The 140,595-nt window shown below is 38.0% G+C and overlaps 14 protein-coding genes, 5 long non-coding RNA genes and 2 pseudogenes across 26 annotated transcripts; 12 read left to right on the top strand and 9 right to left on the bottom strand.

Annotated features, from left to right (window-relative positions):
* The first annotated feature begins 7,649 nt into the window (after positions 1–7,649).
* Positions 7,650–12,506, top strand: LOC126596919 (ATP sulfurylase 1, chloroplastic-like). The gene is made up of 5 exons (XM_050263620.1): positions 7,650–8,430; positions 10,971–11,376; positions 11,512–11,772; positions 11,853–11,939; positions 12,070–12,506. Exons 1-5 carry the CDS (start codon positions 7,925–7,927, stop codon positions 12,205–12,207), a joined length of 1,398 nt encoding a protein of 465 aa, XP_050119577.1. The 5' UTR covers positions 7,650–7,924; the 3' UTR covers positions 12,208–12,506.
* Positions 12,507–13,395: 889 nt separating this feature from the next.
* On the bottom strand, positions 13,396–16,417 carry LOC126596918 (putative calcium-transporting ATPase 13, plasma membrane-type; annotated as a pseudogene).
* A 779-nt stretch (positions 16,418–17,196) lies between these two features.
* Positions 17,197–18,071, top strand: LOC126596920 (uncharacterized; annotated as a pseudogene).
* An 8,393-nt stretch (positions 18,072–26,464) lies between these two features.
* Positions 26,465–31,002, top strand: LOC126597390 (uncharacterized). 2 transcript variants are annotated; one of them, XR_007614236.1, is made up of 4 exons: positions 26,465–27,182; positions 28,159–28,246; positions 28,327–28,414; positions 30,720–31,002. It is a non-coding gene; the product is annotated as an uncharacterized LOC126597390 (long non-coding RNA). The 2 variants fall into 2 exon arrangements; XR_007614235.1 differs by lacking the exon at positions 30,720–31,002 and having other exon boundaries at positions 28,327–29,142.
* Positions 30,292–35,366, bottom strand: LOC126597387 (uncharacterized). 3 transcript variants are annotated; one of them, XM_050264185.1, is made up of 6 exons: positions 35,302–35,366; positions 35,018–35,098; positions 33,300–33,388; positions 32,755–32,869; positions 31,491–31,583; positions 30,292–30,446 (listed from the first exon to the last, which is right to left on the bottom strand). In XM_050264185.1, exons 2-6 carry the CDS (start codon positions 35,062–35,064, stop codon positions 30,401–30,403), a joined length of 390 nt encoding a protein of 129 aa, XP_050120142.1. In that variant the 5' UTR covers positions 35,065–35,098; positions 35,302–35,366; the 3' UTR covers positions 30,292–30,400. The 3 variants fall into 3 exon arrangements, 1 of the variants encoding a protein (XP_050120142.1); XR_007614231.1 differs by lacking the exons at positions 30,292–30,446; positions 31,491–31,583; positions 32,755–32,869; positions 35,302–35,366 and adding exons at positions 33,941–34,029; positions 34,753–34,792 and having other exon boundaries at positions 35,018–35,164; XR_007614230.1 differs by lacking the exons at positions 30,292–30,446; positions 31,491–31,583; positions 32,755–32,869; positions 35,302–35,366 and adding exons at positions 33,941–34,029; positions 34,753–34,792 and having other exon boundaries at positions 33,300–33,374; positions 35,018–35,160.
* On the top strand, positions 32,241–32,558 carry LOC126597392 (uncharacterized). Its single transcript, XR_007614238.1, has 2 exons — positions 32,241–32,286; positions 32,453–32,558. It is a non-coding gene; the product is annotated as an uncharacterized LOC126597392 (long non-coding RNA).
* A 49-nt stretch (positions 35,367–35,415) lies between the features above and the next one.
* LOC126597391 (uncharacterized) lies at positions 35,416–35,961 on the bottom strand. Its single transcript, XR_007614237.1, has 4 exons — positions 35,810–35,961; positions 35,665–35,725; positions 35,528–35,553; positions 35,416–35,445 (listed from the first exon to the last, which is right to left on the bottom strand). It is a non-coding gene; the product is annotated as an uncharacterized LOC126597391 (long non-coding RNA).
* Positions 35,962–47,090: 11,129 nt separating this feature from the next.
* LOC126597379 (uncharacterized) lies at positions 47,091–50,429 on the top strand. 2 transcript variants are annotated; one of them, XM_050264174.1, is made up of 5 exons: positions 47,091–47,206; positions 47,305–47,365; positions 47,451–47,642; positions 47,714–47,920; positions 48,132–50,429. In XM_050264174.1, the coding sequence occupies exons 2-5, from the start codon at positions 47,320–47,322 to the stop codon at positions 50,003–50,005; spliced, it is 2,319 nt and encodes a 772-aa protein (XP_050120131.1). In that variant the 5' UTR covers positions 47,091–47,206; positions 47,305–47,319; the 3' UTR covers positions 50,006–50,429. The 2 variants fall into 2 exon arrangements, with proteins under 2 accessions (XP_050120131.1, XP_050120132.1); XM_050264175.1 differs by having other exon boundaries at positions 47,136–47,169.
* A 1,240-nt stretch (positions 50,430–51,669) lies between these two features.
* Positions 51,670–54,184, bottom strand: LOC126597386 (calmodulin-like protein 11). 2 transcript variants are annotated; one of them, XM_050264184.1, is made up of 4 exons: positions 54,047–54,184; positions 53,675–53,832; positions 53,466–53,546; positions 51,670–52,045 (listed from the first exon to the last, which is right to left on the bottom strand). In XM_050264184.1, exons 1-4 carry the CDS (start codon positions 54,120–54,122, stop codon positions 51,908–51,910), a joined length of 453 nt encoding a protein of 150 aa, XP_050120141.1. In that variant the 5' UTR covers positions 54,123–54,184; the 3' UTR covers positions 51,670–51,907. The 2 variants fall into 2 exon arrangements, with proteins under 2 accessions (XP_050120141.1, XP_050120140.1); XM_050264183.1 differs by having other exon boundaries at positions 54,014–54,184.
* A 4,221-nt stretch (positions 54,185–58,405) lies between these two features.
* On the bottom strand, positions 58,406–69,505 carry LOC126597382 (2-methyl-6-phytyl-1,4-hydroquinone methyltransferase, chloroplastic-like). Its single transcript, XM_050264178.1, has 3 exons — positions 68,609–69,505; positions 67,824–68,130; positions 58,406–58,804 (listed from the first exon to the last, which is right to left on the bottom strand). The coding sequence occupies exons 1-3, from the start codon at positions 69,181–69,183 to the stop codon at positions 58,649–58,651; spliced, it is 1,038 nt and encodes a 345-aa protein (XP_050120135.1). The 5' UTR covers positions 69,184–69,505; the 3' UTR covers positions 58,406–58,648.
* On the top strand, positions 59,391–60,640 carry LOC126597384 (uncharacterized). Its single transcript, XM_050264181.1, has 2 exons — positions 59,391–60,259; positions 60,298–60,640. Exons 1-2 carry the CDS (start codon positions 59,497–59,499, stop codon positions 60,333–60,335), a joined length of 801 nt encoding a protein of 266 aa, XP_050120138.1. The 5' UTR covers positions 59,391–59,496; the 3' UTR covers positions 60,336–60,640.
* Positions 61,648–67,094, top strand: LOC126597383 (uncharacterized). Its single transcript, XM_050264180.1, has 2 exons — positions 61,648–62,475; positions 66,918–67,094. The coding sequence occupies exons 1-2, from the start codon at positions 61,681–61,683 to the stop codon at positions 66,996–66,998; spliced, it is 876 nt and encodes a 291-aa protein (XP_050120137.1). The 5' UTR covers positions 61,648–61,680; the 3' UTR covers positions 66,999–67,094.
* A 926-nt stretch (positions 69,506–70,431) lies between the features above and the next one.
* On the top strand, positions 70,432–73,059 carry LOC126597389 (uncharacterized). 3 transcript variants are annotated; one of them, XR_007614233.1, is made up of 5 exons: positions 70,432–70,962; positions 71,200–71,284; positions 71,712–71,826; positions 72,414–72,509; positions 72,734–73,059. It is a non-coding gene; the product is annotated as an uncharacterized LOC126597389 (long non-coding RNA). The 3 variants fall into 3 exon arrangements; XR_007614234.1 differs by lacking the exon at positions 72,734–73,059 and having other exon boundaries at positions 70,432–71,008; positions 72,414–72,716; XR_007614232.1 differs by lacking the exon at positions 72,734–73,059 and having other exon boundaries at positions 70,433–70,962; positions 72,414–72,716.
* On the bottom strand, positions 73,040–75,853 carry LOC126597381 (uncharacterized). The gene is made up of 4 exons (XM_050264177.1): positions 75,100–75,853; positions 74,215–74,870; positions 73,760–73,950; positions 73,040–73,562 (listed from the first exon to the last, which is right to left on the bottom strand). Exons 1-4 carry the CDS (start codon positions 75,605–75,607, stop codon positions 73,187–73,189), a joined length of 1,731 nt encoding a protein of 576 aa, XP_050120134.1. The 5' UTR covers positions 75,608–75,853; the 3' UTR covers positions 73,040–73,186.
* Positions 75,854–79,588: 3,735 nt separating this feature from the next.
* On the bottom strand, positions 79,589–80,098 carry LOC126595300 (proline-rich receptor-like protein kinase PERK2). The gene has a single exon (XM_050261637.1). The coding sequence runs from the start codon at positions 80,096–80,098 to the stop codon at positions 79,589–79,591; it is 510 nt and encodes a 169-aa protein (XP_050117594.1).
* Positions 80,099–81,980: 1,882 nt separating this feature from the next.
* LOC126597388 (guanine nucleotide-binding protein subunit gamma 2-like) lies at positions 81,981–85,600 on the top strand. Its single transcript, XM_050264188.1, has 4 exons — positions 81,981–82,559; positions 84,988–85,040; positions 85,127–85,171; positions 85,251–85,600. The coding sequence occupies exons 1-4, from the start codon at positions 82,425–82,427 to the stop codon at positions 85,333–85,335; spliced, it is 318 nt and encodes a 105-aa protein (XP_050120145.1). The 5' UTR covers positions 81,981–82,424; the 3' UTR covers positions 85,336–85,600.
* Positions 85,559–89,776, bottom strand: LOC126597385 (uncharacterized). The gene is made up of 3 exons (XM_050264182.1): positions 89,493–89,776; positions 89,030–89,254; positions 85,559–86,165 (listed from the first exon to the last, which is right to left on the bottom strand). The coding sequence occupies exons 2-3, from the start codon at positions 89,219–89,221 to the stop codon at positions 85,806–85,808; spliced, it is 552 nt and encodes a 183-aa protein (XP_050120139.1). The 5' UTR covers positions 89,222–89,254; positions 89,493–89,776; the 3' UTR covers positions 85,559–85,805.
* Positions 89,777–98,533: 8,757 nt separating this feature from the next.
* Positions 98,534–103,242, top strand: LOC126597380 (pyruvate kinase isozyme A, chloroplastic). The gene is made up of 6 exons (XM_050264176.1): positions 98,534–99,228; positions 99,359–99,447; positions 99,551–99,746; positions 100,898–101,019; positions 101,426–101,904; positions 102,587–103,242. Exons 1-6 carry the CDS (start codon positions 98,662–98,664, stop codon positions 102,886–102,888), a joined length of 1,755 nt encoding a protein of 584 aa, XP_050120133.1. The 5' UTR covers positions 98,534–98,661; the 3' UTR covers positions 102,889–103,242.
* Positions 103,243–116,487: 13,245 nt separating this feature from the next.
* LOC126597451 (uncharacterized) lies at positions 116,488–117,350 on the top strand. Its single transcript, XR_007614257.1, has 2 exons — positions 116,488–116,847; positions 116,943–117,350. It is a non-coding gene; the product is annotated as an uncharacterized LOC126597451 (long non-coding RNA).
* An 11,757-nt stretch (positions 117,351–129,107) lies between these two features.
* Positions 129,108–131,425, top strand: LOC126597501 (uncharacterized). The gene is made up of 3 exons (XM_050264292.1): positions 129,108–130,142; positions 130,286–130,475; positions 130,587–131,425. The coding sequence occupies exons 1-3, from the start codon at positions 129,681–129,683 to the stop codon at positions 131,159–131,161; spliced, it is 1,227 nt and encodes a 408-aa protein (XP_050120249.1). The 5' UTR covers positions 129,108–129,680; the 3' UTR covers positions 131,162–131,425.
* A 5,591-nt stretch (positions 131,426–137,016) lies between these two features.
* On the bottom strand, positions 137,017–138,822 carry LOC126595301 (uncharacterized). The gene is made up of 3 exons (XM_050261638.1): positions 138,465–138,822; positions 138,032–138,370; positions 137,017–137,028 (listed from the first exon to the last, which is right to left on the bottom strand). The coding sequence occupies exons 1-3, from the start codon at positions 138,768–138,770 to the stop codon at positions 137,017–137,019; spliced, it is 657 nt and encodes a 218-aa protein (XP_050117595.1). The 5' UTR covers positions 138,771–138,822.
* Between the last annotated feature and the right edge of the window lie 1,773 nt (positions 138,823–140,595).

Here is a 140,595-nt window from a genome sequence, read left to right on the forward strand (position 1 = left end):
CAAGCAATCCAGGTCGACCTCGATTCGCTCGCGAAACGTAGGGTATTTCGACCTATCATTCCTACACCACCACACGTGAAGCCTGTTGGCTACAAGTGTGTTTTCATGAGGAAGCGTAATGAGAAGAATGAACTAGTGCGATATAAAGCACGCATCATAGTGCAAGGCTTCTCTCAGCGCCCTGGGATTGATTATGATGATACATATTCCCCCGTAATGGACATTATAACGTTCCGCTACCTAATCAGTTTGGTAGTTTCCAAAAAACTGAATATGCAACTTATGGAGTGGTAACCGTGTATCTCTATGGGGATTTAGATACAAAAATATACATGAAAGTTCCAAAAGGACTTCCATTGACTGGTTCAATTAGGTTGAGGAGGTCACTCTACGGATTGAAACAATCCAGGCGAATGTGGTATAACCGTATGAGTGAATATTTGACAAGTCAGGGTTATGTGAACAACGAACTATGCCCATGCGTGTTCATAAAGAAGTCACATTTCAGATATCGTTGCAGTTTATGTCGATGACATGAATCTCATTGGGACTCCTGCAGAGCTTGGGGAAATTACTGCACACTTGAAATCGGAATTTGAGATGAGGGATCTTGGGAAAACTCGGTATTGCCTCGGCCTAGAGATCGAGCATTGTTCGGATGGAATCCTAATACATCAATCAAACTACACCTAAAAGGTGTTGCGTCATTTTAATGAGGATAAAGCGAAGCCTTCAAGTACACCCATGGTCGTTCCGACTCTAGATGCTAAACGATATCCCTTTTGTCCAAAGGAGGATGAGGAAGAGATTTTGGAACTCGAAGTTTCTTACCTAAGTGCAATTGGGGCTTTATTGTACTTGGCTCAGTGCACTAGACCTGACATCTCATTCATTGTGAATCTATTGGCTTGATACAGCAATGTGCCCACACGCAGGCACTAGAATGGTGTTAAAGACATTTTTCGCTACCTTAAGGGTACTACAGATTTGGGTTTCTTCTATACCTGTGAATCTCCAAGTGTTGCCGTCCCCTATGGTACTCGGATTGATTCTCGCTTTGTTGGTTACACAGATGCTGGATATTTGTTTGACTCACATAGAGCACGTTCTCAAACGGGTTATGTCTTTACGGTTGGAGACACCGTTATATCTTGGAGGTCTACCAAGCAAACGCTAGTTTCAACTTCGTTTAACCATGCTGAGATTCTCGCCCTACATGAAGCATCACGTGAGTGTTTTTGGCTAAGAGAAGTTATAGGACACATTCGAAGCACTAGTGGTCTTACATCAGTCGTTGACCTTCCAACGACCATCTTTGAAGACAATGCTGCATGTATCGAGCAGTTGAAGAAGGGATACATCTAGGGAGACAACACAAAGCATATAGCGCCGAAGTTTTTTACTCACACCAGAAGCTGCAGCATCAGAACATTAAAGTCAAGCAAATCCATTCCTAGGACAACCTGGCCGATCTCTTTACCAAGTCGTTGCCCAAGTCTACATTTTAGAAGCTTGTCCAAGGAATCGGTATGTGTAAATTATCTGAGTTGAATCGCTTGTAGTTCTCTTATTTAGAAGTTATGTCTAACTCAGGGGGAGTATCTAGAAGCATACTCACATGATCTTAATGTACTCTTTTTCCTAAGATTAGGAGCATTTTTCCCACTGGGTTTTTGCTACCTAACGAGGTTTTAATGAGGCACCCATCCTGGGATGATCATACTCCGTTGAGTTCACTACCTTCATCCAGTTTGACGCTCGTTTTTGGACATTATGCATACTTCTTACTTTTCTCCTTCGTCTATAAGTTTTCCCCATGCCTTGAGTTTTACCATAGCGAGGTTCATTCTCTCTAAACCTAGATCGTTCAATCAAATAGACCTACAACAAAAATGACACTTAAGCTGCCAAATTTTAATTTTATGTTTAAAATTTAACATCCCTTTTAAAGATGGTGTAAGTGTGACAGCCCGTCCCTGATTTTAAGAGTTTTTAAAGTTTTAATACAGGATTTTACAAAAATGCCCTTTGAGGTACGCACATTATTCGAGGTTAATCGTCATGTTGTGCCATCTAAGATTTGTTTTCTTGACATATCCTCGTAGTACTCGTCGCTATGGAAGCGTGGGCGCAGACGGTTCGTGATTTGGAGTTATAATGAAAAAAAATTTCAAGTTTGAAGTTTGGGCATTTTATGAATTTTATTATAAAAATTTGGTGTGCCATTTGGATGGCCCAGATTAAAGGAAAGCTGATATGGATGGCTCGGATGTAAGGAAAAGAAAATAAAAAAAAAAGATGAAAGAAGATTTTGTATGTGTATGTATGTGTGTGTGACTGGTGAAAAAGAAAAAGTAAGGAGCGGGTTGGGCAAAACTGCCCAACCAAAGAAGAGGCAGGAGCTCCGGGACAGACCAGGGAGAGAGACTGGCGAATGGGGAGAAGAGAGAAAGGAGACCGGCCAATCGGAATAGAGAAAATAGGAAAGGAGAGAGGGCGAGAAGCGGAGGAGAGAAGGAAGAAAACGGGTCTTCACCCGCGCCCGTTTCGACCCGCGGCACCCACACCCAAATTTCAACGTTTTTCACCCATTTTTCCGATGCATTGAGCCAAAAAACCACTCCCAATCATCTTATATACCTTCCCTCTATCATTTCCATATCAAATTTGAGGAGATTAGGTGTGAGTTTGGATGAAAATACCCACGGGTGCCGCGAGCTTCATGTTCAAAATTCTCCTATGTTTGAAGCAAATTCTTCCAATTGCCACCGCCCATAGCTTCCTCTTGAGGCCTAGAGCAAAGTCCAAGCATTGGTTGGGACGGCGGAATTGATTTGAGGACGAATTGGAACTCACCCATTTCTAGGGTACTTCACAGGTTTGATGGAATTGGAGCCTTTCCAAGCCAAATTGGCCTTGACCACAGGTATGAAGTTTACTCTACTCATTGAGATCTTCATTTCCGTAAATTTTGTTAATTTTTGGAAATAGTTGGATTTTTCCGGCGAGCCGGGGCGGCCGACCGCCACCCACGGCGACGCGTGCGGCGACACGTGGCCAGTGGACCGCCAATGTTATTTTTAAGCTATATTTGATGTCCTAAGTTCAGTTTTGATAGTGGATTAACGTTGGTTGTTCAATTGGACTTAATGTCGATATGATTCATGGTTAGGCCAAAAGGTGAATCGACGATCCAACCGTCGGATCGTCACCAAACTTTGACATATAGTAGTACGTAATATTTGAGGATTATAGAAACTTACGGATCGGGAATCTGATTTATGGATCTTTCAGAATTGGAGTTGTAAGTTCATAATATAGAATGTTAACCGTCACTTAGTTTTGGCAATTGACAGAGATCCAACCGTTGGATGGTAATGAAATTTTAGGATGTTGTCCTAGAGGTATATTGTAGATCTCTGGAAGTTTCAGATCGGAAATCTGAGTTGCAGATCTTCCGGATCAATCTACGTAGTGACGTGTTTTATATAAGTTATATTCTATCGATATGATTTCTGAGGCATGTCTTGATGATTATTCTAGGCACCGATCATCATGAGGCCTTGATGTGTTATGCTAGGGAGTTGTAGGGCGAACTCCAGGTGAGTGGGCAGTTTTGCTTTCCGTATATATATCTATATAAATGAGATTTCTTCCCAAAAAATCAATTTAAGTGAAATGCGATATGAAATGCCATGCAAAATATATGCCTATTTATTTATGCATTAGTAATTGCATATATGCATGATTGGTGCTATGGACGCACAGGTAAGTGTCAGGTAAGTTCATAAATTTAATTATGTAATTGTTAAGTTGATATGATGGAAAGCTCATAAACCTGCACTAGGGTGATTGTGATTTGGTAGAGATGATTCAGGCCTGTACATATATAGTCACCCCCGCACCATACGCTCACAATTGGATCCAATTTAGGTGCCCAGTCGTACAGACCATTAGAGGTGGTTTCGATTCGTAGGTGACTAGCGATTTATCGCATAGCTATCAGGGGAGGATAGTGTGAGCATAACTATATTCATCTAGTCGTACAGACCTTTCCAGGGGTTCCGACTCGTGTGCAGTGTAGTGCCGTACATGTCAATTGCAATGACTCCGACTAGATTGATTGATGAGAGTGATTATGAGCTATAGTTCAGTCGTACAGGCCACTATAGGTGGATCCGGTTGACATATTATTTTTCATGAGCTATTTATATGTTTTGTTGGGATATTTTGGCATGGCATATAATTCACATACCACTACTTCTAAGCTTGGTTTTGAGATAAGTATACGTATTTGTTGACCCTAGAAACTACAAAGCCTACGTGGCGCGCAAGCCGAGTAGTTAATGAGCTAACTACGTCCTTCGGTGAATGCGAGGCGTGCCAACTCGTCGGCCGAGCTCGGCCGAGGAGTAAATTTGTTGATGTTGCGTTGGGTCGCGCTACTGACTTCTGCGTCTTGCGATTGCGGCCGAGAAAGGAACACGTCTCGGCCTCTTGGGCTCTCGAACCTGAAGACAAGGTTACTATTCTTACGAAGTTCAATATCAAATTCGGCTTTCAATGTGCCGAATGTAATAACTGTAACACCTCACTTCGCCGAGAAGGCTGATGAGATGACCTCGACCAATAAGGATTTAGAAACCCTTCTCGACCGAGACTTGGATAGGTAATCAATCGTTCTCGCCGCAGTGCTGTTGATGCCAACGGAAGATACTGCGAGACCGACTGACTCTACGGTGACAGAGCTATCTATGCCGACTTAAGATATCACCGGTTGCTTCCACAGTGCTGTTGATGCCAACGAAAGATGTGTCAGCGAAAAAGGAAAAAGGAAAAAGAAAAATCACAAGTTGTGAGAGTTTGCGCAGGGCAATTTTGTATTGATTTTGTGGGGGTCCTTTTTATGCTGCACAACCTCATGTATTTATAGTGAAGGTTAAACCCCACCGCTTGGCGCAGCTTGATACTCATGAAGAGTCCTATTTGAATTATACCTTGTGGAATTGCATCCGAACTGTGCGCTGCACTATCCTTTAGCCGAAGATCTCTAAGACAAACTAAAGCATATCCTTCAGCATAAGCCATACTACCACCGTGGACTTTTAGCCCATTTAAACCACCACCTTCGCATGTTAATCTCTGACGCATATACCAAAATGTTTATCCATATTTTAAATACATAATAATCACTTTGCAGCAGACTAAGCAACCAAATTGATCCCACCCACACATTTATACGCGGATCAACTTGGATTCATACGCCAAACATCCAGATCAACTCGAATTGTGCCACCATATTCCCAGCTTGGAGATACATATCTCATCTTTCATAATAAATTATTATTAAAAGATAGTTATGATAAAGATCATAACATTATCCTTAAATAATAACAAAATGATCTTTTTACCTTTCCATCTGACGGTTGGGAGCTATGCCCACTTAACGGCCTTGATTGCACGGGCCGATGATGTAAAATCGGGTCCAAACAGTATTACATATTTCTGGGAAAGTGTACGGGTCTTACAGCGAGGGGTTAGTGTTTTGGCAATGTGATGATTTTTTGAAAAACTTTGTTTTACTAACCCACTCAACTTTGTTTTGCGTCCCTCCAGGTTCAAGATAACAGAGCTTTGGTGGCCTCGAGGAATCCAACGGTGTTCTGACAGAATTCACAAAAGTAGGACTCACCCTCGGGTGTTACATCTTAGTAATTGTATCTTTAAAGCTTCTGAACTGTGTAAATGGTTACGTCACTCTCATGTGACGGCCAGCATGCCCTCCTTCGAGACGGGGTGTGTCAGTAAGAAATTAAAAATTGAATAAAATAGGTAGACAACAAAACCCTAATATCATATCATTAATATGCCTTTGAATCTTGACATTGACTGTATATTTATTCAAACCGCATAAGCTAGGTACTATGCATACATTTAAGGAAAAGGATCATCGCTGGATCCTTTTTCTAGGGATCCTAAGGATCCCATGATTTTATCTGTTTATTGTATATTGTGAGGTCAGTTTTTGTTAAGTACTATTTATATTTAATTTAAAATTTTAAATGTTGAAATGATTTCTGGCCGCACAATGTACAATAAACGATCATGATCACATGATCCCTAAAATCCCAAGGAAAATGATCCTGAAATAAGTTGTATAATAAATGAAGATAAAAGATACGAGAGAAATTATGAAGTAGTGAAGAGTCCTATTTTAAGAGAATTTCTTTAACATTTCTCAAGTTACACACCCAATGTCAAAATGTCATTAGAGGCATTTTAGGCATCCGAAAATACAGATTGGGTGAAATCAAATTAATTAATAAATTTTCGTAGTTAGAGCCTAGTCATTGAGTTTTTGTTAGGAAAAAGAGAAATTATAATGAGATTATTTTAAAGTGGGACTCTCTATAAACTATCTGTCATCTCATAATAACATTTATTTTTTCTTTCACATACTCTTATTAAATTTTTATTAATAAATTTATTTAATTTATTTGATCCGACAATAAAAAATTAAATGAGTGTGCAAAGAGTAAAATGGATATGTAGCAGTACCCTACAATTAAGATTGATTATCCTATGGAGATTAGGGATGACAATGGGGTGGATCAGGTTCGGATGTGCCATCCCCATACCTGAACCCGTTTATTTTCCTCGAACCCGAAACCGTAGAATCCCCGAACAGGTTTTCCCCATAACCGAACCCATTGGGCAATAGATTTTCTATCGGGCAACAGTTTTTCCCATTATAATATTTTTTATTATTAATTAAATAGCAAATTTTAAATAAAAAATTAAATAAATTACTGATACAATGCACATACAACATATATTAAATAAGATTAAATACTAAATAGTGTTATTAATACAATTGATACAAACAATGCATGTGATAAATATTGTTAAAAACGAGATTAATACTATTAATAATTGATAAGAATATAATTTATATTATTAATGATTATTGATAACTCTCTTCTCTATATAATAAATATTGATATTTTTTTATTAATTCAAAACAGTTCAATTTCGGGTATGAGTTCGAGAAGGATATCCCAATAACCATAACCAAATCTAAAATCGAAAAATTTATCCGACGGTTACCCATAATCATAAAATACCCGAAATTTAATCCTCAAAACAGAACCATTCGTATTAATTACCTACAGGGAACAAATTTGACGGATCAAGTTGCCATCCCTAATAGAGATTGAGTAATTTGACTCTTTTCTTGCTCAAATGAGGATTGTCATATACGGTCATATTATTTAATTCCTTTAATAACAAAAATTAGTAATAAAAATATTATTTAATAGTTGCCTCTCTTGGAGCAATGTACGCTCCACTTGTTACTATTATTAAAGCACCTCACCCCACCGGCAGTTTCCATACGAGTCCAAAACTGCAAAAGCAATAACGACGGAAAAATTAAAATGGAATCAACAAAATACCCCCAAATGCAAAAAGGGGTCCAGGTTCATCAATTACTAAACGGATTAGGATTCTCTCTCCTTTTCTTTTTATATTCTTTTATTTCCTTCTCTTATATTTTTTATTTTATTTTATAAAAAATTTAATATAAACTATTAACACAATTTAACCGTAACAATTTAAATAAAAAAAAGGAGAAAATCCTACTCCCCGCTGAACACCAAGATTTTGTACCTACACTCCCTATAAAATTAAGCCCCAAATCATGCTTTCCCACTCAAATCGCACCAACCTGAATTTGATATCCTGCTTCCTCTTGGTCCCTACCTGTCAAATTACACTTTTGATTCTTTCATTTTTTAATCCCACCAAATAATTCTCCATTATTATCAACTTAATTATAAACTCCTAACCAAAATCTGCTCCTTTGAAGCACCCAGAGAGCCAGAAATTAAAAACAGAGGCCTTTGGACCTTGGTCACCTCCTTCAATGGCGTCCATGGCCACCCTTTTCGTCAACACCCCCTACCACTCTCACTCTTTCCCCAAGCCGTCATCTGCCCATTTCGCCCCCGTCCTCAAGCTCTCAACCCATCTCGGGTCCAAGCCCAGGAACCGCCAAAGGCTCCGAATTTCAAACGGCTTGATCGAGCCGGACGGCGGGAAGCTGGCGGAGCTCTTCGTCGAGGAGTCGAAGAAAGGCGAGACGAAGAAAAAGGCGGCGGCGCTGCCGAGGATCAAGCTTTCAAGGATCGACCTCCAATGGGTTCACGTGATCAGCGAAGGCTGGTCGAGCCCTCTCCGCGGATTCATGAGAGAATCCGAGTTCCTCCAAACTCTTCATTTCAATTCGCTCCGACTCGATGACGGGTCGGTCGTGAATATGTCGGTGCCGATAGTCCTCGCCATCGACGACGCGCAGAAACGCCGTATCGGCCAGTCGACCCGGGTCGCGCTCGTCAACTCGGATGATAATCTGATCGCTATTTTGAAGGAGTAAGATGCTCTTCTATTTTCTTTTCACAGCTTTGCGTTTTCTTATATTTTATAAGGAATTGTTAATGACACTTTAAAAGTTTTATTTTGTACTGAAAATACACAGGAGGAGTGTAATGAAATTTTTGAAACTTTTGAAGGACGAATAACAGCTACCATATTGTTTTTTTTTAATGAATACGGGATAAGTTAAGTCTTGTACTGAGTTATTAATAATGTAGCTTAAATTTGTATTTATCGAGAATTTAACTTAAGATCATTAAATCATAAGAAAAAATCTTAAGATCGATTCTCGTCAAAATCAAGTTAGAATTACATTGTTACTAAATTCATTGTAAGGCGAAAATCACATCCTCTTAATATTATTTGTTAAAAAGAATTTATAAAAAAAAACATGTTTTGATGGTAAATATGAATTTTTGTCGGCCACTACAAACATACAAAATACCCATGTTAGATTTATGTAACGCTCTCCCAACCCCCCCCCTCACTAACCCACCCCACATTAGGGGTGGGTTCAAAAAACCGAAAACCGAACCAAATCGAACCGAATCAAATTAATTAAATTAATTTTTTTATTTAATTATTTGTTTTGGGTATTATTTTCTAAACCCAATTTGTAAATTAAAATGTGCTAAACCTAATGTGTTTCCAAACTTTAAGATCAAAATATTTAAAAAATGCCTATAAAAACTCTAAACCGTAACCTATTATTTCTCCCCATGTAAGGTTCCGGAACCAAACCTTCTCCTGAAGTACCTACATCCATCTCTATAGCACTGTCTACTTCTGCCCCAGTTTTCTTTTCCAAATCTACTCTCATATAACATGTAACAGAATCCATAAACATTTATTTCAGGTAGATTGCTTGCGTAATTTGTGATGGAAAAAAATCCAACACTAAATAAATCCAGCATTATTGTTTTTCCAAAAAAAAAAATAAAAAATCCAACACACACTAAATAAATCCAGCATTACTTTTACTAATCAAGTTGTCAACAAGCAATTAAAAGCAAACAACCCTGATCTTTGAACAACATCATACAATTTAACTTTTCTAAGTCATTTGTACGATTTTTGTGTTGTGAGGTTGTTAGTTTGGACTTTGGAAGACTTGATTGATGATTTTAGTTCAACTTTAAATGTTTATTTTCATTGTCTTTTATTCTAGTTAGAATGATTATGTTATGATTGTGTTGGAGATGTTAAAATTTTAAATTTCAATGTTTTTCATTTTTTGAAACAAAACAAAAAACCGAAATCGAACAGAAAAAAAACCGAACAAAAAAAAAACCGAAAAAAAATGAACCGAACCGATTTGAACCGAACCCACCCCTACCCCCATCACCACGCCCACGCTCCAACCCACCGCACAAAAAACCAATAAAAACTTTATCCAAATGGCAATAAAAACTTTATTAATTGGTTTAAATTTTGTTTAAAAATCTAAATAATTGTATTATTACACTTAGTGTATCTAATTGTGTTCTCAATACACTAAAAAATCTCTCATCCAAATGGTCTATGTGGTCTCCTATCGCATCTCACGTGATGAGAAAGACGATTTGTGGATGTTAGAAGTTGGATTCTTTTGAGTGAGCCCTAACGACATAGTAACTTATTCTCCCACTTTTGATATTAAACCTAATAGCTAGCGACCGTGCATTTTTGAACATTTTGAGTTACACTTGATTGAGCGGTAGGAATATTATGAAATCTTTTCTCTTGTCATTCAAGCTCGACATATGTCTAAAGAACAATTGGGGAATAATTGAAATTGAAAGCTTTGCTTTAATCTTTTATTGCTCAAATGATGGTTGTTTCTTAATCGTACACACTTCAGTAAATATTAGATCATCATATATTTACTGATGCAGTGCATTTGATCGTGTTATACTTTAAGCATTTGAATTAAATTTGTTGTCTCTTCGTACCTTATATATGTATATTTTATTTATTTATTGGGACCTAGAATTGGCTAGGGAGATGTGTTTCGTTAGTTTGTCGTAACATCCGATGAAGTTTAGGAAAATCCTGACATGGTATTTTTGTGGTGTTTACTCGGTCTCATTTGTTATTGTTTTCCCTGTTTGGTCTTATGGCCGTTCTATATTTATACTCCTCCTTCCTTAAAATATCTGTTAACACGTTACCTAAGTTTTCATTGCAACTTTTATCCCCACCATCGTGGCATTATACCATTGGGTTCTACAACATTGTTGCGATTTCCTTGCAATGATGTGGTTTGCATGTCGTATTTTTCTGGCCTATTACTGGTTGTATATGTATATCTATGTCATCATGTGATGCATACCATGTCGTGGAACACAGTGTGATAATGCTGTGGTGGTAGGGGGGAAGTTGGGAGGTGTAGTACTCTACTTTCTCGTTTATGTGTCTGACGATAAAACCTGAGTATGCGAACATGTTCTGCTCCTTTTGGATTCAAATTGTAGTTACTGTATGAAAATTGTACATCTTATCCCATGACTTACCATGGTTTCTAATACCTCGCTATTTTATTTATTTGGTCATATCAGTATTGAGATCTTTAAGCACCATAAAGAAGAACGTATTGCCCGCACTTGGGGAACAACTGCCCCTGGTTTGCCTTATGTTGATCAAGCCATAACCAATGCTGGAAACTGGCTGATTGGAGGTGACCTGGAGGTTCTAGAACCTATAAAGTACAACGATGGCCTTGATCGCTTCCGATTGTCTCCTGCACAACTCCGTGATGAATTTACAAAGCGCAATGCTGATGCTGTATTTGCGTTTCAGCTGCGAAATCCTGTTCACAATGGACATGCTTTGCTGATGACCGATACCCGTCGTCGGCTTCTTGAGATGGGATACAAGAACCCCATTCTCTTGCTTCATCCATTGGGAGGCTATACAAAGGCAGATGATGTTCCACTTAGTTGGCGAATGAAACAACATGAGAAGGTATAGAAACTTTTTGCTTGTTGAAAGCCCAAACTAAATTGCGTGCACTGATGCTGGAACCGATACATGTTGTGTAGAACTGCCTGTCCTTGGCCAAAAACTGATTCTGTTTGATATCATCTAATGTTCCCTCAGGTTCTTGAGGATGGTGTTCTTGATCCTGAGACGACTGTGGTTTCCATATTCCCCTCTCCCATGCACTATGCTGGCCCAACTGAGGTGCAGTGGCACGCAAAGGCTAGGATTAATGCAGGTGCTAACTTTTACATTGTTGGTCGGGACCCTGCAGGGATGGATCATCCAACAGAGAAGAGAGATCTGTATGATGCCGATCATGGCAAGAAAGTATTGAGTATGGCACCTGGACTGGAGAGACTTAACATCCTTCCCTTCAAGGTATATAAATTATTTGGCTGTGATACTTCTTGTCCTTCTTCTATGATATCTTTCGTCATCGTTAAGTTATTCCCTTGCAGGTTGCTGCTTATGATAAAACTCAAGGTAAAATGGCATTTTTTGATCCCTCAAGGCCTCAGGACTTCCTTTTCATATCCGGCACAAAGGTACATGTCCTTTTAATGTTATATCAAACAAGTTTCCTTACTGTTATAGCCAACCATTCAAAGTAGTATTTAAAGAAAAACACGTTGCGTTTTTGTTTTATCTCAAACAAGCTGCAAATTACTATGACAGATGCGAACGCTTGCAAGGAACAAAGAGAACCCTCCCGAAGGATTCATGTGCCCTAATGGCTGGAAGGTGCTTGTCGACTACTATGATAGTTTGGTTCCTGCGGACAACGACAAAGTCCCAGAAGCAGTTCCAGCTTAGATGGAGCTGATGCATCATATTGTACTTGCACTATTTGTTTGGGAGGTAGCTAATTTAGTCTCTTCTGTGCAATCAAGATTACTTGATCGCTAATTAGTCTCCTTTGTGTGATCAAGATTTTCCTAAGATTCTCTCACCAGTTTCTAATAAAACCATGTGAGGCATTGGTGCAGAGAAACGATGTTCGCCTCGACTGTAATTAACGCCCCGAAATTGCATCTTGCATCGCTGCATTTGTGCATGGCCGCGGTGCATTGTATCATACTGTGGTTTTCTTCTATAGAACATAGATTTTGCTATGCCTTTAATTTTGTCAAAACTTTCCTCTATTGTATGCACTGGCTATGATTTAAGGTGTTGAATCCAAAAGAAAAGCATGATCAAATCTAAATTTCTTGGATTACAGATTGAGTTCTGAACATTTTTAGATGTGAGAACTGTTGTGATTGGCTCATAGTTTGAGTTGGCAACAATTTTGATAGTTTAGCTTTATGTGCTACAGGGAAATGGTTGTAGCAAAGTGTTGTCTTTGTGTTTGTTTGCACGTAAATATGTATGCTTTCTATGCATGAAAAAGGTCTTCTTTATGTTTTCCATTTGCATTCTTCACATGAAGGTGGCGTGTGGAATGATAAAGGAAAAGCAAGGTTTGCTTTTTACTTTGGAGACATAATCATCATGGAAGCCTTAATAGCTGGGGGATGAAAATGATGGCCTTTATTTAAATGCAAGGAATTGCTTGCATTGGATATAAAAGGAATGCTTTCCGAGTGTGAAGAAAAGAGGAGTGCATCCGGAAAACACAGAGGGAAAAGAAAATAGAGTGAGAGTGAGAAACTCTTGGGGAGAGTGAGGCTCTTGGAAAAATTCTGTGAGTGTACAAGAGATTGGGGTTTGGGTTATGTCAATTTAACTCATGTATATTTTGTATTAGTTATTCTCATAGTGAAGAGCAATATCTCTCCGGGGACGTAGGCAGGTTTTTGCCGAACCTCGTAATTCTCTTGGTGTCTTTATTTCTTGTATTTTAAATTGTTCAACTGTGGGTTTATAAGTTGGTGAGATAACAGGCCAAAGCACAACAAGAACTAGCATTCATTCTACACACATACCATCAGCGCAGCTCTTCCGCCTCTGACTATGCCACAACAATCCCGCGCCACCCATCCAAAATATTACACACTGAATTTTATTTGACTGCTCCATAATATTACACACTGAATTCTATATTACTCGAATTTCGGGGTGGGGGCTGGTTTGAACTTGGGTGCAATGCTACGGGGACTTTGCCTCGGCCAGCTGCTCTAACTCACGTTTGCTATCCCTCTTCCATAGCCGAATATTGGCTTAGCAGGAACTGGTATGAACTTGAAAACCCAACAAATTGGCCAAGATATGGCTGCAATGCCAAAGCATGCACCCCATTGTCCCCAACTTAACCGCTCTGTATTTGCAAACTTGTTCAGAAGTTCCACCATAACCACCTGAAATGCAATTGTTACGACGACGATGCCCCAAAACAGCCTGTTACGCTGACTCCCTTTGAAGACATTGATCCTTTCCATATCTCTTGAATTAAACTCATTAAACACTTGGCAAAGCACAAATATATTGAAGATCAATGTGTTGTTTACCTTCTCACTAACACCAAATATTGATCTGCCCTTGAACTGCAAGATCAAGAGCACAACTATCTGGAACAAAGCTTGGGTTAGAAGGTTCCTCCACATGATGTTGGTGATCACAGGATCCGTCTGACCCACGGGTGGTTTTTCCATGAGCTCTTTGGTTGGCTTATCGGTGGCGAGAGCCAGAGCAGCCATTGTGTCCATAATCAAATTCACCCACAGCAACTGGACCGCTGTTAAAGGTACTTCGCCAGCCGAGGCAGCTGTCACAAAGTTGACCACAAAGTTGCAACATTTATTGTCAGCTGGAATTGAACGAACTTTTGGATGTTGGCATAAACTCCTCTTCCCCATCTTAAAACAGTCACCAAAGTTGCAAAATTGTCATCTAAAATGACAATATCTGAGCTCTCCTTGGCCACTTCCGTTCCCTGAATCCCCATCGAGAGTCCTATGTCCGCTTCTTTCAGTGCGGGTGCATCATTCGTGCCATCACCTGTCACAGCTACTACATTGCCTTTCTGTTTCAAGCACTGCACCATCAGAAGCTTATCAAATGGCGAAGACCTTGCCATCACGTGAATTCCATCAACTTTCTGCATTCTTTGCTCCGACGTGTAGTTGCGAAATTCTACGCCTTCTACCACTACTTCCTTGGCTTCCTGGTCAGGCCGCAGTATCCCGCACTCGCTAGCTATTGCTTTAGCGGTGAAAACATTGTCACCAGTGATCATTTTCACCTGCACCCCAGCTAACTGGCAAGCTTCTACTTCTTCCCTCACTCCTGGCCGACATGGATCCTTTAGACCTACCAATCCTAAGAGGATCAAGCTACTTTCTTCGAGCTTTTCGTCTAAGAGGATCGAGCTACTTTCTTCAAGCTTTTCATACTTCTTTTCGTCATTAATGTGCTTATCCTGAACTTGTTTGTGTGCAAAAGCAATGCATCGGAGACTGCTTGCTGCCATGCCTTGAATAATCTCCTCAAACTTCAACCTTTCATCATCATTCAGATTTTTCATGACACCAGACGCATCGTAGTAACTCGAGCATATTTCTAGTATCATTTCTGCAGCTACTTTCCAATGCACATGGGTAGTATTGTTCGCCTTCCTTCTCATCAAAACCCCACTTCGTTTCTTATGGGAATTGAAGACTTCAACATGTTGAATGACACATTGCTTCTTCAATTCCTCCATGTCCATCTGCAGCTCCAGAGTAGCCCATGAAAGAATGGCTTTTTCAGTAGGACTGCCCGAAAACTCAAATCCCGATCCTGAACTAGGCCTATAAACACTACCAGTTGTGTTAAACGCTACTCCTTCTCGAATTAAATCGAGAAGATAATGAGAAATTGATGAATAACCAACATCATCTTCCACAGATTCCTGTCCAAGCCAAAACTTTGTAACCTTCATCTCGTTGAGTGTCAATGTGCCCGTCTTGTCTGTACAAATCACGGTGGCACGTCCCATAGTTTCGCAAGCAGAGAGCCTCCTTACCAATGCTTGGTCCGCCATCATCTTCTTCATCGAATAAGCGAGAGTCAGAGTGACAGCCAACGGGAAGCCTTCAGGAATTGCAATCACAACAACAATAACCGCAACTGCGACCATGTCCACCACAGCATTCATCGTATCTCCAATCTTCGTCTTGCTGCCCTCAAACTTACCAAATTCACTCTTGTTCTTCGTGTTGCCTGTGAAGTAACGCGCTAGCAAGACCACGAAAACTATGAATGCAACACCCAAGCCAATCTTTGCCATCAGCGGGGTTAGTTTACTTAGCCGCGCTTGTAATGGCGTCTGCTGATCACTGGTGTCACGGCTGATCAAGCTCATCATTTCGCCCCACGTCGAGTTCATGCCGACTGAAGCCACAAGAAATTCACCATGTCCATCGACCGCCTTGGTTCCTGAAAACAAGAACGGATTCTGGCCGCCATTAACTTCCACATGCTCACTCTCCCCCGTCATGCTTGATTCGTCCACGCGCAAAGAATGTCCGCGCAAGAACAATCCATCAGCAGGAACTTGATCTCCAATCTTCAAGAACACAACATCTCCAACAACAATATCAAAGTTTGAAATCTGTCACCGCCTCCCGCCTCTCACAATATCAATTGGAATGTCCTCACTTGCTTTGGACAACTTCCGGAACTGCTTGCTCTGCCTGTAGTCACTAAAGGCGGATATAGCCACGATAAGAAAAACCGCGACAGAGATGCTTCCCCCGTCATACCATCCATTTTTTAGTCCATGCTGCTTTATGCCGAATCCAAGTGAGAGCGCGGCGCAACCTAAGAGGATGACAATGGTAAGATCCTTAGAAGCTTGCCATAAAAAATGGAAGAGGCTTTTTGAAGGTGGCTTCTTGTAAGTGTTTGAACCAAACACTTCCAGCCGGCGAGCAATATTGTCACCATCATCATCGATGCCACGCTCAGTGTCGGTTTGAAGAGCCGATACAACGCCATCGATGCCTTCGAGCTCTTGAAGAAGGTGTAGGTTTTTCTCCTTGATGAGTTGAGTGAGGCATTTGTTATCAATTTTGAAGTCATTGTTGAGGTGACAAAGTTCCATTGGAAGCTAAGGGCAAAGTATGATTGGTTGTGACAGAATCAACTATTGAGAGTGTTATATATAGGGGTGGTTTGGGAGTGAGGTGCTTAAAAAAAAAACACCCATGAAAAAAAGCGATGGTTTTAAGTGTTTGGTAAACTGAAAAAAAATGGCTTATTTTGGAAGCTGCTGTGAGAATAAGCTGAAATCAAAGGAAAAAGCTGAAGCTGCTTGCAACTTTGGAAAACTGGCTTTTTTTTCAAAGCACACGGAGCTACAATGCTCCTTTAATGAAAAGATCCACTATCAGACTGCTTTTTTTTCCAAAAGCACTTTTACAAAAAAATCTGAATCCGCTTATGTACAACCTAATTTTAAATCTGAATCCGCTTAGTGTAAGTGTCAATTATAGATAATTAATTTATATTCCAATATTGACCCAAAAATAAAAGTTATATTCCAATAGGCACTACTACTGCTTTATTTTATTTTTTATTCTCAGCCTAAGTGTCAATTAGAGATAATAAGTTTATATTCCACTAGTGCTTTATTTTTTGTTATTTTATTTTTAGCGTAAATGTCATTAGAGAAACAAATTTATGAGTAAATTATATAAAATTACCATAATTATTGATCGAACCAAAATTTCATGTCTCATGTTTTAAACATTGCAATATCATAACTCAACTTACGTTAAATTTTATGTTAATTTAATTGTTAAGTGATGACTTGGCAGATGCGGGGCCCACACATTTGTCAACTGGAATAAAAAATTAATTTTATTTAACCATTAAAATTAATTAAAAAACCTTTCTCATCAAGACCGTCTGTTTTCTCGATCGATTCTCGTCCCTCCGATTACTCTTGAGAACCGACGAGATGATGAAGAAAGAAGAAGAAATAAACAGGGCCTCAAGGCTCTCTCCTCCACACACTGCCGCATGCAGACCTACGCCCTCGTCTGGGTTGACTCCGCCCATAAGATACACTACCGGGTCGAGAAGGTCGGCGGCGAGAACCCGACGTGGAACGATCGGTTCCTCTTCAAGGTCCCGTCCAGATTTCTCCCAAGCAAGACCTCCAAGGTCTCCGTCCAATCTACGCCGTGGGCTGTTTCAGCGATCACCTCGTCGGCACCGTTCGATTTCTAATCAACGACTTTCTCGACGTCGCGTCCAAGGTTCCGTCGTTTACAGATATCCAGATTCGGAGACCTTTTGGAAGATTCCAAGACGTGTTGAAGGTGGCTGCGATGGTGATCGACGGTTCCTATTTGGCTTCGGCGGTGATAGAGCTTTCTGCGGTCGGGTACCGTGACCTGATGGGAAAATGATAGAGCTTCTGGCGCTGGCTACGCGACAACATGATGAGCGAATCGAAGGATTACTCCGGCGATTTGAAGGAGAACTCTTGCACTGAGTCGCTGGAGAACTCGGACGTCGGCGGTGGTGAAGTTTGTCGAGAGACTCCATGGATTGAGAGAGAATTAGGGATTTGTAAAACTCTGCAACGAAGGTGAGAGAAGGAGAAGGGATGGAGGAGGAAGAGAACTAAGAAACAGGGGAAAGAGAAACGGTGTCGTAGAGGAGAGGGGTTCTTTTTTTAATTAACTTTTACTTTTTCCAAAAACAAAAAAATCTTGGTTTATTAATAATTAATTAATTTTTTATTTCAATTGGCAAATGAGTGGGTTCCACATATGCCACGTCATCACTTAACAATCAAATTAACAGTTAACGGAGATCTAACATTACAATGAAATCATAAGTCGAAATCATAAGTTGAGGTATAATATTGCAATGTTTAAAACATGAGATACGAAATTATGGTTCGACCCATAGTTAAGGTAGTTTTGTGTAATTCACCCTTATTATTCTAATAGCCTTTATGCACATGCTTACATAGATGCAAGGGGCTATGCCCTCCAAACCAACTAAGGGAAGTCGTGTTGTTCTAGGATAACACCAAACCAATTAGAACCAACTCAAACTAACTCACATGAAATATATCAAATGGAATGCAAGAAAAAAAAAATATAAAAGACATCAAGATTTTAACGAGGTTCTTCTAAACTGAAACATTCTCGGAGCAGTAGGAGCTTATCCAATAACCCATTATCAACTAAATTGAAGTTTACAAAGTGTTGACAATCTCACAACCCAATACACTCCATAACTCTCACACATCAAATAAACAAATAAATAAGAAAATATAATGAATAATTTACTGTCTATACATAACTCAAAGCTATTACGATGAGCACTTTCTTCTTCTCTTCAAGGTGGGGCTGCGACACTCCTTTTTTTTCTTTCTCTGTTGCTCTAAAACAAGGGCAGCAGTTGCCGCCAATTAAAACCTGATTTCTTCATCAGAAAAATATCCATTGGAAGTTGCATGAGAAATTGCTTGAACTTGGCAACGTTGGCGCTATTTTTGACAGTATCTCAATTATAACTTCATACATTATTTTTAAAATATTTTAATTTTATTGCAATCTCACACATTCGTTCATTGACGGTTAAACAATTACGTGATATATATAAAATTCACATGTTTTGCTCACATAGCAAATAAAAATAATTAAATATTAAAACCAAAACAAAATTAAAAATTACAAGGAGCCAACCCACTTCTTCCCAGAGAGAGAAGGCATCCAATCAACCCACTTGCAACCTCTCTCGATCTCTCTCCAATTTCCTACTCATCACCTTCTTCGACCTTCTCTCTCACCTAACTTATAATACAGAAATACCTATCTACTTTTGATCCCCACAACCCAGACCAAATTGAACTTAATACACCTCCTGTAAAACCCTGGGAGACACGAGATTGAGACAGTCACACGTCATGATCTCTCTCCAAATGTTGCTCCGATCTACTACCTCCTAACGTGGAATTCTCTGATAAATCACCTCTGATGCCATTTTTGGCAACATCACTTACTTCTCGTTGAGCGCCATAATCTGCTTGGCGTCTAGTTTTGGATACCCCATTTCAGTGATATGAGCGTGGATAAACTGAAGGCTCGGAAAACCCCTTTGATTGAAACCAAATAAAAAACCCAATTGATTGAACCAAATAAAAACCCTCATTTGATTGAAACCAACTAAAAAAACCATTTGGTTGAAACCAAATAAAAAACCCCCTTCGCATTCACTTGTATACAAATCAAACAACCAAAATCAAAAACCCCATTTCATTGAAACCTAACAAAAGAAAAAAAGAACAAAAATTTGAAAAATACAACCCAGATCAAGAACAATGGCGAAAATGATCAGTGGGTTTTATGGTTATGGAAATATGAAATAAAATGATCAGTGGGTTTTATGGTTATGGAAATATGAAATAGCTAGTACCATGACCATCCGTACGGCCCTTAGTTCTTCCATGGAGCTTAAGGCTGGTTTGTTATTGCTGTACTTTGAAAAAAAACTGCTTCTGCTGTGCTGTGAGAATAAGCAGCTGTGAAATAAAGCAGTAGAGTGTTTAGTAAACTTTTTTGTAAAAGTGCTTTTGAAAAGAAAAAAAAGCAGTATTATAGTGTGTAGTAAACTTTTATGTAAAACAGATGTGAAAAAAATTCGGTTTTTCAAAGCTAGGTTTTGCAGCTTCCTGTTTTTGGCTTTCTTCACCTAAAACTATTAAAAAAAGATGAAGTTGAATGTTTACCAAACACAAAAAAGCTGCCAGCTTTTTTCTATACCAGCTTTTTTAAGAATTACCTCAGTACCAAACCAGGGCTTAGACTGGTCGATTTGGTAGAACATCCGACTTTCATCTGCTCGATAGCATTTGCAAAATATCGAAAGGAAACAAGCACATCAAATAAAATATAAAATAAACTAAAACAGAAATTATCAGAAGAAGAAGGAAGACGAAGAGACGAAGAGATGAAGATATGGTGTTCGAATCTCGCCATGCGTCACGAATTAGATGATTGGCACAATTCGACATTTTAATTATTATGGGCGCTACTTGCCACCCAAACCAACTGAGGGAAGTCGCATCTATCCCATTTTAAGCACCTGTAATGTCATTACAAATATAGAATGTAAAAGGACCTCGTCATGTGTCACGAATTAGATGGCAAGTACAATTCGACATTTTTATTATGACGAGCGCTACTTGTCACCCAAACCAACTGAGGGAAGTTGCATCCGCCAATCGCAAGCACCTACATTGTCATTATGAATATAGAATGTGGAAAAATCTCGCCATGCGTTACAAATTAGATGGCAAGTACAATTAAGCATTTTTATTATTACGGAGACTACTTGCCAACCAAACCAACTTAGGGAAGTCACATTCGTCCAATCACAAGCACCTCATTATAGATATAGAATCTAGAAGAATCTTGTCATGCCTCACAAATTAGATGGCAAGCACAATTCGGTATTTTTATTATTACGGGCTCTACTTATCACTGAAACCAACTGTGAAGTTTATTTTTACTCCAAATGGTTAAATATAAATTTTATATCAGCCGTCTGGGGTAGGCTTATCAAATCAAAGCTTGGAAATTTTGTTTAGGGAGCTGCTGTGTTTCCTTTTTATTTTTTTTATTTTTATTTTTAGTGTAAGTGTCAATTATTGATAATTAAGTTTATATTCCAATAGGTTCTATTGCTTTATTTTATTTTTTTATTCTTAACGTAAGTGTCAATTAGAGATAATAACTTTATATTCTTTATTTTTGTTATTTTATTCTTAGTGTAAGTGTCATTAGAGAAATATATTTATATTCTACTAGTCTTTATGCACACATTAACACAGATGCAAGGGGCTATGCCACCCAAACCAACTGAGGTAAGTCGCATCCATCTCATCGTATGTCATTATAGATATAAAACCTCGCCATGCGTCACAAATTAGATGACAAGCACAATTCGACATATCTATTATTACGGGCGCTACTTGCCACCCAAACCAACTGAGGGAAGTCGCATTCGTCCCATCGTAAGCACCTACAATATCATTATAGATGTAGAATCTCGCCATGCATCACGAATTTGATGATTGACACAATTCGACATTTTTATCATTACGGGCGCTACTTGCCACCCAAACCAACCGAGGGAAGTCGCATTTGTTCCATTGCAAGCACCTATAATGTCATTATAGATATATAATGTAGAAGAATCTCGCCATGCGTCACGAATTAGATGGCAGGTACAATTCGGCATTTTTATTATGACGGGAGCTACTTGCCACTCAAATCAACTGAGGGAAGTTGCATCTGCCAATCATAAGCAATTACAATGTCATTATAAATATAGAATGTAGATGAACCTCGCCATGCATCACGAATTAGATGGCAGGTACTATTAAGCATTTTTATTATTACGGGGCTACTTGCCACCCAAATCAACTGAGGGAAGTTGCATTCATCCAATCACAAGCACCTCATTGTAGATATCGAATGTAGAAGAATCTCGTCATACGTCACAAATTAGATGACAGAAATAATTAGACATTTTTATTATTACGGGAGCTACTTGTCACTGAAACCAACTGAAGTTTCTTTTTGCTCCAAATGGTTAAATATAAATTTTACATTAGCCGTCCGAGGTAAGCTTATATAATCAAAACTTGGAAATTTTGTTTAGGGAGTTGTTGTGCTTCCTTTATATTTTGTTTTTAGTTTTTAGTGTAAGTGTCAATTAGAGATAATTAAGTTTATATTCCAATAGGCACTACTACTTTATTTTATTTTTTTATTCTTAGCGTAAGTGTCAATTAGAGATAATAAATTTATATTCCACTAGTGCTTTATCTTTGTTATTTTATTTTTAGCGTAAGTGTCATTAGAGAAATAAATTTATATTCTACTAGTCTTTATGCACAAGCTAACACGTATGCAAGGGGCTATGCCGCCCAAACCAACCGAGGGAAGTCGCATCCATCCCATCGCATGTCATTATAGATATAGAATCTCGCCATGCATCACAAATTAGATGACAAGCACAATTCGACATATGTATTATTACGGGTGCTACTTGCCACCCACACTGGCGAAGCTACATAGGGGCAAGGAGGGGCAGCCACCCCTCCGGTCAGCGGAAATCGCCATGAAAGCGAGAATTCGGCCCCTCCGATCTTCTGAACATGCTGAAATTTGGGAGCGCTGCGCTGCTGAGTTTTAATTTTATTGATGTGGTCTTCTTTTAGAAACGCACTACCAGCGCACCATTTTAATTCTCTTCCATCTCTCTCATTTGTTTAGACTATAGAAATACAAAAGGTTGATGTTTGTTATTGTTCTTTTTCAATCATTGTTATTACTTCTAGTATTTAAAATTATAATACAAAAGATTGATGTTTGTTATTGTTTTTTCTCTATTCTTGTTATTATTTCTAGTATTTAAAATTATTGTATATTTTGTTCTTTAATTCTTGAGAAATGATGATTTTGAGAACTTGATTCAAATATACAAAACTTTTGTGAGGAAAATGATATTAGTGTTCTTATTATGTGAGAGATGTTTTTGCTTTTATTGAGAGAGATGTTTATATTGCAATAGATGTACAACAATTGTGTGATAGTTTGATTTTTATATTGACATGCTTTTATTGATAATGAGCCTATTATGCGACCGTTTCAGGACATGAAGCATTGCCGGCAACAATTGTAAGTTGTTTGTATTGATAAATTATTAACGACATTAATATTGTCTATTCTCTAAAAGAATTTGATTGCCTACATTTTTTTTGGAATCTATTATGCTTTTAAATTTCGCCCCTCCCCTCGAAAATTCCTGACTTCGCCACTAGCCACCCAAACCAACTGAGAGAAGTTGCAACCGTCCCATCACAAGCACCTACAATGTCGTTATAGATATAGAATCTCGCCATGTGTAACGAATTAGATGATTGGCACAATTCGACATTTTTATTATTACGGGCGCTACTTGCCACCCAAACCAACTAAGGGAAGTCGCATCTATCCCATTGCAAGCACCTGTAATGTCATTATAGATATAAAATGTAGAAGAATCTTGCCATGCATCACGAATTAGATGGTAGGCACAATTCGACATTTTTATTATGAGGGCGCTACTTGCCACCCGAACCAACTGAGGGAAGTTGCATCCGCCAATCGCAAGCACCTACAATGTCATTATAAATATAGAATGTAGAAGTATCTCGCCAAGGGTCACGAGTTAGATGGCAGGTACAATTAAGCATTTTTTTTTATTACGGGGGCTACTCGCCACGCAAACCAACTGAGGGAAGTCGGATTCGTCCAATCACAAGCACCTCATTGTAGACAAAACAATGTAGAAGAATCTCGTCATGCGTTACGAATTAGATGACAGGCACAATTCGACATTTTTATTATTACGGGCGCTACCTGCCATTGAAACCAACTGAAGTTTCTTTTTGCTCCAAATGGTTAGATATAAATTTTACATCAGCCGTCCGAGGTAAGCTTATCTAATCAAAGCTTGGAAATTTTGTTTAGGAAGTTGTTGGGCTTCCTTTTTACTTTATATTTTCTTTTTTGTGTAAGTGTCAATTAGAGATAATTAAGTTTATATTCCAATAGGCACTACTGCTTTATTTTTGTTATTTTATTTTTAGCGTAAGTGTCATTATAGAAATAAATTTATATTCTACTAGTCTTTATGCACAAGCTAACACAGATGCAAGGGCTATGCCGCCCAAACCAATTGAAGGAAGTCGCATCCGTCCCATCACATGTCATTATAGATATAGAATCTCGCCACGGGTCACAAATTATATGACAAGCACAATTCGACATATGTATTATTACGGGTGCTACTTCCACCCAAACCAATTGATGGAAATCGTATCCGTCCCATCGCAAGCACCTACAATGTTATTATAGATATAGAATCTCACCATGCATCACGAATTAGATGACTGGCACAATTCGACATTTGTATTATTATGGGCGCTACTTGCCACCCAAACCAATTGAGGGAAGTCGCATTTGTCCCATTGCAAGCACGTGTAATGTCATTATAGATATAGAATGTAGCAGAATCTCGCCATGCATCATGAATTAGATGCCAGGCACAATTCAACATTTTTATTATGACAAGCGTTACTTGCCACCCAAAAACACTGAGGGAAGTTGCATTCACAAATCGCAAGCACCTACAATGTCATTATAAATATAGAATGTAGAAGAATCTCGCCATGCGTTATGAATTAGATTGCAGGCCCAATTTTGCATTTTTATTATTACGGGTGCGAGTTGCCATTGAAACCAATTGAAGGAAGTCGCATCCGTGCCATCGCAAGCACCTACAATGTCATTATAGATGTAGAATGTTGAAGAATCTTGCCATGCGTCACAAATTAGATGGCAAACATAATTCGACAATTTTATTATTACGGGCGTTACTTGCCCCTACATATGCTATTTTGAATCACACATTATGCATGACTTACAAAAACATTCTTCGTCAAATATGTGACATCCCACATCGCCCAGATGAGTGATCCTTAAATGTATATTCCCATCCCTATCTAGCATGAGACCTTTTGGGAACTCACTGGCTTCGGGTTCCATAGGAACTCCGAAGTTAAGCGATAATGAGGCCAGAGCACTTCCAGGATGGGTGATCCACTGGGAAGTTGCTCGTGAGTTCCCAAAAACAAAACCGCAAGGGAATGGTAAGCTCAAAGCGGACAATATTGTGCTATGGTGGTGGAACGGGCCCGGGATGTGGTGGACCCGGGCTGGGATGTGACAAATGGTATCAGAGCCAATCCCTGGCTGGAAGTGTGTCAACAAGGACATTGGGCCCCTAAGGGGGGTGGATTGTGACATCCCACGTCGCTCAGGGGAGTGATCCTTAAATCTATATTCACATCCCTACCTAGCACAAAGCCTTTTGGGAGCTCACTGGTTTCGAGTTTCGTAGGAACTCCGAAGTTAAGCGAGAAGGAGGCCAGAACACTCCCATGATGGGTGATCCACTGGGAAGTTGCTCGTGAGTTCCCAAAAACAAAACCGTGAGGGAATGGTAAGCCCAAAGCGGACAATATCGTGTTACGGTGGTGGAATGGGCCCGAGATGTGGTGGACCCAGGCCGGGATGTGACAAAATATGTATATGCATTTGTATTTGCATATTTTTGTTAAAAGGTTGAACCAGATACATAGTAAGGTATTAAATTTTCTAATTCCACATACATTATTTCTCTTTACTAACATCTATGTGTACGTGAAAAGCCTTTTCTTATCACACGTGTCATGTTTGACATGCATACTTTCGCTTGTTTTTGTTACACTTTTGTCCTTAGAACTGTTCTAGTACATAGCCTATTTTGACCTTTTCTCAAACATTGATTTTGGCTTTCTTTTCCTATCACACATTGCATATGTTTTCATTTTTCACTAGCCTCCTCGCGCACAATCACGCGCATGTAAGAAGCCTTTTTTAATTGCGGACGCTCGTGCCTCTTAAAATGTGTTATCTTAATTTTTTTAATATTCATTAAAAGTTGTTGAGAAATTGCTAGAACTTGACGCTATTATTGAAATTAGCGAACTTTAACAAAAAAACTTTCGATACTGTTCGATTTAACGAAAAATCATATTTTTACACTAAAAAGTTTATCCTGATACTATTCATTTTACCCTTTATTTTGTTATTTTCGTTAAAACTCAAAATTTTCAAGTCCTTTTTATTAGTATTCCTTTTAAATTATGGGGTGTGCTATCCACACACTCTATTTTACTTTTCACACACATCTTGATAATTTTTGTCCGTTGATCTTCTTCAATTCATCCGATCCGACGATCGAAAATTAAAAAGATGTGTGAGAAGTAAAATAAGGTGTGGATATCACATCTCTAAATCATCTAAAGGAATGGTGATTGGTGCCCACTCAAACAGGTCGACCTTATGCTTATTATAGCAAAAGGATCTGTTTTGAGATTGCCCTTGCTTTTATTTTTTATTTGTATTTCTTGAAGCAATTGTAGTCAAAAGTAGTCTAAAATAGTCAAAAGTACTTTATGGTTTTTTATGACCGGTGCTTTATGCAAAGAGAAATGTTAAGAAACTCTCAAAAATAAAATTCTTTATGAAATTTCTGGGTTTCAGGAGAGTTTGATATTTTTTTTAGACAAAAACATTTGATTTTTGGTTGATTTGGTTTCATGTTTGTGATTCATGTCTCTCTCTGACATTTCCAGTTGACTCCTAGGTGTTAGAAATTTGAAAGAGAGTGGGTGAAAGAGTGGATTTTAATTTTATTTTTTTACCATTTTAATTTAAGAAATCATAATTTAATTATGAGAACATAATCTAGTTATGAAAACATACACTAATCAAACATAAAATTTCAAGAACTAATGTATCCAAATATGTTGAAAAGAATCACTTCTTCTTTTTTCTTTTTTTCTTTTTCAATTTTATATATTTTCTCAACAACCAAACAACACATCTTAAATTTATTTATTATGTTGTACATTTTGGAGAAGGATATAAAGATATCTTTGCAAGGGCAGTACTTTGCCCCACCGTTTGCTTAGAGGGATCCACGGCTGCATCACAAGGGTGGGTTTTGCTTCTCGGCCTCAAATGCTCGAATGTCGACGGAAGCATAGCGGAGAAATTCAGTTCCTCATCGAATGGCAGCGGAAGCATGGCGGAGAATTTCAATGAAAGATGATGAAGATTATGTCAACTCCAGCGTCAGTCCTGGAATTTCGTTCTTCTCAATGGCAACAACTAAGGCTAAAGCCTGAAGCCAAACCAAAACCAAAAGAAATTGAAGAGAGTTCTGAACCTCTTCTCAAATACAAGGTAATTAAAACTATAAAACTTTTCTTTTTTATGAACACCAATCACAGCTTTCACATGTTTATAACATCTTTTAATTCTGACTAAAATTTGAAATTATAAATCCTTATAATTGAAGTGCAAATGATATGAAGCTCCTGAGCGAATGATTACAGTTTTGTAAAATTTATTGTATTTTAGAATCAAATTCGCAAATCATGGTCCCACATTAAATAATACGTGTTTTTGTTTGGTTTTGGTATATTCGAGGCGAGAGTGAATTTGATGGATTCATGATCAGTAACAACCCTCAGGGAGGACATCTTCCCGATTACGCTTCACGTCCCCCAATTGTTTTGAAGCTGGAAGATGGGACCGAGACTCTCCTCCCCTCACAATATTAGAAGGAAATGGTCAAAAATGACTTTTTTCTTAGTTTTGGGACTAAAGTAGGACAAACCAATCATGTACAAGCCATCTACACCATACACAAAAGCAAAATAACGAAATTACCAACATATAAAATGTAAAACTTCACAGGTGATGACGTTTTTAAGCTCTGGGTTTTTTTATTGGCTCAAATCTGTGAGCATATCATATGCATGTCACATACATGTCATGTGTGCATATCGTGTACATACAGGTAAGTTCGACGGCAAAACTGGGCTCTTTCCCTTCACTTCCTATCTTCACTCCCATCCTACTACTACTCCTCCCCCTCCTCCTCCACCACCACCCTCTGAATCAACATCCCATATGAATTGATCTTTAAGGGAACAAATGACGTCTTCAAAGAAGAAACCATATGGATTCACAATTTTATGAAGAGAAGGGAAGACTGAGAGAGAGGGAGGAAGAGAGAGAGAGAGAGAGAGAGAGAGAGGAGCAAAACCCACATAGGTTGATCTGTATAAGAACCTATAAACTGAGGTGCAGTGGCACGCAAAGGCTAGGATTAATGCAGGCGCTAACTTTTACATTGTTGGTCGGGAACCTGCAGGGATGGGCCATCCAACAGAGAAGAGAGATCTGTATGATGCCGATCATGGCAAGAAAGTATTAAGTGACTTAACATCCTTCCCTTCAAGGTATATAAATTATTTGGCTGTGATATATCTTGTCCTTCTTCTATGATATCTTTCGTCATCGTTAAGTTATTCCCTTGCAGGTTGCTGCTTATGATAAAACTCTAAGGTAAAATGGCATTTTTTGATCCCTCAAGGCCTCATGACTTCTTTTTCATATCCGGCACAAAGGTATATGTCCTTTTAATGTTACTAGTAAAAATGCCCACGCATTGTTGCGGGACTTGAATGCATCAGCCTTAACCACATGAATTAAGACATTTAACTTGAAGAAAAAAAATTCAACATAATCAAGAACGAATAAAAGGGATAGATAAGTAAAAGGAGTCGGTAAGATAAGTAGTTCGGCTTTTATATACATTCAACCGAGCTGATTACAAAAATGTACAGTTGCAAAAAAAAATACTCTGTGTTCTTGAGAAACATAAGTAACATACATTTAACACTTATATTGCCCTTCAAGTTAAGATGGCAAAATATATGTCCTACAGACCAGGCACGTGTTTTAACAGCTAAACAAAAAAGCAAAAAAAGTGTGTTGTTCTTGTTTCAGCAGCTAATCTTTCAAGCACTAATGTTTAAAGCAAAAAAGATGCAGGATGCCTGTTTCCATAAGTTACAGAAGAAACAGAACGAAGATGTAGTCCACACATATTTTGCCCCTATAATAAAGGTGGCAAAATATGTGTCCTGCAGGCCAGGCACCTGTTTAAGCAGTTAACAAAAAACATAAAAACTGTTCCGTTGTCGTTTCAGCAAGTAAGTTTTCAAGCACACATTTTCAAAGGCAAAAACATGGAGAGCGGCTTTATTACAGCTAATAAAACATAACAATCAACAAACTAAAGCTTTAAGCAGCTAAATAAAGCACAATTGGGTTTAACCTTGGGAATTAGGAATTAGGAATTAGGATAAGGGCCTAAATGTCAAACAAATTATAAGTATTGTATAAAAGGGTTAAGATAAGGGCCTAAATGTATTATAGCATGTTGCATAGATATGAAAAAACTATTTATATAGAACATGCACAAATTATTTATATAAAGTATATGGTAGTAGTTTATAGCTTAGCTATGTACACTGATATATACATATTAAGAGATGCCCAAAATATAGTTGCTCCTATTTTACCAATGTACTTCCACTTTGAGTTCGAAGGCTGAGATGGATCGTGTGTTATCTTACGTTGCTTTTACGTGTTGGCACATTTGGAAGAGTAGATGCAATTTCCTTTTTCAAAATATTTCTATTAACCCAAGGAATGTGATTGCTGCCATTGACACCTCTGTCCGTGCTTTCCGTGAAGCTTCCAGAACCACGGTTATTAGACCTCCCATGCCCACCCCAGCTGCTCAGGTGCCAGCTCGGTGGTGTCTACCACCTCCTCCTTTCGTTAAGCTCAATGTCGATGCAAGTTGGGAGCAGGGCACAAGTTCGGGCTTCTCGGGGGTTGTTGCTAGGGACTCTGCTGGAACCTTTATTGCGGCTATGAGAGGTTGCATTGCTGCTCATTCTGCGGCAGTGGCAGAGGCGATTGCGATCCGTCACGGCTGTGAGTTGGGTGTGGCTATGGGTTTTAATTTGGTTGTGATTGAGTCTGATTCAAAGGATTCTATTTCTTGCCTTATGGGTAAGACTTCAAATGGCAGGTGGGAGGCTTTTCCTGTGTTGACGAAATGTAAACTGCTTGGAAATTCCTTTCAAGACTGTCGCTGGTCTTGGACTCCAAGATCAGCCAATTTGGCGGCTGATTGTTTGGCGTCGCGTAGAAATAGGGAGATGTGTGATTTTACTTGGGTCAATAGGCCTCCATCTTCCTTGGTTCATGTTTTATGTAATGATGGACTCCCTTGTCCTCCCTGAGTTTGCTTGGTAATGGGAGGGGGGACGCTGGTTGTTGTTTTGTTGCGTCTGTGTCTCTCATCCCCTTGCATTACCAGGTTTCCTCTGCTGTTTGCCTTTGGGGTAGGCTTCTGTTGTTCTTGTGGCTTCTGTGCCCTGGTTAATCGATTCCAGTTTCTTCAAAAAAAAAACAATGTACTCCAAACATTGGAGTACTTTGACTACTAAGTATTAGTTGGTAGCTTAGTTATATTTGCACAACCTTCAATACGTAGAGAGTTAGTAGGATTTACATAACTTGTTTAGTGCTGATCTTCAACGATATTGCACCCTTGAGCTCATTCTTTTTTCTCTTTGGTTCCTGTTACAAAACAAATCAACCAAATAAAGAAAAATTAGTATGTCAAACAAAGAAATTATAATAGCTAAAAAAGTAGTTGATCTGTCTACCACACAAATGGTTATACAACAATGTGTAACAAACAATATGATTATTCATACTTAAAAAGCTATCCTGTTGTAAATGGTTGGGAATTAATGTTTTCAATTAAGACTTTTAAACTTTTTTTCTATTGTTGGATTGCAAAATGAGCATCCCAAATTGCACATGTAAAGGATCTTGCACGGTTTGCAGAATTTTCTTCCCAAGCTACAGGAAACAAATTTTGGGAATGCAAAAGAGAAGAGCAAAGATTTCAGACTCAGAGCATGTTATTGACTCAACCACAAATCTGTTGACAACTATCAAAAGACAAAATAGTACTTCTCTCTTAAAATGTGGTTATCAACCCTTTTTACATATTTTTGTTAAAGTGTAACCTAATTGTTGATTCAATTACAATATCTGAAAACACCTCAAGTCAAGCCACCTGATTTTGGCATTTGGGTGAGAAGGGGATGCTAATATATATTTCAAAAACAACATCGTACTTTTCAATCATTTTCATGGTTCTTATCAAAATTTAAAATCTGGAGACAGTGAGGTATGAAGACAGTCAGGAAATAAACAAATATTAGATATAATTCTAGATTCTAAAATAAATATCAGCAAGTCAAAAGTAAAAACATGACAAAATAAGAAATTTGATATTGTAGTTAAAGACCCATATAAGTAATCTACAACTAAAAAGCTAGATATTAAACCTAAAATCATGTAACTATGTATGAAGCGGAGAATAATGCAGAAAGATGGTTTTCTATAGTGCTGCCAATGACAATTAATTTCTCATGAAAACAAAGAAATGAGAAACAGAGGTATAAAAGTATATTATTTTTTATAGTTGCAAATATTATGAATTCCAAAAAGAAAAACTACAGATAACACTTCAATCATATACCTAAGCATCTAAAACACGGCGCCCAAGATACCATTCAAGACAAGGCTCAGCATCATGGATGAATTAACCTATCTGTGTCCCTGAGCTCATTGCATGTCATATACACCCGACCAACTGGGCATAGGAGCATAATGAGGAAAACTTTCAGCACCACTTTGTACCTAAAAAATTAAGGGAGGAACTAATTAAAACGTATCCTCAGTTAGAAGAAAATAATGCATGCATAATAGCCACATGGACCTCGCGTATATAAATTGTTGTGGCAATAATTTGCAATAGAAAACATAGTTATAAATAAGATATACGAAATACCAACATTGCAATGGTCTTTTTTTTTTCATTCGATTGTAGTGAAGCATGCATCTTAGTGGAGAACAATTAAGTACTACGTGAGGTCTCTATAATGAAATGGGAGATTGAATACAGTCGAGGAAACTGAAAATTCAAATGTGCACACACTCCATAGTATTATCTTCACAACCAAAAGAAACGCTTATATATACGACATATGTTTGACATTGTTTTTCCCCACTCAAATCGTCTTGAGAAAATTTGACTACATTGAGAATAAGCAAAAGAGTACTTTTTACTACCTGATTTACTAACATCCACCAAATCTAAAAGCTACAAAACTTTTATTAAAGAATCAAATAGAATAGCATGGGAAAGTTATTAAGACACCATATCTGAATTTTTAGCAGATAAAAACACCTGTATTTCACCTGATTTTCCAATGAAATATAGATGCTTGTATTTCACCAGTACATAAACATGGTTTAAATATTAGTCTCATCTATGATATATTTCGTACTGTCATAGATAGAGAGATTAATAAAAGACCTCTCGCAATGTTACTATGTCATAGTAATGAGACTATGAGGGGTGTGCTACCCACACACCCCATTTTACTTCTCATACACCCCTTAATAATTTTAGTCTGTTGATCTTCTTCAATTCATCCGATCCGATGGCCGAAAATTAAAAAGGTGTGTGAAAAGTAAAATGAGGTGTGTGAATATCACACCCCTAGTAATAATTTATATTACTTCTTTTATTATAACCAAACCTATACCAGTTTGTAATATTCAACCAACTTTAAACCTTTTGGATTAGAACACGGGCAAATGAAAAAATAAGTTAATGCAAAATCTTTAGCACCTCAACTTACAAAATATTTGCAATATATTGAGACCTATCACAAACAAAACAATGTCGAAACCAAAGATGCTAACTCCCAACACAAGCAAAACTACATATAGGAAGAAGGAAATGACGCTTAAAAAACTTAAATTAGGGAAAAGGGTTGGAGAAGCAACAACTGACATTATTTACCAAGGCTTTTCAAGGTTGGCAATATAATGGATATGCTTCCCAGGAGCTTCAACTAAAGCGTGATAAATTGTTGAAATGGGTTGGAGCAGAAGTAATTTGAGTGCCTTCTTTCTGACTACCAAAAAAAAATTTATTTTAAGATTAGATATTACAAATTGATGTACACATAGTAATAGAATCGGTGTTAATTTCTCCATTTTATAGCAATACCTCATAACAAATCATCGTCGACAAACGAAATGAGTTTTAGTTTTTGAATTAAAAAAGCCAAAACACATTTTCAGAGAGTCCGTTAGCCAGAGAAAATCAGAATAGCCAATAGCAGACAAATCCGGAAAAACAGATAGAAACAAATAGAATCATTCAAATTTTGTATATTGTTAGTTTCTCAAGCAGCCTTTACATATTCAAACTCCAAAACCCAAAATTTAAACTAAAACCCACAAATTTAAACGAAAAACTCTAATAAAATCATGAAAAATTTAATAAAATCCAAGTATATTAATCACAAATTCGATCATACAAATATTCACATCCAATAAGTCCTAGCTTCGTTGCAAAATCGTATCTATACATGCCAAAGCTCAAATTTCCTTGCAGCTGCCTTGATTCGATAAGTCCTGATTCAAGCAGACTTTAAAAAAGGTTTTCTATCATTACTTTTTTAATTTGTTTTGGAAATGCGGTCAGATCATGTTGTCTAAAACAATTGTTAACATGTTATTGTAGAATATATTATAGCAAGGAGTAAACAATTGAACACTCGAAAACCTGCAAGCCAGTGGCTCCAAGACGAAAAAAAACTGTACAAACCCAAATCAACTAAGTTACAAAACAACTAAATATGCAAACAACATCAGTCTGTGTAGCGATCTAGTTTTTTATTTTGTAATTAAATTTAATCTCAATTTTTTGCCCAACAATGGAACCATCAGAGGTTGTGCAGCAATATTGCACAACAGTTTAGTAAACACCATAAGAGAATGGGGATAAATTGAATATTAATACATATACATCTATCAGAATAGCTAAACATGTAACATAATTCACACCAATAAACCATCATTCAATTTGAATTTTGAAGTAATCTGTCCATATATTGCCTAAACTACTTAACCAATAGAGAACAAATTTACTGGAAAAATTCTAATTTTTCCTAATATGTTAGTAGAGAACAATTTCTTACATGTTTCAATATATCCACAAAAATGGTTCTTTTTCCTTATGAATCTGACATGGACACCTGCAACTCCCCTATAGAAATAAAAAAACAACCTGAAAAATTAAAAGGAAATGATTAGACCCAATACTCTCTGATGAATTCCAACAAATTGAATAGGGGTTTACATAAATAGGCAGAAATTAAAAAAAAAATCCATTCAAATACATAAACAAAAGATAGTAAAACAACAAAAAAATCAAGAGAAATCAACTTTGCAGTAAACTCTAGATCCCAAAACGAAAAAATTATTCCTTCTGTATTCCTTAGCTAGTCACCACTCTCAAAATTCCTCAATCCCTTATATCTCACGAAGAGAAACACATGCATGTCCATTTCCGCTCTTAAAACCGAAAGAAATGTTACGGTTTCTCAGTTTCTTACCCAAATCCACCAATTCGAATCAAATTTTTGCAACACAGATGTGAAACAGATACACAAAACACCAACATTACAATGATTTTTTTTTTCATTCACAGATGTGAAACAGATACACAAAACAGATGTGAAACAGATACACAAAACACCAACATTACAATGATTTTTTTTTTCATTCACAGATGTGAAACAGATACACAAAACACCAACATCATATATTCTTCTCTTGTGGCTTTGGCAAATGGGTTTTTTTTTTTTTTGTCCAAGGCAATGGACGGCAACAGAAAAGGGGGAGAGCAGACAGGCAGCAGATAAGCTACAGAAAAACAACAGAAAAGCAGGAAAAAAGAAGTAGAAATTAAGCAGAAAAGCAAGAAATAATCAAATTGACTCGAACTTACCAAATTTTTTATTCAAAAAGGAGTTGGAATCAAACTAAACCTGAAAAATATCATATATCCAATATTAAGTGCATATACCTATAAACTAATCTTTATATATAAAATAATACGGATCAATGTAATCTAAAATGTTATTGTATTCAATACGGCAATACCAAATTGTAAAGTGAACTCTAAAAAGTAAGGCCTATGGTAGACATCTGTATTATATGGCAACTTCATTTCTATCAGAGAGTACACATCATTGAACAAACTAAGAAGATACCTATTGTAAATCGAGAAGCTTCCTCTCAAGATCTCTAACAGCATCATGTCGCTCTTGAATTCCGGCCAGAGTGTCCATTATCTACAATTTGATACACAATTTTGGAAATGATCAATCTTAATCAGAAAATTAAGTATTCAACAACCCAAGCTAGAAGAGTTAGGAGCTTAAAATTAATTGTTTAAGATGTCAAAAAATGTGTCAAGTTTGTGAGACAATGCACAATTTCGATTGTAAAAAATGCTTATTTGGGGGCAGAGAATAAAAAAGGATATTTAACAAACCTGGCCTCCCCCTTGTTATTGGATTGCCTTTTGGAAAATTTGTTCACTGTCTCCTGTCTCAATTAATGAAATTTGTTCGCTGTCTCCTGTCTCAATTAATGAAATTTGTTCACTGTCTCCTGTCTCAATTAATCTTTCAATTGTCTGTACAAAGTAAAATAATTAGAAAATGAGCTTTCACAGTGGCATAGATATACCGTAATTTCAACAGTGCAATAAGTTTTACCTCTTCATCAGCTCTTGCGCCCATCACTGACATTCACAAAATGCAAGAGAAATAAACTATAAAATCAAATCATGGAAATTCAAGTAGAAGTTCCAGAAATAGCAACCACTGATGAGTGGCAAGTGAGGGGTTCAAACCTGTAAAAACTCGCCTCTTGACAACATGAAGATACTCTTGATGGATGGTGTCCCTTAGAGTCTGCATGTTTTAAGTTCAAAATTTAGCGATGAAAGAAACAAAGATTATGAGATTAAAACAAAACTGACCAAAAAGGATACAAACCCGGCGACTTAAAAATCGATTCTAATAAAATCGAAAACCCAGTAATTCTGGTAGTCACCGTACCACTGAGAAAACATAAAAAAATGAACACCAAAGAAGTCAATCACTGAGAAAACATCAAAAACCAAAATCAGACACCAAAAATCCATAAAATTAAAATATGAGTTTTAGTGAATCAATAAAATACCACGAATGTTGGTTCAAAAAAAAAAAAAAAAAAACCTTGATACCAAAAGACTGCAAAGGATTACTTTGTCATAGAAAGTAAAAGAATAAATTGAATCAACTGAACATGCTTCTTGCCAACCAACAAAGTAAAACACAGGGCAACAACCATTTCTTTTATCCCATTTGTCCAACACCACCCGCATTTCAAACAAAAAGGAAGAGTTTAATAACTAATAATTTGAGGCACTTTCCAATTCTCAGCTAGCATGATAAAGATCATGGATAATTTATTGTGTCCATTTTCCTGCCATCTTAAGTGACCAGAAACTGAAAATTTCTTATCAAATGTATTAATAATGCAATATAGTACATCATGCACAAAATCAAAACAACGAAAATACTCACATATAAAATGTAAAGCTTCACAGGTGATGACGTCTTTTTCTTTATTTCGAAGAGAGGATTGTAAGGCCATCTCCAACCAAAGAGTCTAGAGGGCTAGAGAGCCGAAAATAGCCCGAAAATCGTCTCCAACCGAAGGCTAGGCTAGAGGGCCAATCAGTTGGTCCCACGGAATCTGAAAGGGTCAAAAGGCCAATTGGCTGGCCCAATACAGCCAGCCCCGGGCTGGGCCAGAAATTCTAGCATTCCTGTCAGATATAACCGACAAGAATATATGATAGGAATTCTAGGCCAAATTTCAAATGCAATGGCTAGCTGACGTCAGCTAGCCGTTATTTTTTATTTTTTTATAGTTTTATTTTTATTTTTATTTTTTTACACAATTTTTTTCCTATTACTTCTATTTTTTTTCTATAACTTCCTATAACTTCTATTTTACAAAATTTATTTTATATTTTTTCTAAATTATATTTTTTTTCCATTTTTTTTTCCTATAACGTCTATTTTACAAAATTTGTTTCATATTTTTTTTTAAATTCTATTTTTTTTCGTATAATTTCTATTTTACAAAATTTGTTTCATATATTTTTAAATTCTATTTTTTTCATATAACTTCCTAAGCCATTATACAAATGTTGACTCTAAAAACTACCAAGCCTACGTGGCGCGCAGGCCGAGTAATCTATGAGCTAACTACGTCATTCGGTTGAATGCGGGGCGTGCCAACTCGTCGGCCGAGCTCGGCCGAGGAGTAAAATATGCTGATGCTATGTTGAGTGCGTAGCCGACTTCTGCGTCTTGCGATTGCGACCGAGGAAGGAACACGTCTCGGCCTTTTGGGTTCTCGAACCTGAAGACAAGGCTACTATTCTTACGAAGTTCACAAATCGTCGTCGTCGGATTCGGTAACAGTGATGATATTCGTCAGAATAAGCCCACGCCGAATGGACACCAAAGTGTAAGGGCACAAATACTCAAAGCGGATATATGTCTTAACAATAAACTTGGTTCAGCCGTCAGAATGCCGAACTCTAAATCCCACTTGAGAGTATCCAATCATAAACTAACTCGGCGTGCAATGTGCCGAGCCTAATAAACTGTAACACCTCAGTTCATCGAGAAAGCTAATGAGATGACCTCGACCAATAAGGATTCGGAAATCCTTTTCGACCGAGACTTGGATAGATAATTAGTCACCCTCGACGCAGTGCTGTTTATCCAAACTGAAGATGCTGCGAGGTTGGCTGATTCTACGGCGACAGTGCTATCTATGCTGACTGAAGATATCACCGATTGCCTTCACAGTGCTGTTTATCCAAACTGAAGATGTGTCGGCGAAAAGAGAAAAGGAAAAAATATCAAGGTTGTTTAGAGAATTTGCACATGGAAGTTGTGTATTGAATTGAAAGGGGCTTGAATGATGCACAACCTCCTCTATTTATAGCGGCCAACCTGTATTGAATCCCAATCCTTCTCAGATTAGAACTCTTTTATCTCAACCAATCCTATTCCCAATAGGACTTTGAACGTAACTTGTTATCAAACTTTATTCAATCTCATTATCCTGATCCCGTCGTAACTCCTTTTCAAAACAGGATTCGTCTATATTCCAACTTCCCATATGATATGGCCAAATTTAACCATGCGGCCCATGGACTAAATATCAATAACACCTGTACACAACTTCTGGGCCGAGAACGAATCTAAACTCGGCCTATCCGATACTGGGCTGAAAAAGATCTAAGCTCGGCCCAAAACAATATTTTTAGGCCCAAAAAATGATACTGGGCTGAGTATCGACCAGGTGGACCACGACTGATTTACCGTCCCAAAAAATGAGAACTTGATACAAAGAAAAAGGAATGCAATTCTTTTGATGAATCTAATCCCTACCAAGCAGAGCATTATATTCGGTCTTGGAATCGACGATAAAAAATACGGTCATATGATTGCGGCCTGCAATGTTGACCTCTAGAGGGAGTACTCATTTGGTCTGAGACTTGTCACTGACAAAGCTACTCATAGTTATTCCTAAAAGAATGAGTTCATCGTTGGATCGTCGTAATGCTTTCATGACAGATACAGGCATGATATTGACCGTTGCTCCACAATCGATGAAAATCTTGGAGATTGGGTAGCCTTCAATATGGGTCGTGACATACAACGGTTTTAAATGCTGAAGATTAGTCGAGGAAGAACGGGGAAACAAGATGTCCAAGGCTATTTTAAGTTTATCGTTGCCATTTGTTGACTCGTCTTCAGTAGTAGTGACGAAATCAACTTGTGTTGCTTCCTCAGCGACCACATCACCGTCCAAGGAACTTGGTTGGTGCATAGTCAGCTGAAATTCGGCAAGGAGAACATGGACCATGCTGATTACCATATTATCAAGGACTGAAGGGCCCATTGGATCATGGTCGCCATCTTCTGGATGGTGGGGACTATTGCATCGTGTGTTAGAGCATTCGCGGCTATATCGCTGTGTGTCTCAACATATTTGTGCGCTTGTGCCACACAATCCAACTCTGTGTCCTTGTTGTCTTCGGGCTTGCATGTATTTAGTGTCGGACTTTGCTCCTGTCGTATTTTTCGAGCTCGTTCCTTATAGGTGATCCGGCATTCCTTATGTCTAAGTAAGCGTCCAGACGTGCCACCCACTCTGTCTCATCGGCTGTTAAACCGGACAAAGAGATGGCAAAAAAAAATTTGAAGTGGTATCGAATATGTTGAAGGTCTTCAAGAGAAAAATGGAGTTCGGCTGTATCAATATCCGTGTATGGGTCGACCTCGAAGCCGAGAACCCTAGCATCTCGAATGTGCTGGAATCTGACTTTTATTGCTAGATCGGTGGTTTTTTGGATAATCTGCTCATCATCGGGGCAAGTTAATGCCAGGTCAAGAGCTTCTTGGCAGGCCTTGGGCAACCCATACAAGTCGTTGGCAGAATATTTCTTGTGAAATTCTTTCATATATTCTAATGATTGGCCGAGGAATGGGGGGTGCAGATTCCTCCGAACTCTGATTAGTGGTTCTTTCAAAGGTAACGGGGGCAATTGGCTTTCGGCCTCTTTCTTAAATTGCTCGAAACGAGCTTTCATTTCCCCAGGGTCGAAGAAGAAGTTTGATGCGCTTCTCGGCTGCTTCAATGGTAGTTTCGAAGTCCCGATTGGTTTCTTTCTGCCCTTGTAATTCAGCCATGATTGTTGGGGTTGGCCGATCATCTCTGCTTCCTACCGTCTCTTTCGGTTGCCATTTAGTGGTTGAAACAGGCTGGGCCGCTTGCCGTCAAGCCAGGCAATTTATACGCTGACGTCGACGTTTCTGAGATTTAGAAAGCACGGTATACATGTCGGTGGGAGAATTATAGTCGTACCAACATTGGTCACGTGGTTCAGGTGGCCTGAAGGTTTTTGGATTTGCTGATAAGCTCGAGCTACTGGAATTGCGTGAATAATAATCCTCGTTGTAAAACGGTGTATCGAAATCAAGACGCCGTCTAACCGATGTAGTATCATCTGTCTGTTTCCTTGGGTCGAGCCTATCTAATACTTTCTGGCGCTGGCCTTTACTATGTTCCTTTAAAGGTTTCGCCGTAATCGCCGATTGGTGTTGTGACGTCAGCATCTGCATCGAAGGCAGTTTCCTCTTGGGCTCGGTTAATACGACGCGTGCCTTACAATTGCTACACAGAACTATCGGCCCACCATTTTCATCTTCGCTGGAATCTGACATGGACTCGACTATGGCCAGTCCTGAGAGTTTAGTGGGTGGCGCATTGGAAAACAGGTCGATCTTGATTCGAGATTGGGAACCTTTCTTTAGAATATGTGGTACGATTAGCCCGCCATTTTCTTCGTCGTTGTAACTTGACATGGGTTCAACTATGGCCGGCCCTGAGAACTTGGTAGGTGGCGCGTTGGAAAATAGGTCGATCTTGAGTCGAGGCTGGGAGCTTTGCTTTAGGATGTGATGTACTGGGGCAAACTCGACCTTCTCTTTCCCTTTGCTTTTGGGCAAACAGGCGTCTACCATGCCAACTATCGCCAAAGGGAATGGATCCGTATCAACCGTCATGCGTTTTTCAGGAAACTTTAACTTGCCTTTGTCAATCCAGCTCTGGATATCATCACGAAATATGACACAATTGTTTGTGGCATGCTTGGTCGAGTTATGATATTTGCAATATGTCATTCCTTTAAGTTCTTCGGCCTTGGGAATGTTATGCCCTGGCCGAAGTTTAATGATCTTTGCTAATAGCAATTGATCAAAAATTGCTTCGGCCTTTGTGATATCAAAGGTATAAACTTTTGATGTCTTTACTGTTTCTTCAGTGGCCAAGCGGGTTTTGACCTTCTTGGAATTAATTTAAGTCAATGCCTTGCACACGTATGGTTTATCTATTACTATCTCGGCCGCATCCACACTGACGTATTGAGACTCCTCGCCTTCGGTCGACGCATAATTGACCGTAGGGTTTTTGTAAATCGTCCATCGAGATGGGGGTTTCGACATCTTCTCTTCTCGGAGCAAATAGTCATATTGCTCGACATGCTAGGCTAATTCATACATATCCCGAAAGTTTACCCCCAAAAATTTCTTTTTGTATTCTACATCGAGTCCGTTCAAAGCAAGTCTAACAAATTCGACTTCAGGGAGAGGTACTCGGCACCAATTCCTGGCCGATTTAAATCTGGTAAGATAATCCATTGGTGACTCATCAGACGCTTGAGCCATCCTTGCCAACGAGGAAACTGACATTTCCATCCCTGGCCGATAAAATTGCTCGTGAAATCTCTCAACCAATTCCTCCCATCTCTGGATGGAATTAGGTGGGAGGTTGATATACCAGGCAAATGCTGATCCTGTCAATGAAAAGTTGAACAGCCGCAGCTTGTGAAAATCACTGTTGACATCTCCGCATTGCGCGGTGAAACGAGCCACATGTTCTAACGAGGATAAAGACGATTCTCCAGCGAAAATACTAAAATCTAGAATTTTGAAACCTTTAAGATATTCGAATCATTCCACGTAAATTGGATATGGATGGATGAATTTAGGGAACTTCGGCCCCTTTTTCATGGTCGAATCAATCATCCGCTGGACCTGAGTTATATCGACGGACGTTACTTCCACTCTCTGGTCGGGTCCATCTGTCCTGCTACTCGATCCTCCTTTTTTTTCTAAGTCAATTAGCTTGAGCCGAGTAGGGATTGGCTCGGCATGTACTATTGGTAACAGATTATTCCTTGGTGGCAATTGCCGGGAAAGATCTAATGACCTGCCGTCGCAGACCTTGCTAACTAGTATTTCAAGCAATCTGTTTTGTACCTCACTTGTACTGCGTATCACGTCGTGCAGTTTATCGATTCCTCGACTAAACGTTTGTTCAACCGCACGAGACTGTTCGTCAAGTCGTCTTCGAAGAAACGATCTTGTTGGTGGATCAGAGCCTTCACCACCATCCTCATCACAGTCTTCCACTATCCCTTCATTGAGAACGCATGTGTTTTTGTTAGGGATTTCTAGACTGCAAAGTTGACCGCCCGGACCAACTTTCTTTTCTCGACGAGTTGCGCTTGTGGACTCAGGTGTCACGGCACTAAGGGGATTTTGTGCCTATGATACACTTTGTCCTATGTTCTGAATTGCCAAATCGGTTGTTGATTTTCCCATAGCTGTTTTCTTTTTAACCGATCGTGTCTCAATTGGCATGAACTTCGTAGTTTTAGCACTGGGTCCCACTGGGCGTGCCAAAATGTTAACCCTAAAAACTACCAAGCCTACGTGGCGCGCAGGCCGAGTAATCTATGAGCTAACTACGTCATTCGGTTGAATGCAAGGTGTGCCAACTTGTCGGCCGAGCTCGACCGAGGAGTAAAATATGCTGATGTTGTGTTGAGTGCATGGCCGACTTCTGCGTCTTGCGATTGCGACCGAGGAAGGAACACGTCTCGGCCTCTTGGGTTCTCGAACCTGAAGACAAGGCTACTATTCTTACAAAGTTCACAAATCGTCGTCATCAGATTCGGTCACAATAATGGTATTCGTCAGAGTAAACTCACGCCGAATTGACACCAAAATGTAAGGACACAAATACTCAAAGCGGATATATGTCTTAACAATAAACGTGGTTTGGCCATCGGAATGCCAAACTCTAAATCCCACTTGAGAGTATCCAATCATAAACTAACTCGGCGTGCAATGTGCCGAGCCTAATAAACTGTAACACCTCACTTCACCGAGAAGGCTAATGAGATGACCTCGACCAATAAGGATTCGGAAATCCTTTTCGACCAAGACTTGGATAGATAACCAGTCGCCCTCGACGCAGTGTTGTTTATCCAAACTGAAGATGCTACGAGGTCGGCTGATACTACGGCGACAGTGATATCTATGCCGACTGAAGATATCACCGGTTGCCTTCACAGTACTGTTTATCTAAACTGAAGATGTGTTGGCGAAAAGAGAAAATGAAAAAATCTCAAGGTTGTTGAGAGAATTTGCACAGGGCAGTTGTGTGTTGAATTGAATGGGGCTTGAATGATGCACAACTTCCTCTATTTATAGCGGCCAACCTGTATTGAATCCCAATCCCTCTCGGATTAGAACTCTTTTATCTCGGCCAATCCTATTCCCAATAGGACTTTGAACGTAACTTGTTATCAAACTTTATTCAATCTCATTATCTTGATCCCGTCGTGACTCCTTTTCAAAACAGGATTCGTCTACATTCCAACTTCCCATATGATATGGCCAAATTTAACCGTGCGGCCCATGGACTAAATATCAATAACACCTGTACATGACTTCTGGGCCGAGAATGAATCTAAACTCAACCTATCTGATAATGGACCGAAAAATATCTAAGCTCGGCCCAAAACAATATTTTTGGGACCAAACAACAACATTAAATTAAATTAAGTAACATGAAACAACATTTTAAATAATAAATTATGTTTGACCCTGTAATCCTTTGACTTTTGGTTGGAGATAGAGGTAAATATGGTTTTGTACTGTTTATTAAAATAATTAATATCTTAGATGGTCAAAGGGCTAAAATAAGCCAACTGGCCAGCCTTCAGTTAAAGATGACCTAAGCTCTAAGTTTTTTTGTTGGCTCAAATTTGTGAGTATATCATGTGCATGTCATGTACAAACAGTAAGTTTGACGGCAAATCTAGGCTCTTCTCCTTCCTCACCAAACTCTGTATTGTACTAGACCTCCTCCTCCTCAAAACCCACATGGGTTAATCTGTATAAGAACCTATATGGATTCACACTTTTACTTTGACCCTTATAAATAATTTTGATTCTGTTCATTGTTTGGTTGACTTGAAAGGAGAAAAAAGCAAAGGAAAAGTCCATCCCAACCCAATTCCTTTCCCGAATCACTGAAGAAAGGCTCTCCAATCTGCAACTGCAAGCACACAACCGGCATGCTTGCCAGCTGCCCCCCACCTGATTCATCTGTAAATATCTCCGAAAACGCTATAATATCCCAGAAATTCCAAGATATCGAAAATCTGAGTTATACCCAATTGAAAGCAAGTTCTTATAGCCGCAGAAAATCCATTTGGCAGACTGCCATTCGCATGCATTCTGCGTCGCTACTCATGTATACAATTCCTTATCTTTTTTGTCTTTTACCTTGCTCAGACATTATTTTCTTTTTGCTGAATTTTGAATTTTTTGTTACGAACGAAACTGATATATGTAAATGGGTTTTAGTATGCGTTTAGAAATTTGTTATTTTGGTTGTACATAGGCTTTTAATGTAAATTCAATAGAATATAGATGCAAACTGAAAAACTTATTTTATCATGTGAATTCAGTTGTTTTGATTAGTTTTTGAACAATTTAGAAATGAGTGTTAATTGTGAGTTTCAGTTTCAAAACATGCAACAGAGATCGGACATTTTTACTAGTTTGCTTCTAAAGTACCCTTAAACTTTGGAAAGGGATCCTCTCCGGATTCCTTCCTCCTGATCCACCAAATCAAGAGATCCTTGCCATTCAAATTTTATCTAACAACTGAAGTTATTATAACTTTTAAAATGAGCCTCTATTTGTAGTTGTTGAATCAAATTTCAATGGCATGGATTTCCTAATTTAGTGGATTTGGAGAAAGAGATCCGGAGATGATCAATTTCCTTAAACTTTAACACACCACTCCCCTGCACACCGAATGCTGAACCCCCATGCCTTGTCCAACATCTATGGAGAATGAACCTTGCTTTTCCGACCTTCGCCATGCCGTGTGCTTTCTTCCCCATGCCTTGTACAACATATTAGAGTTGTCACTTAGTATTAGGTCTAGTGATATTTCTCTTCACTTGTAAGTAAAAGATCTTAGGTTCGATTCTCGCGAAATGCGAATTTGAACCACATTATTGCTAGCCTATTATGAGGCTTTGCCACCCCCCATTCCCTTAGTGTAGTATTGTTTGTTCAAAAAAAAATATAGAGTTTGTGTGGGTGAAAATAGAAATAATAGTAATATATCCTATTCTGTCTTTTTACAAAATTAAAAATTATAAAAAATAAATTTATTAAGTAGTAAGATTAACTTAAATGAGTAGTGGTGTTGCTACTCAGTACTACGGTCTGATGGTATTCCTCTTCACTTAGAAGTGAGAGGTTTTAGGTTCAAATCTCGTAGATGGCGAATTCGATACCAAATTAGGCTGCCCCTTATGTAACTTAGCAGAACTCTCATTCCTCCTTGTGTAAAAATATCGATGTACTAAAAAAAATGAGTAGTGGTTTTTAAATAATAAAAAACCCATTCTTGTGGGAGGTGGAGGGTTGTTTAGTTTAAGATTTAGCGTTTAGGATATGTTTAGTAAGATGCTAAACTCTAAACAATGGGTGTACCTCATTTAATTAAAAATATTTTATGTCCATTTTTTTCCAAACGATCCAGTGTAGCAAATTAATGTCTCGGAAAATTTGACCTTCTGGGTTCGACTCCCATCACCGGAAATGCCATTTTTTTAATGAAATTAATTTGTCCCTTAAAGAAGAAGATGGCAGGAAATGCCTTTTTTTATGAAATTAATTTGGATTAAGTACCTAAAATCTGCAAGTGATCATGTATCATAGTGGTAGAAAAGAGTTAACCTCCCTTTATCACAGTGGTAGAATGGATGACCTTTTTTTATGAAATTAATTTATCCCTTAAAGAAGAAGATGGCAGGAAATGCCTTTTTTATGAAATTAATTTAGATTAAGTACCTAAAATCCGCAAGTGGCCATGTATCACAGTGGTAGAAAAAGTTAACCTCTTGCATGACGGCGTGGGTTTGAAACTCGTCGGTGGCTAATATAATATCTAATAGAAGGTCATAGAAACATAACCTCCATCCAAACCCAGCACAAAACTACCTACTCCACCTTACAACTCAAGCCACTTACATCGAGAAGAAGGTCATGGAGGTTGCTGAAATGATATGGATTATTATGATGCAGCCACCATCATCTTCATTGCCCACAAAGAAGAACTGTAAGCTTTACGAGCAATAGCCTTACTTTTATCCCTTCAAGAGTGTTTTGCCCACTCTCTTTCAAGTAAAACTAAAACTTATCCAGTGCAGCAAATCAAGTGTTGTCTAGAAAAGTACTTAAAATGCTTTATGAAATAAGCATATAATAGGTGTTTCTTTCTAAAATCACTTCTAACTTTTTCTACTAAATATAATCAGAAGAACTTTAATGATCTGAAAACGTTTTCACTTATTTTAAAAATACTTTTAAAAATCAAGCCACTCTCCACCCTCCACACTCCATGGCTAATATTTGCTGAAAAGTGACTGACTAGGGTGGATTTCCACACAACTCATCTTTCCATTCCCCCGAATGAGAAAAAAGAGTGTGGAGGGTCCAAATGTTGCTTGCCTTTAAGCACGTAGAAAGGCTAACAGGGCTCCGAACACAATGCACAGCTATCATGAGCCCCTATGCAAACCCTAACTGTGGCCAATTAGCACTTAACATTTGGCTCGTGCCAGTCAGTCAGAACCAAGTGTCCTTCCCTTCTAATCATTTTCCCCTAATCTCATAATATGGATGTTCACATTCAACCAAATAATGGACACAATTTATAGTTGATAGAATAGAATGTTTTCCAATAGTTGCATGTCTTATTGTTTACGTGGAAGAAGTATGGACGAGTTAAGATGACTATGATATGAGTAGTAAACTTAGACATACTAAATTCTGACCAATGTCGCATATGTGAAATATATGTAGTTTGTTCGACGTATTCGAAATTAACTGTGCAAAAATGTAGAAAAGAAAATGGCACAAGCAGGTACATCATGATTCTAATATAGTATTAGTGTTGTGTGACTTGTGTCTCTCGATTGCACAACACCAAGCCGCATGATGTATCCCATCCGGAATTTGAGCAACCACTACGTGCCATTGAAACGCCCCTTGTTTGTCTGTGCGGCGCATTTACAGAAATGGCTGCTTAAAAAAGCTTAATTAGCTTGGTTAATTAATAGTATCCTTAAGATAATACTGCCTAATCTTTTGCATAAACAACATAATCATAGTGGCAGGTCACACTAAAAGGCTGTTTATATTGAATAACTTTATTTCGTTAGCAATGTCTGTCTCATGGAAACTTTTAAATTCAGGACCAAAGAATGTCACTGTCAGCTAAAAAGGCAAAGAGGATGAGGCGTTTGCTTCAAGAAAGACCAGTGAAGTAGTACTACCCTATTTTAATCAAGTGCAAACACCCTGGCATGGCAGCTTAACAGAGAGAAAGCTGTACACTTGAAAATGTATATAGCTATCTGCATGTGAATACATCATCTCGTGGTATATTAGAATTTATACTCAGACTTTGAATTTGAATTTTATCTCTCGATCCGAAAACTCGAGAAGATTGGTGATTTCTGCGGTTGCTTGTACTGCAGGATTTGGTGTAGTTGATGATGGGAAATGAGATGGGTAACAACAACACATCAGGTTTGAGAGGTATGGAAATTTGAAGTTTGTTTTGTGCTTTATTGATTCATAATTTCATATGTCATGAGCTATTTGCAATTGCATTCTCCTGCAGATGAAGAGAACACAACAGTTGGTGAAAAACCTTTGGCGGAAACTACTCGTGCAAATGAGATAAAAGAAGAAAATGGAATAGTAAATGCAGACGAAGGAACGGATTTTCATGAAAAAGTTACTAACTTGCCTTCCAATGGTCCAGAGAGAAAACGGGATCCTTCTGTTGATGATCAGATATTAGACAGAACAGGTTAAATGCTTTTCCTAATATTGTTACTAAATATTATTGTCACTACTTAACACTTGGCCTTCTGTCCATAGAGCAAGAAGCTACTGAAGTTCAACCTGTTGATGAATCTTCAAATATTGCGCTGGAATCGAACAAAACAGGTGAAGAAGACGGTGAAATGCAAGCAAATATATTATTGAAAGGCTCGGGATATGAGAAGCCAATCGCACAAACGGAGGAGAGTGATCTGCAAGGAACAATCAAACATCAGCTTGAGAAGCAGGTTTCTTTCAAGAAAGGTATGTCTCCATTCTACTAGTTAAATTTTTTTTTCGTTTAGATATTTCAATCATTTATTCTGTCTTAGTACAAGTTATAGTGTTTTTAGAATTTTTTATGTAGTTCACATTAAAATTTAATTCTTTCTAGAAAATATGAGTATATGTTTAAATGAGAAGAAAGCAAACAAAAAACCCCACCATAGTACTTATATGCTATAAACTCCAACAGAGGACGAGGGGACAACGTCCACTTCACATGATCCAGAACCTAAGGAATCAACACATTTGGAGTTAAATCATCATGAAATGGCTACAGTTCAAGCTGACGACCAAACTGTAGAAGATGGCAGTGGACGTTTAGAAGTGGGAAGTGAAGACTCCCTAGGATCAAATCCTGATTTCGAGGTGAATGACCACCTCTCGGACACTGAGGCGTTGGAAATTATGGTTGAAAGTGTTGATTCTAACGCTGATCCAATTAGGGAGAAGCAAAGGGAGGACTTATTACTGGAGCAGAAGGCATCCCAAGAACAATTCGAGTCCTCCGAAGAGAAGTCTGAAACTAGAGATGGAGGTAAGGTTGAATGTGGATTGAGCACCATTACAACGATAGCTTCCAATGGTGGTCTGAGTGATTTAGGAAATGAAAGTCATGAGGAGTTTCCAACTGAGATGGATTTGATTGGAAATTATTACTCCGGATTAGAACAAGAAGCCATTCAAGCGCCTAAGTCTCCAAACTCCCATCTAGAAGCTCCTGAACCCGAAGAAAAATGCATGATTGTGGAAGAGGAAATCAGGCTAATCGAAAAAGAGTTGGAAAATGGAGAGAACAACCATGATGGAAACACAATTCAATCTTGCGGAGAGCCAGTGACAGAATCAGATTCTTTCCAGTCAACTGAGCCTCAATCTGAAGCTGCAATGATTGTCTCTATACTTGAGAGCGCCAAAAAGGTACGTGTATTTAATCCTTTAAGCAACAAAGATTGTCGAACTGAGGAGACGGAAGTTGCTGAGAAAGGAAACCTAGTTGTCATGGTGTGTGTTGAAAACGAAATTGAGGCTTCTGAGGACCACTTCCTGAACTTGGAAGAGAAAATTGAGGTGGTCCCGGAACTTGGAATGGTTCCAATGGAGTTAACTGTTGCGCATTGCAATGACGAGGAAAAGGAGGCAACAGAGAAGACAACTGCAGAAGAAAATGGGAATAACACTGAACCTTCGTGTGCAATTGCTGTTGATCATGATCAAGCAGAGGCTCTGCCCTTTCAAAGCACCAATGACTCAATCCTAAATTCTAAGCAAGAGAATTGCAGTGAGTTCTTTGCTGCAAAAGCTTCCACTGTTGATTTCAATAACTGGATAGCTGAAGCATTAGTTTCTATGAACAAGTTGGCACTCGATATGCCTGATCAACATGTTACACAACATACCGAACCATCTCAAGCAGCAGCAGAAGCAGAAGCAGAAGCAGAAGCAGAAACTAAAATTCCAGCCAGCCAATCCAATGAACAATGTGAAAAGGTTGAAACATCTGAATCAGTAAACTGTGATTTTGAAACACAAGAAAATGTGGGAAGGTCCAGCACTGAATCAGATGTTGATAACTTGAATGTTTGTGTTCGGATACAAAAATCTCCAAGCTTCAGCCTTGATCTCCAAAATGAAGCAAGAACTGAGGAATCGGATTCTCCCCCTTTGCTGTATCATGACAAGGCTGCAATAGAAGGCTCAACAAGCCAAGATGATGGTGTTACCCTTGGAAGCTGTATCGAGTACACCGGATCTGAACAAGGTGTTTCACAGTACCAAGCAATGCTGGTGGAAGAGAAAGTCATCACATTGGAACCAAGTAACTCAGAGAAGTCAAATACTTCATTCCTAGGATTCTTGAAGGAAGAGGAAGAAGCTCGTATTGTTGTTACACCACACGAAGATGATAACCGGTCGACTGCTGAAGATTCAACCAAGAATCTCTTGGAATCACATACTAAAGAAGCTGCTAGGGATCCAACTACTTCATCAAAAGGTAAAGCAAAGCGCAGGCAGCGGTCTTCTCTCTTTACCAACTGCATGTGTTGTGCAACTGTGATTAACTGAATGCCTCTTAATTCATACGCTCTGAATATACTGGCTTTGATTGGTGATTTTCTCTCTAATTAATTTGAGTTCTCTGGGAAATAGAGTTCTGATCAGGAGGGAGACTGAATTTTCTTGGTTATTCTTTTACTTTTTTGGCTCAAAACTTATTTTCTTGGTTACTTTGAGAAGCCAAGAAAGAGTGTATGTTTTCACTTGTTCCATCTGCCTTTTTATTTATTTATTTGGCTCAAAACTTACAGTACCTTGTGCTGTAAGTTACCGTCTGATGTAATTCCATCTATTTATTTGACTGGGAGATAATTAATTTGTAAGGTTTTGGAGGGAATTGTATTAAAGGCAGCTATATATGGTGCTTCTGATTGTAATATTTGTTCATTTTTATTCATATAATACAATGATTTGATAAATTATTCTCTATCAACTTAAACCTATGAGGTTAGTGTTGTCTAACAAAAATTACTATTTTTCAGTATTAATATCATCACTGTTTAACCTTTTGATTATGATGCAAAGAGATGGTATGAGCCAAATTGTTAAACCTATCATCAGAACCTCTAGTATCGCAATCTAAGAGAATCTTGAATATCACCAGTTGTACATAACTACGCATTTATCTTTCTTTTAACTTATATTGTAAAATTAGCCGGAGAGAAATAAACATAATATAATATATATACAACTAGCGACATGACAAAGTGAAATGCGAGAAGAAAAAACTGATAGATCAGTGCAGTTATGGAGGAACCATCAAAGCACCGACCATAGATTCATGATTGAGAGTCATTTTTTAAATCTGGATTCCAATAGGACTATGGTTGGCCTAAGCAAACTGGGACCAGGCCAGACAGAGACAGACATGATGGCATTGCTACATACCATACCATATATACCACCGAGATCTGATCAACCCAATATTGCTTCACATAATACCAGGCCATGTCTACATTTAATTCTTTCACATTTGATACATCGAGCCATAATCCAACCTTTTTTTCTTCCAATACAAGCAATATCTCCTTCATCTTAATCTAAATTGTGAGAAGAAAGATTCGAACTCAAATATGCCGAGAGAAGCACATTTAGATTAGTCAATATGATTATGTTCGTCTCTCAGCAGAACTGAAAGCCTCTTGAGTGTTAAGACATAGTCAAAGAAGATGAGTTGCAATGTAGGTTTAGGGCACACAGAGATAGAGACGAAAGTTTCCACATTCCACGCGGTGTTGAGGACGGTCTAAAGTTTGAACTTTTGAAGCCAAAGACTAGGGGGAAATATGAAGTCATTGACTTAATGCAAAGAAACTAACGTGAAGGGAACAGCTTATCCTTTTCCTTTTCCCAAAACATGAAATAATTCATATTAGAAACCACATTTCCACCCATTGATCTTGGTCAAAGTCCGACCTCACAACCAAAAGTTGGACAAACTTCAAATCAAGAAACCCCTCTTATGAGTTGGAAGATAATCTTATAAATTACCCAAAATAAACAGAAAAAGAAAAAAGAAGAAACTATTTTCACGTTATTATTATTTTATTTTTTTTGTTATATTCTGACTTTTGAATTGAAGAATCAATAAAATAAATAAATATGAGTGTGCAAAAATCACTTCAAAAGATATTGGAATGAAATGAATATAAAGCAGAAGAAGATATAAATGGTTGAGCTAAAATATATCACATTGAACAAAGATTTTGATACATCATCACATTGAAGCACACCATGTTTATGACTATCTAGAAATTGAAAAATAATACAATGTGGAATTGAATAAACTGAACAAATCAAAGGGTACTAGTCAAGTACTCCTACATTTTTGGTCATTTGACAACATGAATACAAGTTTATTGTTTGAGGGCTAGTGATGAATTTGAATGAGGGAATTTTGTTCAATATGGATCATCCAATGGTCATCATCATCTTCACGAATTCATCGTAATTCACTTGTCCGTCACCATCCAAATCCGCCTCATTTATCATCTGCTCGACCTCTTCGTCGGTCAATTTTTCGCCAAGATTGATCATTACATGCCTCAACTAAAAAAAAAATAGCAAGAACATGAACAAACATGATTATGTGAAGTGTAAATTCTGTTGGAAATAAAAGGTCCATGTGGAAAACAAGATAAACATTGTCTAATGAAGGTTTGGTGAGTGTTCATTGCATGCGAAAATGTACAGGGAATCAAGATACGGATAGATCTCCCAAGAACTTGGGTTGATGCCATCTCCGATTATGGAGGGCTAGATGTTGTCTTTGGCTATATTTTAGACTTTTTATCCTTTAAAAATAAAATTTAAAAGATCCCTTTAGAGTTAATTTTTTTCATCTCTAACTATGTAGGGCTATATTTTATTACTTTTTTGGGGGGGTATATTTTAGACATTTCATCCTTTAAAAATAAAATTTTAAAGATCACTTTAGAGTTAATTTTTTTCATCTCTAACCATGTAGGGCTATATTTTATTACTTTTTTTTGGGGGGGGGGGAGGAAAGGGGGACTTAGTTTGTTATTGGACTACATGTTTTCTGTTATGTGACCAAACTTACTAAATTTTGTATACTAAATGATATGAAAGTAGATGATTAGATTATTATTTAAGTATTAATTAATATATTTATTTCTTATTGATAACACATCATTTAATATATCTAGCATTATTTCCTTTAATCCTTTTGTCGGAGACCAATTTTGTCATTTAGGACTAAACGTAGCATAATCCTTGATTGGAAATGGCCTAAAAGGATGCAATTTACTTAGATTAAATATTGGGAATTATTTCACGAATACCCAAATAAAACATTTTATAAGCAAGTATTAGTATCAGTTAAGCCATATGATTCTCACACTAATATTTTTCTAACTGCATCCTTGTCAGAATCCATGCTGGCAATCCCTGCAATGAAGCCATCACTAATTCTGAATTTGGTGGCCTATCAGAGGTTAACAGCTCGAAGCTTGTAGGCCATTAGGTAGTTGGTATTAATAATATTGTATAAGGGGAATAACCTCAACTTTTTTAGAGAGGGCTAAGGGAAGGTAAATTTGAATAAAGGTCTCAACGCAAAGGAGTAAATCGTAAATTTTTTTAACCGGTTGAATTATAAATTTTATGTTGAGTAAAATTTCTTTTGGAAATAATGTTATCACTCTTTATATATTATAGTCTCTTCTATATTGTTATATGTTTTTTCCAGTCTCTTAACTATGTCTTGGTGCTAATATATGTTCTAGCGCAACACTATGAATAATCATTTCAAACACATGAAAAACATGTTTTGTGAACAAAATGTTCACAGAATTAGACTAACTGGCTTAATCGCCAGTGGAATTTATTTGATAAATTCAAATTAAGCTGATAATAATTAACCTTTTATCTATTTAATCAAAAATTTCAAAGGAATCGTTGCGTATGAATTTAATTAATGAGATGGAATTTTAATATTGCGTTTTACCTCGGTAGCTGAAATGTATCCATTCTGATCCTTGTCAAATACTTTGAAGGCCTCTTTGAGCTCCTCCTCTGCATCAGTTTCCTGATGCATATATACATTCATACAAACATAATTAAGAACACTAATATGGCATTTTAAGACCAACTAATCTTTATAGTTTATATAATCAAGCTATATATCTGCAGTGCCATGCATATATAATTTTATACCTTCATTTTGTTTGCCATTAAGCTCAAGAACTCTGCGAACTCAATGGTCCCATTTCCATCAACGTCCACTTCGCTTATCATGTCCTGAAGCTCCTTCTCCGTCGGATTCTGATCCAGAGACCGAATCACCGTCTCCAGTTCATCCACAGTAATGCAACCTAATAAAACATGTACATATTCAAAATATTTTCCGTCAGTGCCAGTTCATATAGTTATCAAACGAGCGCCTAGTCTTTGTGCACGCACTTCCAAATCTGAGAACGTAAAAAAACTATATAAAGCTGGCTAATGCAAGAACATGTTATATATGTTTATATATTATAGAGAATAAGGACTAACCAAGAACGGAGGACATGATAGTAGGAAACTCACCATCTCCATCCTTGTCAAATAGACAAAATGCTTCTTTAAACTCAACAATCTGTTCTTCGCTTAGTATGTCTGCCATCTTCTTTACTTGGCCTTTCAAAATACAAATAAGTCTAGAGAGAGAAAAAGAGTTCTGAGAGAGAGAGAATGTTGAGTTAGAGTATAGCTCAATCTTAGCTGGGTTTAAGTAGAAGTCCTCCAATGGGGTAATTAATAGGTAAGTGCGAGCATATTTTCATTGTTTAATATTTTAATAAACTAGTAGTAATAAAATATAAGAAGAAGAAGAAGAAGAAGAAGTAAAATTAAAAAAGGGTGGTCAAATCAAAGGCTTATATGCATGACTGGAATTTGTTGTTACAGTCTTGGCTTTATTAAAAAGAATCATATGACTTCCAAATCTTTAGCTTCTTTTCCTAGTTTCTACATGGAACTTGGTGAAAGGGAAGCAAACAAAAAAAAAATATATATATATATATATATTAACAATTTAACTGTTTATTTTTAGGTGGTCTTACAAAATATGCCTATTTGAAATCATCCAAACCAAAAATATATGAACAGTTAAATAAAGTTTAGAGTGGTCCTATAAAATATAAAATATGGTAGTCACACATATAGCCCTAGAAAGTTTTAGGGCAGATATGTAGCTGCTTCACTGTAAATGAATAAATATAAGAAAGGACAGCTGTAAGGGTTTGATGTTTGGGAGGGACAAAGATTATCTGCTCTTCTTGTTCTCGTGCTTTTCTATTTTGTGTGGTTACGATTAAGTTATATTAATATTTTATATTAATTTTTTTATAGAGATAATAAGATAAAAATAAATAGTAATATAAAATGTTGACATGATTTAACCGTAACCACACAAACAGAAATGTATAAAAAGGCACGGGAACAAAGAGAGCAAACAATCCTTGTCCGTTTGAGACACACAAGGCATTCAGAGGGACTTGAATTGTCTGCCCTCCCATTTAGATGCTCTTCCCGTGTCCTCCTGTTTTGTGTGGTCACGGTTAAACCACGTCAATATTTTGTATTATTTTTTTATAAAAATAATAAAACAAAAAGAAATAGTAATATAAAATGTTGACGTGACTTAATCGTGATCACAAAAACAAGAGGGCACGAGGAGGGCATAGAAATTGGAGGACAAACAATCCAAGTCCCATTCAGAGAGTAGGACGCTGAGGATATGGGAAGGTGTGTAAATTGCTCCCACATTCAAATTTTCCAGCCCCAAAAAGCACGCTGCGTTGCTTGCCTGCACGAGGAGCCCGACACTACGAGAGAGAGAGTAACAGCTTTCTTATTTATGTCTTTTTCGTTTTATTTTTTCAGCTTTCTCTCTCATTCGATTCGATTTGAGTTGTTTATTTTTTTTGTTCAGATGAATGAACAAGTTCATATTTGTTTTGACTTTTTTAGAGTTGATTTTTATATAATCTAAAAAATAAACGGTTTGAATTATTTTATAAATAATAAATGCCAAGAAAGTATAACAAAAAGATGCGAGCCACAAGTTCGGTAGCAGTAGCACTACTTAATTAGAACACAAAATACTGGTAATGGTACTCCGTATTTTCAAGGCGTTTACATGGATGGTATCTGCATTTTATGGTATGTTTTGCTTTTCTTATTTTTTCTTTTATTTTAAGAAGGGAGACAAGGTGATAAGTTACCATTTTCTACCTTTTTTGGGAATCGGGAAAACTTATAAAGACATTTCAGCATTTTCCTTACCACAAGTCTGGTTTCTACATCAACAGCGGGTTTTGAACCCGAAACCTTTAGTTTTTTATTTTTTTAAAAACCTCGTAATCCACCTTTTATTACTGGATCTCTAGTTGCATGTTCCTTATTTTTTGTCCTTTGCAGTTTTGGAAAGCTTATTCGAATTTGGTCCTTTTCAAGGAACATGCTTCGTTAAATAAACGAATTATATATAACTGAAAGCATAGCATTCAAGTTCAACATAACCCTCTTACAAAATAATAATAAAAATAATAATAAAGGTTCAACATAACCCTTATCACACATGTCACTCCTTTATTTTACGATCGAAATCGTGGTACGGCGAATTGAAAAACAACACATCAGATGCAGTCGATATGATGCCACGTGTCAACTTTCACTCGGATGTGAAGGAAGTAACTTTTATTGATTGACTCAACAACTTATACAATTCATATCCTTCGTCGCCAAAGGAAGTAAGGTCATCTCCAACCGATGGCTAATCAGATGGCTCGTTTTAGCCCTTTGACCCTCTAAGATTCTCTAAGATATTAATATTTTAATGAACAGTACATGACTATATTTGCCTCTGTCTCCAACCGAGGACCAGATGGCTTGTTTTAGCCCTATCACAAAAAACCGTCTCCAACCGAGGGCCAAAGGGTCATAGGGCCAAAGGGTCATAGGGCCAAACATAATTTATTATTTAAAAACTACAACTTAAATTCAAATCCAATGGCTAAGTAACGTCAGTCCAAGAACTGGTAGTATCTTTATAGATAATTACATGAGGCGCTATAGAATGATACGTTCTCATGCCACAAACAATTACCTACAACAAGATCTTGTTGCACATCTTTGGGCCCAAAGAAGCATGGAATAGGCATTTATGTTTTATGTTTTTAAAAATGTTGTTTAAGTTTCATGTTGTATAATTTTTATGTTGGTTAATGTTATTTAATGTTGTTTCATATTATTTAATGTTGTTTCATGTTACTTAATTTAATTTAATGTTGTATAATGGCTTAGGAAGTTATATGAAGAAAAAAAATAGAATTAAAAAAAATATGAAACAAATTTTGTGAACTAGAAGTTATAGAAAAAAAATGGAATTTAAAAAAATATATAAAACAAATTTTGTGAAGTAGAAGTTATAGGAAAAAAATGAAATTTAAAAAAAATATATGAAACAAATTTTGTGAAATAGAAGTTATAGGAAAAAAATGGAATTTAAAAAAATATGAAACAAATTTTGTGAAATAGAAGTTATAGGAAAAAAAATGGAATTTAAAAAAAATATGAAACAAATTTTGTAAAATAAAAGTTACAGGAAAAAAATTGAATTTAAAAAAAATATGAAACAAATTTTGTAAAATAGAAGTTATACGAAAAAAAATATGAACCAAATTTTGTAAAATATAAGTTATAGGAAGTTATAGAAAAAAAGGGTTTAAATTCATAAAAAAAAATTTAAAAAAAATTGAATACAACAACTAGTGACTGGCTAGCCGTTGGAATTCAAATTAGAATTCAAATTAGTGTCGGTTTTAACAGACACTGTTCAAACTGATATTATATTAACATTGCTATTAGTGTCGGTTATAACCTACACTAATAATATAGTGTATATTATTTATGTCGACTATAATCGATAGAAATAACAAAACATTAAAAAAAAAAATGGCCGGCCCCTGGCTGGCTGGCCTTACAGCCCTCTCCGATTCCGTGGGGCGCTCCCAGATTCCAGAGCCCTCTGGCCTAGCCCTCGATTGGAGACGGTTTTCGGGCTATTTTCAACCCTCTAACCCTTTGGACCCTTCAGTTGAAGATGGCCTAACCCACTTCTCCCAACTAAGGGCTCGTTAGTACGTTCTTTTAAACAACTGAATTTGATTTTTGATAAAATATTTTTAAAACTAAATTTTACTAAAATGCAAATTAATTGTAAAAAAAATACTTGAAGTGCTTCTAGTAAGAAGCACATTTCTAATGTTTTTAGCTAAAAAACATTTCAAGTGTTTTTATAACTCAAAAATATTTTATTTAAAAGTGCTTTTAGTCATTTAAAAGCGCTTTTAGTCATTTAAAAGCACTTGCCAAATGAGTCCTAAACAACCACCAAAACAAAATCTAGTTACAATTCCCATTGATATGATGCTGACATGTGACATTATAAAAAAATTTAGTACGCCGAAAACACGGCCAAGTATATCAAGTAAACAAATACAATTGGTTGAAAATTTGAAAAAAAATATCCCAACTGATTGTATTATTACACTTTGTATAACAAGCTGTATTTCTAGCACACTGAAAAATACCTCAATGAAATGAGGCTTGAATGTGGAAGGCTTAGTGACATCTGGGAATTTCGTATTAAAAACTGAATGCTCCTACCAAGCAGCTGTAGCATCATCCTTTGAGTGAAGTTGCCATTGAAATTTGGTCTTAAAATTTGGGGTTGAATGTTTCTTTGTTAGTTTAAAATTTGGGGTTGAATGTTTCTTTGTTCTTTTTCTATCGTATTCTTCGAGAAGTCAAATTTTGATTACCTCAAAACCCAACTTCCATCGACTAACACTTCAAGTTTGTTCATCATCTTCCGGCTAAAAGCATTGACACCTTCCAACATTTTAAAACGAAATGTTATGACATAAAAGCAACACGAAATTACGGATCAACTAAGTCACTTGTTCAACACAATTCCAAAAAACTTATGCGGTAAAGGTGCGTCCTCCGCAGCACAAATTCACAGACGTGCGTTTGTCAAATGAAACAGATTATCTTAACTGGCTAGCTTCACCGAAAAAAGGGAAAACAAGGGATCAAACCGTAGGAATTGCTGATAATCCCTCACATTTTGTAACTCCTGTTTCAGATAGGCTGGCCCTTCGGAACAATTTGATCTTTAATCCACATGTAAATTGGAACCAGCACATAGTAAGCTCCTGCAGTTGCACCGAGAATGAGCCGAAAAAGAAACACCAATGGATTCACAGGCTTCCTGACATCCTCCACCTTTGGACCAAGCTGGCACCAAAGCAAACATCAAATAAATACGAGGAAGTATATCTATCAAACCAAAAATAAGCCTCCTACGTAAACCTACTGCATCTTCTGCTTAATTTTCAACAGATATCATCTAGGTACACGAGTAAACCCTCAATAGAGTAGATGAGCATCTTCTGATTAAATGGTCCTCGCCTATAACGACTCACAAACTTAAGTGTCCCCAAATTTGCTTTTGAACTAAAATCTTATTAGATAGCATTAAGTAGTATTGCTTCCTCCTGTTTTCTGCTTTTGCTTCTAAAATGAACCACAGCCAGTGTTGTCGCCAACACCACCACTACTATTTGTCGGTTGTCACCACTAATACCTTTACCACAACCGCTAGAACACCATCACCAACATCACCCTTTCCGCTAATTCAAGCACGGTCATGGCTGCCCAGAGTCACACCTGCCATTACTATTTCCACCAGCATCACCATTTATGTCACAACCACCACCATTGTTATGCACTGTCACTCGTAGCTAGTACAAGAACCGACCACCATAACCTCTCCCACCACACAAAAATTTATATACTTGTGTTTAACTTCCAGCATAACTCCGCCGTGTAAGTTTATCTTACATTGCCGGTCCCAAGCCCGGATAAAGGAGGAGGGGGAGGACGTCAGGTAGTCGACAGCCGGCACTCCATGATCACGTCGAATCCTTATGAAAATGAATTCAGAACGAAATCGCGCTAAAGCTAGGGCGTCACCCGTAAGTGGCGCGCTGTGTGGCCCGAGCACAGTGATAAGTGAGCAAGGGTCGCTGTATCTCCATCGGCACCCGGATGCAGTGTTAAATGAGCAAGGGGGCTATAGAAACTTCTTTTCGAACGACTCCACTCAAAATTGTTTGGGAGCATATGCTCCTATCAACTTTACACGGGACACACAAAAGAAGTACTTTGATCCTATTAGACGGGGAAGGGTGAAGAAGTTAGGACAGAAGGGTAGAGTTCAAGAGAGCAAAATGCGTTTAGGAACGTGGAATATAGGAACCTTGACGGGAAAATCTATGGAAGTAGTAGAAGTTATGGTGAGGAGAAGGATAAATATTATGTGCCTACAAGAAACTAAGTGGGTTGGTCGTAAGGCAAAGGATCTAGAAAACTCAGGGTTTAAACTATGGTATTCGGGCACAAATAGAACGAGAAACGGTGTTGGCATCATCGTGGACAAGACCTTGACACAAGATGTTGTAGATGTCAAGAGGGTAGGAGATAGAATCATGACAATCAAGATTGTAATAGGACAAGAACTTATCAATGTGATTAGTGCGTACGCACCTCAAGTAGGGTTGGATACGAGTTCGAAGGAGAAATTTTGGGAAGACCTTGGAGACTTGGTGCAAGGAATTGCTCAGACGGAGAAGTTATTTATAGGAGGAGATTTAAATGGACACGTGGGCAGGGAGACAGACAACTATGGAGGTTTTCATGGTGGTCATGGTTTTGGGGAGAGAAACGAGGATGGGGAAGCTATCTTGGATTTTCCAATGGCATATGATCTCTTCTTAGCCAACACCTTCTTTAAGAAGAGAGAAGAACATGTGATCACTTACAAGAGTGGGTCGTAAAAAACACAAATAGATTTTCTTCTAATGAGGAAAGGGGATCGTATAACTTGTAAGGATTGCAAAGTTATACCAGGAGAGAGCGTGGCTAATCAACATCGCTTGTTGGTGATGGATGTACATATCAAAAGAGTGAGAAAAAAGAACAAGACTTGGAAGTGCCCAAGGACTAGATGGTGGAATCTAAAAGAAGAAAAACAAGCCATTTTCAAAGAGAAAGTAATCACCCAGTGTGTGTGGGATTCCATGGCTAGTTGTATCCGAAAAGTAGCAAAAGAGGTATTAGGAGAGTCCAAAGGCTTTGCCCCACACGAAAAGGAATCTTGGTGGTGGAATGAGGAGGTACAAGTAAAGGTGAAGGCTAAGAAGGAATGTTGTAAAGCCTTATACAAGGATAGGACCGATGAAAATGGTGAAAGGTATAGAAAAGCGAAGCAAGAGGCGAAGAAAGCTGTGAGAGAAGCTAAGTTAGCGGCTTATGACGATATGTATAAGCGACTAGATACCAAAGAAGGAGAGTTGGATATCTATAAACTAGCTAGAGCAAGGTAAAAGAAGACAAGGGACCTAAACCAAGTGAGGTGCATCAAGGATGAGGATGGAAATGTTCTTGCTACAGAGAACGCGGTTAAAGACAGATGGAAAGGTTATTTTCATAATCTTTTCAATGAAGGACATGAAAGGAGTGCTTCTTTAGGGGAGTTGAGTAACTCAGAAGAGTGTAGAAACTACTCTTTTTATCGTAGAATCCGGAAGGAAGAAGTGGTTGTAGCTTTGAAGAAGATGAAGCATAGAAAAGCAGTAGGCCCAGACGATATACCAATCGAAATGTGGAAAGTTTTGGGAGAGACAGGTATAACATGGCTCACTGACCTTTTCAATAGGATTTTGAAAACAAAGAAGATGCCGAATGAGTGGCGAATGAGCACTTTGGTGCCTATCTACAAGAATAAGGGCGATGTACAAAATTGCATGAACTATAGGGGTATTAAGCTAATGAGTCATACAATGAAGCTCTGGGAGAGAGTCATTGAGCATAGATTGAGGCAAGAGACACGGGTTTCGGACAACCAATTCGGGTTCATGCCAGGGCGCTCAACCATGGAGGCAATCTATCTCTTACGAAGATTGATGGAAAGATATAGAGATGGGAAAAAGGATTTACACATGGTCTTTATAGATTTGGAAAAAGCGTATGATAGGGTCCCAAGAGACATTCTTTAGAGGATTTTAGAGAAGAAAGGAATACGAATAACATATATCCAAGTTATACAGGATATGTATGAAGGAGCAAAGACTGCCGTAAGAACTCATGAAGGACAAACCGAAAGTTTTCCCATAACTGTAGGATTACATCAAGGCTCATCCTTAAGTCCTTACCTTTTTGCGTTGGTAATGAATGAGTTAACAGGACATATTCAAGGTGATATTCCTTGGTGTATGCTTTTCGCAGACGATATAGTGTTGATAGATGAAACTCAGGAAGAGGTAAATGCAAAGCTTAACCTTTGGAGAGAAGTGTTGGAATCTAAAGATCTTCGCCTAAGCCGATCAAAGACAGAATATATGGAGTGCAAGTTCAGTGCAAATGGAGGCCAAAACGAGTTAGGAGTGAGGATCGGAGATCAAGAAATACCAAAGAGCGACCGTTTTCGTTACCTAGGATCTATCTTGCAAAAGAACGGAGAATTAGATGGAGATCTCAACCATAGAATACAAGCTGGATGGATGAAGTGGAAGAGTGCATCCGACGTGTTGTGTGACCGTCGTATGCCACTGAAGCTCAAGGGAAAATTTTATAGGACGGCAATAAGGCCGGCGATGCTGTATGGCACAGAATGTTGGGCGGTGAAGCATCAACACGTACACAAAATGGGTGTAGCGGAGATGAGGATGCTTCGTTGGATGTGTGGGCACACGAGAAAGGATAAGATTAGGAATGAGGATATCCGGGGTAAAGTAGGAGTAGCCGAAATTGAAGGAAAGATGAGAGAAAATCGGTTACGGTGGTTTGGACATGTGCAAAGAAGGCCTACTGACGCTCCGATTAGAAGATGCAACTATGGGACACAGGTTCAGGGCCGAAGGGATAGAGGAAGACCTAGGAAAACTTTGGAAGAGACCCTAAGAAAAGACTTAGAGTACTTGGATCTAACGGAGGACATGACACAGGACAGAACACAATGGCGTTCTAAGATTCATATAGCCGATCCCACTCAATGACTTGGATTTTCCAAGTCTCCAACCGAGAAGTTTTCCTCACTCGGGAAATTAAGGGAACACTACCTTAACCTACATGCTCCACTCACAAAGCTTCAACATACAACCTTCAACAAAGAAAATTCAAAGAACTTAGTGAAGAAGGCTTTGGTTTATTTAACACAATACGTTGAAATGAAGGAAAGCTTATTTATTGATATCCCCGATAAGTTACAAATATGTACATATACTTGAGTCAAAATAAACAAACAAGAGGGAGCCTTCACAAAGGTTGCTTAGGAGAAGTCTCAGCAGTCGGTAGAGCCTCAGAAAGAGAAGGCACCGGAGGGGGATCATTCGGAGCCTCAGTACTGGACAGAACCCTAGAAGGAGGAGGCATCAGAGGTTGATCATTTGGAGCTTCATTACGCGGTACAGCCCCAGAAGACGAAGGCAATAAATGCCTTTGGAACAAACCCACAAATCTCTGATGATCAAGTAAAACCTGACCATCAGATTCTTTCATCTGGTCAAGCTTCCTCTTCATGTTTGTAGCATAGTCATGTGCGAGCCGGTGCAACTGTTTATTCTCATGCTTGAGCCCTCTAATCTCCTGTTTGAGACTCATCACTTCAGCCGCCAATGATTCAACTTGGCGGGTTCGAGCAAATAGGCGTTGGGCCATATTAGACACAGAACCTGCACACTGAACACTAAGAGCCAGAGAATCCTTAACAGCCAACTCATCAGACCGTTTGGAAAGTAGTCTGTTATCTTTGGGAGTGAGAAGGTTCCTGGCCACTACCGCAGCGGTCATATCATTCTTCATCACGGAATCCCCAACGGTAAGAGGACCAGTAGGGGAGACGAAGGATGGGCGCCATATGTTGTCTGGAGAAGGCGGGGCTGCCTCTTCAACAAGGTTCAAGTCAAAACGACGGTCGGAGGGGCCAGACATTTTCAAAGGTGTTGAAGAGAGAAGAGGTCGGACAAATCAAGATCTTAGAAGTGCAAGAATGAAGCTTCTACTGGTGGATATTCAAGTGTGCTTTGGAACTTAATGTCAGCCCCTATAAAAATCTGCACTCGACGAAGCTTCAGAAATCGAAGAGGCGCCTGCTCAGAAATCGAAGAGGCGTTTGCTTTCTCAAAAGCTGGGCTGCTCAGAGACCACGAGGGTCGATCTCAGAAATCGAAGAGACGTTTGCTTTCTCAAAAGCTGGGCTGCTCAAAGACCACGAAGGCCGATCTCAGAAATCGAAGAGGCTTGCTTTCTCAAAAGCTGGGCTGCTCAGAGACCACGAGGGCCGATCTCAGAAATCGAAGAGGCACCTACTTTTCCAGCCTTGTCAGCACCTGTCACACGCACACTCAGCTTTGCAGAAATTATGGGCATTCTATCGAAGATTTCTGGCGAAGTAGAAAGCACATGAATTGTACTGTTCAATCACCCACTTCCCACACGCAACAGTAGCTCATGGGTACCACAGATAACTTTGCCAAAGTTCTCTGACAAAGTTGAGACACGTGAAGCTTGCAGCTCCCACTACATCGCTCTGACCAAGAAGGGTAAAAGAATTGCAAAGAAACAACACTAACAAAGTTTAGACACATAAATTTTGAAGGTCTAGCTACCATATTATTACCCACAAGGGTAAAGGAACAGTACCACTGCTGGATAATTGGAAAGTCCCGGTGTGTCAACCTCTGTGCTTCGTGGCAAGGTAGACTAGCAAACATGCCCAACCTTTACTCACATTCGAGAAAACACTCCCAACAAGATTGCTTGCTCCAAAATCGAAGAGGCACCGCCCTCCGAATCTCGAGAGCCAGACTCCCAACATGATTACTTTCTCAAAAATCGAAGAGAGGGTAAAAGAACAGTACCACTGCTGGATAATTGGAAAGTCCCTGTGTGTCAACCTTTGTGCTTCGTGGCAAGGTAGACTAGCAAACATGTCCAACCTTTACTCACATTCGAGAAAACACTCCCAACAAGATTGCTTGCTCCAAAATCGAAGAGGCACCGCCCTCCGAATCTCGAGAGCCAGACTCCCAACATGATTACTTTCTCAAAAATCGAAGAGAGGGTAAAGGAACAGTACCACTGCTGGATAATTGGAAAGTCCCTGTGTGTCAACCTCTGTGCTTCGTGGCAAGGTAGACTAGCAAACATGCCCAACCTTTACTCACATTCGAGAAAATCGAAGAGGCACCGCCCTCCGAATCTCGAGAGCCAGACTCCCAACATGATTACTTTCTCAAAAATCGAAGAGACACCGTTCTCCGAATCTCGAGAGCCAGACCCCCATCAGGATTGCTTTCTCAAAAATCGAAGAGGCATCGTTCTCCGAATCTCGAGAGCCAGATCCCCGACAGGATTGCTTGTTCGAAAACCGAAGAGGCACCACTTTCCCAACTTCAAGAGCTGGATCTCCTTGGATAAAGCTTGTCTGTAATCTTCACACGCAACATCAGCTTTCCAGATACCACAGACCACTTTTTCAAAGTGCTCTGACAGAGTTAAAACATGTGAAGCTGACAGCTCCCACTACCGTGCTATGACCAAGCAGGGTAAAGGAATAACATTATTACTTGATGTTAGGGAGACTCCTATATATGTCGACCTCCATCCCTAACGGAGAGGCAGACCTGCAAAAATGCTCAACCCTTTCTCTTATCTGAGAGGGCACTCCCAACGAAGCCTTTCGAAATATTCAGCTTTCTTTCCCCCCGATAATACCTCTGTAAACAAGCTATACTAGAGCAAGAATATCTCATATCATCAGGGTTAAAAGCAAGAGTATCCCATATCATGCTTTTTCCCTGTCTTTTCCTTTGGCCTTGTTCTTACCTGCACGACAAGGAGAAAGAGAGCAATCAGTCAGCACTTGGAATCAAGCTTCCAGCCAGGATCTGACTGCCTAGAACCCCTTACCTGATTACTTACCTGGCATTGCTCTCGAGTACTCATCTTCAACATCTTATGCTTCCAGGGAAGATACCGCACCTGCATGAGGAACAGATAGGGCAAGTGAGAAGGATACAAGGAAGCATGTGGAGACAAGCGTAACAGCACACGTGCCGATACATCCACTACTATGTCAAAAGCAAAAGTATCCCATATCAGCAGGGTCGAACGGACTCTAGATTTGATGGACTTGTTTTGACCCTCAAATTCTTCAGTCGGCCTTATACTCTGGAGGAAACCAGAAAACCCTCCAGCCCAGTTCAAGAATAAGCATGTGGAAAGTTACTTCTTCAAAAGCAAAAGTATCCCATATCATCTCTTCTCATTTTTCTTCTCTTTATCCTTCATGCTGCCTGCAAGATAGGGAGAATGTGAACAATCAGCCGGAGCTCTGATTGCTTACCTTGTCTGTCACCTCTTTCAGCAGATCGCCTAGCTCGGCGACTTGGGGGACTCCTACTACATGGTTTGTATCGCGCTTGACCAAGCATGAAACTACAAGTAAGCTTCAAGTGAAATTGATACATTACCTTGTGCATCTCCACCAGTTACAGATACCACCCCTGGATGGAGGAAGAGTACTTCCAGAGAAGATGCCACATCTACCTATGAGACAGATAAGGCAAGTCAAGACGATACCACACTCCGGTACTTAGAAGTTTCATGGCTACGAGATCATTCTCCCACAATATTTCCTAATGTCATTTGTACTAAATCATTCACTTGTACTCACTAAAGGAGAGCTTGAACCTATGTACTTGTGTAAACCCTTCACAATTAATGAGAACTCCTCTATTCCGTGGACGTAGCCAATCTAGGTGAACCACGTACATCTTGTGTTTGCTTTCCTATCTCTATCCATTTATATACTTATCCACACTAATGACCGGAGCAATCTAGCAAAGATCACAAAAAGTGATTGTTTTCGCTACCTAGGATCTATCTTGCAAGAGAACGGAGAATTAGATGGAGATCTCAACCATAGAATACAAGCTGGATGGATGAAGTGTAAGAGTGCATCCGGCGTGTTGTGTATCCGTCGTAGGCCACTGAAGCTCAAGGGAAAATTTTATAAGACGGCAATAAGGCCAACGATGTTGTATGGCATAGAATGTTGGGCGGTGAAGCATCACACGTACACAAAATGGGTGTAGCGGAAATGAGGATGCTTCGTGGGATATATGGGCACACGAGAAAGGATAAGATTGGGAATGAGGATATCCGAGGTAAAGTAGGAGTAGCCAAAATTGAAGGAAATATGAGAGAAAATCGGTTCCGGTGGTTTGGACATGTGCAAAGAAGGCCTACTGACGCTCCGGTCCGAAAATGTGACTACGGGACAGAGGTTCAGGGCCGAAGGGGTAGAGGAAGACCTAGGAAAACTTTGGAAGAGACCCTAAGAAAAGACTTGAGTACTTGGATCTAACGGAGGACATGACACAAAACCGAGCGCAATGGCGTTCTAGGATTCATATAGCCGACCCCACTTAGTGGGAAAAGGCTTTGTTGTTGTTGTTGTGTTTAACTTCCAGCATATTTCACTGTTTCTAGTATAATTTTGAAACAACTGTGAAAAAAATAAGAGTAAAAAAACTCCAATGAAATTCTTGCAGCCACCTCCATAGCCATGACCAAATCATTTCTTGTACCACAACCAATCACTATAGTCGTGTTTAATTTCCAAAAGAATTTGTAAACAAATATTAAAACAAAAATGTAGACGCAGTTTTAAGAAAACAATAACATGGAAAGGTCAATGTATCCAAACATGGCATCAGAAATAAGAGAAATCCTCGTAAAAATAAAGATTAAAAAATAACATGTATCAGGGTGTTCGTTAATATGCAGAAACCATGCCATATTACCTTCTCTGGAACAAACTTCATTCTTAAGTTGCCAGCTCAAAAGTTGAATAACAATGCCTCTAGACAAAATATTTCAAAAGTGTAGCAACAAGCAAGTCTCTAATTTGAATTGGAAGAATTATTTATTGGACTGCATGCCATTTGATATGACAAAAAAATCAAGCAGAATTTTCTGTCTTCTGCTAGTTGATGAGCTATTTTATAGTTAGCGATGATTTCTTGGATAAAGTAAATTCTTTACACAACCCTAAATTGTTGTTCCAATGCTATAGACATGTGAGGGTCGAGACATTAATCAACCAATAAGAGTTTCGTTCGCCATAAAAAGAGACTCCAACATAAGCCACGGAACATAGAAATCTATCATGGATAAAGAAATATATTACCTGGAGAGGGGAGTCCCCAGAGACGGGCTTAACACCTGTCACAGAGCAACCCATGATCAAGCCATGGCGGCGGACACCACGGTACCATTTTGGACCAATTCTTTTCAGTTGAACATCTTTGAAACCAGCATTTTTGAACCACTCAATGTACTCTTCCTCCTTTGGGAAGAGCATCCACACGTCTGCAAAGAAACGAGACAGCCAAAAGGTTGGGTGCACAGGGCCTATAAGGCAAGCCCTTCCTCCTATTTTTAGTACCCTATATGCTTCCTTGATTCCACGCTGTGGGTCTGGCCAGTACTCAATACTGGGAAACAAAATATTGAAATTGCATAAGACAAAGAGAATTAACAGCGGTATATAGACTACCCATTTGTATAATATTACAGCCCCATCACTGTGAATATATGCTTTGTAGTGGAATACCCTAAGTTTCAAGAATTGTAAAAAGTAATACTCCCTTAAATTGTTCTTTAAAGATAAGTACTAATGCTTTCGTTAATTAAGATTAACCACAAAACCAGCATATCACTTCTTCTCATTCACCTCAATGAAATTTGAACTAAGCGATAATAACCTGAGCTAAATTTAGGATACGATCAAATTTCCAATGACAAAACTCGTTCTTTATGATACATTTCTGCACCTGAACTTCAAATAAATAACCCCACTGCTAAAAACCCCAATGGACATTCCTTTAAATGCAAACACATTACACTTTGAAATTCCTTTAAATGCAAACTCATTACACTGATTACAGGAAGCAAAACAAGCAGATATTGTACCTCCCAGCAGAGACATATCGATCCGCGTAATCAGTTGGGAACGGCAGATCCTCGGCATCCCCTTCAACTATCTTGCATTCTTTCAAGGGCTCCTTCTCCTTAGCCTTGGCAAGTTGGTGCGGCGATTGGTCAAGAATGGTCACATTCTTGGCATCCACATGCTTAACAATGCCAAGAGTCGTAAACCCAGTTCCACCTCCAACATCCACCACCACCATATTCCTATCGTAAAGTTCAGCGGGCTCGAGCGCATCATCCCGCATATCCTCAGTCCAATGCCCAGGGTTTATAACATGATCATACACTATAGACAAAAACCTATAGAACCAGAAAGCCTCCTGCTTGTGCTGTATGAACCTAGGCTGGGAAGCAGGCCTTGAGGATGATACACTGCATATGGGTCCCACTAAAGTTCTGGTCTTTTGACTCCTACCGCCATAGCTCACTAAACCCTTCTGGGAAAAACCCCCATAAGGGTAATTTTTCCCACCAGAACCTAACCCACTTGGTGTTACTGCTATTATTCCATTGACAAGTTTGAGATTCTGAGCTCCGTAAAGCATCGAAATCGCCATTATACGGTAAAAGAACGAAAACCCACAAATTTAAACAGGTAAATTTACACCTTTTCTCGCTGATTACTGGAAACTAAGGTGAAAAATGGCAGTGAGGATTGAGATTTACAGTGAAATGGGAACGCAAGCAGCAAACACAGTCAACTCCTGGTAATTGGAATAGTGGGAATTCATATATGCAAAAATTGAGAAAGGAAAGGATTGGGAAATTGGAAGGGCTTACCAACCCACGTATGTGTGTTGTGCGGAGGCGAAGATTACAGGCAGAGAGTGTACTTGTGTCAGTGTGCGACCCTCGGTTGAATGCGCACCACATGTTGCGGCAGTACCGGTGGTGCCTATCCCTATCAGGTAAAAAGGCCAAAACGGCGACGTATTATTCTCTTTTGGCATATTATGACACGAAGCGTTTTGTGCCTCATAGACGAGACGAGGGGTGGTGGTTGCGAGCCTTGTAACATTTTCATAGGGACAAATCATGATAAGTAAAATTTAAGAAAACTAATAAAAATAGTTTGAAAACTTTGAGTTTTAATTATAAGGATAAAATAAATGGTAAAATAAATAGTATCATGTTTGACTTTTTAGTGTAAAAATGTGATTTTTCGTTAAGATGAACAGTACCGTGGATTTTTCGTTAAAATTTTCTAAAATTTATCCATTTAACTTTTGACCATTGTTAGTTAGATAGTGGCATATTTGACTTCCAAAAGGTGTAAAAACAGTAACGTGTATATCTGATTAGCTAATTCAAGAGTAAATTGTAGCAATAATTCTTTAATTTTAATTAAATTGGAGCAATGGTCCATCAACTAAAAAATCATTATCATTAATCAATCAATTCATCAACATGTGTAGTTATGATCATTTTTATCAACTTCTTCAAAATTTTGTCAAAACGAGTTATGACCATTACTACAATTGGAGTCCCTCAACTTATCAAAACATGTGGTTATGGTCATTTTCGTTAACTTCATCAAAATTTTGTCAAAATAAGTTATGTTGGAATGATCATTACTACAATCGGGTTTAAGCTGAGGGACTATTTCTCTAGTTTGATTAAAGTTAAGGAACCAATGGTAATGAATTTTTAGTTAAATAATCATTACTCTAAAGTTAAATGATCATTGCTATAATTTACTCTTAATTTAACTGAAAATTTTGACGGACGTCTAAAACTGTACAATGAGAATCATACTTTGGCCTTTGTATGCAGTCACTAGTTAAACGGATGGTTTCAGTAAAATGACTAATATGGTGGATACGTGTTGGTCATCTGTTATTCCATTCTTCAGCTATCGTTGGCTCCTATTGACAGCGAGTACCGTCGACCGCTCCTCCACCGCTGCTGCGTTTACCCTCTATCTTCCTTCCTCTTACTCAGTCCACTACTGCTTTGATTCATATGTTGTTCTGTCAACCAAAAAGCCAGAGCCCTGTTTCTCCAACTCTCTCCTACAGCGGGAACCACCACCACCATCAGGTGCGGCAGCTCCTTTTTTAATATGAGTATATATGTACCTTCAAAAATTAGGGGGAAAAGGTGGGTCTTTCCTTTTTACTACTTCCCTTTGATCTCTGCAAAAGCACACTCAAGTTTTGTTAAATTCACACGCAATTTTCCTCGGAAGCCGAATCTGCAACCACGATGTCCATGGGAAGCAGGGAGTCTGATCGGGGAAGTTCTTGAGCCAATTCAGGGAAATTGAGATCGGTAGAAGCACCTTTGAGGTCTATAGATGCTGCATCCTAAGCTCGAGCTGCCATTTCAGTTGTTGGGTATGACTAATTTCTTTCCTTTCTGGCGAATTTTCGACACCCAAAGGTTGTTATCTTTCAATTTCCCACATGGCTCTTCTGGTTCCTCGGTTCCCTTCACTCCTCCTCTCCCCGTTCCTACTCCTCCACTCTCCTCTTTCTTTAATATTCTTATTTCTTCTCTTTAATTTGTAATACTTTGTTCTATAAAGCTTTTGAAAATATTTTGGGTTAGAATTTTGTTTTGTGTGATTGTAGTTGCAGAGCAAGGAGAATGTTACCCCCAATGATTATTTAAAAAAAAAAAAAAAAGAGCAATTTGGTTCTGCTTCACCTACAACGAGTAAGTTCCTCTGATCTGTGATTTTTAGCGTTTCGAAAAAGGTTATCGGCTAGAAATAGTTTGAGATTTTGGGAGTGAATGTTTTGAGAAATAGCTCTGAATTTTTGGTTTTATTTTTGCTGATTTTCGAAGTGGTTGTGGAAACCGGTTCTTTTGAACCAGTTTAATCGGTTTTAGTGATTGCATGGGGAGTGGGTTTTTGAATTTGTTTAGCCTATCTCAAAAGGTCAAGATTATATTTTCCTTCATTTTCTAAGTAACCAAACAGAAAATTAGCCCTCTCTCCTTTGTTTGGTTTAACTTTACCAATTGATACTTTAAAATTTTCTTAAGTTACTTCAACTATTAAGTTTGAAATAATTGAATACTTGAAAATTGGGTTTCGTTTGATTGTTTGTGCTAATTGAGCTAATCTTTTGTTGTGTAGCAACAAGGAGAAATGAGTCGGCCAGAGGACTCTGAAAGATGATTGTTGTTGTTGCTGCTATAGATATGCCGGCGGAGCCTGTGGAGGGAGAGTTTAAACTGGAGCTGTGCCCAAGGTGACCCTGATCCTTTGATCCTTTTCCAAATTCTCACATTTGCGGTTGTTATTGAATGGTGTGCGTATGGAAGAAATATGGGAACCATTGAAACGTTGAATACTTTGATTTTGTGTATTTTTTTTCAAGAAATGGGAGAACCTTTGAATAAGTATGGTTACTTAATTGAAGCAATTCATGTCATGACTGGATCACTATTTCACCTATCGCCAATGAAAATTATTGTCGACGGTAGGCATTAAAAACTGCCATTATGTCTAAGATGTTTTTATCTGCAAAAACATTCAGATATGTTGTTATCTTAGTAACTTTCTCATGCTATTTTGTTAGATTCTATAATCGAAATTTTGTAGTTTTTAGACTTTGTGGATCTTAGTAAATTAGGTAGTACGAAGTACTCTTTCGCTTCTTTCATTGAATGTGGGTGAATCATAGTTGCATAAGTAATGATGTAGCTTGCAATTGCTAGAAACATTTGGCTTACTACTCTGTCAGTTGCGCATCTAATCTTATGTGGGTCGGCATTATTCATGCTATCAAAAAGCTCCATAGTGATCTCACTATAGCCCTTTTATCTGATTCTGCAGTCAACAAAAAATCTTCATGGAATACATAATGTTTGATGGAGTGACTGATGAAGAACTCGGGAAAAACTCGGGAGATTGCTAGAGACATTTCAAGTGGTGAGTTCTAATCTTTGTGTACTTGCAGAATAGGAGGAACTTCAATCCCTTTTGTGGGTTTCGTTTAATACATATACAAAATAACCTTTGCATTTGTTGTCTCCTTTCCTACAATTCGTGAATTAATACCTTTTCATCCAATTGGTATTATGAGTAAATTCACAACCAGCAATGGAAGCAAAGTAATGAGCTTCTTTTTTTTCTTAACTACGTTTTTTATTCAGATCATGGAATGCTTTTCTCATGCTGAGATTGTAACCCAATCAATAAGCAAGTGAAACACACAGGTTCTTCATCGCATGTTAGTTTCGATCCGTTTTTAAAAATCCCATGCGTGGTACAAGAAAAACATCTCTTTAGCAGCAAAGAAGAGAGGAGTCAAAGTACTAAACAACAATGTGAAAAGTTTGGGACATAGAAAACAAGATTTTTTTTGTGTATTATAACTATATGGATGTGAATAAGATAATTTTTCCGTATGATTTGTTCTTTACAGAACATAGGGATGTAAATAGATTTTGATACGGACATTTAACAAAGTTTTAAAACCCGCGGCATTGCGCAGGCTATTATGCTATAGTACCAGAGTATAACTACATTCATTATTTAGGTAACGGAAATTGACGATTATGTATATAAAATTATAGATGGCCTTTGCAGTTTCCACAGACGATAATCTATGACATCTCCGATGGCTTAGGAACTTCCCGGAGCTTGACTGAGTTTTCGAAGCAGTGGTAAAAGCCAAAGTGAGGGAACCTTTCATACCATGTGTCTTGCTGCTCGTGCGTATCCCAGTGCTCCCCGCTGCTGCTCTTGCCATACTTGTGAACCCAGCCGGTACCATTGTGGCCCTCGCCCCATGTCCGGTTCCAGCGGTCTCCAAACTTACCTTCCCACCATGTTTCCCCCTGCTTCACGCCGTGACCATTTGGGTCGAAATGTTCATCCCATTTGTCACCCCATTTTGCCCAGCCGTCACCCTCGCAGCGCTCAGCCCATTTGTCAGTGTATTTGTCGCTGCCACCATGTCCATCATACTTTTCGCCCCACCTGCAACAGATGCAAATCGTTCAGTTTTATCATGAGATCAGGGCAGGTTGATTGAAAAAGCTGCAGGAATATTCGATTTCTTGAAATCTAGTGCCATACAGACGACTTTCAAATTGTTTGTCAATTTGACCAGAGGGCAGGAATAAATGAGAGTGCTACCGGACATGGCATCGAACGGTTATTCAAAGTTTTGGTACCTTTCGTGCCAAATATGAGCATGGCCAGCCTCAAGGGGTGTGTTTGGGTCAATACCGCACCACTTATGAGCCCATTTCTCTGCCTGGCCTGAGGCATCATAATGTTCCTTCCATTTCTCGTGCCACTCATCGCCTCTACCATTCTTTCCCCACTTGTCTGCAGTTTTCTCCATATGCACAAGTCCACAATTCTGCAATCCAATCGAAACTTTCTCTTCAGTTTATTCTAAGATTCGTAACATTCGTATATTCATCATACAAAACTAAGATAATGAAAAAGTAGACAATGAAAAAATTCTACAAGTCTGTCGAGGATGCAACTTAGACTTGCAATCACAGCAGAACCCAGGCAGGGTTGTCTCTGACCGGAAAGAAGGGCTAAAATCCATTCTGATATATTGTAAACAAGGTTAGAAAACATATAAATTTAGTTTCAAGTAGCAATGTGGAATAACCTGCCACATAGATTCCGTCCAATATTCACGCCAAACATTTCCAGCTGCATCACGTCCCAATTTTTCTGAACCAAGCTCCTTGTGGCCAAACTCATCTGCAGCCTCCCAGTACTTATCTTGCCACTCAGTAACTTGGTCAGCACTAATACCTCTGCTCATTGTCCACTTGCAAATCACCCCATCGGGCCTTTGCTCAATTCCGGATTCCTTCCACCACCTAGATCCATCCGTATTCACTCCGTATGATGACGCCTCATCCACCGCATCAAGAGCCCGAGCTGCCTCTGCTGCAAGTGCTGAAAACTCATCACCAAGTTCATGTTCCTCTTTCAAGGAAGGTGCCTCTGAGACGTCCACTTTCTCAACCTCCATCAGTGACTGTAAAGGGGGAAGAGGAGGGTTTCGATTGGGTTCTTGAAGCTTACTCTCTAAGGGGATTGAGAGATAATCTACAGATCCTTGTTTCTCTAAGACCGGATTGCTTAAAATCGACAGTGCTGAAGTTTTCTTCGCTGTCGGCAGGTAGCTGATGACACCATCTGAACCTTTATCACTACCCTGAGGGGGTTCCCATGACCAAAAATCAGGACCTGGAGTCCCGGTTCCTGAAATTTCCGATTGAGGCACTGGAACAACTACACTCCTAATCTGCGCTCCTGTTGGAACTAAAAACTTTTTAATATCCATGACAAACAAAATGCAGGGTGTATATCCTCCTATTATCCAATGCCAACATATGTTACAAATTCACAACTCTAACTTTACAATCTCATATAATGCCTTCTCCGCGAAACAATAATCCCATCAGCATCCAAAATCCAATATTTAAACAATCAGAAATTCAAATTCCCAAAATAAAATCAGACACATTGTCCACATCTTTACCTTCTTGACGAGCCCCAATTGTTCCGCCACTCCCACCACCCAAACCGCCGCGATCCCCCGCCTCGGTCCTCAATTCCTTCTTCTTGTCCTCCAAAATGGCGCGAGCCGCCGCGATCGCGGCCGCAGCTCGATCAACAACCTGCATTCGCTGAACCCGGTCCCTCTCCTCCTTCGAAACCTCCAGAATCTTCTGGAACTCCTCGCTCTTCTTCTCCAATTCCTCAACGGGCTCGATACTCTGATCATCAACCTCGATTTTAGCAGAGTTATCGACGATCCTTTCGAACTCGGCGACCTTCTTGTCGTTCTCGACGGCCTTCTTCCACATTCCGAGGAACGAGTCCCCGCCATCGGAAACCCTAATCCGCAGACTTCCCCTGCCGGTAATTCTGGCTCCCTGAAACGGTCCCGTTTGGCAGAATTCTAGCGGAAGAATGAGCGGTTGTCTGTGTTTGTGGAGGTAGAAATGAGCGGCGCGTGGAGCACAGGCGCCGAGCTGAGACGCCATCTCGTGCGGTGGCGGGGAAAGCTGTTGGCGGAGAATGTTGTGAGTGAGTGAGGCGACTTCAGTTACTAGAGAAGAAGAGCGAAGTGGCGGTGGATATTTCAAGTGTTTTTTTATTTTCTTTAATTTTAATTTTAAATTTTTTTTAAGCTTTTTGAAAAGGAGGGAAAAGGTGCCGTGAGATTAGAGGAAGGTTTGTTTTTTTTTTTTGGAAGATGATTAGAGGAAGGTTTGGGATGCGCTGGTTGTAACGGATTTACCCAAATCCTAGTTGATGGGTTAGTGGACACGTGGCGCAAAAGGAAGAGAGAGGGACGGTGCGTGACGGTTAGAGCAATTCCACCCCTAAGGACTTTGCGCCAGCACCCAGCGTATTTATCCACTCAAGTGAACAGTAATAGACTGGAGTGAACAGTACTAGGCCAAGGCATCTCTATCCCTAAAAAAATACGCTGGCACCCAGCGCATTTATTTGGTGTGTTTTTTTTTTTTAAGTTTATTTTGGATAAGATTTTTAACCAATTTCAGATAAAATTTCAAATAAACTTAAAAAAAATACACACTAAAATAAAATTACATACTCATCAAATAAACTATAAAAAAAAACACACTAAAATGAAATTACATAAACTCATCAAATACACTTTATTCTTCAACCACAAGCTTTTTGGTATTTTTTTTTCACACAAAAAGTATATGAAAGCTTTGGTAGAAAGTGTAGAAAATATTGAAATGTGGTGTAAGGTGGAAGATGAGAGTTAGGTATTTATAGAAAAAATAAATAAATTTTTTAAAATTTTCTGTATTTTTTAATATTTTTTCTGTATTTTTTAATAAATTTTAATTTAGTTAATTAACGTAGACCGTTGATCTGTGATCGGACGATCTATTTTAAAAGTAAAATTTAAATTTTTTTTTACCGTTGGAAATCCAACGATCTAGAAAAACTAGCCGTTGGAAATCCAACGGCTATCATAACGCCACGTCGCTGAGCCCAAGTGGGCTGACACATTTTCAGGAAAGCCTGAAACCCACTCGCGCCTTGCGCGCTTATGTTGCACGCGCCTGAGAAACAGGCCAGCTTCTTGGTCAGTCCAAAACGTGCTGGGCTGTTGCCTGGCATGGGCTGGGTGCTAGGCAACTCCACGGGCTGGAGCAAATGGACTGAGGGCTGGGACATTTTTATCCCGGTGGAATTGCTCTTAAGGATGCTGCCATTGGAAAGAGGATTCTCTCCCAATTCATTTTGTTGGGATCCCAAGCAAGCATTCCTATATATATTAGTAGTTTATTGTACATTATGCAGTTAATTTTCATCTGTTTCTATTTGTGTTTAATTTTAAATAAAAAAATTTAAATATTTTTTTATCGCACAATGCACGATGAACGGTTAAAAGGTAAAGATCCTTAAAATTCCCACAATTTGGATCCGAATAGAATCCAAATCCTGGCGTTGGATTCAAAAAACCCGGAAGTCTCGGAACGTCTCTGTTTCAAATATTTTATAGGAAAATAGATTTTACCCCAATCTCATTAGAATATTTTAGAAAAATCCAAAAATTCTTTGAGTATCTTCTTATATTAAAAACTGACGATGATGCCAATTAATAGTTAGGGTTATCATTTTTCATTTTGATTCGTGCTTTTTTTTTTTAAGTACATCGATATTTTTATAGTAAGGGAATGAGGAATTCAGCAAAACCACACAATAGACAACCTAATTTGATCTTGAATTTGTCATCCACGAGATTCGAACGTAAAACCTCTCATTTTCACGAGATCCGTGCCTATTTTACTCTATACAATTTTTTTGACAACCATTACTTTTCTAATTTAAGGTATTTGTGTGAAAAAAGATTTTTAGCTTAAAAATATTATTTTTGAGTCTTACTATTGACCCTAAAAAGTACTTAGCCTACGTGGCGCATAAGCCAAATAAATAATAAGCTAGTTATGTCATTCACTCGAATGTGGGCCATGCCAACTTGTTGATCGAGTTCGGCTAGGGAGTGAATGAGTGTTGATGTGGTGTTGGGTGCGCTATTGACTTCTTGATCTTGCAATTGCAATCGAGAAAGGAACACGTCTCAGCCTTCGGGTTCTAGAGTATGAAGACAAGGCTGCTAGTTCTATGAAGTTCAATATCAAATTTGACTTTCAGTGTGCCGAATATAGTAACCTGGTAACACCTCACTTCACACGAGGAGGCTGATGAGATGACCTCTTCCAACAAAGACTCAGAAATCCTTGTTGACCAAGACTTGGATAGATAACTAGTCGATTTCAAAGCAGTGTTGTTTATCCAAACTGAAGGTGCTCCTCCTCGCCTAGTTTTACGGCTCCAGTGTTGTTTATCCAAGCTAAAGATGTTGTCGGTTGCTACCACAGTGTTGTTTATCCAAATTGAAAGTGTGTTGGTGGGAAAAAGGAAAATAAAAATCTCAAGGTCTTTGAGAGGTTTTGCGTAAAGCGAGAGTTTGCGCAGGGCAGTTTTGTGTTGATTTGGAGGGGGCCTTGAATGATGCACTCCTTTCTCTATTTATAGTAGCAATTTCCTCAATGCCTGAGGTAGAGTTTCACTTAACCCAATCTGAATAGTCTCGGCCAATTCTAACTCTTATAGGATTCTGAACCAAGCTCTTTAATCACTCATATTCAACCCTTGACTCTCAGCATCTTTTCTGATTCGAAGCATCCTTAGCTTCTGAAGAATCCTTATTGTACTAGGATTCGACCACTTCACTCTTATCCAACTGGAACCATCTTCTGATAGGATTCAGGCGAACTCTACTGGGCCAGGACTAAGGTGGGAATATTCCTAATACTTCTTACTGGACCGAGAACAATCATGGGCTCAGCCCAAAATATTATTTTGGGTCAAAACACTTACATATTGGTAATGTGGATGAGTTTGATACATAATGTGTAGGTAATATGGATGAGTTTGATACCAATGTGTAGGTAATGTAGATGGGTTTGAAACCGATGCATAGGTAATGTGGATGTGTTTGAGTATCAAATGTGTAGGTAATGTGGATGAATTTGATACCAAACATGTAGGCAGTGTGGATGATCAGTTTGATATATATATATATATATATTTTTTTTTATTATTAAAAAAGGACCAGTTGGTGACTTTGCCACGGTAGTTGACTTTTCAGGGGTTGAGAAGACTCACGGAGGCATTTCAACCTCCTGATGACCACCATCATACGATTCACCAGTGCCAAGAATCGAATCCAGGACGTGCTGTGTGAAATACAGCCTGAAATTCGTCCCTAACCACTAGGCCATCATGTGGTAGTTTAAATGAGTTTGATATTGAATATGTAGGTAACGTGTATATAAAAGTTATAAGTTTGGATACCTGTCGCAGAGGTGATGCAGATAATATTTTAGTTTTGTCTGTTGATTTTTAAAAGACATTTTAGCTTTACCTTAATACATTTTAGGGAACTTTAACGAAAAACTCATAGTACTGTTCATTTTAACAAATAACCATATTTTTACCCTAAAAAGTCAATCATGATACTATTCACTTTATCTTTTATTTTATCCTTATCGTTAAAACTCAAAATTTTCAAGCAATTTTCATTAATTTTCCTTACATTTTATGGTGACATGCAAACTTTCTAAATTCAAAAGGTATAACTTGATCAAATAATGCATTTAATAAAAAAAAATATTTATTTTTTATTTATTGAAAAGGGTATCTTTGTCACCGACAAAACATTCAACGTTAAGATAATAAATCCAAGGTGATGCATTTAGTTGGGGATGAGGATCCTCTCCTTCTCTAATTATATACGTTCATCGTATATCGTAAGGTGATCAAAATTAGCTTCAAGATGAAAAATTCTTTCATTTGTCCAATAAAAAAAAATTAAAAAAAACAAGAAACCAAATTTTTTAGTAATAGAACAAGTAGATTGTTTCTATATACATCCAAAATTTCCCGTCAAATTCGAAAACTTAATTCACAACCTAGACAACAATACGCCCGCCCGGGCCAGTTGGTGGTGGCGGTGGAGCTTGAGGAGGTATAATCTCAGGCCCCGGGGGAGGCGGAGGTACGACATCAGGTGGCTGTGGCGGCAGTATACCGGGATTAGGGAGTGGGTTATCAGGAAAACGTGGCGGAATATCAGGCACAAGAGGCCGGTTCAAGGGAGGTACCGGAAAATCCGGACCCGGGTTTGGACCGGGCTCTAGTGGTGGAGGATATGGTCTGACTTCAGGTGGTATAGTAGTAGTCGAGTCTACTTCTGGAGAGGTGGAAATTCCAGGGAGCTCAGGAAGAGTAGAAGGCTGGTCGGGCGGGTCGGGTAGGGCAGGGGCTAGGAGATGAGATGCTGAGGGGAATATGGGTTTTTTGAGGAATAGAAACTGTGTAGCCCCGTTTCCTGTCGTGGCTAGGGTAGTAGTAGCCGCGGATGAACAAAACGGGATGGTTCGTTTTAAGAGGGAGGAGGAGATTGCAGAGACGGATGACATGGTTTAGGGTTTTAATTAAGGAATTTGATGGACTGTGTGGAACGTGGACGTAGGTGGCAGTGGGCGTCGACAGCTGTGTGGATTGAACACGTAGCGTCGTCGTATATGGTGGCTGGTCTACTTTTGAAAAGCACTTTAACTACTTTTGAAACCCAAAAATGCATTCTCCAAAGTAGCTTTCAGTCATTTTGAAATCAATTTCAATCAAACCCCAATGCTTTTGAACAATAAGAAGAGCAAATGAACCTTAATATGAAAAAGAAAAGATTAATTTTAGTGTGGTAGAATTGTTTGTATCATGTGATATGTTGATGTGGCATTAAAGTGTGTAATACTTTTTAAGGATTTTAGAGTTGAACAAATTTTTTAACGTTCATCTACTCTATCTCGCCTTCAGTAACTCCAAATTGAGTATATCTGATTTCATCATCTCGTAGATAATGTGGGACAATTGATGTATATAAGTATAAACATTACATTCTATTTTTTAACCCACTACACCAAACCTAATCACCTGTTACAATACATTTACACAAATTATTCACTATTTATGATTTAGTATTAAGTTTTTAATATTTGTACACGTACTAGGTGAATTTGTTTTTTTCTTTTATAAAAGTAGTATTGGAAGAGTCTAACCTCAAATGCAAAAGTAAATGCTCTTAATCATTGACTTGTAATCTCTTTTTGTAATAGGTGAATTCATAACACAACTCCAATATACCACACCGTCGCACAAATGAAATTGTACTAACAGTAACAGGTGATAAACCTAAACCACCACTAGATGGTAAGGGTATGGATTGCGGTTCCCCAATAAACAAAAAAAATGTGGGAAGTCCCGAGTTCGATGCTCCGAGCTGGTAAGTCTACTTGACTCTATCTCTCGTGTCTTGGAACACAGTACAATATGAATAGCATTTTCATCGAACGAACGCCACAATAGTGACATACAAGTTCCATATAAGAGCAAGTCCACTGGAGGACTTTTTGCCTAGCACCCAGCTGAAAAAATAGGCCAGGACCCAGTGAATTTGTTCCAGCCGACCCAATTGACTGGCACCCAGCCCATGCCAGTCCACAGGCCGGCCTAAAATTGACAGACCTTGGGACCGGCCTATCTGATGCCATGGTGACGCCAGCATGGCGTCCGAAGGAAGTTTGAACTGGAGGCCATCTCCCGTCGACCTCGTGAACGCCACCGGCCGCTTCGTCTTCCTGTACTCCATTCACAGCAGCGAGTCCGTGTGCTCTTGCGCCGTCCGGATCTTGTCCGGGTCCCGCTTCAGAAACCCGACGGCCACGAACACCTTGTTGAGGTGGTCCAGGTTGAGCTCCGCGATCGTGCGGTGAAGGTTGAAGCCCTGGGTGTCGAGGTCTTGGTAGGAGGTTGAGTATTGATTGGTACCGACATGGTGAGGGAAAGGAAGAAAGAAGAAAGAAGAAAAAATAAATGATAAAGAAAGGACCGGAAAGGGAAAGGAAGAAAGAAGAAAAAATAAAAAATAAATTAAATGATAAAATATTAATTGATATGAATAAAATAATATAATATTAGATAGGCTGGGTGCAAGTGTATTTTTAGGAGTAGAGATGCTTTGGCCTATTACTGTTTTCTGGGGTTTATTACTATTTATTTGAGTGGATAAATGCGCTGGGTGCTGACACAAAGTCTTCCGGGTGGACTTGCTCTAAGCGATATCCTACAAGGCTACAAGGGGCCACAACACCAACCCAACAAGCAGTGTGATTCTACGGACCTTTTCTCCCCCTTTCTACTTTCTAGTACTTAAAACCTGAGCTAAATATTGTCCTTTCCAAGCCCACAGTACCATGCGCGCACCCATCCACAATTACCGGCGCAAAGGTTGGGGGAAAAACGCCGCGTGGGGGCGGCACGACAAAGTAGAGAATCTGTATGACTGCTTGGACTCCAAAAGTAGAGAGAGAAAGTAAAAAGCAGAGAGAGAAAGAGAGACAAAAAAGACGCAGAAAATTATAAAAACAGAAAAAAGATAACAAGCTTTCATCCAACACTCCCTCCACTACCAAACAACCAAACAACCAAACAACCAAACATACAAAGAAGAAAGAAACTTTCTTGCTTTCCCATTTCATTCCCTTTCTCTTTCACTGCTAGATCCGCTCCTTTGCGTGTTTCTGGTGAGAAATTGGCTGTGGGGTCCATGAAGATTTCTGGGTCGTCGTTGGTTTCCGCTCTAATGGCGTTTCTGCGATGATCGGATTGTTTCTTTGTGATATATGTTGGTTTTTGCAACTGGGTATTTGCTCTAAAGTTTGAAGCTTTAGTGGGTTCTGTGATACGATGCAATCGGATGGGTCGGAAACATTGAGCCCGACAACCCAACGGCTGCAGTCTTTGTCAGCCGCCGATACCAGAGGGAAGCACAGGATACATGCCGAGTTGAAGCGGCTCGAGCAAGAAACTAGATTCTTAGAGGTCAGCGTGATTCTTTTACTTTGTCTATGATGTTGGGAATTTGAGTTGGTCTTATGTTGTTGGGTTTTGATTGTCTTATGTTTCGTTTCTGATTGTGATTGGATGCATGTGCCAACATATGGTGAAAATTTCCAATTTTCAAGGTTGAATTCAGTTAGCTGCTGGATTTGTACGGTCACTGAATTTTCTGTTTGTTTGGAGTTTGAAGGTTTAGGGAGTCAATGATGGAATCTAGGATTCGAAGTATATTAAAAATGCATTTATTGGAATTGTTAGATGTGTGATGAATGTGATTAAATGGTTGTAGAGTTTGAAATGGTTTGGTTTGATTGTTTTGGCTAGATTGTGGTCCTGTTTCGTCGATCCGTAGGTTCGGTTTCCTAGTTCTGTAGTGTACCGTGAGAGTTTGGGAAGCTTATGCTCACCCTTTTGTGTGTATTCTCAGCTTTCCCTATTGCCGCCATGCGACGCTCTTATTCGTTATTACTCAAAATTTATGAGGGTTGTTCTATTAAATGTGACCCTCTTAATCAGGTTTTCCGTTTGCGGCCATGTGACCTCCTCTCTAACCATATGTTTTGCAGAATGTAGAAATTGTTGGAGTTTTTAGTCGTTTAGTTTAGTCAGGTCGAGTTATTATGTATGTTTGCGCTTAGGCGTAGTTTGATTGACGTCTCGGTTATAGTTCATTATCCGATGTGCAGAAGGGTAATTTGATTCGCAACAGATAGATAATAAATAATAATGGGGTAATACACGTGATTGGTCAGGGACTCTTTAGTGTCGAGTTCTCATGCCTTGGGTGAGTACATGTTTCATCTGAAGAATTGATTGGTTGTGTTGGTGATGAAAGCATGATAACTTTTACTGCTAAGAGGTGTAGCTGTGTATTTTAGTTTTATTTGTTCACTTTTGACTCTTGAGAAGTGAATCGTTGAGCTCTACGCATTAATTATACAGTGGCCTACTTTCCTCATTCCTTTGACTTGTGTTTGTATACGTATTTAAGCCCTCTGCATCAAACTCTGAAGTTATGTTTTTGATGATTCTCTTGTTGCCAAATGTGGTGCAAGACACTTGCAAGATTCTTGTCCTTAAGTTGTGAAGACAAAGTTCATTAGGTTGACAAGATGACCAGGTAACCAGGGTTGTTGTGGATAAATAAGTGAAAGAATAAGGTTTCCAATGTATGCTGCATTGTGAAAATGAACGACCTATCGAATTGTTGATAACTGAAAATTAGAATAAAATTGAAAATTTGACGACATTGGAAGGACCTACATAGCACAAGAAAAGAACTGCAGTCAAATAGCTTAAACGGCTGAACATTCAGTTGAAAATAGGAATCTCCAAAACTATTTTAAAGTTACCGGAGGCTTTATTGATAATATGAATTTGTAATGGTTAAATTGGCCACAGCTACTAACATTAAGAGTACCTTGAGCACTAAGTTTTGACTTTTCAGCTGTAAAGTTCGCCATAAATGACAGGCTAATTAAATGGTTTCGGAGTGTTTTGAAAGATGGCTTCTCGTGTGCTGAGTAGAAAATTAGGAATTTTGTTACATTTGTGTTTGGATATTTTAACCTCTTTTGAGTATTGACATTAATTGTTAAAACACTGCATCCACCAACCTAGGAGCAACCACATATATCGGTGGGACGTGTCATTATCTGGGGCTAAAAGCTGTTAAACTGGTTGCTAATGTTATGCTGCATGTAAGATTTGTGAGACCAAATCTAATGGTGGGACAGTCATGTCTGGAGTTATTTTCAAGTTTTGGTTTGAGGTGTGGTCTAATTGTACTTTCATATCTCAATTGATGCCGCGTGCTCTTGAAACTTATCATACCTTCTTTAAAGAAACACAACTCCATATCCTCTGTCTTGGGAAACAACTAAGGTTAAAGATTTCTGAGTTTCGTGACTCACTCTTCCATCAAGTCGGTAGGGTACCTTGAGGAAAGAGTGAGGCATACAAAACGTTCTGGGCAAAAAGTTGGATGTCAATTAACTGTACGGTGTTAAACATTTCTTGTTAAGATAAGTTTGAAATGTGTCCTTTTGCATTATTGTGTTAACATTTTTGCTTAGCTACCAGCCACCATTGTCAAGCATTTAGTGACATGTTTCAGCCTTGCACGACCCTGAATTCTTATGGCCAGCGTCTAGGGACACTTTTCACATGAGGTTTAATGTGGAATTGGAGATTTATCATGGTTATTGCTTTATTTGTTTTCATCTTTTTGGTGGACAGGAGTTTCCATTTTCTGGTTCTGTGATTTGGTAATCCAAAAGGCACCCAGAAAGGGGACTCAACAGCTTGTTGCGTGCGCGTGCGGGTGCACGTGTGCTTTGTCATGATTTATCAGCATGACATCATTATTAAGACTGATGAATGGATTTTATTCTGCTCATTTTTTCCGCAGGAAGAACTGGAGCAACTTGAAAAGATGGAAAACGCATCATCTGCGTGCAAGGAGTAAGCACGGCAGATACTTAGAATATTGTAGAATCCTAGTTTCGACTGTGACCATTATGCTAACCGACTTTCGTTTTGTACTCCAGAATACTGAAGGGTGCAGAAACAAAGCCGGATCCATTACTCCCAATGTAACACCTCTATTCTACTTGTTTGCTTTGTTTCGTAAACTTACCCATTTCCCTGATTGTCATTTCCCTTGATTGACAGAACACACGGCCCTCTTAATCCATTCTGGGATCGATGGTTCGAAGGCCCCCAAGACTCGAAAGGTTGCAGGTGCTGGATATTGTGACGGTCTTTACCGAGTTCCAGGCTTCCATCGTCTTTTGTTCACAGGCTTCAATCGGGACGTTTCAAAGATTTCCTTGTTACTGTTATTCGCACGCAGGCTTCAATTAGGACAGTTCAAAGATTTCGTACTACTGTTGTTCGCAAATATTTTACATAACGTTACATTGTGCAGATGACAATTTATGGCACTACTTTGATTTCGAGAGCCTTTAATTTGAGGCAGATTGTGCAGAGTAACAATTTTTCAATCAAAATGCTTCACTGTATCGGCAGAGCGTTACAAATCTCCACGCATATCGTATTGTTTAATGAACTGCTTAATGATTCAGAAGGTAAAATATTTTTCCAGCATTTGAAATTGGAAATGATCTACACGTTTGTTCCGAGCAAATAGCTTTGATGATACACAGCTGTGACACTGTATCATCAACTGGCCTCGAAACCCCGCTTACATGAAAAATCTGTCTTTCTTCAAGTGGGCGCTTTCCCTGTAACGTGCTGGGCAATCCAACCTAGACCATCGTACAGCCCGTCTCCTGTGAGGGCACAACAGGCTTGGATGTGCCAGTCATGATTCTTGATGCTGTGCAGAGAGAGCGTGTCGGTGATCTCTGCTGGGGTCATTGCATCCTTGAGGTCTTGCTTATTTGCAAAAACCAGCACAACAGAATGTTGAAGATCCTCATGTGCCAGCAACCTGAACAGTTCATCTTTCATTATTGAAATTCTGGCTCTATCTGTACTGTCTATAACCGCAATGATAGCGTGAGTTCCACGGTAATATGTTGCCCATGAAGTCCTCAGTCTTTCTTGTCCCCCAAGATCCCATACCTGTCATTCACATGATTTGCAGGTATCATCTGTAGCTCTTTGCATCTAACAATATATAAACCTAAACTGATACAGTGCCTTGAAGGAGAAAACGAAATGAAAAAATGACAACGGAACAGAAAACTGAGAGCACGACTGACATTTGATCGAGCTTAGGGTTGAGATATAGAGCATCATTTAAATGCCGTAGCTCAAAATATTCAATGAGCTCAAATGAAAAAGACTCATACACAGACCAAGGATACGACTTTACATGAAGCACTATCTTGTAAGTTTTAATGACAACATTCAATTCATTTCTACACTTCGTTGATCACCATACATAGTTATCATGCTCGGTAAGTAATGTTGAAGTTTCATGCTTACTGAATGGTTGGATGTATCCTGACATGTTTAAGCACATATTTCAAAAACACAACATGGACCATTAAATTTTCCCTCTCCAGAACCAGTACATCCTCCAGATATCACAAAACGAAGTCTATGCCATTTTAGATGTCCAAATGATGACACACACACACACATATATGGCTCTAGTCAGTAACTAGAATAAAAGCGAATAACACTGAAAAAGAAGTAACAATGAGAAAAACAAGCCAGATAAAATTAAACCCAAATATATGTTCCCTTAATCTACCTCCTCCAAATACCCCAAATCCTAACAACTGTTACGACATTACTTTCTTCATTCTCTTATAAATTCATCATATTTAATAAATGAAGGGTTTTTATCGCAAATAGTCCCTGAGATTGACCTAATCGATCAATTTGGTCCCTGAGTTTCAAAATCAATTAATTTGGTCCCTTACTTTCACTGCGACACATCCATGTGGTCCTTCCATTAGGATTCCATTAACAATTTTGTTAGTGTGCTGATGTGGCACACATATAGGGCCCACAAGTCCAATAATATGGTGCCATGTGGATTATACCAAATTAATTGATTTTTTTTTAAATCATAAAATCCACAAAACAAAACAAAAACAAGAAAGTATCAAAAGAATGTAAAATAAGATTAAATAAATCCAAATGAATTCTGGTCATCTTTCTCCACCAAACTCCTCCATCACAGCCAACAACACACCTCGCCACAAATTATAGCTGCTCCTCCTTTATCGCAGCCCCAAATGTTAAAGTTAAACCAATAAATTCTCATTATAAATTACAAATTATTATTCTAATTTGAACCCGTTAACTCGTAGGGCAAAAAAATGTGTATTCTAATCTAATTTAACCCCACCCTGATCCCCTGCACTCACTGCTGGAGCCTACTATTACAAGTCGGCGAGAGGTTGCAACCTCCAATCTGAAGGAAGCCAAGGTCGCCAGTAGTCCTAGGGGTGATGCTAGGGAAGCAATAGAGAGTCGGGGAAAGGTTTCTTCAGTTTTCTTCCATTGCTAGCCAAAATCCCAATCCCTGGTTCCAATTCTGGATAAACCGAGACTCTCCATACACAATACAGCAGAATCCTTCTCTGCAGAAAATCATGTTCCCAACTAGGGTCAACGACTTCCCAGTCTTCCCCACAGCAAACCAAGATTGAAAGTTCCTTCAAAGAAGAAACTTGAGGAGCGATTTAGACCTGGAGAGGTTGGTGGACATTGAGGTGAGCTGGGTACGAATAGATAGAAGTGAGGGAGGAGAGAGAGATTTTTATTTTGTTTTCTCTTTTCTTTTACAGATTTTATAATTTAAAAAAAAATTACTTTGGTGTAATCCACATGGCACCATATTATTGGACTTATAGCCCCTATATGTGTGCCACATCAGCACACTAGGAATCCTAACGGAATGAATGATTATCTTATATAAAGACCAGGAATATATTAAACTAAAACTTAAACCAACTCTTATCATCTTCCCACAAAAGAATGTTCAAGCACTTAAAGTCAAGTACTCTCATGGGAAACACCTCCAAACTGTGAGAGGATTTTAGAGAATATGAAAAAATAGTGTGTTTCCGGTTAACTCTTAACCTTTCGTCTAATCGCATCAAGCACGGTATACTGCCTAATAAAGTACTTGATGCGAAATACTTCAACGTATTGTGTGCTTATGGTTACAAAAATTCCGTCAACCAAAACAAAATATTACTCTTGATTATTAGAACAGATAATCAACTTTGAAAGTTACCGGGAAAAGCCTACTACTATTATGCTTCAGATAAGATTTGTGAAAAAGGCAAAAAGCTCATACTGCTGTGAATACCCCAATACAGCACCAGCAATCTTAAAAGAAACAACTTCACCCAACAATTTCCTCCCCATAAACTACAGTGAATTATCAAACAACCATTAACTATATGAGTTTGCTGGGTGGGATTACTGTCATAGGCATTTCCATGGACAAGATTGTCAATAGCAGTAGAGGCATTGCAAGCAATAGAGGGAAAGTAACAGATACATCTAGATGCTCAATTTTGTCACTTGAAACCTCATGCTTGCTATTAGCGAGGTTGACATAACCTCAACAGCCAAAAAGACAATTTGGATGCCAACAAAATAGAAGAGAGAGAAAACCTATGTGCACTATTAAGAAACAAAACAATTGGGAAAGATGATTTCTTTAAACACCCCAATCAACTGCATAGCTATCTTGAAATATCTACAAGAAGAACAAAAAAGGAAACTGAGAAATTCAAATCAATTTCCAAACATTAGAAAGTCTAGCAAAAAAGGTTGTTAGAAAACAAGAAGAATCCAATAAACATAGATAAATAGGACCCCTCGACAGCTCGACCGCACACAAGAATGCCCTAACTTGATCAAGAAACTCATCCATCCTAAAATGGATAACTTTCCGTTAACGAAATAAACAAAAGCATAACATAGAAGAGCGATAGAGATGGGAATGGTTAAGGTACCTCGAATCGAATGTTCTTGTAGACAAGCTCTTCAACGTTGCTGCCTACAGTAGGGTTTGTGGTGACAACCTCTCCCAAGTGTAATTTGTAAAGGGTAGTGGTTTTCCCAGCATTATCCAACCCAACCACCACTATCTTATACTCTTTTGCAGGAAACAACATGAACCAAAACCTGGAAATGAATGCCCCCATCTTCTATTCCCAACCCAAAAATCCAAACTTCACCTACAACACCCAATATTTATCAGAAAAATTAAATCGAAAAACAACTATAAACAAAAAAAAAAATTACATGAATATTTGATTTATGTGTTAATTCTGGATGGTTTAATCAAATCAAGATCGAAAAAAAACAGTAGTCGAGAAGTAATGATGAAAAATTAATGTGGGTTCGCTCCGAAATTAGCAGATCGATGAACACAAAGATTTCAAGAATAAAAAAGCAGAAAGGGCAAGTGATAACCTGGATTTGGATTTTGCCGGAAGGGAGAGATGGAGGAGGTGGCGATTGATCGGCGGGGAAAAGCGGTTTGCGGTGGTTCGGGATGCGAAGGACTGGAACCAAGAGAAACCCCAAGATTAAATTTGGTATAGGAAAAAGAATCCACCAAAGCTTTGGGGTCTCAGAAAGTTTTCTGAGGGTGCGATGTGTATGGGGAAAGAAAGCTTGGTGGTGGTGCGTGTTAAATATTCAGCGTTGAATGAGAAAGTAGCCACCGAAAATACTTATTCGTTGGGAGTGGTTTGTGTCGGAGGCGCACTGCTATTTGGGACATCATCATGGATTGACGTGTGCATGTTGATTAGTATTATCCTTTTTAATTTTCAATTTGTGGATAAAATTATTATTTTTCAAAATTTAAAAGTGATCCGGATTTTTGAAAGTTGATTCAACGACTAAAATTATTATAATTTTTGGAAGCCTTTATTTTTAGTCCTTGGATCAAGTTTCAAGGGCCCTAATCACTTGATCTGGTGGCCTTGATGAAAGAGATCCAAAGCTTGAATAATTTTTTTTTTAAGGAAAATTAATAAAAATGGCTTGAAAACTTTGAGTCTTAATGATAAGGACAAAATAAAGGAAAAAGTGAATAGTAGCAGGATTGACTTTTTAATGTAAAAATGTGGTTTTTCATTAAAGTGAACAGTACCGGAAGCTTTTCGTTAAAGGCTTTTTTTTTTTTAAGCATGTTGGTGATGTTGTGGCTCATTATACTAAAGGGTATAGGGGTGCGACAATGGGAGTTTGTGTGTTATGTCTCGTGTCTTTATTTATTATAAATTCAGGAGAATCTTTTTTTGTAAGACCATCTTTAAATGAGATGTCAAAAGTGTCACGTAGATAGACAATAATAAAAAATGGCACCACACTCTCTCCAACCAAGCTTTCAATTTCTTATGTGGAGTGAGTCAATTGAAGTCAAAGCCTCTTGCTGTCAAATTTATTAGATAATATTTTTAATATATAGTAAATGTTGTGTTTTTCAAGTAATTGATTGTTTGCTTCAATCATTAGACCCCACAAAGAGATAACAAAAAGTTTATTAAATGATATTATTATTTAACATATCGAATGGAGCAAAATCTGGAAAAAATGTCAAATTGCCACATAAGCCATCAAATATTATGTTGATGTTTAAAATTTGACACCTCTTTTAAAGGTGCTCTAAGTAATTCAATCATAAAGGGATAAGATTTTCTATTATCTTACCGACAATTTACTAGTGATTTATACAGTCACACATGTACTATAATTTTATGTCACAATCTCCTCATTGAGTGTCTAAATACTCAAGTAGATAGCGCATCAGATTTTCAAGCAAATGTAGAAGTAGTTGTCGAAGTTGTTTCGTCTATTCAACATAATGAGTGAATGCGAGTCGCAAAACACATAGATTATAAATCTCACAAAACCTCATTATGTTAAAATACAAGGTGGGATAAAAACCCTAGTTTAAAGAAAAAGGTGAAAAGTTCCATTGACTCAAAACTAAACACCTTTAAGACCAAGTAGAACGTACGTAAGTGTAACATCCTACATCGCCAAGGGGAGTAGATCATGTAAACCTTATATGTATATTCTCATCTATACCTAGCACGAGGCCTTTTGGGAGCTCACTGGCTTCGGGTTTCGTAAGAACACTAAAGTTAAGCGAAAAAGGGTCAGAGCATTCCCAAGATGGGTAACCCACTGGGAATTTCTGCTCACGTGAGTTCCCAGAAACAAAACCATGAGGGCATGGTCGGGGCCTAAAGCGAACAATATCGTGTTACGGTGGAGTCGAGCTTGGGATGTGGTGGAGCCTAGGTCGGGATGTGACAATTTGGTATCAGAGCCAATCCCCGGCCGGAAGTGTGCCGACGAGGACATTGAACCCCTAAGGGGGGGTGGATTGTAACATCGCACATCGCCCAAGGGAGTGGATCATGTAAGTCTTATATTTACATTCTTATCTCTACCTAGCATGAGGCATTTTGGGAGCTCACTGACTTCGGGTTCCATTGGAACTCCGAAGTTAAACAAGTTCGTGCGAGAGCAATCCCATGATGGGTGACCCACTGGGAAGTTCTCGTGTGAGTTCCCAAAAACAAAAACATGATGGCGTGATCGGGGCCCAAAGCGGATTGTAACATCCCACATCTCCTAGGAGAGTGAATCCTGTAAGCTTTATATGTATATTCTCATCTCTACCAAGCACAAGGCTTTTTGGGAGCTCACCAGTTTCGGGTTTCGTAAGAACTCAAAAGTTAAACGAGAAAAGGGCTAGAGCATTCTCAGGATAGATGACCCACTGTAAAGTTTTGCTCGCGTGAGTTCCTAGAAACAAAACCGTGAAGGCGTGATCAGGGCCCAAAGCGGACAATATCGTGCTACGGTGGAGTCGAGCCCGAGATATGGTGGGGGCAGGGCCGGGATGTGACAATTTGGTATCAAAGCCAATCCTTAGGCGGAAGTGTGCTGACGAGGACGTTGGGCCCCTAAGGGGAGTGGATTGTAACATCCCACATCACCCAAGAGAGTGAAACTTGTAAGCCTTATATGTATATTCCCATTTCTACCTAGCACAAGGCTTTTTAGGAGCTCACTGGCTTCGAGTTCCGTATGAACTCCGAAGTTAAGCGAGAAAGGGGCCAGAGCATTCTTAGGATGGGTGACCCACTAGGAAGTTCTACTCACGTGAGTTCCCAGAAATAAAACCGTGAGGGCGTGGCTGGGTCCCAAAGCAGATAATATCGTGCTACGGTAGAGTCGAGCCCCGGATGTGGTAGGGGCTCGGGTCGAGATGTGACAATAAGGGCATGACTAGCCCATGATGGGTGCCTTGTTAAAACCTAGTCAAGTGACAAAAACTCAATGGGAAAAATGCTCCTAATCGTAGGAAAAAGAATATATTAAGGTCAAGTGAGTATACTTCTGGATACTCCTTTTGTGGCTAAACTTCCAAATGAAAATGACAAGCATTGTATTACGCATACAAATTCCTCGGACCAGTCTATTAGGTTAACTTCAACAATGACTTTGTAAAGAGGTTGGCAAGGTTGTCTTGGGATCAGATTTGTTCGACTTCAATTTTCTGATGCTCTGTTGATGTAAGAAAAGCACAATATGCTTGGTGTTGATTTTGTTGATGTATCATATTTTGTTTCAGTCGACATTGTCATCATAGATCGTCGTTGGGACTCAATGATGGATGAAAAATGTAGGTACTTCAAATATGTTGAACAATAGCTCTCAACCATGTCTCCCACGTGTGGTGTAGTGAGGTGTGGTGAGTTTTGGAACGATTCGAAGATTTTGTAACTAAGTTACATTTCATGGACCTCCAAGATATTGTGGCATCTTTTATGGTCATAATTTGGAAACATGCCTTGTGTTGGTTTGATAAGTAACATGCGTCGTCAGCATAACAAACAAGACAAGCATCATTCAAATGATTAATGGGTTGGACCTGCTCGAGATACATAAGGATAAGTCCAAATTCATATTACCTTTAGGATAATGGAAATTTGTCTTTAATGCCAATTCAATAGCTACGTGTAGCCGCAATGCTGCATCTTTACCAATTTATCAATAGTGAAGGAGATCTCTTGTATAATGCAATGAACTAAGTACAATAAAGCGCAAAGTTGAACTTAAGTATGGAAATTCTGGTTCCACAATCTCTTCAAGGGTCTTATTTTCATCTAACGTATGGATAATCAAGGGTGTACTCTGTTTGTACCATACTTAGGGCCTCCGTATTTAGATCTCATATAAATACTCGGGGGACTCAAAAGTAATTATGTAATAAAGGAAGGGGCAAATATGTAATAAGTGAGGAGCCCTTATTCTATAAAATGACCCCTCACTCTCCTCATTAAGGAGGCCCAATGCCTAAACCTCACAAGCCTCCTCATCCCCTCAAACCTCTCAATTTGAGAATAGCTCTCTCACCTTCAGAAGCTCTCTCTCTCTCTCTTCAACATCTTAGAGAAATACAATAATCAGTGAAGACGTAGCCCAAACATTGGGGTGAACCACGATACATCTTGTGTTATTTACTTTCATGCAGATTCACAGTCGGATTTACGTTGTTCCAAGACCCCTCTGGTTTTATGCATCAACATTTGGCGCCGTCTGTGCGAATTGACACGAAAAACTATGTCGGTTCTCTATTAATTTTTCACATCCGCCGTGGATCTGCAAAACCCAAGAGACAACCAAAACTCTATCTGCCTCTCTCTTGCTTCTGATCTCTTTCACTTCTTCAAACAAAACCACCACCCCAGAAAACAACACAACCCACTCCCACAAACTAATCAAACATTTCTCTGAAACACAAAATGATGTCCTCAGATATCGCACCGCCGACGAAAGCAAATTACAACGTATTTTCCATTGTCCGAGGAACCCATTTAAATCGCAAAAATGTTCAAGTTCTTCTTAGGCGGTGGCAGAAACTAGGAGAAAACAAATGATTTCGGTGGCGGCGGAGGTGACCTCATAGATCTGTAGGCCTTGTCGGAGGGATGCATAGCCACCGTTGTCTCGCTGACCATGCCTCGGAACGCGGACACGATGTCATCGGTTTCGAGAAGTTTCAAGTCGGTCGTCAAATCCGGCGCTGTTTGGGACAAGTTCCTTCCCCCCGAGATCCACATTATCCTGTCCTCCTCGTCGCCCCCACAGCCGCCACTTGTGTTTCCCTCCTTCACCTCTAAAACCAAGAATGAGCTTTTCCTCGCTCTGTGCGACAACCTTGTTCTCATCGAACAGGGCAAGTTGAGCTTTTCGCTGGACAATGGAGTTGGAAGAAATGTTATATGATCGTTGCAATGGCCCTTTCGATTGTAAGGGCTGACACTCCTCACTACTGGAGATGGATTTCTGTCCTCGACACGATAAGCAGAGCTTTAATTTCTCTATGCTCACCAAGAAAGGCGAGGCTCAGGCCGAGACTTTACACCTGATGATGCCTTCGATATCTACTTCACCAGTCCCTTGACGAGGTCAAAGAGAACATTTGAAATTATATAGGGCCCTCACGAAGAAGAAATTGGATGCTGGACTCGGACGGGCGGGTCCCGGGAAGATGTGTGCCGTCACCGTCAGATCCAACCAGCGAAGATCCATCCCCCCTTTATCTCTCTGTTGCCGATCGATCTTCGTGCTTCAATGCCTGCGAATCTCTGCTAGAGATTTTTCACGAAGTGCCAGATTGTTCAATTCCTTGGGCGTTTGCGGCACACCGCCGTCTTGGAGTTCGTCGTGTGTTCATTTCAGTTCAAATAAAGATTTCCTGATTAGATTGGAGCAACGTGCGGTAGTTCTTCAATGGCACCCAATCGGAGGAAATAAGCTAGCAAGGCCACTCAGGGCGGCGCTGCTAGGTGCTAATGGAAGATCAGCGAACTTGTTTTTACAAAAGTCAAAGGCTTCCCTGCTTGGCCGGCTACCATCTGAAAGCCCAAGAAACTTTGCAGCTACCTCTCTTTCTTCTCTCTCCTCTCCGACAGCCTGTTGCATTTTCAAGCTTTGAGTCTGCTACGCCTGCCAGTTCCCGCATCGAAGAGCATGGTTTTGAAAGCACCATAATTGCAGATGTCTTGAAAGGAAAAGGTAAAAGTGATGATGGTTCTTGGCTCTGGTGCACACCAAATCAAACTCGATCAGCCTCTAGTTCATTATCACCAACTCCTCATTCGAGTCCGCTCTCTCTGCAACCAAATCAAACTGTCGGTGGTGAGATCGGACTGCGATGAAAAATGCCCAACAGGAGACACACGGGTCAACCGAGAAAAAGAGAAAAGCAAAAGTAAAAAGGAAATGCATTTATGGGTTGTCTTCCATTTGGAGGATCCAGCTGAAAGAAGCTTTCCCATCCATTGTTCTCACTTTTTTTCGAATTACCTTCTACTCATTCTTCTCAGCGCAGAGATAGACTGTAAAGATTAATTGGGGCACATGCATGACAGCAGCGAACAGACAGAAAGCAAAAGAGGATAAAAAGAAGCAGACATAATTGTGGTGGTGATGGCATGCAGAAAAAGGGAATTATGGGCGTGACCCATTGAGCAAAGGGTCAATTTTTTTTTTTGAATGATGTAATTTATGTTTCTTATCTTTCGGAGACATATGTATAAACCCCATCAGAGGGTAATAAATAAATAAAAAAAAAGAGCAAGCCCAAAATAATGGGCTGAAATGTTATGTGGAGGGCGAAGACCCATATGCCCAAAATAGCCAAGCCTCTATTATCACCAACCAGGTGATCAAAAGTACGTCCAGTACTACAAAAAAAAAAATTTCGGCACCCTGCCGCTATTATCACCAACCAGGTGATCAAAAGTACGTCAAGTACTCCAAAATTGTACATGAGCATTACTCATGTCAATCATACATAAACATTTCATGAGCATCACTCATGTCAATCATACATAAACATTCGTGTGCATCATTCATGTCAACATTCATGAGCATCACTCATGTCAACATTCATGAGCATCACTCATGTCAACATTCATGAGCATCACTCATGTCAACATCCACGAGCATCACTCGTGTCAATCAACATAAACATTCATGAGCATCACTCATGTCAATCAGCTTCAAAAGCTTCATTTACAGAGCTCTAGCTTCAAAAGTTTCATTTACAGAGCTCTAGATTCAAAGCTTCAACTTGCAAAGCTTCACCTACAAAGCTTCGATGCATGGTCTACAAAGACTGCCTCCGAACAACCGTCATTTCGGCCCATACATGGATTGAATTTGAAGTCTCCAGCCAACAACCTCTATTGACCGAAGACTTGGGGGACTACACTATGTACCATATATTGGGCCTCATGAAAAATACTGGGGGGACTTAGCCCATTATTTATGTACTGATGAATGAGTCCCTATTCTATAAAAGAGACTCATTCACTTTCATTAGAAAGCACTCATCGCTTATGTATTGAGGAGCGAGCCCTTATTTTATAAAAGGGACTCCCTTATCTTCATTAGAGAGCATCGCCGCCAGTTGAGCAACCACCTTGCCGCGAGCATCACTTCTAACCCATAATTTATGTATTGAGGAGCGAACCCTTATTCTATAAAATGGACTCCCTCACCATCATTAGAGAGCATCAACTCTAGCCCATTATTTATGTATTGAGGAGCGAGCCCTTATTTTATAAAAGGGACTCCCTCATTTTCATTAGAGAGCATAGCCGCCAGCTGAGCAACCACCTCGCCGCGAGCACCAACTCTAACCCATCATTTTTGTAATGAGGAGCGAGCCCTTATTCTATAAAAGAGACTCTCTCACCTTCAACGCCACAAGCCGAGCCAACCAAGGCAACACAAGCAGAGCAGCCTCGCAACATGTGTTACTTCTAGTTGAGCATCATTTCAGATTGGGCACCGCCTCATATCGAGCATCAAGTTCTAGACGACATCTAGTTACTTCAGCCCACACATGGATTGAATTTCAAGTCTCCAGCCAAAAAACTCTCTTGACTGAAGACTTGGGCGACTATTGTTTGTACCATACTTAGGGTCTCCGTATTTAGATCTCGTATAAATACTCGGATGACTCAAATGTAATTATGTAATAAAGGAAGGGGCAAATATGTAATAAGTGAGGAACATTTATTCTATAAAAGGACTCCTCACTCTCCTCATTAAGGGGGGCCAATGCCTAAGCCTCACAAGCCTCCTCATCACCTCAAACCTCTCAGATTGAGAATAGCTCTCTCACCCTTAGAAGCTCTCTCTCTCTCCCTCTTCAACATCTCAGAGAAATACAATAATCAGTGTGGACGTAGCCCAAACATTGGGGTGAACCACAATACATCTTGTGTTATTTACTTTCATGCAGAATCATAGTCAGATTTACGTTGTTTCAAGACCCCTCCGGTTTTGTGCATCAACATACTCAAAGCAACACCTTATGGGTGTAGTTCAACCGGTGGATTGCAATACTGTCTGACCAATGCTTAAACTTCAGGTCAAGGCATAAATGAGTGTTCTCAAGATCATCTCAAATTTCATCTTTAGGTGTAAGGCAAGTTTCTCAAGTTATTTCAGAGTCTTAGTGAGATTCATGTTATAAGGATAAATTCCAACTCTCAAAATTCGGAATATGACCTCTTAATTTAACACGCAAGGGAATAGTTTATTATGTCCCTATTTGATCAAATAATCACTTAGACAAGTATACCAAAGAAATTTTAAGAAAACATAAAAGGCCAGCTTGACCAAACTAGTTGCCATTGTATTGGTAGATTGACCAACATGTGTTGGCATATTACCTTTATTAAACAGATACTATAAATGTTATATGATAAATGCGACATTACTCATATGAATTTTGTTTTGTATTGTTTTTTTTATTGGACAAACGATATTATTTACATTAAGGGGTGAGAAGTGAGTTAAGTCTCATAATGGATTACCAATAATTTGGTTCAAATTTGCATTTGACAAAAATTGAATTTAAGACATCTCACATACAAATAAAGAGAAATACCATTAGATCATCTCAAAATATTAGTGTTGACATTGAGCAATATGAATTTGATGAATGCGTCACAATAAATCAATAGTTAAATAGACATGAGATAAGATTAGATTATTCTACTAACTTGGTTAAACTCGAGCATAGAACAGTGCTCCTCTTTAAAGCATCTTGTGTTTCAACACCAAACCGTCCAACAATCATAATTAGGCAGGTGGTGAACATCACCTAATTCCACACCCAACAGGATCCTCTCCGGATTTTTTGGTGAGGATCTTAAGAATTCATGAATTGTGTTCATATCGTAACATACGGTTTTTATTAGGTACTATTTATGTTTAATTTTAAATAAAAATATTTAAAATAATTTGTTATCGTACGATATTCGATGAACGAACACGATTCATAGAACTTCAGAATGCTCATAAAAAGGATCCGTATTCCCACCACTCACCCTAGGCCACGTCACCCAACTCGAACGACACGTATCACTAGCCATCAGTCCAGCTGCTTTTGTCCCCCTCCTTCATTCCCTCGCTTTGGAAACTCCTCCCAGAGCTCTCTCTTCTCTTCGTTAGCTCCGTCCACCTCCCCCCTTTTAAACCCCCACCTTCTCCCTCCGTGACCGTTCACCGACGCTCACCCCCAGTCACAATGTCGCAGTCCATACATCTCCTCACCCCGTCCAACCTCGCCATCTCAAAGCACCACTCCTCCTTCCTCTCCACCTTCAATCGCCGGTTGCCGGTCATCACCACTACCACCAAGACCACCGCGCCTTCTTTCCCAAAGCTCTCCATCAGAGCCTCCTCCGATCGCGAGCCTTCCGTTCTCGTCACCGACAACGGCAAGTCCTCCTCGGGGCTCCAATCCCCTCCTTCGCACTCCGACCATGCTCTTTCCAGCTCCATCGAGGTCGACGCCGTCACCGAAGCTGAGCTCCGGGAGAACGGATTCCGTTCCACCAGGCGCACCAAGCTCGTATGCACCATCGGACCCGCCACCTCCGGATTCGACCAGCTCGAATCTCTCGCCGTTGGCGGCATGAACGTAGCGCGCATCAACATGTGCCACGGCACGCGCGAGTGGCACCGCGAGGTCATTCAGCGCGTCAGGAGGCTCAACGAGGACAAGGGATACGCCGTCGCCATCATGATGGATACCGAAGGCAGCGAGATTCATATGGGTGATTTGGGTGGCGCTTCCTCCGCCAAAGCTGAGGTCAGTTTGTTTGTATTTTTTTGTTTTGTTTTGTTTGTGTTTTTTTTTTTCTCATTTCCTCAGACACCTTATGTGCATTGTTTCATGCTGCGTACTGATTGGCTGATTAGTTTGGTTTTGGAAAGTGCAGGATGGTGAAGTATGGACTTTCAGCGTCAGAGCTTTCGGCTCCACTCTGCCCGAACACACCATCAATGTGAACTATGAAGGTTTTGCCGAAGTTAAGTGAATTTGATCACCAAATTTCTCAATTTCTTTTTATATTTTTTTCATCTTTGTTTTAGTTGAAATGGCGAAAATTGATGGATGATATGATGCTTGCAGATGTGAAAGTAGGGGATGAGCTGCTTGTGGATGGTGGGATGGTGAGATTCGAGGTGATCGAAAAGCTTGGTCCTGATGTTAAGTGTAAGTGTACTGATCCTGGTTTGTTGCTGCCTCGGGCTAATTTGACTTTCTGGAGGGACGGGAGTTTAGTGCGAGAACGTAATGCCATGCTTCCCACCATTTCGTCGAAGGTTTGCTCATTCTTTACCTTCTTTTACATAAGCAAAACATCGAGGGACTTATCGTTTGATGTATGTACTGAATTTCTAAATGTTAAGCGTTGCATGTCACTTACATAGTGAGTAAAATGCATAATGATGCCCTCACGAGCCTTCTGTATGTTCCAACTTCCGAGCACATATACTTCTCTAGCTATAAACTATATTGATATGATAACCAAGATGACCATTTTGACTGACCTGTAATCCTGTATGGGAATCCGCAGGGGCTGCATTATACTCTTTACATTGTTTTTCGAACCCTATTAGCAAGGCTTTCTAATGTTCAAGCCGAATATAGATACATTTGGTGTGTCCTTTTGGAATTATCAAATTGTTCAAATTTAATTTTCGAAATGTAGATGCATCTTACATCTAGTGATTGTTCTGTTGCACATGCCGTTGTTTCAATTGGCAAAGCTTGTTCAAAACTAGTTAAATTATTTAATCCCATTACTTTGAAAAAGGAGAATAAGTTTTGAAAGTTTGAGCTAAGAGTCCAAGACAACTCTTTTAGATCATCTTTTGTTCAACTTTCCCATATGTTAATTTTCATTTTTAAAATAACTTTTGTTTCTGACGATTCTAAAAAGAAAAATAAAAATACTTTTTTTTTTTCCGGGTAAGCATGGCTTTATCATATTAGTCCTCTTTGATAACTGTATTATTGATTGATAAGCATGGAGCTTTGGTTTCCGACTCCAGAGCGTTAGTGTCTTCTGATACGAAGCATCCTTGCCTACAGATTTAGTATCACCGAGATGGATCCTGTCTTGAGCAAGATTACAAAAAGGAAACCCAAATTTTCAAGTTATGCATAATTATTAATTCTTGTCACGATCTCAACTTGGTCATAAAGTGAAGTTTATTCTCCATTAACCCTGTCTGGACTCTGGAGTGTGGTCTGGTCTAACTTCGAGTCTTAAAACCATATCATGAATTGGCAATTGGAACTTTAAAAAGTGTCATTTGTGCTTGTATATGCTAGCAGTGACATGCATTTGTGATTGTTATTCATTTCTTATGATCTTGCTAAAATCTACTTGTGTATTTCCACATAATAACATTGGTAAGTTCTTAAACTTATCTTTTGGTCTCACACTCTGAGTTTTCAATATATTCAGGATTGGTTGGACATTGATTTTGGGATTGCAGAGGGTGTTGATTTTATCGCTGTATCTTTTGTCAAATCTGCGGAAGTGATAAATCATCTTAAAAGCTATATTGCTGCACGGTCTCGAGATAGGTAAAGTACTTAAGTATTAAATACGTATATTACATGCATACCATACATATTATATTTCTTGGTCATATGTTATCGCACGATAATGAAGCCTCCTTTCAGTTGTTCCTGCTAAGAATTAACTGCTCCTGTAGATTCTTTCATTGTTAAGAGATTTGATATTTTATTGCACCTCCTATCTGCATTCTGTAATGCTTGTGGTCGGTGAAATTTCTCTTATATGTTGTTTTTGCAATCATTTTGATTCAATACTTAAAGGTTAAACACCTATTTGCCACTTGAATGGATATACAGAAACTAATATCATTCCTACTGATTATTTTTATTGTACTTTGGGACTTGTTTTTATAATCAAGATGCTTAACTTGTGTTGATCCTTTAAGCTGATTTTTCTATTCATTTGGTGCAGCGACATTGCTGTCATTGCAAAGATAGAGAGCATTGACTCTCTAAAGAACCTGGAAGAGATCATCCGAGCATCAGATGGAGCAATGGTAGCAAGAGGGGATCTAGGTGCTCAGATACCACTGGAACAGGTCCCAGCAGCCCAGCAAAAGATTGTTCAAGTTTGTCGGCAGCTAAATAAGCCAGTCATTGTGGCTTCTCAATTACTTGAATCTATGATTGAATATCCTACACCCACTAGAGCCGAAGTGGCTGATGTTTCTGAAGCAGTGAGACAGCGCGCTGATGCTTTGATGCTTTCTGGTGAGTCGGCTATGGGCCAGTTCCCTGAAAAGTCATTGGCTGTTCTCAGAAGTGTTAGTCTGAGAATTGAAAGATGGTGGAGGGAAGAGAAACGTCATGAAGCTATGGAACTACCAGCTATTGGATCTTCATTTTCAGACAGTATCTCAGAGCAGATTTGCATTTGTGCTGCCAAGATGGGTAAGTATTCACTAAATACGTTTCTGAGTGAGCTAAGTTCAGCAGTTATCTGTTTGTTTGCATATTTAATAGTACTATAGTTAGGGAACTCCCTGGGTTGGTCGTATCTGTCAATATAAACTACTTATGATAGATCTACACTGAGAGTCTCGATGTAAAAAGCTCCTCTATTCTCTTCGGGTGTATATATGCTCAGGATTTCCATCTAGTGTAATATAAATCGCATCTTTCACAATAAGTAATAACAAAAATAAAATTCTCACCCATACCAAACACGCACACCCGCATGAAAGTAATGTTGAGGTAATCATATGTGATTTATACATTCTGGTAGCCACATTACATCTGGATTAGTTTTTCCAAGGTGTTTTCCTTTTTCGTATTGTGTAAAATGCACTTCCTTGTTGTACAGAAGCTGAACCAATATATCCAAATGACAAAAAAATGATTTTTTTTTCTCTTACAAGTTTTATTTTAGATAGCATTTCGGTTACAACTATTTAATACATTCTTGTATGTGATCATTTATTCTCACCCTTCTCGTAAGATGGCTAATGAAGTTCAAAAGAATGAATATATTAGTGTTGAGCCTATTGACCTTTCTGTTGAATTATATTCTTGCTCTAGTCATTGCTTTTGCTGCATATGGAACAATATCTTGATGTGAATTGCGATTTTGCAGCCAATAATTTGGAGGTAGATGCTCTTTTTGTCTATACAAAGACAGGCCACATGGCATCTCTCTTGTCTCGCTGCCGGCCAGACTGCCCAATCTTTGCTTTTACTAACACGACATCAGTACGGAGACGCCTAAACCTACAGTGGGGTCTGATACCATTTAGGGTGAGCTTCTCGGATGACATGGAGAGCAACCTTAACAAAACCTTGTCACTGCTCAAGGCCAGGAATTTGATCAAATCAGGCGACCTTGTTATTGCTGTCTCAGACATCTTGCAGTGCATCCAAGTTATGAATGTTCCTTGAAAAGTGGATTTCGTTTAGCTTGGAAGCATTTTCTCGATCCTTCATTGCTACTGGTTGAAAGAAAAAGGGGGCAATCTGGAGGTGATTCAGCTTTCCCCTAATGATCTTCCCGGGCTCTCCTTCAAGATCCATCGTAAAGTTGAGACTTGAGAGGGTTTCTTTCTGCCACTTGAGCTGCCTGGTATTTTTCATGATAATACCTTGTGAAATTAATTTGCTTAGTTAATTTTAGTTAATTAAGTTGAGACATAATTTTTATGTGCATTGTTTTGGTGTGTGTTAAAATTGGATCAAGCATGATCAACAATAACCATTTTCAAGCTACTGTTTAATGTCACCCAATGTTTTGTGAAATTGGATGTGTTAGGGTTACTCATGTATTTGAAATAAGTAGACGCAATTGAATGTGTTAGGGTTACTCATGTGTTTTTTATCTATGCATTCGAGTTCGGATCTCCTTTGTTTATGATCTAGTCGCTGCGTTGGCAAGGTGTTTAGCGAATATGGCCATTCTCATGTTGGTGTGGGGAAGAAAGGGGGTGGGGGAGCGTCAAACCCTGGTGAGGAGGGTCACAAGAGAGAGGTTCTTGGGTACCGGTGCCGGATTAGGGGTGGTGTGGGGTAGTGGAACCACTACTAGTGGAAGGTTTTTGGTGTCTAGGTCCGTATAAATGAGGCGGTCCGGTAGTTTGAACCTTATAACTTCTCGTCACAAGAATCATGCAAGTTTCAACCGTGTTAGGCGTCCCACTGGAGTTACTCTTTGAAGTCCGGTGCCAGAGGATTTGCTGCGATGTTGGTGTGTTTCCAAAACTTGGTATGCTTTCATTCACTACCGACGCATCATCAAAGCCCATCTTCAACCCTCCATTGAGACCAACTCCTTCGTCACCCTTTTGATTCAGGAATTTGGTTGCACGAAGATTAACTTTGAGTACTTCTCATTGCCTTTTCAGGACGATGATACCGTCGGCCCCCAGAGCCGTGCAAATTGAACAACCTCTGAAATACCCACAACGGTACACCCTCATATTGGGCCACTCCGATGGCTTGGTTTGCATTCGCAACAACGACCCTAGGATCTGACGATGAGCCATCAATATGGATTCGGGTATGATTCAGCTAACGATGACTATAAAATTGTCGAAATTGCAGAGTTTTCTAATAAGGTTGTGGGTTCTCAAGTCATTGTCTATAGCCTATAATCCAACTCGTGGAAAATGATTCAAAGCATGCCTTGCCATGGTTATAAAATGCATGGAATTTAAATCATGTTTTTCAACTGTGCTCTCAGTTGGGAGGCAGAAGCTCCCCCTCTACCTTTTAAGGAGAGTAAAATTTCAAACAGTAATGTTGCCTCTCAATCTGGTAGCCAAAGAAACCAGAAGATGATCAAAATCAGGGAGATCACAAGCATTTGAACTCATTCTCATTTTTTTAAGACCAGGCTTATTTGTATATGTTATGAATGTTTTTCTGTCTTTAGGTTTAGGGTACCATTATCGGACACATATTTTACAGTTGTGTGCAAAACATGAAAGTTATTACTTGCACCCCGCAATGCTACGTTGAGGAGACATCATGGCATATGTTGTTTCAACCTGCTTGCAGTGTGGCCAAGGGAAGGAATAACTTGGTTATTATTACAAGTTAGACAACAATGACTCTCCGGATGTGTATGGTTGTTGACCCTAAAAATTGCAGGGCCTAAGTGGCTCATAGGGTGAGTAACTATTGACCTAACTACGTTCTTCTTGTGAATGTGTGTGTGCCAACTCGCAATCGAGCTCGGTTGGGCTACTAAAATAGATGTAGTTGTGGTGGTGTCAAATGCGCTGCTAACTTCTGCACCTGAGGGACTACAACCGAGGAAGGAACACATCTTGGCCTAGGGTTCTACAAACCTGAAGACAAGGTTGCCTTTTACTGTGAAGTTCAATAAAGGTTCGGTTTTCAGTTTTTCGAACACTGAGTAACCTCATGAGTAATACCTCACTTCGCCGAGAAAGCTAATGAAGTGAACTCTATAGGCAAAATAATTGATAACTCTTCACCGGCCGAGACTTAGATAGATAACCAATCAACCATAAGCAATGTTCTTAATCCAAATTGAAGATGCTCCTAAATCGCCTGATTCTACGGATCCAGTGTTGTTAATCCAAACTGAAGATGTCACCGATTGTCAACACAATGCTGTTTATTCAAACTGAAGATGTATTGACGAGGAGTTAGGATAATTAGTATTTTTACCAAGGTTTTTTGCATTGATCATTTTGAGTGATTTGTTGAGTTCAAAGGGCTTCTCACGTTGCAAAACCACTTCTATTTATTAGGATGAATTTCGTGATAACCACGTTTGCCAAAGGAGAATCCTAATAAGACTAACTATATGATAGAATAATTAATGCACACCCATCACAAACTCGAAGTTTTCTCTTTGCCACGCTGCACTTCCAAAAAAAAAAAACATGTAGATTAATGGTGGATACCTTGCACGCAACAACGAAAGATAGACCTTACATTCATTTCACAAACTCTCCTCATCTACAAGGGTGTACCACTACAGTGACGTCTTGTGCCATTAATGTATACAAAAACACGTAGAAAAAAAAAAAACTACTGCATATCCTTGTATTATTAACATGGGACAACTAGTGTCATACAAGTCCTTCTCCACATACATATGCATGAATATGATACTCACTTTAATATGAAAACTGTATATGTGAATCGTTTTATACGTATATGCCATACAGATTGATATATCATAAATTCTTTGCTTTCATAAATTCTTGCTGAAGTGGAGTTGCTCGTGCTCATGCTTCTCTGTGAGAGCGATCACTTTTTTAGCCACTGTATGATTAAGCTCTCTGACTTCTCTTAACTCACACACAAATAAAGCACGCAGAATATATCAATAAACAAGGAATGCACGAATAAATTAACAAGGGTAATACTAGGGAGACTAAACTTTTAAACTAAATTTTTTGTAAATCAAATGATGCGGATGTTGATGATTAAATTATTACTTAAGTGTTGATTAACGCGCTTATTTTCTATTGATGATACAACATTTAGTTTAATTTTTTTGTCTCCCTAGCATTATTCAATTAACAATGACGATACAGATAAAATGATTATGTTTAAATTTTAAATTTACTATTATTAATCGGAAGTGGAAAGTTCGAAACTATTACATTAATTTTAAAATAAGGGGAAGTTTTGAACCTAGAATGGGGTAAACCCAACACGCTGTCCACCATCTTACTTTGATGAAAAATATGTTTTCAATAAATATAAATAAAAAAGGGCATCTCTTTCGAATTGCTCGATTCAAATTTTGTGGTTCTATTCATACGTGGTTTAGGTCAATAAATTACTATTCACAAGTGAAAGGTTTCATCGTTATTAACATTGAGACATTTGGGAATAAAACTGCACACTTGCTATACATGCGCCCTAGCATGTGGTTGAGTTGGAAATAGTAAAGATGTTAGACAAACTAGCAGTTCAATGTTGGGCCGCTTCTTAGAATCTTGACATGATATCAAAATATAATCCCTCGACGATGAGTAGTAGTCTAATTTGGAGACATCATTGTGTTGAACGTATTAATAATGACATGTTGACAATTTGAATTAGAGGCTTTCTCTAATCCATATTAAAAATACAAATTTAAGTTACACATGAGAACAAGAGGTGTTAGATTGTTTGTTCTAACAAACTTCTAACGACTTGTATAACTTGTGTAACTTAAATAACACTTTTGATATGTATCGGAGAAAACCCAACGAGAATCCTGTGGTTTAGAATATGATAGAAGCGAAGATCCTAGGCCCAACTTCATTTTGGGTTCAAACTTATTTTATACGATGAACTACTCAACTTCACGTTCAGCAAGAAAGCACTATTTGCATAGTTTTCGTACACAATCTTAATAGGAAAAGCACCATTGGATTTTTATGGGCTTGGAAAAAATAACACACATTATCTGGAGCCCACATAAATGGAGTCGAACAACAACCAATTTCTGCCCACCAACTTATAAGTTGATAGTAGTTGTAGAGTCCTTGTAATTCTGTCTTTAGGATACCATTATGTTTAGGATAATGCCAGGGAGATCAAATTTTTACATCAAATTTGTAAACAAAATGATATGTCATCAATAGGAAATAAGCACGTTAACTAATGCTTAATGATAATCCAATCATCAATATCCTCCCTACCATTGCTCTTATCTTTAATTTTGTTATTTTTCTGACTTCTTTTCAACAGGAATCATTATAATTCTCCTCTGCTTTGGTAGTGCCTGTCTGTACATTTTCTTTCTTTCTGGTCTTGTGGCATACGTTGTTTCAACTTGGTTGCAGTGTGGCCAAGGGAAGGAATACATTTATGAGAAAATGACGGTTTTTTTGGCTTGAAAAAGTTAGAAAAATAGGAATCAGGAACACAAAAACGTTGGCAGAAAAAGGAAGCTTAAGACATTTGCGGTTTCTTGTATTTCCTGCAACATTTCCTCTGCAAAGTGCGAAGGAATCTCATATCTCTAATATATAACAAGCTTTTACTCTTCTACGTACATATGTTTATCTTCTAGATTTCTCTGAAGAGGCGCATGAGTTCACATACTTGTAATTACACCTATAAATTCACAGTCGAGAGTTACGATTCTCTACAATTTGTATGAATCACCATCAAGAAGACAAAGACTCCCCACCAAGACGGTTTCAAAGTGAAGGGCAGGACCACTAATTTTAACGTCTTTTGACACTTTCTCATCTATACAACCTTACAACTCCTTATGTCGACAGAATTAGTTGGCAGTTTGGTTATAGGGAAAAAGATCTTATCACTAATTCAGCTTATGACCTTCAATCATGGGTAGGGATATTTATATGCGTAGAGTTATATATCGTTTTCCTCTCGCGCGTGCGTACGTTAAATCTACGTGTATATATTGTTTGAGAAAAATTACATACACAAAATGAGTGGCCTAATACGGTTGTTATGTGCAAGATATTTTCATGAACGTGGAATATGTTGTGTTGCAGGCCCAAGAATCATAACCAAAACTCTCTAACAACCCTACTTGAATCACATGCATTTACAATTGGAAACAGCTAAGCTAAGTGTGCACCTTTTGTCCTCTCCTTCTTGTGTTTATCTCTTTTTTTATATTTATTAGAGGAATGAAGATTAAAAACAATATATATGTCAAGTAAATATGATTTGGGCAATTGATTTTATATTTTCAGTAGAAAAAGGAGACATGATAATGTTTGAATGGGGGGTGGATGAGCTTAAATACAGGACGATGAGTCAATGGCTTCGCCTTGAGCCTTCTCCCAAGTGCAAAAGCTAGAGTGGGCTCGAACCATCACACTCCATCTTCATAATTCAAAGGGTCCACTTATATGATGCGAATTGCCGTCATAATTCAAAAAGGAAAAAAAAGGTTTTGGAGGCGACTTGAAAGCTCATATAATTCCTGCTACATTGGCAATTTTTTGGGGAGCTTCCAAACTTTTCTCTTTTTCCTTGGAGGGTTAGGAAGGAAAAACCTTTCATTTCGATAACCCTTCTATAGTTAGAGCCGGTCCAGAGGTAGGGCGAACAAAACAGAAGTCCTGGGTCTCACTTTGAAGCCGACCTCATATTTTCTATGCTCTTATGTTACATATATTTTAAAAATATACTCATTCATTATATCCTTAACTAAAGAGAAGGTAAAGACCAAATTTTTTCCTTATTCTCATAAACTTAATATGATGTGTCTTAAATTCATTTTGTTGGGAAGGTGATTGGTTGATTAGATTGTAAAGTTTTATATTTTCACTAGGTTATTATAAAAAATCATATTAATGTGCTAAATCTGTAAGATCTCATTGCATTTTCGTCTTAGGCCTCCGTTTGCATTGAGACATCTATGAGCCAATAAAATAGTTAACTCGGCTTTTATAAAATTTAAAAAAAAAAAAAAAAAAACCATGGAATGATACATTTTCATTATACAACTTCATGTCACCTTATCAAAGTTTTTCTCACTAAAAGGTGGGTTCATTTGAAGAAATTAGAATAATGATTAGGACAAAATGGGCTATCACTACCAATGTGAATTGGAGATCCTCGTTAAACCCAAAAAATGCCAATGGAAATAAAAACAATGCTTGTCAAACAGAACAGGAACATATTAAGAAAATATGTGGTGGATTTAACACTTGATGATATCTTGGCAATTGGCACCATCAGTGAGGGGGTCCTACTGTATCAAATCCACATATAACTTAACTTTTAGTATTCTGGACTGCTTCAACGAATCAACCCATCAGCTAAACACCATCATAAAGCAGTTAATTACACAATTATTGTAAAACAGTAACCTAAACCTCATCATAATAATAATTAAAAATACCATTTAAAAAAACTAATATAGGAAACAAGATCAAGGGCGATTGGTCAGGTCGGCTTTTACCAGGGGAAAAAAGCAGAAGAAAAATGCAGGACCCAGCAAGAGAATAAAACTGGCAATAGTCCAAGCAGATGGGTTGTGGTGTTGGGTGGACAAAGACAAAGCCATCATTTCATGAATAGCTTTCCTTACCCTAGCTCCTTTATGTCCTCATCATTCATCATATCTGCCATTTTTTTCTTATTTTAAGGCCTGTAGATTATGATGATGCACCTTCTCATCAGGGACAATAACTAAGGGGATTCTCTGCCCTCAGATCTGTTGACAAAGTCAACCTTAGAAATGACTGATGCAAGAATTTGTTTTAATTAGGAGGGTGCCAATCCTGGGGTCGTGTCGTTGGATATGATTTTTACAACAATACCAATTCAAAGATTAAGTTCTTTTGATACAATGTCGGAAGAACAAAGATATGGAATTTGATCCACTATATATATAGTGAAAAAGTTATCGTATATGACAATAATACCACGTAATAACTAACATATTGATGTTTTGTTACATGTTAGTGCGCTAACTAGTACTAAAATCATCTATCCTAGCGAGGATTATAAAATACCATATTTGAGCTAACAGGCAAGCATTGTGCATGTCTAGACAAAATGGGCAAGCTAAGTAAGTAGAGCATATCATTATATATCTGATATATAGAATTAAGAGGTAGCTATTAATTAACTAATTAAACAAGAAATTAAGATAAAGATGTGACTAGTTTAATTGGGAATAGGGGTTTGGTTGGCCAACAGATGTGATCCTTTGGAAGTTTGGAGAGATAGAGCAGTAACACTTGTTGTGAGTTATATATTAGTTAGAGTGTAAATGGTAGTTTATTGTCCCACATTGGTGAATTACATATGTAATACCAATTGTAACTCCTATATATACTCTACTTTGGAGATTAATGAATATATAAGAAATTCCCAAATATGGCATCAGAGCAGTTCGCTCTTGGTGACCTGTGTGCTTTAATTTTGTGTCCACATTTTTCGTGATTTCCTTCGTAAAAAAAAAAAAAAAAAAAAGTGAATAGTGGCGCGCTATAGTACAGTGCGTGAACAGTGGCCTCTACAGTGCTGCAAACAGTGATTTCTACAGTGCCGTGAATAGTGCTCTGCTACAGTACCGTGAACAGTGCTTGCTGCAGTATCTGGTAAATTGTTTTCATTCCGCTTCGTATCTTTTGTACCTTTATTGTTCGTGATTTTTGTTCAATGGCTCAATATAATCATAGTGTTGTTATGCATCTTGGTGGAACAAATAAATGGATAATAGATATTGGGGCCACTGATCATGTGACTAGTGATCCTATAGTGTTTGATGAGTTATGTGACTATGTTTGTGATCCGTATATTACTAGTGCAAATAGAGCACATTCCCCTGTGAAGGGTGAAGGCACTTATTTGGGAATTTCTTATATATTTATTAATCTCTAAAGTGGAGTATATATAGGAGTTACAATTGGTATTACATATGTACTTCACCAATGTGGGACAATAAACTACCATTTACACTCTAACTAATATATAACTCGCAACACTTCATCTCAAGTTGGTGCAAAGATGTCACGCATGTCCAACTTGTCAAACGAGTTGGAAAACACACTATTAGACACAGCCTTAGTAAGAGCATCAGCAAGTTGATCTTAAGATCTCACAAACGGAAACATAATAATTTCAGCATCCAATTTTTCCTTAATGAAATGTCGATCAATCTCCACATGTTTTGTTCGATCATGTTGCACTGGATTATGAGTAATCTCAATAGCAGCCTTGTTATCACAATGAAGTTTCATAGCACATTTGGGGTTAAATCCAAGATCTCTCAACAGTTTTTTCAACCACAACAACTCACATACACCATGCGACATACCACGAAACTCAGCTTCTACACTTGACCTAGCCACCACTTTTTGTTTCTTGCTTCTCTAAGTAACTAAATTACCACCCACAAACGTAAAGTATCCAAATGTAGGTCGCCGATCAGTGATAGAACCTGCCCAATCTGCATCTGTATACCCTTCGACATTCAAATGACCATTCTTGGAGAAAAACAGGCCTCTGCTAGGAGCCATCTTCAAGTACCTCAAAATACAGGTTACTGCATCCATATGAGCTTCACTAGGTGAGTGTATAAACTGACTTACCACACTAACTGCATAAGCAATGTCAGGGTGAGTGTGAGACAAATAAATTAATCTCCCCACAAGCCTCTGATACCGTTCCTTATGAGTAGGAACTTGATCTAGAAATAAGCCCAGACGATGATTCTGCTCAATCGGAGTATCAACAGGTTTGCAATCTAACATACCTGTTTCAGCTAACAAATCAAGAACATATTTCCGTTGAGACAGAAAAATACCATGCTTGGATCGTGCAACCTCAATTCTAAGAAAATACTTCAATTCACCCAATTCTTTCATCTGAAACTCAGTAGCTAGGTACTTTTGAAGACGTTGTATCTCCTTCTGATCATCACCAGTCACTATCATGTCATCAACATAAATAATCAATGTAGTTAGCTTACCATTTTGTCGTTTTAGAAACAAAGTATGATCTGAATGACTCTGGATATAGCCAAACTTCTTCATTGAACTTGTAAACCTCCCAAACCACGCTCTAGAAGATTGTTTCAAACCATACAAGGTCTTTCGTAACCTGCATACAACACATTTTCCAGGAGATGTTCCAATACCAGGTGGGAGATCCATATAAACTTCCTCCTTAAGATCACCATGAAGGAAAACATTCTTAACATCAAACTGCAACAGAGGCCAATCCTGGTTTGCTGCTAAGGACAGAAGAACACGCACAATATTAAGTTTGGCAACAGGAGCAAATGTCTCCTGATAGTCCACCCTATATATTTGAGTATAACCCTTAGCAACTAATCTAGCTTTATACCGGTCAATAGAACCATCTGATTTGTGCTTAATAGTAAACACCCATCTACATCCAACGGCTTTTTCTCCGTTTGGTAAAGGAACCAAATCCCAAGTGGAATTCTTTTCCAAAGCCTCCATCTCAACTTGCATGGCATTAACCCACTTAGGGTCAGACAAAGCATCTTGCAATTTTGTTGGAATTGATACACTAGATAGCTGACATATGTAAGATGCATATGGTTTGGATAAACAATGAGTAGACACATAATTGTTGATACGATATTTGGCTTTGGCATGCATATTAGGCTCATATTGTACTTTAGGTTTTCCACGATTAGCTCGTGGAGGCAACTGTTAAGTAGAAGAATCGTCAGAATTTACCTCATGTATGCCACCATCTTGTACCAAATTGTTAGAAGAATCATCACTGGACGAACCATCATTAGGCAACTTGTTAGACATATCAGCAGCAGGCAACCGATCATTAGAAGGTAATTCGTCAGACATACTAACAGGCAACTCGCTGGGCACATCTGATCTATCGTCAGTAGAAATAGTTCCGGGAATAACAGTTGACTGATCACTATCTGTAGTCAACTGATCAGTATCACACAACATAATAGGTTATGTTCCCAATTCTGCCTATAAGTTGTAACACATCACCCATACCATCTTTTCGAATCTACATTTCACTCCCCCTCTCCCCCTGAAGTGGAGAGTCGGAAGAGGGCTTCACAAAATATGAAACTTCCTTATGGAAGGTGACATCCATGGTAATATAAGTTTTTTGAGTCGGAGGATGATAACACTTATAGCCTTTCTGATTGTTAGCATACCCAATACAGACACACCGGAGAGCACATGCATCAAGTTTACTCCGTTGATGAGAGTAAACATGCACATACGCAATACACCCAAACACTTTCGGATGAAGCTTTGATACAGAAACAAGATAAACATGTTTTTGTAGCACATCGAACAGTGTCTGAAAATCAAGAACCCTACTTGGAACACGATTGATCAAATACACAACAGCCAAAACAGCATGACCCCACAAATGATTAGGAACACATTTATCCAACATCAAGAAGCGAGCAACTTCCATTATTTGACGATTCTTCCGTTCGGACACACCATTTTGTTGGGGTGTAAACGGAGTAGTCGTCTGGTGAATAATACCATGATCACGAAAAAAACATACCAAAGTGTGATTCACATATTCTCCCCCGTTATCAGACCTGAAGACCTTAACTTTGGTTTGAAACTGAGTAGACACCATTGTACAAAATTCTTGAAGAAGTAACGGAACATCACTCTTATTCTTCATCAAGAACACCCAAGTTAACCGAGTACAATCATTAATAAAAGTAACAAACCAACGGAATCCATTAGAAGTAACTTTCGCTGGACCCCATACATCAGAATGTATCAAATCAAATGGCAAAGTAGCTTTAGAATCACTTACAGGAAATGAAGCACGATGACTCTTAGCCATGACACATGTTTCACACTTGAACTTTGAATCACTACAAGTGCGAAACAAAGAAGGAAATAGATGTTTCATATAACTGAATGATGGATGTCCCAATCATCGATGCCACAACCAAATTTGATGTCTGTCATCCACTTTAACACTTAAAACTTGATGATTATTTGAACCAGAAACAACAGTATCCTCCATCGTCAAGATGTACAAACTCCATATTCTTTTACTATAACCAATTATCTTCTGAGTTTGAATATCTTGAAAATAACAATACGTAGGATAGAAGTGAGCAGAACAATATAAGGTATCAAGAAGTTTTCCTACCGACAAAAGATTGCACTTAAAATCAGGAACAAGTAAAGCATGGACCAATGATAAGGTTGGAGTCAGAGAGACACTAATGTAGTACATAACACTAATGCAGTACGTGACATAAGCACTCTATGTTAGTTCTTTAAGTGGTTATATAGTAGATGGGGTTTTTTTAGTAGATAGCTTCTGCAGGATGGTCACCAATGCTGGTAGTTTATATCATGACATTGACATCCTCTCTCTCTCTCTCTCTCTCTCTCTCTCTCTCTCTCTCTCTCTCTCTCTCTCTCTATATTTAGGTTAAAAGCTTCTGCTGAGTTGGGTTCGAATAATGCATGCAGTTGGTATTTGCATCGATCAACTTTTAGCAGGAAAACTGGGACGTAATCTTTTCGTTAAATAGTTAAAATATCAGTACACTTTGTCCTCTCCTGTGCCTTTCTCTTTTCTTAGTTTGTCACTATGCAAATTTCCAATTACTTATAAATAACAAATTAACTTGCTAATTAATACGGAAATCTCCTCTTGTCACTTCATATATGTTTGGTATAATGTATCGATTTCTTTCTAATTTTATATGGATGGAGGAATTTGAAAAATATAATTTGGATTTGACAATAGGCAAAAAATTGCTAACAAAACTAGAAACCAATATATTTGAATATATTGGAAGTGCACTTGAAATAAGTATATGCAATGAATCCTTTCAAATTAATTTTTTTCTCTTATTTTCCTTCTTATTCAAATCGCAAATCTTGTCATACATGGATTGAAATAGTCTAAATAAACAATTGGAGAAATTAGGTTTACATCTTTCTTTTTAATACTCCATTGATTAAAATCCTATTCATTTTCAATTTTTGATCAAGGTCCTTGGGTATTTATAACATCATTAATTATTTGAATAATAAAATATTTTTATTTTTAAATATATTCATTTAGTGTTAAAAATGTTAAAATTAGTATATTTATATTTATGGCTAAATTTTTTATCACATGTTTTTATTTTTAGTTTGTACCTATTTTTAATTTGTACCCATATATTAGTTTCTTTTTGTGCCCATATTTTTTAAAGTTTTATTTTTGTTTGTACCAATGTGTACATCGTCACGTGACATTGTATATTTAATCAATGATAGAAAAATTACATATGGTATATTTATGTTTTATGCCTAAACTTTGTATCATATATTTATATTTTAGTTTGTACCCACTTTTAATTTGCAACATTTTATTAAATTTGTAGTATTTTCTTTTTAGTTTTATTTTGTACGCATGTATTAATTTCTTTTAGTGCCTATATTTTTTAAAAATTCATTTGTACTCATAATTTATTTATAATGTACCCATTCTTCTTAATTAATGTACCACTTTGTTATATGTGAAATGTACCAATTTTTTTGTAAAATGTACCATTTTTTTTACATTATGGATACATTCTTTTGCCATTTATTATTTCTTATTTTTACATAGTTTTTATCCATTTATTCAATCAAAATGTTTGAATTTTTTTATTGTAACCATTTCTAATAGTATTATAATGAGGGATTTTAAATTTATAGGATTATAAATCTCATAAAATATCAAACAATTAATGTCAAAACTATAAAACTATGAATACTAATTGTAATATAATGAAGTGTACAAAGTCAAGGGACTTTGATCAAACTTTGAATACCATTAAGGTTTTAGCCAAAGAATGTTAAAGATTAGGGACTGAATCCAAAGTATCCCTAAACAATTTAACCTTATAACATGTCTAAGCCCCTAGGTTTGGAATTGATTCATCCAAACAAGCCGCAAAGTTATGGCGTGTATATCATTAAATAATTATTCCTATGCTAGTTTAACATATTATGTTGTCAGATATTGTTAAATTGAATCATTATTTAAGTAAATTCCTTTTCTAATGCCACTACTACAATATTAGTTTTAGGTGTCGGATGATGGTAGCGGTTTAATAAGTCATTATGTCGAATAAAAGATATCTGACACATCATTCAGTTAGTGTCGGATAACAATGAAATCCTGTCGGTTATATCCAACAAAAATTTCTGACGGATATTTAGTGCCAGATGTAACCACCAGTATTTTTTAATTATGTTTTTTTAAATATTTTTAACAGATTCTGGCGGTTTTTAAGTTAATGGTGGTGATTATAACCGACAGAAATTGACTATTTTAGTTTATGGCGGTTATTATTTTAGTATTCTAGAGGTTATAACCGACAGAAATCGACAATTTTATTATTTTTAGGCCAAAAGTTTTTCAATTTGTTGTTCATACATATTCCTGTGTGAGAGAAACCCTAGCAAGTTAGTATATAAGCTAAGTTATCAGCTTCCTTTTTCTCATTGCTGCCATTCCTCATGCGCCGTTATAACCGACAAAAATCGACTATTTTATTATTTTTAGGCCAAAAGTTTTTCAATTTGTTGTTCATACAGATTCCTATGTGAAAGAAACCCTAGCAAGTTAGTATATAAGCTGAGTTATCATCTTCTCTTTTCTCATTGCTGCCATTCCTCATGCGTTGTTTACCCCATCTCTCTCCACTATCTCCTGCAATTTCTTCCATTCCTTTTGCTTTTAGAAAAACCTTACTTGCTTGCAATCAAAACCAAAGCTTCCCTCTTTTCTGTCAAACCAATCCGTCTAAGCTGAAAGCATCCGTCAGTTCTATCTGGTTTCGTATTGCAGCTCCATATTCTGAAACCTGCAAATTTGAACACAAATCTACCTTCATTTCTTCGCAGACCCGAGCCCAGCTCACCTATTTCAGCCGTCTCGGTTTGCCGACGCACAAAGGTAAAATGCATCGATCTTGTTTCCTCATTAATTTCTTAATTCCAGCACAAATGCAATAGTGAAATTCGAGCCTAGTCAGTGAGCTTGTGTTGTAGAAGACGATCGAAGATGATGACGAATACAAGGAATGGTAGCAACGTCAGACTTTAGATCCGCAAGAAAAATGAGCAGCAGCAACCACGATGTCCACAGATCTCGAAAATACAGGTATAAATGCTCAACCAGAATGAGCATGGTCTTTGCATCCATATATCTGATAGTCTCCATTATACTCATGTTTTTTTTTTTTTTTTTTGGTATGCATGCTGCCCTGAATAACTGTGATGAAGTTGAGAAAGATGAAGTTGTTTGTGAGTAACAAGTCTGGGATGAGGTGCAAGTCTTTTGAGGAAGATGAAGATGTCAACAAATGTCTGTTGTTTCTTTCACTTTATTTTTCAGATTTTGTTTGGCTTGGTGTAAACCTTTAAGTAAATTCAATGTATACAAGTAAATTTAAAATATTTTTTTTAATGGATGAAGAATTGATTTGTCAATTTAAATTTAAGTTTGTTTCATGGTTAGAATGGTTTCTGTTTCGTAATTCATGTGCATATTTTTGTCAATTTTTTTTTTAAAGCACTAGCATTGATCAGCAGATTTCAAAATTGTGCCCTGTCGATTTTATCCGACAGAGAATACTCTTATTTATTCATTATTAATATATTATCTGTCGGTTATATCCGACACAAGTTCTGTCAGTTTTAGAGCCTTAACCGATAGAAAATTCATTTCCTGATGCTGGTAATTCTGTCACTTATTATATCCTGTGTATAGTGAAATTGATCATGTCGTGATAACATAACATACTATATATCTAACAAAAAAAGCATTTCCAATTATTAACTTCTTTTTTTCGGTTGACAACGGGCCATAAGCCTGAAAGAAAATGAAAGATTATCTAAGAATATCACAAGGTCACGAGACCAGAGCTATATCTACACTAGCGAACCGATGACAAGAAGAAGAAGTTCGCTAAAAAATCGCTAGACCCAAACTACATGACAAATCCAAATGAGTCAAATCATTAAAAACAAAGTTTTTTTCATGCGAAACATGACTTTGTATTATAACAAGTTAGAGGAATGGGTCAAGTTGGAGTGCTATAAACTAGTTAGCAGTACGTCACACAGAGTCTTGAAAGTCACCCAAATAGAAAACAAAAGCGTAGGTAGAATCCAAAACCTTGTGAATGAATGAAGCACAAGCGTGATATAATTCATTCAAGAAAATGGCGGATTAGATCAACCTTTCCAAATAGTATTCCCAGATTACCGTACAAAGGGAGAATATCATGTGTTGTATAATTCATTCACTAGTCATATGGAGGGATGAGATTGTAGGAGGATGACTATACCTTTATGTCCCTCTGCTGTCAATTGCTAAATCAGCTTTTTTGGATGTTAATTACATGGTATCCCCAGTTGAATTGCAAGGATGAAGCTTTTGCTTTGTAGCATTTAAATTGAAAAGAAAAAAAAAACATTTGTTCTTGATCATTTTTTAACACAAATGGACATGATAGTGGGGGTGTTAGTGATGACAGCCGTATGGTGGTAGCAGTGGTGGTTGCAATGACAATTGTGGGGGTATGATGGTAGTGCCAATACTGGGGTGTGGTAGTTGGAGTGTAGAGCTAACAATGTTAGTAGGGGGCATCGACATCGGCAGTAGTTGCGGTTGTGGTTGTGGTGGCAATGGTAGCGGTAGGGGTGCAACTTAGGCGGGTTGGAAGGTCAACCCAATCCTAACCCAACTTTTACAATTCGGGCTCGGGTTCGAGTTGAGTTTCATTCAGGTTCATTTGAGCTCAAGTTTAATTGGGTTTGGGTTACCCAACTTTTTCAAGTTTAATCTTGTAACAACTTAGTTGCCAAGAATTCCTAAAAAAATTAAGTCAAGTAGCATCAAAGCTAACTAACTCTAATTTCATAAATCAATCTACTATAAAGTTTTAGGATTTAGAGACTACGAATATGGGTTGACTAATCAAAGCCTCTTATTCCCTAAAAGCTTAAGTAATTTTAAAGGGTAATTTATTAAAAAAATATTAGAAAGGACATTGGCTTTTGGACTTGGCACACTTGGGTGTAGTATGAGCAGTAATTGATATGGATTAAAATCTGGTTAGATTGGGTTTGGGTCGGGTTAGGTTGGGTTGGGATAGACGGGCAAATGATAAACCCAACTCAATCCAATCAACGAACGAGTTGAAATAGGGTTGGGTCTGGGTTGGGTTCAGGCGGGTTATAACTAAAAAAAATTGATAGCTAAGGACTGAATTCTAATTTTTAAGCAACGTGTATAGTATAAGTTTGTGTTAGGTTGCCATCTTAAAAAACGTTAATGTCCAATATACATGATATAATTTAATTAATTTAGGTTTTAAACATGTAGGCACCATCATTTACTTTCACACGCCTAATGAAAAAGTATTAGCAAGTAAAAATAAAACAGAAAGTGACGCCTGCTCAATTAAAGAAAACTAGTGGTGTGGAATGATACTAAGCAACCCCACAAGAGATGAAAACAATTTGTTTCAATAGGAATTGGATCTCATCCAGATCCACTTTGGAGGAATCTTAAGAATTCTTATATCTTTGTCATTCATCGTATATCGTGTAATTAGAAATCATTTGATTTTTTTTTATTTAAAATTAAACACAAATAGTGTCTGATGAGAATTGACTACACAATGTACGATGAACAGTTAGATGTGAGAATCCCCATAAAATGGATCCGGAGAGAATCCTCTTCCGTTTCAACATGGTTTGATGTGACAAGAAAACCTCTCATCGGGATGCATTGAGTCTTCACAGAACATATACAAATTGCTTAAGGGGAGGGATCCCTATTTTTTCAAAAAATTGGGGACACCCTCCCTAGCGTTATATTGGTTTTAATGAAATTGTGTGGTTGAGATTAAAACACAGACCACACAATTTCATTAAAGTTAAATCCAATGGTGGGGAGCGTGTCCCTATTTTTCTAAAAAAATAGGAATACCTCCCCTTAAGCAACCTGTGTGTGTGTATATATATATATCTTATAATTATTCATTTCATTGAGTGATCAGTGTAAAATTGCCTCAGGCGCGATAGCTATGAGAACAGATCGAATACAAAAACTAGAAGAAATAAGCATGATGAAGTGTAAAAAATTATGCGATACTAGGTTTTCCAAATACCAGATTTACCAAATACGATAAGATATCTTTATATCTATCTATATTTATCTGTAGTTTATTAGTACGACGAGCATGCATGCATTATTGTAGGTAGGGTTTCTGCAGAAGGACTTGGACCTCTCATCTACCAGCAAACATAAACACACAGATGCCCACTTCCTACCATTCACATATACACCTCCATCAACTGCCATGCTAAATGGAAATATCGAAAGTGACGCATGCAACTCGGCACTGCAATTACTTAAGTCCGATCTGCAATTACTTAAGTCCGATCATATCCAACTTTCTTTTTCTTTCTTGACCAAAAAATAGTTCAGTTTCTTGTCGTCTATCTGTAGGCCTTAATTTTGTTTTTATTACGAGTGAGGGTGGGACCTTAAATTAATCAAATTTTCAAGCCACTGCCATGAAAATAAAATAATATATATGGTTTTCTTAAAATTTCTCTAAAGAATTAATCGTTTGATATTTTTTGCAGTGAGTAATGATAGTGAGACTGAATTTGAAGATTAAATTTGCAAACTAAATGATGTATCACCAATAGAAATGAGCACATTTATCAACGCTTAAGTAATAAACTAATCATTATCTTCCATGTCTTTTAGTTTTCAAATTTAATCTCTCTAGAATTACTCTTTTTTGCAGTACTACCTACTTACAAAAATAGTTTAATTATCAAACCAAAAATGCTCAGTCGTCCACTCCACCACAAGCATTCCCCACTTAATTAATTACCATTGTTAAACTAGTATACATTACTCAATCCACCAATCAACTAATAAACTCTAACTGTATATATTTTCCATATTTGTCTTACTGTTATGCATTTTACTTGATTTATCTATTCATTTATTTCTAAAATTTTATGATCATTTCTAATAATGTGAATGGTAATATATAGAACCACTGATTGTATATTATTTTTTGCCAATTACATTTCACTTTTTGTTATTTTGTAACACAATGCCTCTTAAGGCATTGTTTTATTTGTTTTCAGTTGTATAATTATATTTAATACTTCTAACTGACTCATTACATTGTTAATTTTGTTTTGAAAAATTTTATTTGAAACCATGTAACATTTTTCTACATCCAATTTACCTCGACACTCATATTATTTTTAATTAAAAATTTAATTTCTTTAAACCTAAATTTATTACCTAAACTACCCCCCAAACTCGATTCAAAATGTAAATTTAATTTTGCACCCATTTAAAAAATAAAAACCAAAATTGAAGAATTTGGTGGAATTTTTACTTGTTTATGAATCTTCTATATACCTACCTAGCATTTTTTAATTTCTTGTTTTCTTGTTTTCTTGATATCCATTTCCCTGTAATTTTATTTGCATATAGGAATTAATAGATTTTCTTGAACAGAAGATACTTCAAAAGTTGTGTTTTCAAGGAAACTCGAAAGTCAATAATCTTATGGATCATTTGTCTCCCCTCCCACCTTGAGCTCTTTAGAAACAGAGCTTATATTCTTTTGTCTATCTTAGCTTTTAGCTCTTTACCAACAAAGCTTTTTGCTTTTTAAAATTTTCTCTGAATTTTTCTATCAATTGTTTCACTGCATCTTATTTGATCTTTTATGTAAGTTTCAAATTTCCAACTGGAGCCGCGTACAACACTGTAGCGTTTCCCATAGTTGTGTACAATACTATGGCATTTCCCTGCACTGCCCCCAACCAATTTATTAGAAGAAAAACAAATGTCAATCAGAACGACAATGAAGGGCCTACTTTCATATGTCTATACTTAAAAAACATGATAGAAAATAAAAATAACAATTATGAAAATTGGTTGGCGTCCAAAGCAAGATATAGTTGGCAACGTATCTGCAAATGTAAATACACGAAAAAGATTGACAAATATTTTCAAAAGAAAAGGAAATTTCCACATATCTATCAACAGGAATGGGCATCCACATTTTTTCATACCAGCTCGTACATTGTTTTTTTCTGTGATCGTTCTCATCTGACCTTTGACCATATGCTACACTACACTTGTGCGCATATGTACCGTTTCTTTCATTAGCAAGTGTTAGTTGAGGGCGATTCACAATCTTACCTTTGATCATATGCTAAATCAGAAATTTTCATAACAATTACCATATTATTCAGTTTTCCTTGTTCATGAAGCCATCTAATCAACGCATCTTTCCTTTGAATATCTGCACATAACACCTATTTCATTTGATTAAAATTTAATTTCTAAAATTAACTAACATGTCAACGACACTATAAATAAATGATCACCTCATAAGTTGTAAATTGGTCAGTATAATCCATTACACATTCTTGTCCAACCTCATTGCCTCGATCAGAGGCATTACCGTATTCTTTTTCCTAAGAAAATGACAAAATTATATATACAGTAAAAAACTTTCACTAAGAATAATTGAACAAATCATAAGCAATTAGACTCCGAATTTAGATCAAAACAAATTTGAAATCTCACTTCATATTTTGTTAAACTGAATCCGAATTAAACTCGATTTATTAATTAACAAAGTCATATGTATAATCTTCCTAGTAAAACAAAGGTCTAAATTTTCCCAGTATATATAATCAATGATAGCACGACAACTAATGCCTACTTAATATGGGAGGACAAACTAGCACGGTAACAAATTGTAATATGAAGTGAAGGGTTTCGTATGGGAGGACAAACTAGCACGGCAACAACTTTTGCTTTCTAATATGCCAACCAAATTATCAATACTTCTATTTTGTACCCAAGAAATTTGGTGTCTACAACAATTTATTAATACTTTCTCTACAGCTGTTGCAGAAATTTTAACAAACTATGCGCAACTTGGGATTAACAAAAGAAAATTGAAACCCAAATATTCATCTTCTAAACTCTAAAAAAAATTGAAATCAAACGAAAAAAAAATATCCATAAATCGAGTTATACCTTAGTTAAAACTTCAACATCACCATCTATGGATAAAAAAAACTTAGGGTTTTAGCTAGAATGAATGTAGGATAAACTAGGAGTGATGGTAGGGTTTAATTATAAAGTGTGGTTTATTGATAAAATTTAGTTCTATTATTAATTTTATTTTGTACTTCATGGTAATTATGTAATAGGGTAAAAAAAACAATCAACTTTAATTAATTTCATGTATGAAAAGGTTACATAGGTTCAAATAAAATTTTCCTTTTGTCTTTCTTAATTATGGAATTAGATTGATGTGGAAATTATAGTCATTATAACTTTGTCAAATATTTGAGTCCAAAACAACTAAAATGGCCTAGAAAAACCCCAAACTGCCTAAAGAACTTGACTCTGAAAAATGTACATATAATAATCCAACTTCTAAAAGATGCTAGGCGGTGGTTTGGGGCCTAGCATCTAGGCAGCTAGGCGAACTAGGCAGATTTAAGTAAATTTATTTATATCATATAAATAAGTATTTGTTTATACTTAAAAAAAATACATAATTGAATTGGGATACATAAATTACAAAATAAAATGACATACTGATTAAAGCATTAGAACATATTGAAAATATGAGGAACAAGCATATAATGAGTGTTCATTCAAGTATTCAACAAGTTTTCTTACAATTTATTGAATAAAAATAAAATGCAAAATGAAAGTGATCGATTTTATGTCTAAGTGAGAGTTGTGACCAAGGCGGGCAAGACTAGCGCCTAGGCGGTTTAGGTGGGTGTTTAGGCGGTCTAGGTAGATACCTAAAGAGGTCTAGATGCCTTTTATTAATTTTCAAACATCTAGGAACTAATCGGCACGGTGACTAGATGCCTAGCGCCTAGCCGGATATTTTTAGAACAGTGATAGTAACATTGTCCATCTTCAACATTGATTGTAGGAGGTTGCTAGGAGACTTATGTGTAACATAACAGATATCCTTGTGTGTTTGCTTCTCTCCTCACGTGATACAAATGGATATATAGTCCTATTGCAAGTAAATTTTAACCAATAGTTGACAAGTGGTTCACATGTATATCCTCTCATTGGGAAACAAAATCATCGTTTCAAATTATGGAGGTAGGGCCTCCTAACCTAATGCAAATATTAAAGTGTGTCACCAAAGAAGGAACTTCTTTAATTAAATGTGTTACTTTTTTCTAATCAAGTCCGAAATGTAATTAATTCCAAATCTAAATTAAGCATTTGAATCCCCAAAAGCTAATAACAAGCCCATGTTCCCAAAAGCTTTAAAGAGAGAGTAATGAGTGTCAAAAAAAAAAAAAATCTCTAATTGCATTTGGACATCATCAAAAGAAGTTCACTAAAGTGACATCAATAGTATTGTCTCATCAAAGTCCTCACATAGAGAAAAAATTAATTAAACCCAAAGGGGGTTTAGTGCTTGGATTACTAATCCATGGGACATGATTTTGTTTCACTAATTATTCTTAAAGAGTTGGCTTTTCATCCTCTGAAGCATAAAAAAGAAGGAAAAGTTGATCGCAGTATTTGACAATGGGGAAACTTTGATGTGTGAAGGGAGGAACGCAGGTATCGTATGGTATTTGGACTTTGGAGAATGAAGATGCTGAGGTTTGGCAGGTATTTGAAAACTTTGGCACTCGCTTAGTTGCACAAAAATTTAGGTATAAAATAAGAAAAACTAATTAAAATGGCTTGAAAACTTTAAGTTTTAATCAAAAAGATAAAAATGTGTTGTAAGTAGATAGCACCATGAGTAACTTTTTAGTGTAAAATTGTCATTTTTCGTTAAAGTAAATAATACCAAAAGTGTTTCATTAAAACTCTTTATAAAATACGGTCTTCTTAGCATTTTTAATTAACTAAAACATGAAAAATGAGTTAAATAATAATAACAACTATGATTTTACCTTTTATATATGTTTTGAGGTGGGAAATAAAATTAGGATGGTCATGAATTACTACTAGAATTATGACCATAAACGTGTCATAATGTTTTGGTTTAGTCTAGGGAAGTAGCATAGCATCCCACTGATTATAATGTGAATCATTTTTCATCATTGTTCTTTCCAAAGCTGCAAAAACGTTGCCAAGACATATTTGGAAAATGCTACGCATACCATCTTTTTCAAATAAACTATATAATATGACGATTGATGATTAGATTCTATTTTTAATAAGAGTGCATTTTTACTCACCACCATGAATTATTGTGTATGTCACCATGCACCTCATCATTTGACACGCATTTTTTCACTTAACCATAGTAAAAAAAAAAATTCAAAATTAGAAAAGGAACATTTAATATTAAAGTTAACTATAGGTAGTTGAGAGAACATGTGTAAGATGATGAGGTGTGTGATGAGTATACACCAGAGATATGGTGGTAAGCAAAAACTACTCTCTTTTAATAAAGAAAAAGTTCAACTGTCAACCATCACATCATATGATTTATAAAAATTGTCTAAAAAGATGATCTCTCAAGCATCCACTCCCATGAGAAAATATTATAGGCCCTTCCTCCCTGCTTCCACCGGTTGACATATGGGTTGCATGCATGCTGATTTTATCTTTGTCCCCTTCTGCTTTTAATTCCATGACTTCTCACTTCTCAGGTTGATTGTACCCAAAATTGTACACAAAATCATAACTTTGTGTCCTCACCATATCTTAACTCCGATGAAAATTGACCAGACATGCGTACAACACAAGATTCACATATACATGCTCACTCTCACACTCACTGTAAATCTTGATTTAATTATTTTTACTGCTAATTATTTTCAAACAAAATATATAATTAAAGCAAATTGTGAGAATTTTAGGTCATTATATACATCATTTGTTTTTTCTCTTTGCGTCACCATCATTTCTTCCGGTTGGACTTGTCAAAAGAGATTGAGATTTACTAATAAGCATAAATATATGGCCCAAATTTATTTTTCAAAAAGAGTTGAAAAAGAAATATGTAAATAAGGACGATTTACAAAGAATATTGGTAATATGAGCAGAGGGCTACTGAATTCGCATTTGGATTTTATTTTACTAGCATAATTCTATTAGGAATTATCCTTATTACATAGGTTTAGCAAGAAGATAATAAACTCGTAACGACCGTTATGCAAAAGCGGAAAAAAATTATAATAAAGCTCGTTAATGGCCGTAATAAAACTCTGAGTGCTCTACCGCTACATCTATAAGTACTCAATTGGCTTCAAATGTAGAGATGTGTATTAAGAGATGTATATCAAGAATAAAATGCAATTAAGTCTCCCAGATGTTTTTGAGACAAACTGTTGAGCTCGAACAAAATATGACATGCAGCTGGTTCTTATCGTAATCTGATTGATATTATGAAAAATGATGATTTGGAAAGTAGTAGTTGAGGATGCATAATTTGCTCCCCGCAATGGACACTAATTGATTAAAAATGGAGCAATAACTTAAGTGCCTTTAATCATGAAGGGGTTTTCCTTGAATTGGTTTTTTTGTCCTATATATTATGGTGATAGATAAAGTGACATTCAATATCCATTTCTTTAGTTTGAGGTTTTGTGTTCAAATTTTATCAACATGAACAGAAGTTTATTATACGTTGTTAAGAGCATTTATCGTTATACCTAAGTATATATGTTCGATTTTGATCTCTTATATAATATCAATTGTATTAAGATAAAATAAAATAAAATAAGTTATATTATTTTTTCTTTTTTGAAAAAGAAAAAGAAAAAGTTATATTGTTGTTCTTTCGTAAAATAAATTAAACAATCGTCATTTTAATCATGGTTTATCTAAAAAAGACCAAGCAATGGTAAATTTATTTATTTATTTTTTTGAATAAACCATATTATCTACATTAAAGAGAGGGGGTGGCCTTAGCCTTACAATAGGCTAGCAACAATGTGGTTCAAAATTCGTCTTTGGCGAGAATCAAACATATGACCTTTCACTTACGAGTGAAAAAAAATATTACTAGAATGTAGTACAAAGTGACCACTAATAAACAATTTTATATTGGTTGTATAATGTTTAATCACGCATCTTTGACAGTTTCAAATACATCTTTTTTAACCAAATATATATATTTAAGGAGTCATAGATCAAAGGAACAAAACCCACAAAATACATGTGAAATAAAAGAAACCAACAATTATTATGATGGGAGATTTCTAAATGTGTTGAGTTCACATAGTACTCACGTCGTCTAGTAAACGTGTCGTGTTTGTCGTATTTGTTTTGTTTTCGTGTCGTACTCGTTGTCTTAACTGATTTTATCATGTCAAACCGGGCTCATAATAAGTAACTCAATAATATCCTGGCTAGTCAACCGGTAAACAATTTTATATTGGTTGTATAACGTTTAATCACGCATCTTTGACAGTTTCAAATACATCTTTTTTTAACCAAATATATTTATGTAAGGAGTTATAGGTCAAAGGAACAAAACCCACAAAATACATGTGAAATAAAAGAAACCAACAATTATTACGATGTGATATTTATAAATGTGTTCAGTTCACATAGTATAGTACTCACGTTGTCTAGTAAACGTGCCGTGTTTGTCGTACTTGTTTTGTTTTCGTGTCATACTCGTTATCTTAACATATTTTGTCATGTCAAATCCGTTATCGTAACAGGTTCTTAACAAGTGACTCAATAATATCCTGACTAGTCAACCGATTGTGTTATTTTGTGTTGGGTTAATAGGCAATAATTTGTTATGCCTAATGTACAGACTTGCCAAACGGGTCGTGTTCGTGTCGTTTATGTTTCTTGCCCGTTATCTTAACGGGTTCTTAACATGTGGATCAATAACGACTCAATTCGTTGATGAGTTCTTAATGGGTGATATGATAACGACCAAGCTCGTGAACGTGTTGACTCGAAACTTGTTATTTTTGTGTCATTTCGTGTTGAGTTAACAAGTCGTACAAGAAGTTATCAACCATAAACCATCTTTTTAAAGTATATTTATAGATCACATGATATGATAGTTATTTGTAGAATTCATTCTTTAAATTGTTAAATAGGAATCTAACCATTAATTGTCATATTATGTGATTTATAAAATCTAGTACAATAAGATGGTCTCACTAACATTTTTCAGAAGAAAAAATGTAATACAATCTAACTATTAATTGTCACATTATGTAATTTATAAAATCTAGTACAATAAGAGGGTCTCACTAACATTTTTCAGAAGAAAAAATGTAACAAAACTAAAAGTGAAAAAAGTGAAAAATAAAATCCAATTTCTTGTTCTTGTTCATTTTCTTCTTTAAAAAAGAAAAGAGAGTACAAACAAAAGGGTGAGTTACGTAGGAATATGATTATCTCTCCTCTTTTTTTCCGTCCATTTTCCTTTCTTCTTATTTGAACGGTTACGATTAAACCACATCAACATCTTATATTAATTTTTTATAACAAGAGAAAGATAAAATAGGAGAATGTGAGAGGAATGAATAAAAATGAATAGAAAAAATAGGGGAGAGAATCCTAATCCGAGTGATGTAGCTCAAAGCTCAAAAAGTTGGGGTGTGTGGTATCCATAACGGACAAGGATTGTCTGTCCTCCACTTCTGGTGCCCTTCCCGTGCCCTCCTGTTTGTGTGGTCATGTTTAAGCTACGTCAACATTTTATATTACTATTCATTTTTGTCTTATTATATCTATAAAAAAACAATATAAAATGTTAAAGTGACTTAACCGTAACCACATAAAATAAAAGGGCATAGAAAAGACACCGGAAGTGGAGGACATACCATCCTTGTCCATCCAAAACGACGTTCCTTTTTTGCAGTCAGTTAAAAATCACGAAATTCCAAAACCGACCCGGCGAACCAATGCGATCGCATCGCACCGTACACTTCCCCACACACCCCACTCGTCTCTCACACGACTCACCACACCCCTCCGTTTTCAAACCTTCAAAAACGTCCCACACAACCCCCTCGTGCAAGGCCAAGATAGTAATTTCGTAATTTTACCATCATCCGCGCCACGCTGGAAACTGCAATTTCTGGATAATTCCCGTCACGTCATATCGTACGTGGCATCCGATCCTAGTCAGCTCCCAGCTTCTCCTATAAAATGCCCAGAGCCCATCCCTCACCCCCAGTCCTTCACTCTCCATAAAACCCAGACCTCACAGCACACAGAAAAATCTGAAGGCTCTCCTTCCTCCTTAGCTAACAACCACCACAATCACCGTCGCCGGCGAAAACGATCGCCGGAAATGAATATTCCGGCAACCTTATTACTGACATCCACAAGAAATGTTCGTATATTCGATCATCGCCGTCACGTTTTCCACGACAAGCCATCAACGGAGGTCATACTCTTTTAGCTCGAGTTTTTCTGGTGAAAGAAATATTAACATTTTCTAGGGGAAAGAAGTGATTTTTATTTTTCGATTTTTGAGTTTTGGACCGGATTTAACCTTGTAGGCGTTGAGATATTTGAGTTTTTTGGGGTAGTGGAGGAGGAGGGTGAAAGTGTATGAAAGTAGGCATTAATTTCTGAATTGAGTTTTTGATTTTTGTATAAATTTCTGTGGGTTTCGATTTTTTGAATCCCAAAGTTTAATTAGGCTCTGAAAAATGAGCTGAAAGCTGAGAAATTAGGTAGGGCGGTGCGTCAGTGTCTTAGTAAATTGTATAGCTTGTAAAACCCGAGATATGCCATTTCCGATGAAGATCCAACCGATTGATATCGATTCCGAGAATTTGATCGAGCCGGCCCGGGTCGACTCGGCGAAACCGGTCTTGAAATCGCGGCTCAGGAGGCTCTTTGACCGGCAGTTCCCGAGCGTGCTTAGAATCTCTTCTGCGCATGAGAAGCAGCCTGCTACTGAGCCGCCTCCGCCGCAGCAGAACTACAATCTCAGCAAGGATGAAGGGACCATCGGCGCTGCGGCCGAGTTCGAGCCGAGTTCGGTTTGCTTGGCGAAGATGGTTCAGAATTTCATCGAAGAAAGCAACGAGAAGCAGCCTCCGCCGAAATGTGGACGGAACCGCTGCAATTGTTTTCACGGCAACGGCAATGACAGCTCCGACGACGAGCTCGATATCTTCGGTGGAGGTTTCGGTGATTCAATCTCCTCCGGTTCGTTCGGTGGCGACGCCTCCGATATTCTTAAGGTACAAAATTATAAATAATCGTTGCTTCGATTACAATTTTTGATTAGTAAATTGTTTTTGCATTTTCTCTCGGTTTCTTGGCAACCAAACAGAGAATATGAATATGAATATGAATATGGATGATTGATTGTTTGTTTAATCAGAGTCTGATTCCATGCGTGAGCGTCTCGGAGAGAAACCTCCTGGCCGATACGGCGAGGATCGTCGAAGCAAACAAGAATCTCAAACAAAAAGACGATTTGAGGAAGATGGTCGCCGACGGACTGCAATCCCTCGGCTACGATTCCTCCACCTGCAAATCCAAATGGGAGAAATCGTCGTCTTTCCCTGCCGGTAATTTACAATCCCATCCCACACGTTCTCAGAATCCAAACAGATTTAAGAAAAAAATTCAAATAAAAAGTACAAACAAAATTAAATTTGGTTGTGGCTTTTGGTCTTCAGGTGAGTACGAGTATATCGACGTGACGGTAGAGGGGGAAAGGTTGTTGATTGACATTGATTTCCGATCGGAATTTGAGGTCGCTCGATCCACTGGGGCCTACAAGGCCGTCCTCCAATCGCTGCCGTACATTTTTGTCGGAAAATCCGACCGTCTGGGCCAGATCATCTCCATCGTATCGGAGGCAGCCAGACAGAGCCTGAAGAAGAAAGGCATGCACTTCCCTCCGTGGCGGAAAGCCGAGTACATGCGCTCCAAGTGGCTCTCACCCTACACCCGAACCGCCGTTCCCCGTCCAGAAAATGACACCGCTCCGGCGTCGGAGAGCCCAGCGGTAATCTCTGACGCTCCGACCGAGGTCGACAATCTCAGCGATTGCGGTGAACTCGAGTTGATCTTCGGTGAAATCACATCGCAGCCGGAGAGCCATCTTCCGCTACCGTCGCCGGCGGGAAATTCAATTTCAGGTGAGAAGGCGGCGGTGGCTTGGCAGCCGCCTGCGATAAAGCCGAAGAGCGTTGAGAGAGGAGCGAGGATCGTGACCGGATTGGCATCGCTGCTCAAGGAGAAACCTTGAGGCAAATTTTGGATTTTTTTTTTAAATTTAAAATTTTCCGGAAAACAAAAAAAGGATATAAGTATTAAAAAAATAAAAGAAATATATATAAATGGGAGTTGGAATAGTAGAGTGGTAGTCGTACAGGCTTTTGAACTTTTGTCTTTTTCCTAAGTTTTCCCTTCCTTTTTTGTTAGCAAAGGGCATAAATGTAAGAAAGCGAGTAAATCTATGGACCATCATTATCTCTATGTAATAAAATAAAATTAGTTTTAAATACCAAAATAGACTGTTAATATTTTTGGGGAAATTTTCTATAGCACCTCGAAATAGTTGACGTTCCAATAATATGGTAGCACCATTTTTACTACAAGTACGATCGTTCATCTAGCACTAGATGACTGAACGATTTTGAATTTAATTAATATTTTAAGTGATCTTAAAACAAAATTGATAATTTTGTAACAATGAAGGCTTAAATAAAAAATGGTAAAATATTATTTTATAAAATTACATTATTGCTCTTAATATTTTTATTGTGATAGAAGATTAAACAGTCATTATATATATATATTTTAATTTTTTACTGATAAAAAGTGTTTTATTAATATATATTTTAGATGAAAGAAAAAGTTGAAAAAGTACACTGAGAATATCTGAATGAAAAAAATGTTGTTACTTAGAATTATGATCTAGTGGCATTGCTTTTCAAAAAGGCCTTAGATTCGATTATAGTTAACGATTAATTTGAATCATATAGTTGCTAGTTCATTGTGAGGCTAAGTCATTCATTCCCTTAGCGTAAATGATATCCTTTATAAAAAAAATATGAAAATAGTAATAGCATTTTTAGTATTTTAATTAAATTTCAGTTATGTCTTTAAATTTAATTAATTTACTTATTTTATGGTTTTTGGGCGGATATATTTTTGTCAAACGATTATTTTGTTAAATTAGATGTTAAATTAAGTAATTGAAGAAGTCCAAACTCATGTCGTGGTGCAAAAATAATATTTTTCTTGGTTATTGTAATAGAAGGCCATTTGCAGGTGGTGGGCATTTTGATGTAAGGTACTGTGCAGGGACGGTTTGTTGAAGGGGGAACAAAGGAGGATGAGAGTCTCTTTTCTCAATTTCCCATCTTTTTAGGGTATATTTTTGTCTTTTTCTAAAAAAGTAAATTATTAAAGAGGAGAGAGAGAGCGAAAGAGGTTGATGATGAAGATGACGGCAGGAGAGAGAGAGAGAGAGGGGGGCTCGTGGAGTCTCGAATGCTGTGACTGTTAGTGAGGGGTTAAATATTAATAATAATAATAATAAAGTTAATTAGGAAAATGGAAAATTATTGATTAGGATCGCGTGATATTCCCTCCCTGCCTTGGGAGGAATTTGATTAATTATGGAGTGTCGAAAACGCGTCTTTTGGTATAAGAGTTGAAAAAAGTGAAAACCAGTAAGCCAATTCCATCCGCGACCACCAGAAATAAGGAAAACAAACACTTCTCATCTGTTTTGTGTGTCAAGCTATTGCTTTGACTGACGACTCTCTCTCCCTCTCTTTCTCTCTTCACAAGCTGCTCTAACACGTGCAAGCCATTGAGAGGCTCTTGAGAACTTATATGTGTTCGGATTTTTTGGAAATTTTGCGTATGAAGCATTTGAGTGCAACCCGCAAACCAAGTGCTTGCTGCTGGCTAGTCCAAAGTATAATGAGTTCGATAATGCTTGTGTCCTCCTTATCGAGGAAGTTACTTATTTCTCACTTACGATTAATAAATTTTTTCCGTCCAAATATCATAATCGGAACCATAGAGGACACAAGCATTATCCTAATGAGTTTATTGAGCATTTGTTTTACTCATCTTGGAGTTAAAATAGAATGTTTATTTTACTAGATAATTTAACATATTATGGTATTAAATTGGATCAATCGAATTTTATTTGAATGTGTGATTCAAATTTGAAATTTTGATAGTTGGTGGAGAATGCTAGCAATTTTCTTATTTGAACCTTCTCACTCTATTTTATCGGTTGTCATTATCATTCTGCAATGTTTCATGATGATCGGAACAACCTATCTTCTAGCATCCTTTATATATGTGTTGACCTTAAAAACTATTTAGCCTACGGGGCTTACAGGCCGAATAACTAATGAACTAACTATGTCATTCTGGTGAATGTAGGTGTGCTAACTCACCACTGAGCTCGGCGGATAAGTAAAATGATTGTGTAGGTGGCGTCGAATGCGCTGCTGACTCCTATATCTAAGCGATCACGGCCGAGGAAGGAACTTGTCCCTTGAAGACATGGTTGTTAGTTATTGCGAAGTTCAGAATTGTCTGCACCAAGTTCGGCTACCTCAATTATATTTGTGAAAATATAGATACACCGAATCGGTATCAAAATGTATGACCACAAATACTCGAAAGAGATGAGTGTCTTAACTGTAAATTGTTCGGCCATTAGAATGCCGAACTCTGAAGTTCACATGGGAATATCTTACCATAGACGTGTTCGGCTTTCAATGTGTCAAACATTAAGTAACCTGGTAATACCCCGCTTCGCTCAAAAGGCTGATGAAATGACCTCCCTCTCACTAACAGAGACTTGGATAGATAGTTAGCCGAACTTGAGGCAATGCTGTTACTCTAAACTGAATGTGCTCCTTAATCGTCTAACTTTATGGGTCCAGTCCTGTCGCTGTTTGCAACACAATACTGTTAATCCAGATTGAAAATATGCTGACAAAGTTAAGGAAGTTAGTGTTTTCTCAAAGATTTGAGAGGGTTTCGTGTAGAGCGAGAATCTACACATGGCAGTTTTGTGTGTTAAGTTAAAGGTCATTTGAATGTTGCAGAACCACTTCTATTTGTTGGGGTGAATTTTGTGCTAATCACTCACATCGAAGTAGAGTCCTATATAGATTGTACCTCTTCAGCGTCTCTTGATCCAATTTCTTATAAGATAATCCTAATCCACGCATAGCCTTCAGTTACTCTTACTAGAATTAGGACTCTAAACCCAATCTTTTTTTCTGCATTCGATTCACTCCCAATTTGATCACACATGAGCCTTGATTCTTGGATTATTACGAATCTTCTCAAAGCTCATCTTGATCCTTAATAATTTCACACATATTAGGACTCAGCCGAATCATACTGCCAGATTTCTTAAGAGTCATTCTTCTCTTAGGACTCAGTCGTAACACACCGGGCTAGTCTTGATCCAATTTAGAAGAATAATAATTGGGCCGAAGATCATCAACCAATATCAGGCTCATGACTTTATGCGGCCCAAGCCCAATATTTTGGGTCCAAACAGTTTGAAAAAAAAAAAGAATAACTCGAAAGTAAGACAATAATTAGTGTCAAATCCAAGATTCTAATCTTGGGAGGTCCCAGTGTAAAAGACATTAATTTTATTTAAACAGTATTGCGCATGAAGGTGTGCAAATATTTTCAACTCCTAAGTTAGGAATTTTGTCGAGTATTTGGTGGGTCTATTGTCATATGTTGAAGCAATTTTCTCAATTATTTCAAAACCCTTGCCAAGTGATGTTGAGACCCCCTATCAAGTTTTGTTGACATGTCCTGCCACATGCTGCCAAGATATGCTTAGAAGGAATTTCATCAAACACTTGGTAGGCACTAAATGGACTTTTACAAGACATTCAGATGGTCTCTTAAGGACCTTCAGAGACACTTTTACTGGCCTTCAGTGGTTTCTGAGACCACCCAGGTCCATACGAGGTTGGTGTCTAACTAGGCATGTACTTGAGACTTCATGCTATAAAGTTGTTAATTTGCCAACTTGCCTCTAGCAGTTGGAAAGTACTTCAGGAAAAAGTGCTCGCCTCTTTGCTAACGGTCAAACCAAGTTGTTGAGCGGTTGTCCATAGCGCTCGGAACTGACTCTTCTAGTTTTATTGGACTTTGGTTGTCATTTTCCTCTTTGGATCTTCTTTCCGCCTTTCTCATGCTTTCACTATCTTATGGGGGTCTAAAAAGAACTTGTGTTAACAGTTTAGATACCAAATTATTTGTGGCTAAGTTTATTTACAAGGGTTGCGTCTATAATAATCTATCATTTTAATGCTTTTATGGAAAATTTAAATCCATATAGTCATTCTTAATTAGTACCAAGACTAAAATATCGATCCTTCTCCATTTACTTTCAATAGTTTCCATAATAATATCATGGGAAGTGGAGTGTGGCACATATTTTAAGTGGAGTGTGTTACATATGTTCAGTGGAGCATGTGACGCGATATGGTACAAGTGTTATTACTTAAATATATGATCAAAATGAGTTGAGTTGAGCGTGTGACAAATTTGAAGCTTATTTTATAAGGAAAACTAATAAAAATGGTTTGAAAATTTTGAGTTTTAACGATAAGGATAAAATAAAGGGTAAAGTGAATAGTACCAGGATTGACTTTTTAGTGTAAAAATGTGGTTTTTCGTTAAAATGAACAGTAACAGAAGCATTTCGTTAAGGTTCCATATTTTATATGCTTGGAGTTGAAGCCTTTTGAGAAAATGTGGCTAAACACACGCTTTGGAGTCATATAACCTTTAAACGATTAAGGAAATATGCATCATGACTATTTAGAGACTAATTCCCTTCTCATTGCGCTAAATGGGTGATATGTTTTGCCCAAATTTATTTTATAATAAACTAAAAACAAATCCAACAATTTTTTTTAAATTTACATAAAAATATTTTAAAAACTCAATTGGAGAAAAATATAAAACGTTATCTATGGATTTGTTGATTTTTAGTTGTTAAATTTCTTTTATGATTTTCTTGAATTACAATGTTAGGTGTCCTTTTTTTTCTTCTAAGTATTGGACTTGTAGTGTTTCTACAAAGTACAATATCATCAAGGCTCTATGTAAAAAATTATTTTCTTCTTATATGTGTGTATGTCTGTGTGCGTGCGCTCAATAATACAATCTCGTAGTGTTGAGAGGATAGCAAAACGTTAAAAAAGATCAAAGTACAACATAGGCTGGTTTTTAAAAGACATCTCATTTGAAAATGTTCTTAGTTACTTATTAAAATGGTAGCTTGATACGATTTCAACATAAACTACGTGTTGGCTAATAGCGATTTGACTATTGTTTTGGAATTGATATTGTTACAGTTAGTCTAATCTCATAAATAGTCGTTGTTAACGCTTTTAAAGAACCACCATATTCTCCCTTCTTTATTTTAGAAAATTTATAGAGCATCATTTTTGTAGAAAGCAAATAGAAACCCCATTATTATAGATAATTGAAATTAGCATTCTAAAATTCTCCTTATGCACTCAAAACTTTCGATATTTAAAAAAAAACTTGTAAGAACTATGCTATGAGATTTATAGAATGTTAATAGTAATTTCTTATTATATGAAGTAAATTACATATATGATTAAAAAAATATAATCTTCTTAGTTCAAATAAAAATATTTTTGGTCCAAAATGATTTGTGGTGGGACTCTTGTAATCCATTATGTTTGGTAAAATATATGATCATATTATTGCTATGATAATTAAATCTTATATTTTAAGAAGTGGGTGGGGTCGGTTACAAAGCTATCCCCAAAAAGGCCAAAAGAGGGGTTGTGATTGTGGGGCCCATAGTCCTTTTTCTTATTTTTTTTGGGTGATAAGACTAATGCTCTTTACAAAGCAAAAACTTAAAAAAAAAAAAAAAATTGCCCTAAAAGCAACTTCCCATGAAAGCAATTATAGCCTCCCCTCATGAAAGCAACGTCCCACTTACCCTTTTTATTTTTCTCTCTCCTCTCTCTCTCTCTCAAGACATGAAGTATGATTCTCTCCATTTTATATTATTATCTCTTTCTATCGATTACTTTCACATTCCTCTTTTTATCTTATTTTCTGTATAAAAAATTTAAAATAAAATGTAAACATAATGTAATTATAACTATTTAAGTAGAAGGAGATAGAAGAAGATAGATTAAGAAATGAGAGAATCCTACTTAGAAGGAGATTGCTTGGGATCGGTGGATTTCATTTTCTCACACAAGTTTGCCCAGACCAAACGAAACCGGGTGTTTGGAGACAGGGATAAGGGGCATGCAGCCTCGACTTTCAGTTGGTGGATTCCACATTGTTTGGATGTAGGGTTAGGATATTCTTTGTACATATGCTGTTAGGTATTCGGCCTTTTCTTTTTCTTTCTTATTTTGTTTTTGTTTGGGCACAAAATTTGAGGAGTGTACAAAAACCAAAACCCTTCGAGGGTTCACGAAAAGCTCTTATCCAATCATGATTTGACATGTCAGTGCAGTGGGACTGCCCCGCCCTGCCCTCTTCAGTCATGTATTTTATCCTCTAATGACATGGAGCCAGTGGTTTTGAGCCCTCTAGCCATCCAAGATTCTTTAAAATATTAATATTTTAATAAACAGTATAGGACCATATTTGCCTCCGTCTCCAACCGAGGGCCAGAGGGCCAAAGGGCTCGTTTTAGCCCTGTCACAAAAAACCGTCTCCAACCAAGGGCCAAAGGGCCATAGGACCAAACATAATTTATTATTTAAATTTAAAAACTACAACAACTTAAATTTAAAAACAACAACTTATATTTAAACACTACAAATTAAATTTAAAAACAACATTAACTTAAATTTAAAAATTACAACGACTTAAATTTAATATCCATAATTAATATCATCTTCATCATCCGCCATTGTAGGAGTATAGTCAAAGGTAAACAATTGCCGCCGAGCCATAATGTCTTTTTTTTTCCTATCAAAATAGGCCTACTCATTGGAGTGTAATCCGAAGTGTTCCTTTCCATATTCTTATCATCCATCTCTTCTTGTATTTGTTTGGCTCGCTCTTCATGTCTACATTTCCTTTCTTCCGCCTCACGGACATTTTGCTCCGCCAGTAATCGAAATGAGGCCGCCACTTCATGTTGAGCGGCGTAATCAGCATTTGCCTTGCCCTTTTCCCTCAACCTTCGGGCCTTGTTTCGTCCCATAGCCCTAGGTAAAGAAATTTCGGACGGAGTCGGATTTTCTACCCTTGTTTGTTGAATGGTAGGAGATCCATCTTCATTCATATCTACAGATGGGGATGCAGCTTCCAAAGGATCCACTCTATGTTGAGGTGGATCTTCAAATAACACCCACCCTTTACAAATTTCCCAACAACCGTGAAACTGAAAGGGTTTTGAGTTGCCCTCCATATACAATTCCTCCGCTTGGCGTACCTAGAAAATATAATTAAAAAAATTTTAGGAAATTAATTCACGAAATTAAATGTAATATAATTAAACATTTAAAATAAACTGTAAAAACACTAACTTCGTCATAGTAATTGGCGCCGCTTTCATGTCTACGTGCTGCTGCTGATAGTGCTTGATGCCATTTATTCAAACTTGGATGAAGATGTTTCTTCCATCTTGAAGAACAACTTTCGTGGTTTCGGGTATTCGGTGGAGTGGTGCCTTCGTAGAACTCTAAGTATTTTTTGGACACACGAGTCCAAACACCTTCACTTGTTTGAGAAATCCCCCTCACACTATCTTCTGAGATCCATCTATAAGCCTTGCAAAGAGCTTCATCTTCTTTTCGGGTCCAAGCCCTACCTTTCATTGCAGATGAGGCCATTTTTTTTGAAAAAAAATGAAGGAAATATTGAAGGAAATATTGCAAATGAAGTGAAGAAATATTATAGATGAAGGAAATATTGAAAAATTGAAACAAATATTATAGATGAAGGAAATATTGAAAAATTGAAACAAATATTATAGATGAAGGAAATATTGGAAAATATATTGAAGGAAATATTGAAAAATATTGAAGAAGGAAATATTGCAAATGAAGTGAAGAATTGAAAGAACTTCACCATATTTATAGAAGAAAAAAATGTTTAAAATAAATTAAAAAAAAAAAAAAAAAAAAAAAAACCAACGGCTAGCTGACTCAGCTAGCCGTTAGATTAAAAAACATTTCAAACTATTAGTGTCGGTTATAACCGACACTAATAGCAGAACTATTAAAAAAAAAAAAAACCCTTTAATGCTGTCGGTTTTAACCGACAGCAATAGGAACTATTAAAAAAAAAAATAGCCAGCCCTCTCTGATCCCGTGGGACCCTCCCAGATTCCAGAGCCCTCTGGCCTAGCCCTCGGTTGGAGACGGTTTTAGGGCTATTTTCGGCCCTCTGGCCCTCTGGACCCTTCGGTTGGAGATGGCCTTAGGGCCCTCCTATTTTTCACACTTCCTTTTGCTTTTTGGCCTAATCGGATAAATGATCCCCGTGGTCATAAGGTATTTGGATGATAGCCCCTGTGGGAAAAAAATTCGGATTTAAACCCCTGTGGTCTAAGTCTGTTAGGATTTATGCCCTTCTGTTAAATAATGTTGACGTGGCTGCCACATATATGCCACGTGGCTGCCAAATGTCTGCCACGTGGCAAAAATAATAAATTTTAATTTTTTTTTTAAAACCTGAATTTTTACAAAAAAAAAAAAAAAAAAAAAAAAAACCCAGAAGCTCCCCCCGCCCTCCGCCCGTTCCCCCCCCCCCCGGCCAGACTTCTTCTTCTTCTTCCCGCCGGAGACCAGCTCCCCCCCCCCGGAGCCCTCTCCCCGCGCGACCCTCCTCCCTCTCCTTCTTCCTTCTTCTTCTTCTTCCCGCCAGTCTCCCCGCGCGACTCCTCCCTCTCCCTTCTTCTTCTTCTTCTTCTTCTTCTTCTTCTTCTTCTTCTTCTTCTTCCCGCCGGAGACCAGCTCCCCCTTCGCCGGAGCCCTCTCCCCGCGCGACCCTCCTCCCTTCTTCTTCTTCTTCTTCCCGCCTGAGACCAGCTCCCCCCTCGCCGGAGCCCTCTCCCTGCGCGACCCTCCTCCCTCTCCCTTTTCCTTCTTCTTCTTCTTGCAGATCTGGGTTTTTTTTTTTTTTTTTTTTGTAAAAATTCAGGTTTAAAAAAAAAAATTAAAAATTATTATTTTTGCCACGTGGCAGACATTTGGCAGCCACGTGGCATATATGTGGCAGCCACATCAACATTATTTAACAGAAGGGCATAAATCCTAACAGATTTAGACCACAGAGGTTTAAATCCGAATTTTTTTACCACAGGGGCTATCATTCGAATACCTTATGACCACGGGGACCATTTATCCGATTAGGCCTTTTCTTTTTTACTCTTGTAATTTGATCAATCCCATTTCTTTATTCAAGTTATAAATATTCTGTCACCATGTAATTTCACAAATTACATTATCAGCAGATTCCTTCACTGCGCATTTTCTAGAGTACTTACAATGTTCTAGATTTGGATTTAGCCATTTGTTTAAAATATGTTATTTCTTCTACTCAAATTTGAATTTTTATTTTCGTAATTGTAATAAATTTAATGTAAAATATCGTTTGTATGAAGAAAAAAAAAGATGCAAAGCCTGCAATTTTGGGGAGGGGGTGGATATGGTT

Source organism: Malus sylvestris, chromosome 13 (genome assembly GCF_916048215.2).
Source record: "Malus sylvestris chromosome 13, drMalSylv7.2, whole genome shotgun sequence".
NCBI classification, from domain to species: Eukaryota; Viridiplantae; Streptophyta; class Magnoliopsida; order Rosales; family Rosaceae; genus Malus; species Malus sylvestris.

What these genes read in the sequence shown, in the direction of transcription:
- LOC126596919 (XM_050263620.1), top strand. Translation starts at nt 7,925, where the DNA reads ATGGCGTCCATGGCCACCCTTTTCGTCAACACCCCCTACCACTCTCAC. An exon ending in CTGATCGCTATTTTGAAGGA is followed by an intron (nt 8,431 to 10,970) that starts GTAAGATGCTCT and finishes TGGTCATATCAG; the next exon opens with TATTGAGATCTTTAAGCACC. An exon ending in GAATGAAACAACATGAGAAG is followed by an intron (nt 11,377 to 11,511) that starts GTATAGAAACTT and finishes ATGTTCCCTCAG; the next exon opens with GTTCTTGAGGATGGTGTTCT.
- LOC126597387 (XM_050264185.1), bottom strand. Translation starts at nt 35,064, where the DNA reads ATGATGCTGTTAGAGATCTTGAGAGGAAGCTTCTCGATTTACAATAG. An exon ending in CGATTTTGCAACGAAGCTAG is followed by an intron (nt 32,870 to 33,299) that starts GACTTATTGGAT and finishes TTTTTTTGGTAG; the next exon opens with TCAGAAAGAAGGCACTCAAA. An exon ending in GCCAACCTTGAAAAGCCTTG is followed by an intron (nt 31,584 to 32,754) that starts GTAAATAATGTC and finishes TTAATTTTTTAG; the next exon opens with GTACAAAGTGGTGCTGAAAG.
- LOC126597379 (XM_050264174.1), top strand. Translation starts at nt 47,320, where the DNA reads ATGATGGGAAATGAGATGGGTAACAACAACACATCAGGTTTGAGAG. An exon ending in CAACACATCAGGTTTGAGAG is followed by an intron (nt 47,366 to 47,450) that starts GTATGGAAATTT and finishes ATTCTCCTGCAG; the next exon opens with ATGAAGAGAACACAACAGTT. An exon ending in GCAGGTTTCTTTCAAGAAAG is followed by an intron (nt 47,921 to 48,131) that starts GTATGTCTCCAT and finishes AAACTCCAACAG; the next exon opens with AGGACGAGGGGACAACGTCC.
- LOC126597386 (XM_050264183.1), bottom strand. Translation starts at nt 54,122, where the DNA reads ATGGCAGACATACTAAGCGAAGAACAGATTGTTGAGTTTAAAGAAGCA. An exon ending in TATCATGTCCTCCGTTCTTG is followed by an intron (nt 53,833 to 54,013) that starts GTTAGTCCTTAT and finishes ATGTTTTATTAG; the next exon opens with GTTGCATTACTGTGGATGAA. An exon ending in GATACATTTCAGCTACCGAG is followed by an intron (nt 52,046 to 53,465) that starts GTAAAACGCAAT and finishes TTTTTTTTTTAG; the next exon opens with TTGAGGCATGTAATGATCAA.
- LOC126597384 (XM_050264181.1), top strand. Translation starts at nt 59,497, where the DNA reads ATGAAAATGAATTCAGAACGAAATCGCGCTAAAGCTAGGGCGTCACCC. An exon ending in GGAGACAGACAACTATGGAG is followed by an intron (nt 60,260 to 60,297) that starts GTTTTCATGGTG and finishes GAGAGAAACGAG; the next exon opens with GATGGGGAAGCTATCTTGGA.
- LOC126597383 (XM_050264180.1), top strand. Translation starts at nt 61,681, where the DNA reads ATGTATGAAGGAGCAAAGACTGCCGTAAGAACTCATGAAGGACAAACC. An exon ending in GATGCAACTATGGGACACAG is followed by an intron (nt 62,476 to 66,917) that starts GTTCAGGGCCGA and finishes TACGGGACAGAG; the next exon opens with GTTCAGGGCCGAAGGGGTAG.
- LOC126597382 (XM_050264178.1), bottom strand. Translation starts at nt 69,183, where the DNA reads ATGGCGATTTCGATGCTTTACGGAGCTCAGAATCTCAAACTTGTCAAT. An exon ending in CGATATGTCTCTGCTGGGAG is followed by an intron (nt 68,131 to 68,608) that starts GTACAATATCTG and finishes TTTGTTTCCCAG; the next exon opens with TATTGAGTACTGGCCAGACC. An exon ending in CTGGGGACTCCCCTCTCCAG is followed by an intron (nt 58,805 to 67,823) that starts GTAATATATTTC and finishes CTTTGGTGCCAG; the next exon opens with CTTGGTCCAAAGGTGGAGGA.
- LOC126597381 (XM_050264177.1), bottom strand. Translation starts at nt 75,607, where the DNA reads ATGGCGTCTCAGCTCGGCGCCTGTGCTCCACGCGCCGCTCATTTCTAC. An exon ending in GGACGGAATCTATGTGGCAG is followed by an intron (nt 73,951 to 74,214) that starts GTTATTCCACAT and finishes ATTGGATTGCAG; the next exon opens with AATTGTGGACTTGTGCATAT. An exon ending in GCTCATATTTGGCACGAAAG is followed by an intron (nt 73,563 to 73,759) that starts GTACCAAAACTT and finishes CATCTGTTGCAG; the next exon opens with GTGGGGCGAAAAGTATGATG.
- LOC126595300 (XM_050261637.1), bottom strand. Translation starts at nt 80,098, where the DNA reads ATGTCATCCGTCTCTGCAATCTCCTCCTCCCTCTTAAAACGAACCATC.
- LOC126597388 (XM_050264188.1), top strand. Translation starts at nt 82,425, where the DNA reads ATGCAATCGGATGGGTCGGAAACATTGAGCCCGACAACCCAACGGCTG. An exon ending in AAGAAACTAGATTCTTAGAG is followed by an intron (nt 82,560 to 84,987) that starts GTCAGCGTGATT and finishes TTTTTTCCGCAG; the next exon opens with GAAGAACTGGAGCAACTTGA. An exon ending in CCGGATCCATTACTCCCAAT is followed by an intron (nt 85,172 to 85,250) that starts GTAACACCTCTA and finishes CTTGATTGACAG; the next exon opens with AACACACGGCCCTCTTAATC.
- LOC126597385 (XM_050264182.1), bottom strand. Translation starts at nt 89,221, where the DNA reads ATGGGGGCATTCATTTCCAGGTTTTGGTTCATGTTGTTTCCTGCAAAA. An exon ending in ACAAGAACATTCGATTCGAG is followed by an intron (nt 86,166 to 89,029) that starts GTACCTTAACCA and finishes TGTGAATGACAG; the next exon opens with GTATGGGATCTTGGGGGACA.
- LOC126597380 (XM_050264176.1), top strand. Translation starts at nt 98,662, where the DNA reads ATGTCGCAGTCCATACATCTCCTCACCCCGTCCAACCTCGCCATCTCA. An exon ending in TTCCCACCATTTCGTCGAAG is followed by an intron (nt 99,747 to 100,897) that starts GTTTGCTCATTC and finishes CAATATATTCAG; the next exon opens with GATTGGTTGGACATTGATTT. An exon ending in CATTTGTGCTGCCAAGATGG is followed by an intron (nt 101,905 to 102,586) that starts GTAAGTATTCAC and finishes GCGATTTTGCAG; the next exon opens with CCAATAATTTGGAGGTAGAT.
- LOC126597501 (XM_050264292.1), top strand. Translation starts at nt 129,681, where the DNA reads ATGCCATTTCCGATGAAGATCCAACCGATTGATATCGATTCCGAGAAT. An exon ending in ACGCCTCCGATATTCTTAAG is followed by an intron (nt 130,143 to 130,285) that starts GTACAAAATTAT and finishes TTGTTTAATCAG; the next exon opens with AGTCTGATTCCATGCGTGAG. An exon ending in ATCGTCGTCTTTCCCTGCCG is followed by an intron (nt 130,476 to 130,586) that starts GTAATTTACAAT and finishes TTTGGTCTTCAG; the next exon opens with GTGAGTACGAGTATATCGAC.
- LOC126595301 (XM_050261638.1), bottom strand. Translation starts at nt 138,770, where the DNA reads ATGGCCTCATCTGCAATGAAAGGTAGGGCTTGGACCCGAAAAGAAGAT. An exon ending in GCGCCAATTACTATGACGAA is followed by an intron (nt 138,371 to 138,464) that starts GTTAGTGTTTTT and finishes TATATTTTCTAG; the next exon opens with GTACGCCAAGCGGAGGAATT.